At 37.1% G+C, this 144,179-nt stretch overlaps 1 protein-coding gene and 1 long non-coding RNA gene across 4 annotated transcripts; one reads left to right on the forward strand and one right to left on the reverse strand.

The window, feature by feature from the left end:
* Positions 1–15,745: 15,745 nt before the first annotated feature.
* CUL3 (cullin 3) lies at positions 15,746–104,816 on the reverse strand. 2 transcript variants are annotated; one of them, XM_072961743.1, is made up of 16 exons: positions 104,442–104,816; positions 86,650–86,847; positions 65,143–65,256; positions 46,530–46,690; positions 45,474–45,588; positions 43,521–43,749; positions 39,301–39,446; positions 38,333–38,509; positions 36,979–37,149; positions 36,252–36,359; positions 32,481–32,605; positions 31,796–31,892; positions 30,559–30,693; positions 22,610–22,796; positions 18,758–18,903; positions 15,746–16,215 (listed from the first exon to the last, which is right to left on the reverse strand). In XM_072961743.1, the coding sequence occupies exons 1-16, from the start codon at positions 104,505–104,507 to the stop codon at positions 16,084–16,086; spliced, it is 2,307 nt and encodes a 768-aa protein (XP_072817844.1). In that variant the 5' UTR covers positions 104,508–104,816; the 3' UTR covers positions 15,746–16,083. The 2 variants fall into 2 exon arrangements, with proteins under 2 accessions (XP_072817844.1, XP_031533810.1); XM_031677950.2 differs by lacking the exons at positions 86,650–86,847; positions 104,442–104,816 and adding an exon at positions 85,356–85,418.
* Positions 104,817–113,676: 8,860 nt separating this feature from the next.
* On the forward strand, positions 113,677–142,596 carry LOC140696675 (uncharacterized). Of its 2 annotated transcripts, none has more exons than XR_012073190.1 (3): positions 113,677–113,873; positions 140,218–140,386; positions 142,526–142,596. It is a non-coding gene; the product is annotated as an uncharacterized lncRNA (long non-coding RNA). The 2 variants fall into 2 exon arrangements; XR_012073189.1 differs by lacking the exon at positions 142,526–142,596 and adding an exon at positions 140,519–141,361.
* The last annotated feature ends 1,583 nt before the right edge of the window (positions 142,597–144,179 follow it).

Consider the following 144,179-nt stretch of genomic DNA (forward strand, 5'->3'; position numbering starts at 1 on the left):
AGTTAATTTCTAGTTTTATATTTATTATATCTTTTTCCTTTCTTCAGATTTGTTGTGGGGTAATTTTTTTGAATGTCCTTGAATTAAATGCTTAGTCTCTTATTTAATAATAAAAACATTGACTCTTGAATTTTCTTTAGTGTATGACTGTGGCCAAAGTCTATAACTCCTGCTATCCAACATTCCCATTGTCATTCAGTTCTAATGAGCTTATCATTTCAATTTTGCTTTCCTGACAGGAGATATTTAGAAGAGCATTCTTTAGTTTCCAAATGGAATTAATTTTCCTATCTTCTTATTTATTAATGTCTCATCTTGCTTCACTGGCCATCAGAAAAAGTAGAACTGTAAACATTTTACTAACATTTTTGTTTACTTTTTATATTATGCCACTCTATTTTAAAAATTACTTTAATTTTTTTAAATTTTAATTTTAATTTAACCTGTAAAACTCATAACTACCTTACAAAAAGTAGGTAGCTTAGCCTTGAAGTTTATGTATCATTATAGAGATAATGTTTTTAAAACTATTTCCATTCTTTAAAGTATTCTGTGCTTTTTGTACAGATGGAAGTCCAAAGTGTTCATCTGCCACCAAGAGATGTTGGAAAATGAGAATTATTAAGCTTCATTTGTAGAGAAGAGATGTAATGATGAACAAAGAGTTTTCAGTTTCTGACATTTAAATGGCATTTTACAGGAAGACAATAGGCAAATATGCTCGAAAGTCAGTTGAAAACAAAGAAATGTCTAAATTCCTTTGATTCTGTTTAATATATCAAATGCTAGGCCTGAAGCACAAAGCAGAATTTTTCCCAAGGTTCACAGAAAATAATTTTGTCTGTCAGTAGGAATTAACCAAGAATGTGGAATCAGAAAAGTGGCAGGTATTAAACAGAGGAAGTAAAAGAGGAGTTAATCCCCCGTGGCCCTGAGGAGGTGGTCGGAAAGCAAGACGAAGAGGCCAGGAGAGACTGTGACATGGGAGGAGGGGGTCAGACGTGTGGCCCGGTTTCTCTAGGGGCCTCGGCTTGTTGAGGGAAACGTGTGCTAAGATGATGATGGGGCTTCTATTCCCACGTGGGACCGTGGAAAGAGTCTGAGGTGCAGGGCAGGCCTGGTATAACAAGAGACGGCAGTGTAGACGCAGCAGGAGAATCTAAATCTGTGGCCCGGATCCATGTTCACATCCTGAGAGGTGAAGGGTGCTGAGCTGACAGCCAGCAGGTCAGGACAAAGGCCGTGGGGCCGACTGCTTGAGCTAAAGCCTGGGTGGAGGATGTGACTGAGGGTCTCAGCCTCAGTGAACATTGCAGAGAGGCTGATGAGGCAAGAGGGAGGGGCAGTGGGTCCCCCCAGTGGGTCCCAGAGAGAACAGACTGAATCCATCACTTCCAGAGGCCAGACCCAGGCCCCAGCAGGAAGCCCAGGGAAGGATGGAACCGTCCGCCTCTCAGCAGACCCAAGCGCACTACTTGAAACAGGAAAAAAAGTGGGGCAAGACTAGAGCCATGTCCCAGGTCTCTGCTGAGTCCCTGGGACACACCCCGCCAAGTGTGGGTCTTGGCTTCATGTGAGAAAGATGTCAGGAGCGAGCCACAGTGAGTAGAGTACATCTATTCAGAGAGATACACGCTCCATAGACAGAGCGCGGTCCACCTCACTCGGAAGGGACAGCAGCCACGCGGTGCGGGGAAAGTTAGATTTTATGGGCTTGGTAAGTCCGTGTGCTGACAAGTGGGAGGGTTATTCCAACTACTTTGGGGAAGGGGCTGGGACTCCCAGGAACTGAGCCGTCACCCACTTTTTGACCTTTAATGGTCAGCCTCAGAAACTTCATGGCACCTGTGGGAGTGCCATTTAGCAGCCTTCATATTACAGTGAGCATGCACTGAAGCTCAAGGTCTACTGGGCGTTGACTCTCCCACCATCTTGGTGCTAATGGCTGTGTCATTCTTTTAATGGTTGTGCCCTGCCCCCTTCCCTCCCGTGTCAAACCAAGGACCAGTTTGAGGGCTCTTTTCACCCTCAAATAACATGACTCTGTTGGTCCCACCCCAAGTTCCAGATACCATGTTAGAAAAAGACAAAGAGGGGATGGGAGAGCACAAGGCTGCAGTTAGCCCTCACCCCCTCTTCCCCAATGAACTGAGTTAAACCTAGGGATTGTTTAAATTATTGTTTTAAACCAAATTGGAATCAAACTTAATTGGACTAAAATTTAAATTTTCCCCACTCCTCAGCAGCGGGGCTTGTGAGGGAGTTCAGAATTCTATTAAGAGTGCAGCTTCTTGGGGGAGGAGGGTATAGTTCAGTGGTAGAGTGCATGCCTAGCATGCATGAGGTCCTGGGTTCAATCCCCAGTATCTCCGTTAAGTAAAAAATAAATAAATAAACCTCCTCCCAACAAAAATTAAAAAAATAAAAAAAGATAAAAAAAAAAAAGAGTGCAGCTTCTTACCTGCGAATCTTGCTAAACTGAAAATTCTGATTTCACTCTTTTTGGGGGTGGAGCCTGAGTTTAACTGCTCTCAAATATTTATTGGATGTTATGTGTTCCCTTCCTTGTGTTGTTAAAATCTGAATTCAGAATTGCATTTACCTTTGGCTGGAGAATTTTGAAGTAATTCTTTTTAGAAAGTTCCATGGCTGGTCTGAAAATGTCTTTCTTTTGCCCACAGAGATGACCCATGGTTTGGTATGGAACTCTCAGGCAATGACTTTTCCCCAGAAATTTGCCAACACTGCTCTGCATTGCACTTGGAGCTTGGTTTTGCAAGTGATAATTCTGATGTCAGTGTGATTCTCAAAGTCTATTTTGTATTTATTTTGGAAAATGCTTATTTTATTCTTAGAAGTCAAATGTCAGTTTTTCAATTTGTTTCAATTTTTTCAATAATCCTGCCAAACATTTGTGAGGCATTTTGAATCGGCCATGAGTATTTCCCCTCTTGAATGCTCAGCTCAATACTCAGCCAAAGTCCTCTTGACTCATTTGCCAGCGTCTAGGGCTCTCTCTTGGTACAGCCCTCTCCTCTCTGGACAATGACCCACAAATTCCAGCCAATTTTTTACCTCCCTAAGCTCTGATCTTGCACTCTTCAACTTCGAAAGTCTGCCAGGCTGTTTGGGTTCCTCCCTCCTCACACTTTAGCCTGGACACTGTCCTCCCATAATAACTTACGCGATTGTACGGATCACCTTGGGGTCTTTTCCCTTTTCTCCAGGGTCACAGTTCTAAGTTTAGGACCAGGGTGTAAATCCCATCCCTGTTACTCCATCATGGCTGAAACCGGAGATCCCTCGGCCTATCTTTTCACCTTATCTTTTGCTTCTCTCCCAGATTTCATACCAAGCTTCAGTTATTTGTCTCCTCTAGTCCCTTGAATCTACAAACATCTTCTCTCAGATCCTTTCTATTTGTCACACACTCCACCTAAGATGCTTTTTGCCGAGATTTTTTTTTCCACCTCTCTCCATATTTAGGTCTTCGCTCAAATGCTGTTTGTCTGGAGAGAACTTTCCCAACTACTGATCGAATTCTAATGCAACTTCCTACTATTCCTATTCCTATCACTCACTTTTTTTTTAATTGCACACATGGCTCTGAAAACACTAGTTTATGGATTTGTTTACTAGCTTAGTACCTGTTTCTCCCACCAAAATGTAAGTTTTATGATTGAGAGCATTTTGCTTCCCTGTTTGGCTGCCACGTCCCGGTCCTAGACCAAAACCTGCAACACAAAAGGAGCTCAGTAAATATTAACTAAATTAACACATAAGGAGAAGTGTTAGAAGACTTATCTCAATATTCTTTGCTTTCTATGCTTACAGTAACTGATGCTTCTAATTATTTTCAAATAAAATAAAGCCCTAAACTTCATAAATACAATAACTTAACTAAATAATGATATTCCAAGCAAATTTGGGTGTTTATACGTGGGTGAAATGGTGCTGTGGGTAGGTGGTTGGTTGATGAACTCTATGTTCTTTCTTAAGTTTTCTGCTTTTTTTGAAAGTTACTGATGCTCCCCATGTTGCTACATCCTGTGTTTAATTTTCAGTTCTTCTTATACATGAATAACCAAGAGTTTTTAACGTAGTTCATTACTTCCTTTAAAAATTTTTTATTGATGTATATTTGCTATACAATATTATATATGTTACAGGCGAACAATATAGTGATTCACAGTTTTTAAAGGTTATATTCCATTTATAGTTACTATAAAATATTGGCTATATTCCCCAAGTTGTACAACAGGTCCTTGCATCTTAAGAGTCTGCACCTTTAATCCCCTTCTCCTAATCGCCCCCTCCCCTTCCCTCTCTCCGCTGGTAACTACTAGTTTGTTCTCTGTATCTCTGAGTCTGCCTCTTTCTTATTATAGCCACTAGTTTATTGTATTTTTTAGACTCCACATATGTGATATCATACAGTACTTGTCTTTCTCTGTATGATTTATTTTATTTGGTACAATGCTCTCCATGTCCATCCATGTTGCTACAGCATTCCATTCATTTTCATGGCTGAGTAGTATTCCATTGTGTATAGTACCCCCATGATTACTTCCTGCTTTACAAACATGCTCTTTCCTTGGCTTCTGTGACACAACTGCCTTATTCTTCTGGTTTTCCTCCTTCCCTGGCCACTTGCTAACACTCTCATTTCCCAGCCTCTTGATGGTGAGCTGACGCAGAGCTCAAATCCTTAAACCTCTTCTCTCTCTACTCAACTTTGGTATCAGTCCAGGTCCAATCAGGTGACAGATACCACACAGTAATTTAACAGGGAAAGTTTAAAATAAGAAATTATTAAGCCATTTGGAGAAAGCAACTGTGAAGATTTGCAGAAGAACCATGGTGGGCACCTCAGGGTCGAGGTAGTGGCCTGGAAAGAACAGCCTTGGAAGGGGGCCCAGACCTCAGTGATTAAGGTGTGGCTGCAGCCTGTGGGAAGGAGGAGGATGCTCCTGGCCCAACATCACCTGGCAGGAGCAGCCCCTGGGATGCTGGTGACCCAAGGCTGACAGGCAGGCGTGGAGAGGGAGAGGTGGTGCTGCAGCAGGTGTGAGGCCTGGGATACACGGTGTCCGCGGTGGGAAGGTGGTGGGAAACTGACCCCCGAGGCTACCGTGGGTCAACAGAGGGGATGGGTGTAGAGGGGACTGGGCATGCACAGGGGCTGGGGCACCACCGTGGGCACGGCTGGAACCAGGGGCTCAAGAGACCTAGTGAAACTCTGTGCCCGGGTCGGCCCAGACAGCTAGAACGCTGCGGGGGCTGACAGTCAGACAGCCCGTGGTGGGAACGGCAGGCTGAGGAGAGAGGGAAGGAGCAGAGATCTTGGCCGGGGTGCAGGTCCACAGTCTGAGGTTCCCAGCCAAGCTGCCAAGCCTGAGTCAAGGGCTTAACGAAGCACGGGGGTGGTGGCCAAATGCTGGAGAGAGTATGCCCTGTATGCTCCTAGCACTGGAAAGACAGTGGAAGCAGAGCAGTGGCCTGGGGAAAAGGGCTCCTCCTAGATGCTGGCAGGTGATCCACCAGACCCAGGACAGAAAACTGTCCCCCTGCAATGTCCCTTCAGTCCCTTCTACTGCCAGAGCTTAGCATGGTGTCAGCTGGCAGAGGAGAACTAGTTAATCACATCATGATTTATTATATTTGACAGTTCTCCCCACTGTACTTTTCTTGAGGGCAGGGCTTTTTTTAGTTCACTGCAGAGTCTTCAGTGCCTGGCATATAGAAGATATATATATATATAAAAGATACATATTAAATACGGTTGACTATTTAAAGATATATAACACAGTTAAGCAAATGAATTCTGTAAAAATCTAAATATTACTCAATGTAATGTAGCTAGATTTGTTTACATTCACATTCTTTAAACAAGTGGGCTATGTATTATACACAAACTAGTAAAAGATTAGGAATGTTCATTTAACACCATCACCCAAATTCCACCTGTGGACAAATGGAAGTTTTCATCACCATCATTGGTAATGTCTGAAAGTACGCATATCTTTCATACTCTCTGTGCACACCCTGTCTCGAGTGTCCTGGTTCTGGGAATGAATCCCTTTATGGGATTTGGTATTGTCACCCTATCCTCCACGGTCCCCTTTCAACTTCTTCACTCCTTTTTCAAGATGTTTCTATTGCTTGTTTCATTTTGAGTAAACCTGGACTGACTGAAACTAAAAGAATTAGAAGTTGACGTAGAGGCAGTTTTACATTATGCAGCCTCACGTCATTATTTCAGAGATTAGACTTCTCCTACACTTCAGAATCCAAACCCAAATTGCCTTGCAAACTCTCACAAAGCCAGGCCCTTTATTTCTCCCTTTCCGGTGTCTTAGCTTCATTTACTTCTGAATAGCACTTGTGCCGCTGCAGTTATTTTGTTTTGCACAGGAGAAGTAAGGAGGCTGTTAGTGGCAAGTGCACTGAAAAACAGAGCCAACTTGCAGCCAGACTTGGAGGGAGGCCATAGAGAAGCCTCAGACAAAAGGCATAAAACTTTACTACTGTTGATGCCCACTGACTCAGAATCATTGGAGACAGATCAGATTATATTTCCATTCACTTCTTTTCAAAAAGGTGTAGACGTGTGTATCACAGTTGCAGAAAACTGACACCAGAAGTTGAGCTCTAAAAAATAAAAGCTATTAATAAAAAATAATAAGTCAAAAGCCTAAAAAAAAAGACAAAACTAAAAAGAATATATATAAATCATGTAAATCTTCAGCTGTGCTAGATAAATGCAGCATTTTTGTATATATGTAGACATTTTAATATGTTTATGTATTTCTAGTATGCACATTTTTTACAAAGAACATAGTTATTTACATCAAAATATCTGATAATATACACTTAACCATGGGAAATTAACCTATAAATACAACTTCAGTATTTCTTAGACAACAAATTTCCAAAAGGGTTCCTTCTAGAAACGTATCTCAACATAATAAAAGCTATTTATGATAAACCTACATCCAGCATAATATTCAATGGTGAAAAGTTGAAAGTTTTCCCACTTAAATCTGGAACAAGATGAGGATGTCCACTCTCACCACTTCTATTTGTATAGTATTGGAAGGCCTAGCCATAGTGATTAGATAAGAAAAAATAAATAAATAAAAGGGATCCAAATTGGAAGAGAAGAGGAAAAATTGCCACTGTCTGCAGATGACATGATACTATATATAGGCAACCCTAAAGGCTCCACACAAAAACTACTAGAGCTGACAAAAGAATTCAGCAAGGTAGCAGGTTACAAAATTAACATACAGAAATGAGTTACATTTCTTTACAAGACAATGAAATATCAGAAAAGGAAGGTAAAGAAATAATCCCTTTTAAAATTACATCCAAAAAAATAAAATACTTGGGGATAAATATGACCAAGGAAAAGAAAAACTTAAACACTGAGAACTAGAAAACATTGACTAAGGAAATTAAAGATGATTTAAAGAAATGGAAAGATATCCCATGTTCTTGGATTGGAAGAATTAATATTGTTAAAATGGCCATACTACCCAAAGCAATCTACAGATTTAATGCAATCCCTATCCAATTACCCAGGACATATTTCACAGAACTAGAACAAATCATAATAAAATTTATATGGAACCATCAAAGACCTAGAATTGCTAAAGCATTACTGAAGAGAAAGAAAGAGGCTGGAGGAATAACTCTCCCAGACTTCACACAATACTATAGAGCTACAGTCATCAAGACAGCATGGTATTGGTACCAAAACAGACATATAGACCAATGGAACAGAATAGAGAGCCCAGAAATGAACCCACAAACTTTTGGTCAACTCATCTTCGACAAAGGAGGCAAGAATATACAATGGAATAAAGACAGTCTCTTCAGCAAATGGTGTTGGGAAAACTGGACAGCAGCATGTAAAACAATGAAGCTAGAACACACCCTTACACCATATACAAAAATCAACTCAAAATGGATTAAAGACTTAAACATAAGACAAGATACAATAAACCTCCTAGAGGAAAACATAGGCAAAACATTATCTGACATACATTTCAAAAATTTTCTCCTAGAAGAAATAAAAGCAAGAATAAACAAATGGGACCTAATGAAACTTACAAGCTTCTGCACAGCAAAGGAAACCAGAAATAAAACAAGAAGAAAACCTACGGAATGGGAGAAAATTTTTGCAAGTGAAACTGACAAAGGCTTGATCTCCAGAATATATAAGCAGCTCATACGACTCAATAAGAAAAAAATAAACAACCCAATCCAAAAATGGGCAGAAGACCTAAACAAGCAATTCTCCAAAGAAGACATACAAATGATCAAAAAGCACATGAAAAAATGCTCAATATCACTAATTATCAGAGAAATGCAAATCAAAACTACAATGAGGTATCACCTCACACCAGTCAGAATGGCCATCATTCAAAAATCCACAAATGACAAATGCTGGAGAGGCTGTGGAGAAAGGGGAACCCTCCTACACTGCCGGTGGGAATGCAGTTTGGTGCAGCCACTATGGAAAACAGTGTGGAGATTCCTCAAAAGACTAGGAATAGACTTACCATATGACCCAGGAATCCCACTCCTGGGCTTGTATCCAGAAGGAAATCTACTTCAGGATGACACCTGCACCCCAATGTTCATAGCAGCACTATTTACAATAGCCAAAACATGGAAACAGCCTAAATGTCCATCAACAGGTGACTGGATAAAGAAGAGGTGGTATATTTATACAACGGAATACTACTCAGCCATAAAAACCGACAACATAATGCCATTTGCAGCAACATGGATGCTCCTAGAGAATGTCATTCTAAGTGAAGTAAGCCAGAAAGAGAAAGAAAAATACCATATGAGATCGCTCATATGTGGAATCTAAAGACTCATGGACAGAGAATACAGACTTGTGGTTACCAGGGCGGGTAGAGGGTGGGAAGGGATAGACTGGGATTTCAAAATTGTAGAATAGATAAACAAGATTACACTGTATAGCACAGGGAAATATACACAAAATGTTATGATAAATCACAGAGAAAAAAATGTGACAATGAGTGTGTATATGTCCATGAATGACTGAAAAATTGTGAACACTGGAATTTGACACAACATTGTAAAATGATTATAAATCAATAAAAAATGTTTAAAAAAAAAGGTAGGAAAAATGGGACTTTAAAGGAGTGCAGGAATTTAATAGATCATTAATTTAAACCTTATTTCAAGATATACTGGTTAGCACATAAATCAAAGTTTCTAGATAATGTTGACTACAGCATGGTGTAACGAGACTAATGCAACTGCTTGGGTTCGTATGCAGGGCTGTTAACTATACAGAATGGGGAGGACCCAAACCATTGTCTTCTAAGTGAATGCTGTTATTAATGGGTGGAATGAAGTTAGCATTTATCAAGAACTAATTGACAGGTACCATGCTAAGAGCTGCTACAGTGAGAGCATGCCATCAGCTGCTCCCTAGATAAACTCAAGCTCCTAATCTTCTAAGTGAAGCTACAGAGGGAAAAATCTCCCTCAAGGGCAGAAATGCCATTTGTCATCCAGTTCTACCACCAGATTTACAGTTGAGGCCAATGGAAAAGTAAACATTATAAGGATAAATAAACATTAATAGGCCGTGTATCCATACTCAGGTTGAAGCAGCTATTACTGTGGCCAGAGTCTTGAGAACAGCAATAATTAGCGAGAAATCTCCGAAGCGCACTTGCAGGGGCCGAAATACAGGCTGGAAGGCCCTCCCTGCTTCACTAATCTTGAGAATTGTTAATTTGTCTGTCAAGGAGTTCGTGGGTTTCCTTACACATTTAGATCCCAATCTATGCATCAGTCTAATGAGGGAGCTATTTTTATGAGTCTCAATTTGTTTCCAAGGATAAAAAAAAAATTTGCTTTAGTACAAGAGAATATAGATGATTCTATGCAAGTTCATCACTGAGAAATAATCCAGAAGTCAGGTTTGAGTGTTAGGGAGTTAGGAGTATCCTGTTCTTAAGGGAGTTACCTCATGTCAGATTAAGTGGATGATCAGCAAACCAAAGACTGCTCTCCCTAGAAACACTGCACCATTTGGATTACACTGATTAATAGTCAAAACTATGGTTTACACTTGTTTATGATCTTACAAGGCTGGCAACACAAACATACCACTTTTGTCACCCAAATCTCACTAAATTGATTCACAACCATGGTTCTTATGGGAGAAAAAAACCCAAATCAGTTCAGTGGGCACTTTTTTCCTTGAGTCACTCTTTTCCGTTGCAATCTCAAGTCACATTAATAGGATAGACGGCCACCTGGCAATCAAACCTCTCGACTTGGCCAACGTGTTACCATAACCTGTGGAGGCTTCATAACTGCATGCAAGACGTGTAAGGAAATCTCACAGCTCACATACGCATCAAATGGATGTTCTCTTCTACTAGTCAGTAAAACTGGGCATTTATATGCTTCATTGTAACACATAAAATCTAAAACAATGGTTCTTAAATTTAGCTGCACAAAAGAGTCACCTCTGACCTACTGAAATCGTAACTTACAAGGGGCAGTTTCTGTTGTTTTCAAGCTTCCCTAGGAAATGCTGGTCGCTGCTAAGCCTTTAAACACCAAATCTCTTGTCACCCCTCTTTTGGAATAGCTTTTAAGAGCTACTGCAACCCTTCACTTCTTTGAGAATTGACTGCATTATTTTTCATCAGCTTAAGTCAGTTTGGTTAATACAGATGCCTTATTACAAACTTGGATAATACCAATTTTGGTCAAAAAATAGTAAGAATGCTTTTCTTAGGAGTACTGCAAAACACCTTCACAGGCAAACCTGAGGGGGAATTTTTTAAAACTGATACTATGAACATACTATGCACAGACTTTTTGTATCAGTTTTGACAGAATCTGACTGTTTTATAGTGACACACACCAGTTGCCTCTTGCTAGGGCTACTCTGGAACAAAATGCAGATTTTTATCATTTTCCTCACTTGATTCCACGCCCTTTAGGTAAGTTTTCTGTCTCTTTCAGCTTACAACTCCATTCCATAAAAAAAAAAAATCAGCCTAGTGGTAATTTTTTCGTAATACGGAAGACAGCATCGTGTAGGAAATAAAATTAATTCTACAGATACTGACATCTGACATCAGTCCTATAAACTTTTAAGAAAATAATGCGCATACACCACACACAGATATGTAAAGCCATATTGCCAATTTTTCTCGTGTAGAATCTGTACAACCTCCTAACATCAAATTCCCCAAGGAACACTTTCTAAAAAAGTCAGCGCCATCTTTCCCCAAAATACTCACTAAGAAAATCAACTTCCAAAAGATCTAAATTCAGTTCATAAATTTCTGTCCAGTGTCTCCCGAAGCGAGTTACTGGGACATACTAGCAGCTTATTAGCAGCACAGGTTTTGGGATCAGAGACTTGGGCCCAAATTCTTGCATCCTGTTAACTGTAAGTGGGCTCGTGGGTGAGTTTCTTTTTATCATTGGTCTGAATCTTTTCCATAAGATGTTGTGAGTCAAGAGGGCTTTAACATCAGCATTTAGTATCACCTGGAACAACCCAGCAGTTGAGTCTACATTTTCCACTTTTTGTCTAGTTGAAAACCAAACAGCAAGTGATTTCCATTTATAAAAGTAAAAAATTATAACCCTTACACCATGAATAGTAGTCATACCCTCAACAATGCAGTACAAATTTCATGAAGTTCAATTCTTTTCAGACTTTCTTCCAAGACACTTGAATCATTAAGCACATTCATTTGAAATTTACTGAGTGCTTACACCCACACGCCAGACATTGTGCTGAGGCATTTATTCAAAAATCACAACTGCAGAAAGAATTTTACGACTTAGAATTTTAATTTTCCCACACTGCAAAAAAAAAAAATCCTTAAGTTTTATGTATTATTTGAGTTATGCTTCACCTGACTACTGAAATTCAACTTCATTGCACTAAAAAGTACGTTAAGGTTCCTCTGAGCTCCTCGCATGCGGTTATTTTGGTGTGGCTCACTGGAGGTTCAACAGGACCCTGACAGGGAGGGTCAAATCACTTCAATGGCCCAGTTACAGACAAATTTGCTATTTCTAAAACTATTAAATGAATGGGCTTTCAAGCTATTCATGCTTCCTGAGAGTTAGCTTCATGACCAATCTCTGCATCCTTACTTATTAAACTGTCATTCTTATGTCTCCTCTTACTTTTGGCTAAATAAATGATGTGGTATAGGAAAGGCAAGTAATAAGTAGAATTTTTTTTTCAATTCAAGATTTTAATTTACATAAAACATATCTATTCATGTTACCCACTGAAGTATGTAAAAATTCACTAAGATTCCAGAATAGTTGCCATTATCTGCCCTGTTTCTCTACTTACTAAAAACTATCAGCAAATAATATAAAGACAATAAAAATATCTTAAGTTCCATATTGAGATGCTTCGTGGGTTATCTTTAGCTTGCCATAACTTTCCTTCACATGAATGAGGTAGAAAGCAAAATGGTAACTTCATCAACAGAAAATGATGTCAATTTGCAACATGGAAGGTAAGCACAGGAGCCACACACAGGATCAAACTCAGGTCCAACTCCTGGTTCTGCCATTTCCTACTAGTAACTTGGGCAACGCTGGTCTAACAACAGTTCTCATCTCAGACCCCACGTGATGACTAAATTAACTAACCCACATAAAGCACTCAGAACGGTGTCTGGCAGATAGTAATAATAATTTGTCATTACTATTTAACATTTCTAATTGTTTCTGCTTTGGGGAATAGAAATGACTTATATTTGCTAACTTGAAATGTTTTAGCATTCTTATCAACACAGGACAGAACTCATTGACTGTATGTACCATATAGAATACGCGATCTACAGTTTTGATGTGACAGCTTTCCTCCCCAGACTGAGACAACCTAATAGTGTACATCAGATACCAACCACGTGAAAAATAAGGCTATAAAAGTTGAGTCTGAAGTTATAGTAGGCAGGCAAAGATAAAACCCTGTTAATATTCAAAATACTCAGAACGAGTACTTAACACTATAAACAAAACCCAGACGTAATCTGGATTTAACATACTAAAATTACTTTCCAAATTTAGGAACTGAGTATTTAGAAGCCTGAGATGATACCAATGTACTAGTCTCCTAGGGATGCAGGCATAACCTTAAGATCACTGGTTGTCCCCTAAGCCTTTCTTGCTATCCAACACACACACTGGGGGAATGGAACAGCAACAGTGCTTCATTAGGACAGGATTTTTACCTAGAAAGCCTACCAGCATCTTGAGGGCTGGGAGTGGCACGTGTCTATGCCTACAGTGCTACACAGGCGGTTCTAACATACCCTTTAGAGACATGCATCCCTTCCCCATCCCCTTTTAAAATTCATTGACATAAAGAATCCTTACAATCACAACCACAGTTTATTTTGTGAGGCTGTGTGTTCCCTAATTGCAATGAATTTTCAATCTTTAAATAGTATAACTATATATATAACAATTCAAAATAAACACTGTCCTGGATTCAAAAATGGTAGCAGAGGATTACATTTTAACAAGTGAACAAAAAGTACATAATTTGTGCAGTTGGAAAACTATGTGTCCATCTTCCTTAAAATTCTTCAAGTCACCAAAATCTGTTCACATCAACAGGATTAAATGAATGGTTAGGACTCATTATTCTTTGAAATTAAGACATTAAAAAACAAAGAAAAAGAGCATGAATGATCTCTTGCTGAAAAGAAGGCAATGTCAAATGTATCATTATGAGCTTGATGAGCTAAAATAATACTAATGCACTAAAACACATATAAAATGTTTAAGTGACCTGGTTTTGTTTTTCAATGCAGCATCATTTTCTGCCATTTAACTCAATTGCAATTCAGAAATGTTTCCATATATTTATAAGCATTTAGAAGCACAAATATCAAACCTGTACTCCAAAACTAACAAGTTTGTCTTTAAATTCTAGATTTGATTTGTACACCCAGACTTGAGACAATGTCATAAATTTAACTTTACTGATTTTTAATAGTTCAAATCAGCACTGAAACTTTTGTTTTAATGTCTCATTTAGATTTCAAATGAAAGTTTTTACATCTTTCATATTTATTAACTTGACAATCTGAATGCTCTGTTTCCCAAAGTGTTATATATATCATTTAATTGTGAATTGAGACCAATAAAAAATTTCTGAAACCTGAAATACCAATATTTTCCTGTAGATAAACACCCTGTAATTACAGAAATTCCAACTATGTAAAGATCAGAAAGGGAAACCCTTCATGTTACACCTGACCTATCGCTCAAGTATGATGAAAGTATCCTGAGAATCATGTTTATGATAGTTTTCATCTGTATCTTAACTGCATTCTGGAAAAGCGGAAAATGTAGAGATTAAGAGCATAAGGCTTACAATTCTACAGTACAAATGGAGACAAAATTAAATGCAGTAAGAGCATATTTGCAAGTCTTAAAGGAAAATTATAACCCAAGACGCATGGGGAAAAATATTTATGTGGAGTTTTTAATCCATATTAGAATTCAGTCGTAACGTGACCATAAATTTAAACAGATACCATCTTCTGAGACATACATTCTAATAAATGTATCAACAGTATCATAGTCAACCAAGGGTCAATTTGTTACTTGAACTTATTAGTAACATTGAATTTTTCTATCAACAGAAATCTATAGTGGTTTGCCCCAATTACATATCTGAAACATTGTCTTACGAAAACAAAATTAAACAAAATTAAATAAAATTGAAGATAAAAATACTCTGGAGTTAAAATAAAGCAAACTATAATCCTTGGCAGATCAATCAGGTAAAAAATATTGGTGAAAGTTGGAAGCACAGGATAACTGACATGAATCTTCAGCACAAAGCACATCTTTGAAAACATGAAATGATGACTCTTTGGAGGACAAACAGCTAAATATCCAAGAATCATCAGGTTTGAAAAATATTGCTTAATCACTTTCCAAAACACAGCTGCAAGAACTGAAGATCTTATTAAAAATATCAAGGTAACCATATTTATTGCATCTTTAGAATGCATTTTGAAACAGAAAATTAACAGTGCACCCCAGCTTCACCAAAATATATATTTAAGAGAGGGGGAACCTAAGATATTTAGAAACAAATTGTAGACTATGTGCTTTTCAAAGGGGCTGAATTAAATACAACCAGCTGCCAACTTTGTGCTCTGACATACTTGAATTAGTGAATATGTGTATACTAAATTCATTTATTTTTCTACAATAAATGAAATAAAAACACTGCCCTATACAATCCACTATTAGCAGTGAGTACAACAGCAAAAAATCATTGTACACTTTATACATACTAAAATATTTTCTTTCTCTAGAGATAATGCAGAACAAAACCTAATCATTTTAAGAATTTGGGAAATCTCAAATTACAGCAGGGAAAAATCAAATTGGGGTGTGTACCGAGTCCAAAACAAAGGTTCCTGGTCATAAGGTTATTAGATTAGTAAGTGCAAGTGGTAGAATAAAGCATGCTCAGATTGTACGCTTGGGTCTCTGTGTATTTATCAAACCTTTAAATTAAACAAGACGAGATAAAGAAATGCCTTAAGCAGAGCAAGGTAACTGGGAACTGTGTCATTTCTTTTACCATTTTTGTTACCCAACTTATACAATGCGCAAAGTGCTAAGCAACACTACAAAACACATTTACATGAACACTGAAGACCTGGGGAAATGAAATCCAACAATTTTATTTTAATAAGCTGTAGTTTCTAAATTTTTGTTTTATTTTTAACTGTTTTCATACAGTATTGAAAACAAAACGCGGCACATTCACATTTTCCCGAGGAACTGTAAAGATGATCTCTACAGGGATAAACGTTGTAAAGCCTGAAGCTCAATCAACTGATGTTGAAAACTCTCAAAGGGAGTAAAGGCTTGATCTGAATGGTCTAGAACATGTACTGTAATTTAATAGAAGAGATGGTCGTCTTAATATTTAATGATTTAAAAGAACTTCCCAGTCCATGCGAAGAGTACAGTTCGATAATAAATCAAATTTCTGAACGCATTTTATGCTACATATGTGTATACTTTGCGATCCTCAGGTGTTCGTGCCAAATATTCTCTCTCAATAAGTCCTTCAATACGTTTCTTAATAACAACTGGACTTGGTAAGAATCGAGCCTTCAACTGCTGAGTTACCTAAAAGAGAAGGTAAAAAAACAAACAAACAAAAACTAATTGCCATATAAACACACAAAACTTCTTATCTTTGAATAGAACTGATGTGTCATTTTAAGACTCAGATCCAACTTGAGTAATTTGATTACAAAAATTAAAAATACAGAAAATTAAAAAGGTTTTATTTAAAACTGTAATGTATGGTTAGAACATACCTCCTCACACCAGAGTGTGAAGGTTAAAGTGGATTAGTGGGTGAGTCAGTTGGAGTATATTAGTGTGAACGTATACCAGCCTACAGCTTAAGTCATTTAACCTCACTACATGGTGCACGTTAACTGTGTGAGCAGACGGGATGCTTGAGAATCATGCCCAGTAGGTGCTGGTCTTCTTTTCCCCAACAGCTGTCAGGATTCTAGGTATCACGACATCAGTAATAATAAAACAGTAACTGCAGCAGCAGCCAAAACCTGACTATGCGCCATGTCTCAGTTCTGTGTGTATTTGTTTATTTAATGCTCTTATTCTTGCAAAGTCGGCTGTCTCACTTTACAAATGAGGAAAATGAGCCAGAGAGGAAAACTGACAAGAACAAGTAGTAAATGGAGCCAGCAGAGATGAGAATCTGAATCTTCCTGCCCCTGAAGTACATGCTTTTCCCTAATCCCGCCTGCCGCTCTTGCAGATCATCCACCCATCCATAAGCCAGCTTTTCTTTTACTGCTGTTGGATCAGTTCGTTTCCCCAGATCAAAATGGACTGGCAACTTTTCAGAATCTGAAACTTCAGCACTTCACCCTCCAACTAAAATTTATCACCCTTCCAGTATTATCACTCCAGTACCAACAGATTTGTTCTCAACCCACCTGAGACCCTGAATCCTCTGACCCCTTCTTCTAAGCTATTAGTAACTTTTTTTTGACTTTACCTCCTTTCTGACAGGATCTAGACTGCATGGAAGATCACTTCAGCCACATTCCCAACCGTACGTTCAACTTCCTGTTTCTTCTGGTTTTATTCCATAAACATCCATTCTACATCTACTCCATCATTCAAAAATCCACTACTCAGTTCCTCACTGAGTCAAGTTGTAGTTTTTACATCTTTTGTGTACACCTAGAGTCAAAAAACTACAGCCCACAGGCAAATACAGCCCCACTGCCTGTTGTAAATTCTTACTGGAAAAGAGCCACTCTCATTTGTTATCTATGGCTGCCCTCATGCACTGGACATTAAAAAAAACAAAAAAGGTTGCCAATCTCTGGTATAGACTGGTAACACTAATTTATAGTATTCAAAGTCAGCAAGTTCCTGAGCACCATAACCTCACATCCTGTTTTACACAGGAAAACAGGCCACTAAAGTTTGAAATTCTTCAAACTCCCACCACCTAACATACACATGCTTGTATCCACCTTTCATTACAACCACCCTGCACCCTGCACTGGGTTCTCAGGAAGAGGCATATTCAGTAGCATCCCTGTTAACATACTACCACCCACCTGTGTCTGCTATAAAATCCCCTCGTCTTTCCTCTTCTAGACTTTGGTATATCAATCATCCCCTCATCTCATTTTTTTCTCTTTTGTTTTTAAGCATTCCTTCCTTATCCTTAGCATATAAATATGACTCAGTAGTATCTTCCTACCTAGGGTAACAAAATCCAGAGCCCCTCAACACTTAATCCTCTGGTATTGCTCTCTGTGTCCCTTCCCATGAGCCAGCATCTCAAAGGACAAGTCACTCACTTGGTGGTTTCACCTCCATTTACTACTCAAGGTACTAATCCGATGAAAAGTGGAAAACAAACCAGTCACCTAATTGCCAACACATCTTAAATGTTTACTTGATTTGGTTTTTTTAATGATTTCTGACATTACTGATCACTCACCCATAATTTTCCTCCTTTTCCATGTGATATACAGTCAACTTATACAAAATGATATTAAGTGATCTGTGGAACACAGCAGTAGGTTGCCCCTCACTTTTCAGTCAAAGGGGCCAACCTCTACATAGCCATCTGAGCCAGAAACCTAAGTCACCCTCTGCTCTTCCCTCTCATGTCCCATGATCAGTCAGTAAATGCTGTCAATTCCACTTCCCATTTGTCTTCATTCAGCTCTCTATCCTCTACTAAAACTTTATTCAGCCCTCATTGTCTCTTACCTCACTATTTCAGTGGTTTCTTCAGTGGTCCTCCACCCTCTCTTAGTTTCCTAATTTGTAATATGTATGCACTCAATAAATGATAAGTGATTACTTTTCAGAAGGTAGTTTGTTTTATACAGAAGTACTAAATAGCAGTAAAAAGTTTTTTTTTATGTGACAATAGTCCACTATTATATTCATCACAAGCATAGCAGTTCTTAAAGTGTGCAAATATTTCGATACATCGTTATGTCTAACTATCAAGTAAATGCCATGCTTTTAATAATGTTATTTGACTATGGTCTCCTAATTTTAAGACTGTATTTTAAATTAGCTAAATATAGTACTTTTCTAAATTTGAACTGGTAAAGTTTTTTGCCTTTTCTACATGAATCCAGTCTTGAAGGGTCCTCACCTCTGCTACTAACACATTGTGCTGCATCTTCTTTCTAGACTTCATTATCCGCACTATAGCAGCTTCTATCTCATGTTTTCTGTCGTCATCTACTTTCTGCCTTGTTTCTTTCCTTTCTGGGTCGGATTCACCTTGTTTGGCAGCAACTAAAAGAGAAATAAAGACATTACCATGTGATTACTATGTGAATTTCAAATTTAATGAAAAATAACGAGGTTTCTAAACAAACAACATAACTTAGTATTATCCACAGAGAAAAACCAATTTCAACCTCTGAATATATATATACATATATACTTATTAATTAAAGTCAACATTCAGAAAGTGCCTAGGGGATAGGGTACAGCTCAGTGGTAGAGTACATGCCTAGAATGCATGAGGTCCTGGCTTCAATCCTCAGTACCTCTATCAAAATAACTAAATAAACCTAACTATTCTTCCCTAAAAACAAACAAAAAACCCCCAAAAGTGCCTAATTCAATGTTTAATAAATATTTAAATAATTAACAAGCAGTGACAGAAAAATCCTTCAATTCCAAATTATTCTTTTTAAATATTAGGAATTTAATTTTACAGAGATAATGAAGGCAACTTTATTTTTATACAATAACACTATTCCTTTCTGGGAAGAAAAATGGTAGCTGGATGAACTTAGTAGTAAAATTATCAGTAAATAATTTTCATTGCTTGTGACTTGCAGAGGTCAACTAGCATTTTATCACCATGACTGCAAGTTAAACTTCACCAAAAGCATCTCAAATAGGAGAAATGTGGCTATAATCTTTAAAACAAGGAAAGAGCTTGTATCACTAAGATTTAGTCGGCTAAATAAAAAATTTAAAAGTACCACTAGAATGTCACTTAGCATGTGTCACCATAACAATGAAATAATTCATTTATACCTCTTGCAAATGATTCATTTAGTAATTTTTTTATGTCACAATCTCATTATCACTAATGTAAAGTATATTCCACCTTTTAGGAAAAGTCTTACTCTGTTATTTTCTATAGTTTTCAAGACAACTGCTAAAGAATTAAATATAAAAGTCTTTTTCTCTTGTAACTTTGCTCTAATTGAAGTAGCAGAGAAAGAAAAGTGGTAATTGATTTTGTTTATTTGGTCATCAATAGATGTTAAGTTTCCAGAAGCAGAAATTGAAAAATTACAACAATCACATGGGACACTGCTGACAGGCATGAGCAAGCCCATGAGACAGCAGACTGTGCAACTAGAAGATCATTCTGGTGTGTGTATCCATTCAACTGTTTCTAATTAGAATCCCTTGGTTAAGAATTCTTCTTTCAGTATCTTCTCCCAAGTTAAAGATAATCAATATCTTCAAAAAAACGAGCAAATTAAAATGGTCAACTAAAAAAGAAAAATGCTTTTCTTCAAAAATTCAACGTCATAAGGAAAAAAAAAGATAGAGGTATTAGTTTAAATAGAACTAAAGAGACATTAAAATCAGTGTAATGTGGAATCCTTGATAGAATCTTGGATCCAAAAAATAAAGCACCAAAGGCATTTTTGAGACAACTGTATTCTGAGACCGGTGTGGCTGAAGTAATTCAAATGCTGTAGGAAATACAGGTACCCACACAGGGAGCGGGAGGGAGGGAGGGAGGGAACAAGGGCAAGTGAGCAAATGCAGCAACATTTTATCAATGTCTACTGTAGCATTTTTCACTTTTTCTGCAGACATGAAAATAGATAAAATAAAATGGTGGAGGAAAAAATAATTTTTTTAAACAATCCGTTTGGTTCATCTAAATTTGGTCACCTAAATAAATATACTCCAAGGTAAATGGGAAGATTGTAGTGATAAACACTGAATTATGGTGTTTTTAAAAAAGTGAGGGCAGGAGCTCACTCCCAGAGCCCAGCACAATACTCTGAACTTGGGAAGAGCATGACATGGGCGTTCCCTTGTGTAAGTGGGTCCGTAAGTATCTAACGGTACCAGGAGGAAAGGACAGATATGAGTGGTGGTGCTGGGGGAAGGCTGTCAATTATGGAAATCACTGTAAAATACAACAAACCTGATTTGTTTTGAAAGTTGTGTTATTTGAATAAATGCTTTTCACTTTTTTGCCTATACTTTGATTACTGACTACAGTAAAAAGCAGCATAAAAAGGTAAGATCAGAATCTCTGAGCATTTGATTTTGAGTCTGAATATTTTCTTAAAAAGGCAAGCATGTATTCTGACAACTTATGAAGACCTATGTGGTCCCAATATTTATCATCAGAGAGACAATTTTAACTTCCACAAAATATCAATAAGTGCCAAGATAATCTAAGTGCCACTTCAAAATGAGAAACATTTTTCTTTACAGAATTTTATGGCTGAAAAGAACTTTAAAATATCATCTAGTTATGCTCTTCATATATAACTACATTCCTATTTTCATCAGATCTAAAATACTATACCTATACACTAGTCACCAAAAGTTAAAATTCCATGAAGATGACTTTTTAAAATAATAAAAAAAAAATAAGAATTAAAAAAAAATAATATCTGACAATATCTGCTGGGTATGATGGAATCTGGGATTACAAAGACATTTACTAAAGATAAAGCAGGGTGAGGCCACGTAATGCAGGTTTGTATCACCATACATCCTCCAAATCTGGGGTACAAGTCAGTCCTGAAATCCAAAACCTGTCTCTGCCCAAAACTATAAAGTCATATATTTATGGGAAATTAAGTGGGAAAAAGATATTTTATTCCACTACTCTCCTAAGCACAGTTGTTTTATTTTTAATATACATCTGTGTCCAAAGACATGGACCAGTTTTGGTGATGAAGATAAGATACAATGTTGTGGTTTGCAACTATGGGACAAAGTAGTCAAGGCTGTAAAGAGATACCACCTTACTTTGAAAAGCATAACTATCGAATTAGGATCAAAAAGAAAAACGAAAGTGTATATACAAAGTTCTTCAATCAATGTATTTGGCAGTCAATTGTAGATTTAACATTAAAGTAATTTTTGAAAGACTTTATATTTTGTTAATATGTAACACAAAACAATTTTTAAATCAGAAAATTTTAGTCACTTTAAAAGTTTATCTTATTTAATACACTGTTTCACTATACAGATATATTAGCTGTAAGGGATACATTAACACTGGGAAGCTTACTGAATACTAGTTTTAAAACCAGGTAGCAAATTACATTACAGTTTTAAACGTCAGCAGAAGTGGAGTGACTTCCCCTCCCCTGAAATACAAGGAAAATAGACACCTTATATTGTTAAGTATACAATAAATAGGATGTTCACCGCCAGCCCTAAAAAAAGGCTGTACTAAAAACTATTCACAACAGGGTCATCTCTGTTTTTAAGTTAGAGAGATAATACAGGTTTTTAAGGGTCTGAAACTTAAAAAATATTTTTCAAGATACAAATAGCTGCATTTAAACATCAAATTTTAGATAGGTAACAGATTCCAACTTTGAGAAATCTGTATATCAGTTTTAAAAGTAGACATCATTGACTATTAGCTAACTCAACCAGTTAAAAACATTTTATAAGTACTAACATGTTCGTAAAATTGCCTTTCATTTGTTGAAAACCATATGGAAATAAATACTTGTTCACATTACGAATTACTTTCTAAAATGCTTACTGTACTTAGATTCAACTGCATTTTGATAGGAACACCTATCAATAAAAGTAGCTTTATTTCTTAAGCCAAAAGCAGCTTTATTTCCTAAGCCTACGTGGTCAAGCAGCACCAGAAAAGCACTACTTTATTAAAAAATAGAACTCTAATATATAAGAATTTTCTTTTTAGAGAAAAGAAATATGTATACAGTCATTTTTAAGAGAAAGATACAGTTCCAGATACCTGTTTGAATCTTGACTCTGTGCAGTTTGGATGTGAACTGATCGTTGACTGTGAATATATGACCGTTTTCTATCTCCTTTGACTTGGGCTCCTTCGTGAGAACCCGCTGTGTCGGTTTGCCACAGGCGAGGGACTGCAGGGCTCGAACAAGTTCTCTTTCAGGGATATCTGTCTCTTGCTGAATTTCCTGAAATTTCATCAGATTGACATAATTAGGCTTTTTGAAAGATTAAAGTAGATTAGTTTATCGAGAAGTAAAATTGACCATGCAGTAGTTAGAGAGGTAATTTCATTACAGAAATAATTTACAACAAAATATTTCCTGATTATTACACTTCCCTAAAATCTCACTTATTTGAACAAACTAGAGAAAAAGGTGGCTCAAATTACAAAATATTTAAAAGACATGAACTTTTTGTTTCAGGGATATGAAATCTAGTCTAAAGTGTCATTCAGCAAATTACTGGGAACCAGCTTTCATATTTATGTAAAATATTAACCAACATATAACTGCTAATTTTAGAAATACTCTACAATCTTCCTTCTAAGTTTATCCACAGTATTCTCTTGCTTAGCAACTTCTTTCACAGAAAGAAGCAAAGTAAGCTGAGCTAAGGCCTTCTACCACAATAAACATTTACAATCCAAGTTGACCATATTTACTGCCCACATATGAATACTTGGTAATAAATACCGAACATGAAAAGCAATACAAATCTGTTTTGAGGGGCAAGTGATAATTTTTGCTACTCATTATGGTATGAATAAAATGTAATAATGAAAAAAAAAAGTTCAGGAAAGAATGAATGTATAACTTTTGAATTCACTGTATTCTTCTTATGTCAATGGGACAGCGAGAGAATTATACACATGTATGGTTTAGTCCCTGCGCATCTACAAGGCTGTATGACGCAGCAAGTCTTCACATCAGGATGTATCGCTTTGATTCACTGTATAAAGCTGTTTCTTTCTCAAAAGTAGCTCAGGAAGAGTGGGCATAAAGGTGGTGATAATCAGATTATGTAACTGATCTGGAGAGAGACATTCTCCATTTCACACTTCTCTGAGAAACAGTCTAGGCTTTTCTAAGGGACTGTCAGGTAAGTGAGAATTAAAAGAAATGTCAATTTTAGTGATGATACACATTCCTTTGCTTCAAATCATCTCGGTATGCCTACCTGCTTTAGAAATATAAATGTTAATGCCAGCAAATTATATAGGTGCTATTAATAATTAGAATGTTAACTGTAGTTATTATATATATGCTAAAAGTGACTTCTTTACATATATTGTTTAACCACATTCAAAGAACCAGAAATACCTTCTTAGCTGATACTTTACAACTACAGATCATTCCCAGAAGTAGCTACAAATCTTTCTCAAATTATGATGGGGTTATGTTCTAATAAATCCATAGTGAGTTGAAAATGCATTTAATGCACCTAGCCTACTGAACACTGCAGCTTAGTCTAGCCTACCTTATACGTGCTCAGAACACTTACACTGCCTACAGTTTGGCAAGATCCTCTAACACAAAATTTATTTTATAGCAGCGTGTTGAACAGCTCATGTAGTTACTGAATATCGTACTGACAGTAAAAAGCAGAATGGCTGTCTGGCACAGAACGGTTCTAAGTCGGGGAGCTGCAGCTGCCGATGCTGCCCAGCATCACAAGAGGACCGGTCCACATATCACTACTCCAGGAAAAGATCAAAATTCAAAGTAAGGTTTCTACTGAATGAGCATTGCTTTGCACCATCATAAAGTAAAAGAATCTTAAGTGAAATCTTCGAAAGTCAGGGACTGTCTGTATTGCAAGTCAATGTGTATTCTTCCACGCCCTTTAAAAACACATCTACATATATATACAGGTATGAACCTGTACACTAGTATTAAGTGTTAAACAGAAATAGGATCACACTATATGAATTCCTCTATTAATTTCTTGGTGAGTTTCCACGTCAGCATAGAGAGACTAAAGCTACAGGGAATTCCATGGTACTGTACTATCACAATATAGAGCCTGAGATTGTATCCAATTTTGTGATGAAGCATGATCTTCTGAAGTAGATTTCCAGAAATACACTTGTTTCTTCAAACTTAGAAAGTTTTTACATTTGACAGATACTGACAAACCGCCTTTCAAGTTGCTTAACTATTCAACTTCACAATAGTCTGTGAGTATCTACTTTCTCTTTTCTCAAACATAGGATTTTCTTTTTCTTCTGCCCATCTAGTGGGCTTATTTTATTTTCATAATTTTAATTTGTACTTCCATAACCAAAAGGAGAAAAAAAAATCACCTTATCATGTTTACAAGATATTTGTATTTAACTCTTCTTCTGTGCTTCATCTATTCATATTCCTTCCATGTTTTCTGTTCAACTGTTTTTGTATTGATTTATTGGTGCTCTTTATATATTAGTTTACTATTCTGTTACATGCCATAAACAATTTCTTCTAGTCTCCTTATCTTCTAACTTAGGGTATTTCATCATATAGACGTTTCATTACTCTTAACTTGATTAAATATGTCAGTCTTTTTCTTTGTGGTTTATATGATAGGCTTGAAAAAAGGCCTTTCTTATATCAAGCTTATCAAAATATTGTTTTCTTCTATTACATTTATAGTTTTGTGCTTACATCTATCTGGAATTTGATTTTGATTTTGCATTTGATATGACATGTGGAACTAAGGTTGCCATACTACTCTCCTATTTCTACAAATGAAGTATCAATTATTTTAATTCAGTTTATTAGAAATGGCAAATTTATCACATCTCAAACACCTCTCTATATATATGCGTATCTCTTTCTACACTATTCTGTTCAAGAGAACTATTTGTCTACACATGTCAAAAGTTATGTCTGGGTATTAGGACAAATTTCTCCCCTTCTTACTGGGCTTTCTCATGCCCTAAATCCCTGTCCCTCCAAAAGAAGTTCTGCCTATTCTTGTGCATTTTCTTGTCCAGATGAATTCTGGGATCAACTTGTCAAGTTTCACAGTAAAGAAATCTGATTTGGATTGACATTTCACTTAATTTATAGGAGACTTAAAAGGAAAAAACCCCTCCTTTATAAACACAGTTTTCCCATTCTGGTACATTTATCCTTTCACATTCTTTTGCTTTTACTGCCTTTTTGGTGTTTCATGATAGAATGATTCCTAGGAAGATTATGATTCTTATTAAAATATCCCCTTCCTCATGTCATTTTCTGATTAATTCTGATGCATAAACTTGGTTTACAGGAAAACTTTTCTTTCTTTTTTTTAAACATTTTTTATTGATTTATAATCATTTTACAATGTTGTGTCAAATTTCAGTGTTCAGCACAATTTTTCAGTCATTCATGGACATATACACACTCATTGTCACATTTTTTTCTCTGTGAGTTATTACAGGAAAACTTTTCTATCAAACTCTCCTCAAAGAATAATTTCTCAGTTCATCACCACAGTTGACAATCATACCATCTACAAACTTTGTCAGCACCTGATAGTTATAAATTTCACTCCTTTTTCTTTTCTGGTGTGTTAATTAGAACCTGCAGAACAAGGCTGAGTAGCAGTAGTAAAGGCAGATACCCTAACTTGTTTCTAGTCTTAATGGAAAGGTGTCTAATATTTTACTGTAACTACTGTGAGCTTAGGTTTCTCGTTAGATTCACCCTATGCCATTAAGGGCATTTCATTCTATTCTCAGGTAGCTAAGAGAACTGCATCAGGAAATAAGGAATGGACACTGACTTTTATAATATGCTTTTTGTACATCTGTAGAAATCATTGATTTTTGTCCTTAAAATGGTATCTGGCAACACAGCAGGTGCTCAGTAAATTTTATTATTATAAAATCTCAGTAACTATCTGTTAACAAATTCCTTCTTTGTATTTCAGGAATAAACTCTATTTGACAGAGTGGATTATGATTTCAACACACTGCTGAATATAACTTGCTAATAATATTTTACCTAAGATTTGTACATATATTTTGAATAACCTATGGCTTTCTTTTTTTTTTAATTTTCCTTGCTCAGTTTTGGTACTAAGGTTATGACAGCCTCAGATATTTACCAAGAACAATCTGTGTGTTCTGCTTTCTGAGTTCAAAGTTCCCTGTGCAACTTTCGATTTTAATTTGGTAACTGTGTTATTCAAATCTTCTATATCCCCCTTTCTATTGTCTGGTCAGTCAGTACATCTGTGAGGGATATCTATAATTGTGGGACTGTCTATTTCTGCTTTAGCTTCCAACCATTTTCCTTTATATATGAAGTTATGTCACATTAATGACTTATAATTTCTTGATGAAATATCAATTATCACTGTTGTTTAATGGGTTTCTATTTAAATTCTACTGTCTGACATTAATTTTGCTGCTGTACCCAATTAGCTTCTATATTTCACTCATTTTTAGACATTTTTAAAAAGTCTAATAACATTCAGAAAAATAAGTATTAATATCCATCTCTTTCAGAAATCATGCTAGTTACTAAAATTCAAGGTATAGACTACCATTATATGTATTTCCTTATTTCAGCTGTTCTAAATCACGATACAGACTTCTATTCATTCAAGAAAATATATAAAAAGAGGAAAAAGCCTTAGCAGCCTGACTATCATGGATAATGTGACACTACAATAATGCTACTTTTCTAGGCAGTTTCCCCAGATGGCCTGCAACAGTCCTGGTATGTTTCAACCTTGTGTGGTCTCCTCACTGTATCACGGCTGACTTGGGTGACCAACAAAATAAGGGAGTGACTTCCAAGGCTGAGTCACAAAGGCTGGGACCCAGGCAAGTTCTGCCTGGGTCTCTTAGACTGCTCGCTCTACGGAAAGTTAACCACCAGGATGCAAGGACAAAGCCAACAGCCATGTTTCGTAAAGCCCACGGGCAGAGAAACTAAGATCTTGTACCAACAGAGCAAAAACAAACTTGCCAGCCATGTGGCAGAAGATTCACACCAACAGTATTTTCTAGTCCCAGACAAATGTTAGATGACTGAAGCCCCAGCTGATATCTTAATGTAACCTCATAAGAGATTCCAAACCAGAATCACCCAACTAAGCTTCTCCTGAATCCCTAACTCACAGAAACCACAAAATACAATAATTAGTGGTCATCTTAAAACATGAAGTTTTGAGATTTGTTATGCAGCATTAAGTAACAAATACACCATTTTACTGAACTCATAAAGAAAGAATATTCACAGATAAGTTTCCTTTAATAATTATTAAACTATTATTAAAGTTAACTGTCTCCTCTAATTTGTGCAGATTTCTGTAAAAGGCTTGTCTAATAAAATTTATGCAACGACTATAAACACATGGTCTGAGTAAAGACAGCAAACTTCAAGTGCCTTGTCATGATGGCCTGGTTCGAGAGGCAGGCAGCCAGAAGGTTTTGGAGCCACAGGAATGGCATTTTATACACGCAATTTATGCTCCAGTTTCTGGTTTATCACTTAGCTAAAACTTAAAATATTAAGAGGAATTTTCTACTTAATTTTACCTTCTACCTAATCACTGCTCATTAGCCTCAATGATCCCAAGCCGACTGGAAAGGGGAAAAGTAAGCTTGAATCACTAAATCTACTGGCAATTCCAATAATGGCTTAAGAAAATGAATTTATGTTTTTGTTTATCCCACAATTTTTGCCAGTTCTTTATAAACTAAGACTCTAGCATTTATCAAGTACCTTGTTTTGTTTAAAATACATTATGCATGAGAGCAACAGATTAAAATACCCAAGCTGTTAGAGATAATTCAATTCCAACTCTGTTTGAGAAGGCCTACAGTGTCTGAGTAAGATACTCATACTCTGTTAATCAATATTCTTAGGATTCAATCACTTATAACTTGTGCTTCAAAATTAAGGTTATTACCTACGTAAAACACCTGGAAATACATAAGAGCAAAAACTCTTGACTTAGCCACTGACTGACCCAAAACACTTAGGTTTCAAGATACTTCCTTGAGGTATATCACATAAAAATAGTCATCTCTTATTTATATCATCATCACATAAAGGGAATATGAGATGAGTATTAAAATAGGCATAGAATTATTCAACCTTGATCTTCATTTCAAAGTTAAATTTATTTTTTCGTATGTTCACCTATACCTGAAAACTGGCTTTCAGTTAAGTATAAATATGGTAGTAATTCTTTTAAGAATGTTCATTATCTTTAATTTAAAAATAAAGAAATATTCAGCTTTTAAAAATATTCATTCTTTATCTTCAATTTAAACTTAATAAAAATCACATGATCTTCATTTCAACTCCAACCTACTCTTAAAAGGTATGGGAAAAGACTAACTGAATTTAATTCAATCAAATCATGACTGAATGGGAGAAAGGAAAAGGTAGTAAGTATAACAATCAGTTACTCCAAGGAAAAAAAGATGGGTGAAAAAAGAAAGTTGACACTATCAAGATAACGTAAAATTGGCATAAAGGATAGATACAGAAATCAATGAAACTGATCACAGAATGCAGAAACAGAATATATATATATATAGTCAATTGATTTTTTTTCTTTAAATAAAGAGGCCAAGGTAATTCAAAGGGAAAGGAACAGTACTTTTGACAAAAGATACTGAAATGAATAACTGAATACCTATGTGTGGGGAGGAACTAATTCTTAATCTTTACCTCTACCATACAAAAAAAATTAACCTGAAATTGATCATAGACCTAAATACAAAAGCTAAAACTATAACCCACTTAGAAGAAAACATACAATCTTTGCAATCTTGGGGTGCCAATAACTTCTTAAATAGGATACCAAAAGCATGAACCATAAAAGAAGAAAGTGGCCACTAAACTGTATCAACATTAAAAAGTTCTGCTCTTCGAAACATGTTAGGCAAATGAAAGGCAAATGATGGATTTTGAGAAAATACAGAGCACAACGATTTGACAAAGGATTTGCATCCAGAATTTATAAAGAACTTTTAAACAACCCAATAAAGATATGAACAAAGAACACACGAAACAAGACATATAAGTGGCATATGAATACATAAAAAATGCTCAACATCATTAATAGTCAAGGAATATGTATAGATATAATTACATACCAGCTAAAATGGCTAAAACTTAAAATACTGACAATACTGAATTTTGGAAAGGATGTGGGGCAACCAGAACTCTCCTACACTGCTGACAGGAAGATAAAATGGTAAAATCACTTTGGGATGCAGTTTGGCAGTTTCTTTAAAAAGTTAAACATTTAGCTCTATTCCTAACAGTCTAAATTTGGTAACAACCCAAATGCCTGTCAAGAGGTGAATGGATAAAGAAAATGTAGTGGATCCATATAATAGACTATCACTCAGCAATAAAGAGGAATGAACTATTGAAACTATATACACAACAGCATGGATGAATCTCAAAAATATGCTGTGTAAAAGAAGCTGGACAAAAGCGATATATATTATGTGGTTCCATTTATATGAAATTCTAGAAAGGCAGAACTAGCTTACAGTGATATAAAGTAGCCTGCTGGCTGCCTGGGTCAGGGGACAGTGTGAGGGAATTGACTGCAAAGGAATATAAAAATTTGGAGGGGGTAATAGCTTATGTTGATTTCAGTGATGGTTGTTACACAGGGGCATTTTATCTGTTAAAACCCATCAAATTGTGCACTTAGATGGGGTATGTTTTATTATATAAAACTTATACTTCAATAAAGTTGATTTAAAAACCAAATGAAATGTGACCCAGTAAGTGTATGATGTTCATATAGTTCCACAGCCCAATTTTACACTGTTTTTTTCCTCTAATGATATTTGAAAGGTTATTACTCAAATCACCCTCCCTCTTCCTCCTTCTCCTGCTCAATAATAGTAACTCCAGAGGCTACTCAAATTAAGACTCAAGTAACAGGTGAGAAGTAGAAATAATACAATTGGTTAAAATTCACATAACCAACCCATACCTCAAATGTGTATTTTTCTCTATTATTAAAGAGCATTAATATGGTCATCTGGAAAGTGGAGACTTGCAATATATGCTTCCGTGTATTAGAGCCAGTTACTTGTGCCCCTCCAACACCAACTTCAGATCCATCTTCCTGTTTAATTTTTCAATATAAAAATAGAAACAATATATAATTATTTCCTAGTAACAGTACACGTGAGAAATAAGCTCTGTGATGTCCAACCACCCCCTTAACAAAACAATAGTTAACTCGTTTCTAAATAAAAAGGAAATGTTATTTAAAAAGTATGTGTGTATTCATGTGTGTATACACACATGCACACGCATCAAGTCTTTATTTAGGACTGTCCCATTTTTTTCCTCCATTATGAATATTTTAATGTATCTGAGCAAGTAATAAATCAATAATTCCTTATATTTATAGCTAAAATTATTTTAACTGCACAAAATGGGATAATGATGGAATTATGATACCACTGCCATTATACCACTACCAAAAGTAGTAGGGTTAGGTTTCTTTTTGTGTGGTCTGATCATAGTAAGAGATCAAATAATAGGACAGAATGAGGGGGAAAAGGCTCTGCCATCCTTAAAGCCTGTTCTTGCTCTATGATTTAAAAGTATAAAGCAGCAACTTAGGTCCTCAACAATTAACATGTGAATTACATTTTTAAAACCTAATGATCTGTTTAATAAAACTTCAAAAGATAACATGACTATTAAGGAAAAAACCTTTCTTTAAAACAGAAACAAGCAAGCAATATAATTAAATGCTGAGTTCTTTAATATTCTTGACCTTCCCACTTATGGTTAAATATTATAATAGTGTCAAACATTCAATGAAATGAATTGTAAGGAATACTTCTCATTTCAATTAAATATAAAAATCAGAATATGTATATAGGCATTTTCAACAACATAAAGAAATCTTTGGTTTCACAGTTACTTACATAAAAGTTCTAAGATTTTAATTAAAATATTTAATGAAATTGTTATTTGCTGCCTAGATAATAACTCAGGTATTTTTCTTTAATATTTTTAAGAAGCTTTTCATTATCTAGCCATTTTAAGGCAAATGACCCTGATTTCAAGCAATGAAAATAAATTAATACACTAAACCTCACAATATGACATAAAAAACTATTTTTTAAATGAAGGCAATTCACTAGTGCATTGCTAATTCTGAAATAATCACTTCAGTAACTTAATTTTAAGTTCAAACTATTATTATTTACCTTTTTAACTGGTCCATAAAAGGTGGCATTGAGATCTGCAGAGCCCATATGATGCTGGAGTGTAAGCTGTCGACCACTGTGTTTAGCTAAGTAAAACCTACAGCAAATCAAACCAGATTTTAGAGAATCATACAGTTTATGTATTTGAAACTATATACTACCAACCCTTAACAAAAAGGTAGGTATACTTTAAAAGCTAAAGGAAACCGCAGGAATCAAGTTTAGTTACAATTTTTTACAGAAAAGGAACCACAAATAAGGGGTAGGGGGAAAGAGAGAGAAAAAGACAGACCTAAGTAACTTAGCTTAGTAAGTGACAAAGGCAGTCCACTAAACAAGTTCTCCCGCTACATCTACTGCCCCCGGCTGCTGCTCAGCCACTGCTGCTCCTAAGAGCACCTTTCTCCACTGCGACCCAAAATAAGCAACTCGCCCTAAGCTAGCGGTGAACATCAACAATACAAAATGTACTACTAATCATGCACTATTGCTACAGAAAGGACTTTAACATTCTTCTGAGGAGTTTATGCAACTTATCCTTACATGTTAAAAGCATAAAGGGAAAGTTCTCCTTTCGAACATAAGATAAAAAATGGAGTATATTCATCCTCAATCAGGGACACTACTAACGCTCAAATTTATCTCAATTATTTGTACTAAAATACACAGTCTGATCTTCATTTACCTTCTGAATATCTCAAAAGCATGTCTTGGTGCTGGTGGGATGTTGCACTTTGGTGTGGCTGACTGAGTAGGCCAATATCCTGTCGTGAGCACCCGGACTGTGAGATCAACACCACCTAAAGACACCTGCGTGAAAGAGGAGAAACAGTCCCCTCAAGTTAGTTAGGATGTGTTATCTGTTCCATACAGACACTGTGCTAAGAGTTACTAAAGCAGTTATCTTCATATCCAACATCTAACAAATAAAACATATCTTCTTAAAAGTTAGACCCATCCCAGTGTTTTCCAAATTTTAACTATCCTGGCAAATATTTCTAATTATTGCTGACTTTAAAATACTGATCAAAGGATAGTTCTTAGCATATGAGCAGAGTCTTTACTGGTATCACTGAAAAATGCAAAGTTCTAGCTCTTAAGATTTTTTAAGATAAAATGTCAAGGGGCCATATCAGTATCATTATAGAGAATATTCTGGGATAATACCTTTCATCTCAGTTTTTTTTTTTTAAACCGTCTTAACACAGAAACAACATACTCCTAACCCATTCACATTTCAACTACACTGATCAAAACCTTCATGTTTCACATGCAGGTGCACAGGACACCAGATCCAGTTCTATGCAGTAGGTGCCCTACAAGCATCTGTGTTAACGGCTGACTACCTCTAACAAAATACATGTTAGCGTTACTATCACAATAAGGTATTTTTTCTTTTTAAATGAAAACAATAAAGCACATCAACAGAAATTCTTAAGGGTGAAATATTATCTTTACTATTAATAGTCACAGCTTGTTCTAAACCATTATTCCCTTTTTATCTAACTTGAGTGATTTAGTGACATACATTTTTAAAAGAGAAGTTTTCATTTTTAAAAAAGCTTATAAATATCAAGTAGTACTCCACACTCAGATTTCTTCATAAATATCTACTAAATGATTATTCCATTTTAAAGAAATTGAAACTAGAACTCTTAGATGACACACAAGAGAGAGAATCACAGCAGAGATTCTTAACTGATGAACGGAGGCGGGCAGAGAACTGTTTGTACTTTGCAAGTGGGGAAGGGGGCCACAATCCACCCAGGACAATAGTCTTTTATCTCTTTTCCTATATCCTCACACATCTTGCTCCCTAAGCAAGTCTTTCCTCAAAATCTCATTTTTTTTTAAAGGAGACTTTCCCTGGTCACTCTTTCCTGCTGCAGATTTCCTCTCTATCTCCCATCACCTGCTAAGATGCCATGTGATTACTGATCTTGTTTATCATTTGTCTCCCAGACTGGAAAGTAAGCTCTATCGTGGCAGGAATTTTTGTCTGTTCTCTACTATATACCCAGTGCCTAGAACAATGCTTGGCACAGAAACAGTGAGTTATTTGTTAAATTAGAAAAAAGAAAAAGAAAGAACTATTACTCTGATGGTTTGGATCTTTTCTTTCTAGCTATCTTTGTAATATTTTTAAGCCATTCAGCTTATATTAAAAAATACCACATGTCTACAGAGACAGAGGTACCAGAAAGGTCTGTCAGGATATGATTTGCTGATATAAATAAACAGAAATAGGACAGCAAAGTGGTTTTTCTGCCCCTGTCCCCACTAAGAAACATAGAACACAGGGAAAAAAATGGACAAATACTTAAGTTTCCCTCAGCATAATAAGCACGACTTGTTTAAATAAAACATACCATAAGCATTTAGAATTTAAAAAAAAATTTGTTATATGACACTTGAAAGTAAATAAAAGTAAATAAAGAGCCACTTTCTTTGTCTGTTTTTTCTTTAATTATTTTATTTTGGCAGTGGGGGAGGTAATTAGGTTTATTTATTTATAGAGGAGGTACCAGGGATTGAACGCAGGACCTTGTGCATGGTAAGCATGTGCTGTACCACTTAAGCTACTCCCTCCCCACAAAGAGTCACTTTCTTGATATATTTTAACAGGCCAAGAACCTTTAAGAAAGTTATATAGAACTGTCTGCTTGAGGACTGGTGATGTTTTAAAAGGGCTCAAAGATTTCAGAAAGCTCAAAATTTATTTTGATTACTTTGTCACTTTTTCATCAAATCTTTCTAAAGAAGATTAAGGCTGAGGAGACCTAAAGCTTAAGATCCTTAGCATAAAAAATGACAAAACAGCCAATAACTGCACGCAAATAATGGCCTTCCAAAGTGGAAACGGCAACTAGATCAGCAAATACTTAACTCTGAGCATCCTGATTAAGTACTCTACTTACAGGTTAACAAATTATGGAACAACTATTCCATCATAAAGTGCAGGATATATCTGAATAGTCAAAATGAAAGAATGGAAGATTCACAAACTTCATAACAACAGGAAATAACAGAAGCAAAAAGAATCTGATGAAATGATCATATTAAACAATCATTCCCTCTTTTTTAAATGAAATGAGTGCAACAGAGTGGCCAGGAGTAAAGCTCCTAATTTTCTTATCAAAAGGTCTTCAATTATCACAGACACATAATTAGAGACTGAAAAAATACGACTGAAAAAATACGGTGTGAGACCTGTCCAGGAATATTATTCCCTTAGGTGGTTTCAACAGAGCATTTAGTCAGGCCAGGTTATCTCCCTATAGTTCTCAATATGTGTAACATTCGTGGAAGAAAAAACATATATGAAAACATAATTTTATCCATGCATTAGACAGAATGAAGTACAAATCCCTGAACAATCTAAAAAACAAAACATCTAGGAAAATCACATGCAGTTCCTGTCCACTCAAATTTCTACTTATCACAGATGTATTTCTTTCCTTCTCTCAGCTCTTCTCCACTATAAACATCTGAGGCAATCAACCAACTATCTATAATGGACATGGAACAGAAGTCCCTCTGAGTCAGAATGCCTTAATGCATCAATGTCCATTTCTACAGAATTAGGTATTTTTGACATAATTTGTGATGAGACTGCAGGATCAGAAGTGACGATCTCATATTTAAAGACCAAAAGAAAGACCTCCAAGTTTTTTTTTTAATGGTTGTGACGTGTCTTAATTAGAAAGTAGTATATGGTCACCTGAGTGAGAAAACTTTAAAGAAAAAATGTGGAGTTCTCAAAACTTAAGCTTAAGTTGAAATACAGTTTAAAAAAGAGAGAGAGACGAGAAGAAAAAAAAAAGGGAAAATTTTGAACATCATTAAATCCCACTGAATCTTCACAAAAACCCCACTGGACTCCAAAGCCATGTTAAGTTGCAGCCTACTGCCTTCTGAAAGTCACAGTACAAAATCACATTTATAACACACTAACATCAGCATTTTTATACTCAGTTCATCTCCCCCCACCGCCCCCGAGGATGTCAGGCCTTTATCCTGATCTTTCAGATGAGAATGCGAATACTGAAGTACAGAAGGTCAGGTAACAATTCTAAGACGGCACAATCCTGGGGGTAAAGTAAAAGCAAGAGTATTAACACTCGGGAAGCTTGCCTAAACCTGATACTCCTTCCACAATCAGGAACGGTTTTAACGACAGAATCACTCTATTAAATTTTCAGTGCATCCCTTCAAGTGGGGAGGACAAACTAAGCTTTAGAAGAATTAAAAAAAACATTTTAAGATTAATAGTTAGAAAAAGAGGTTATACGGGGGAAATAATTTTTAAAGCACTCGTAGATGATACGTATGTTGCCATTAATGACATTTAAAGAAACATCAGCAATTCAGTTTTCTGATATATGAATGACTATGCACATTACAAAAGACTTTACATAAACGCATTTACAAAGTAGAAGTTTATGAAGAACCTTACCCCAGTTGCCTGTAAATGTTGCCTGAACTCATCCATTGTTGTGTTTGAGATGCTCATATCCCTAAACATTCCTTCCAGTTTTGATGTGAACTGACATCCACATTCAGTCTGTGGAAGAAAAACAAATATACACAAACAAATGATGTGATTTTACTATGAGAAAACGTACAAAGAAACTCTTCCACGTTACTGTCATTCTTTCTAAATGTTTCCAACAGTGGTTCTATGTCTGTGGGCACCAAACTTTAGTATGTTTAGGAATAACTCAAGGATTTTACTTCAAAATGCAAATTCCCAGACTCTCTCAGAGTTTCCCATACACTTCACTGAAGGCAGGGCCCAGAAATTCGTATTTTCAACAAGAAACACCTGTATCAGCTAATACGGGTACAGGTAGTCTGTGGACCACACTTTGTGAGACAGAATCACATGGTAATACTCCCTTTATTGTTTCTCTTGCACTCATCCTCCCCCAGGTCTCCGTGAATAAATACTGACACACCAAAAGGAATTCCAGCACACTGTGAATGTCCCAGAACCTGAACAAATCTGAGTACGGCCTGCTCAAAAAAACCAAAAAACAAACAAACAAAACACAATAAAGACTAGCTTTATTAATTTACAGAAATAAATATTTTAAATCATTTAAATATTTCCCAGTCACATGCTGTTGGCCTTCAATCATGTGATAAACATTAGTTAAGTGCCCTCCACTGTTTTACCTTACCTTTAACTTAGAAATCATATTTTTTTCGGAGTCATCAGAAACACTTTTATTTGTGAGAAGTCTCCTTGCCAAGTGTTGTTTATAATAACGTTCAAATACATCTTTTTCTTGCATAAACCTAAAAAGGACCATTGCCTTATCCAATATTGTTTCTACTTCTTGTTCTGTTAGCTGAAAAATCAATTAAAAGACGATTTAACAATTACAGAATTTTAGTTCTACAAAAACAGCGTCACAGTTCATCAGTAGTTTAACAACAACACTGTTTGATAACAACCACAAATATCTGGCTGAGCCACGTCAGGAGGCAGGAATCTAGAATGAGAAAGCGCTTCCTACTTCACACAGTAGCCCAGCTCATATCCTCATCAGTGCAACACTGATCAGGGGCTGGGATGGAATCCCACTCCCTGGTGGGCCACCAGTGAAATGGAGGCATGAAGTGATACATGGCTGGACTGAAGGATGACTAAGAACAGATGAAATTAAAATTTTACTCACAAAAAAGAATCTTATAATGCCTTTGCATAATATTTAGGCAGAAACGTACATGGTCAAAAGACAGACATTTTCTTTTAAGTTCATTCAAAATTTAAATTGTGAAAACAGAAGTGTAATAATTTGTTATAATTCCTAAAGTAAAAAGGTCTCTTGCCCCTAATCTTTTAAGTAAGGGCAAGATGATACTGTGGCAGGCTGTGTTACGCTTATATTAAAAATTACGGAAGATGACACAGACGTGTCTTTTCTATTCGGTGTCCTTGGTGATCTTCCTCTTGTTTGTTTGCTACAGCTACCTATAAAACCTGTGGCCCTTTGCTGCTTTCCCCTTTGTCTCAAAAATCCCAAGATGAAGTCAAAGAGACCAATTTATATGTGTTCACAATGTTTATTTTAATTTTCTGTGCTGTAGTGAGATTCCAAGACCCCAAACATATTATAAAGGTTTGAAACTGAGCTTCATTATATGCTTTCAGACTATTTTCTCATATCTATTCTAGTCTATGCTTTCAAATTCTTGGTACCCAAGTACTTTCTGATACATAACCCCCAGAACCAGATGAGAGCAAGCAACGTTGTGTGTGTCATGGACAGCTGTTTTCTAGTTACTTATTATCTCTATAGCGTACCTAACCTTCACAGTCTAACGACTGTGGCTGTGTAGCTGTTTTTGATGCCAATTACATATTAAGTGAAATGCCAAAGTACTTGTGAACAAATACTTAAAACAATCCTTTCTAATATCACAGCACACATTTAAACACAGCAGAGGACTCTACTTTTTATCCACAAAACCCCTAATTTTAAATCTACAAATAAAATTTAATGTATTTTCAAATGCATTAATACTTACCCCTTTGACTCCCTTCTTCAGCTTATCATCAATAAATAATGAGAGGTATTCAGGGGACCTGGAGTTGAGGTTGAGAAAATACTCAAAGTCACCCGCAATAGTTTGTTTAAAGAGCCGGTCGTTATTAAATGATTCCTGGAGGAAGCGATCAAACCTACTCTTCAGATCCAATAAGCCCTTCCAGATAAAAACAAAGAAATTTAGTATACAGTAATAATTCTCCTATAAACAGTACACATGTAACTACACGTTTATCTTTAATTTTGCTGGTAATAAATGTGTTGTGCTTGCCATGAGCTATGAACAGTTAACCTGCTGAGTGTTTTTGTTATGAAATTTCTTTTCAAATTCTGATTTTGTAAAATTCATTAATTAATAAATATTCACTGATTACTTAACAATAAAAAAAATTAGTGATGAGAGAAGCAGTCTATCTTCCATTGATGTATTACTCTATTAAAGATGAATCAAAGATCTTCCTCACTGTTTGTTCCCACCTTCCTTTGTCTTGACTAAATGGATGAGTCTGAGAAACTTAGCTTTAAACACACACACACACACACACAAAAGCTTATTTATGTTAAAACATGATAAACTTGAGGCATAATATATTCGCAGTACTGCTTGAAAGCAAAATATTTTGAAACAAGAATTATTTTACTACAGCAGTTATTTTTTTCTAATACACTAAGATATATGATCATACAGAAAAGTAGAAAGAATTCTTGAGACTGTTCAAAAAGGTCTTCATCAGACAAGCTCATAAATGAAAAGCAGCTGAGTTTGGCTCCCTGATATAAATGTACTACTTTGCAAAATTCTAAAATGGTTAGGATAATTACACATATTAATTTACCATTGAAACAATTAAGTAAAAAAATTACATACTACATAGCTCTGTAAAAGTGACCCTTTCAGCACTTGTCAAAATTACTTTATGACAAAGAGAATCTTCCGTATTTACTTACCTGGATATAGTCAACAGGATTCTTTCCTTCTCCTTCCTCAGAAACAAGGGCTTTACCTTGTTCCCTCAAATAGGAGCTCATACACTCACACATTGTTTTCAAACCATTTGGCACACGACTAAATAACTTGTACATGCAAGCAAGATCTGCAATCAGAATAAACACACAAATTGGCTACATTAAAGATTAAGAAAAATAAGTGTGATCTCTGTTCACGCTGATTTGTGACACTTAAAGAAGCTGATTTCTCCCATCACAGTCATTTGCTGATCATATAAAAACTAAAAAAACTCCCCAGTAAAACAGAAAAAAAGGAGGGAAAAAAGCTAGTCAATGGTTATTATTGCAATTTACAAAATACAGCTGACGTACTTTGAAAGCAAAAGTAAAATGTCTTATCAAATTTTAATTTATGTGGAAGTGAAGATGTCTAAACAGCATAATAAACAAAGCCACAGAAAATGAAAACTGCAGTTTTGAGTTTCTACATAACTATCCTAACATAATTCTAACCCAGAACCTAGTCATACTACAAAACAACTATCAAAATGATCATTTTAATTGTGGTATATAACTGGTAGTCAATAAAACTGAGGATGAAATTTAAAAACCAATTAAAATCTTACAGATATTTTTAAGCATGTCTATCTCAAAAGTTCAAATGACACCAATGACAACAAATAAAATTAAATACACTAGGATTTATTTCATTGTACATCATGGTAAAATTCATACGAAACTTAAAGCATTAATTCCTATTCTTTGGTATTTTCCTCAGAGCAATCACTAATTATTTCCCAGGTGAAGACCTAAGCCAATATCTGTATTTTAAAAATTGGTTTATCTCACTATCTTGTTTTTATTTAGAATGAAAACCTTGGCCTCTGTCCATTTTTTACAAGATTAAAATGTGGAGTTAAAATACTGCTTTTCCATATGTCCAGTGTTTCTTTCAAATAAGGACTTTCTGGAAGACTAGAGTGTCAAAACTTTACAGTGATATAAAAAGGTTTTATAATCGAGAACTTCTAAAAATGGAGTTAGAAGGGCAGTTTCTAGATCAGGGGCTGGAAAACTGTTCTCTGTAAAGCACCAGATAGTAAATATTTTAAACCTGTGGACCATATGGTCTTTGCTGCAATGACTCTATTTTGCCATTGCAGCCAGAAAGAAGCCGTAGATAATACATAAATGAATGCACACAACTATGCTCCAATAAAATCTGATTTATGGACACTGAAATCTAAAATGTATATAATTTTCATGTGTAATGAAATATTACTCTTTTGATTTTTTTTTAACTGAAACTAGTGGTGGGTCAGATTTGGCAGAAAGGCTGTAATTTGTCTACCCTGGTCTATATTTGTAAGAGCAATTTAGATCCTAAAACTAAAGATGAATGTAGTTTAAAAATACTTGGATGCAAATTTTACAAGAATGGTTTCAAAATTTGTGACTTTCAAAAGCAAATTTTATTAAAAAATGTTTTCATTAATAACGTATGCCCAAAGTAATCTACACACAGCAAATCTCACATTTGGTATAAATTAAATCAAGTTCCCCATGTTAAAAACAGATTATTACAAATGCAACAGCAATTTATGGACTTACACTACAGTAAACTTAGCATATCAAATACCTCTAACAAAACAGTTCCTGACTTGTCTACTTTGTTTCTGTGTTGTTAGTTTTGTTTCATTATGTGTTGTGTATTTAACTGTATGCAAATTAATACACTTTCATTGTATGTAATTCACTGTTTACAGAGGTATGGCATAGTGGAGAGTGTGAAAGAGAAAATGAAAAATACATGGCTTTCAAAAATTAAGTATCATTATTTTTGTATACATTTAATAAAACAATAAAATGATACCATTTGAACTTAATTTCATAGTGCTATCTGCATCTAATAGTCAATCCAACTCATCCTCCATTCATGGTGGGGAAAAAACTTTTTCACTTTCTGATTTTGAGACATTTGGCTTCAAAATGGTGAAGCTGTGCCTCTAACACATTCTTGACATACTGCTCAAGAGCAGGGCCTAGCACAATTAAAATCCTTTGCAGTTAAGTTTCTAGTGGAAAGTCAGAAAAATTGAAGCCAAGGTTTTAAAATTTAATTTAGAATCACAGAAAGCTGCTTACTTGTTGAGAACATTAAGAACTAAATGGAGAACTACAGTAAGTAACTATTCTTATGCTGCTTCATTTATATACCCTAAGCACTTACCATTGTTAGGCAAACTTGATGCCTTTAACATAAGTCTCCAGGCAGGTTACAGGTATAATTCAGGTACGCCCAATAACCACTCCATCAAACAGTTCCTAGCCCCTGATCTCCAAGCCCATTTAATCTCCCCCCTCTCAACAACCTCAAGGTGGGTAAGAAAGCATCAACTCAACAACTAAACAGTATTATTAGAAATTTATCGATCCTTATTTTGTGTAAGTAAAGAAAAATGCTTTTCATAAAGTCCTTATCTGTCAGTGACCATCAAATACAGGAGTCATCATGGACCAACCACAGCCCAATGCTTGTTTTTTGTTACAGCTCACAACTTAAGAATGCTTTTCACATTTTTAAATGGTTAGAAAAAAAAAGAAAGCTTCATAGGAACACAGTCAAGTTTACTCACTGGGGTTACTGTCTATGTCTACTTCCCACTAGAGATGAGTAATCTCTGTCTCTATTCATAATCTCTCTTACTTCCCTCAGTGCTTCCATCACCTCCTTTTTGAAATCATGATCTAGTAGTAGACTGTCGAGGTCTATCTCATTGTACTTGTTCCTTTAATATGTATGTTCATGTATGACTGAAGCATTATGCTGTACACCAGAAACTGATACAACATTATAAACTGACTACACTTCAATAAAATATATATATACACACACATATATATAAATAAATAAATGGAGAGACGAGTAACTTACTGCATGACTCACACCTTTAAAATATTTATTATCTAGCCCTTTACAAAAAAAGTTTGTCAACCCCTGACTTAGACTTTAGACACCCAGGAGTAGCTTATTTTAGAAAACATGACAAACATCCTTAAAAATGATTTTTGTTTTGCTTTTACAAAAAAGGTTTACGAGAAGGGTCTTTTTATTAAAAAGTAACTTGCCTCTAGTTTAATAAAAACAACAAATTTACATACAACTTTTCAGGAACTTAGCACATATACAGAAATATAACCATTTCAAAACACAAGGCAAGGATTCTACTAGACGCAGCACAGAACCACCTCTCTTCCCATTATCTTTTTTTCCCCTTCTTTTACATACTCCTCTTTAAAATTAACTTAAAAAAAATTTTTTTTCATTCCCTACCTAGGTTATGACCCAGCAGGCAGTATGTATCTCTTTTATAAGTAGTATGTGGTTAAAATATCCCTAAGACTCCATCTAAGAAACAGAATAGCAAGAGCACCATGTTTGTTTATTTTTTTAAAACCACATATATGTGTGTGTGTATATATATATATTATAAAATTATAGTTTTAAAGCAAAGCTGCAGAAATTAAAAATGAGGGCAACATGACTGTTGTTCTTTGTAATTTCTTCTAGGGTACTTGTCACAAAATACCATCTTAGGAAAACAGATGTAAATAGCCAAAGAGTAAATGTTATGGTTATCTCCAGAATGTTTACTTTTATGTAATTCTCCTTTCTTCCTTTTCAGTCTATACTTCAGAGTTCCCCCAACCAATCTATTAATTTATCTAAATATGTCAACATGGAAGACACATATTTCTGCATTTTGGATACCCTTATCATGATTAACTCCCAAAGGAATGCCTACAAAAACTTTTAAGATTGAAACTTCAGATTTTAAAAGAATCACAAAAACTACAGGAGAGAGTGTGGGAATGAAGAGAGTCTAAAACCCCTAGTATGTAAAAACAAAGTGCAGGAATAGGTGAGGAGCTTGTTGGCCTCATCAGTAACACTAGACTCTTTTTCTGGGTTAAGAAAAACACAAAGTGAGAAGACCTAAGAGGAAAGAAAAAAAGCCACTCAATTCACTAGAAATATCTAAAATCCTCATTAGTAAGTGTAAAGCTTTACTGTAAAATCCTATCAAAGTAACAACAGTGATAAATTAAACACCACAGCTTCTTGAAAACTGACATTCGTAATCTATTAGAGGTAAAAAAATAATGAGAACCTGGTAGAACTATAAGGATTTAATTATTTTTCACTTGCTAACACTTACCTTCTGTCTTTCCATTTTTCAACATATGTACTAGCCCAGAGTTCTCCATTTCTACTATAGTTTTCATGTGCTTGGAGATGAGTTCCCTCTCAACCACCTTTACAATCGGCTCCTCAGTTGATTTGTCAAGGCAGTGCATCACCCGTTCTATTTCTTCGTTAATTCTAGCTTCTACTTTCTTTATATATACTGAAGCACTGTTTTCTGCTAAAAATTTCTGGCTTTCCATCTGCAAATAAAAGTATGATTTAAAAAAGAAAATACAGAAGTGAAATGTGTTTCTGCTTTCAACTGGGTTTCAACAGTGTTTCTCATAAACCAAACTAAATATCATAAGCACTATTAACATTTTACATATAGTGTCTTCTTATATATATATTCATAAAATCCCAATTATACCCTGTAAAGCATTACTTACATAAGACTATATTAATACATTATCCTTCAGCAGCATTTTTCAAACTTTGCCAGTGTATTCTAAGTATCAGAAAGAGTAATAAGCACATGCCAGTGAAGGTCAAAAGTACAGAATGAAGCATATGACCCCAAGAGAGTGGGACATTCTTCTCCAATTTGTTTTATTGTAAAATTACACTTAGAAAGATTCATCATATTTATCGTACAGTTTGCTAGTTCTCCTAGTCACTGAAGTCCTTCTGCCACCCACCCCACTTCCACTCTCAAAGGAATATATTATACATAAAGTTTGAGAAACAGAGTTTTAAAATAATTATTAATCTTGTCTGCTAACACCAGTCTTACAGAAGTTCCAGCAAATTATAAATGTTAACCCAATTGATTTTAACCTGATAGTAAGAACAGGTATTAACACATTAAACAAAAATCTTGGTGAGACAATCAGTCCACTCAATATTAAAAATTGTATTTTATATATATACACATATGTATACATATGTCACTGCAGAACATTTAGGAATCCTGATGATTGTATCTAATGGTGTTTCTATGCTGTAATGAAGGAAATTAAAACAAATGCAAACATCAAAAATATTGTCGAATGTATCTAGAACTAGTTGCTGTGTTACCAGAAAATAACAACTGCTTCCTACATTATAAAATTAATAGCTCATAAAACACTGTCCAGACTCACCAGCACAGGCCACAAAAATCTTCCTGACAGACTACAAACTGATTAAAGGGAAGGGAGGGGCACAGCAATTCCACCTTTGTTTCTTTACTGGTAAATGACACCAAAATTCACCAAGTTCCTTTTTATATACATCCAACGGCTCTTACTGAAGAATTACTGTAAATTTCTCTTCATTTATTTTTTAAAAAGGTTATTATTGAAGTAAAAACTTTTAATATTCAACTAAGTCTATTTTAGCCACACCACAAAACTGCTCAGATAGTTGAGACTTTCATGAAGAATGCCTAATTATCACGACCTTATAAATACTGTCTCAGCGTTTGTCACAGCACTCAGTCATTGTTATTATCATTTATTACAAATTAGTACCAGTTTAGCTTCACTTTTGGCAATTTAGTTGGGTTGGGGTCATATATACTGCTGCAAATTGGTATCAACAGTTTTTAAGACATATATGCACTATGGAACCATGCAAATACCTATATTTATTTTATAAGCCTGAATAGCGAGACTTTATTGGTGACATACTGCCTGTGAATTTATGGTAAATAATTAGTAACATAAATATAATAAAACGTTAAGGTTATTTATAAGTTTATATGTCTTATACATATAATTAAAAAAAAATCAGGTGTGTAAGTCCAAACTCTTCAGTTTGTTTTCAGTAAGTTCCTTCACTGGAATGTGAGAATGTGGGGTAGGCACACTGAAGGGTATTTTTCTGCACTCTCTTCCCCAAAGGGCCTCAGTCCAAAAAGTTCAAAAGGTTAAGATTAGTAACTACATTAGAGAATTTTAAGAACATCTGAAAAGAGCACTTGTTTATTATCTTCATCGATTACCTGAAAAAACTCTGCAGACATTTCCAAAAAAGGAGCCTCAAAATCTTCTTCATAGACTGACCGTCCTTCGAGACCTAAAATCATTAACATCTGGCAAGCGTTTCTTATTGCGCCTCTGTCAAAAGAAGTTAAACCACTTGATAATAAAAGCACACTAAAGATTCATGTAAAATATACAACAGAAGTAGCTACAAAGACTTTCAGAACATTTTTTTTTTTAAACCAAAGTGACCAGTCTCCCATAAGCAAGTCATTTAGAACGTACAGATTTGGAGTAATTCTAACTGGAGAGTGTATCCTGCCTGTACAGCTATTGGTATGAAGCTGTTCTCATGCTGTTGTAACTTAGAATTTTTAAAGAAAATACGTTTAAAATGTCTAAATATTAAAATACCTAAATATTTCTGTGTATTAAAAAACAGAGAATAAAAGGGCTATTTATCAGGAAGCAGGGAGGAGAGAGAGGGTACAGTGCTCGAGCACACATGGTTACTACCAGGCAATACAATATTTTGTACCAGAAGGCTTCTGGGCAATCCTGACCAAACACCAAAGCTGCAATAAAAAGAACTTTACAAGTCTTCATCTAACAGCTGCTTTGAATACAAAAAAGCAGAGAAAGCAGTCTCACATGTTTCAGCCACTCTGGCTGCAGAGTCACAAAAATGGCACCACAACAATGTTGGGGGCGGGGGTTACGACGAATAAATGCTAGCCAACAGCCCTTACAGACGATGACAAAGAAACAAAAATGTTATCAAACAGCAAGAAGAACAAAACGCCAGCATAAAAAACACATGACAAATCAAAAAGGAGACTAATGGCTGATTTGCTTTTAAAAAGTATATCAGATAAAAGCTTAGGATGGTTTCTAAAAATAAATGTGTACTTTTAAGCTGAAATCTAGCTAACTTGGATAACTGTGATATAAGGTTTTTGAGGATTTTTATAACATGGACAAACTTCTATTTATTTTAATAAAATTATGACAGTGAATTGGTTCTCAAGATACAATCCCTAAACACCAAACCCCAGAGAGTAAAAAGATTATTATACCGGTCTACAACTTCTCCCTTCCGCTCTCTTGCAATCATATCCAATAGCGTTTGTCGGAGGTGATCCCTAATACACCCATAACGCACAACTTGATCTCGAAAAATAATTAATCCCAAATTGTAGACATTCTCCACATTATTTTGTTGTACATATACACGGTCCTGTAGTTAAAACAAAATCGTAATATAAACATGAGTACAATGCTTGTGAACATAAAAATCATCATTGTGAGTTACAATAATAAAGGAAATAAAATTCCCAAAGAGGTCAGTTTCTCAGGTGAGAAACACTTCAAGTAACATGGAATCTTTCAGTACTTTCCAAGTTATATAAAAGACAGTAAGCCTTTACAATTTACAATTTTTACTGAAACAAACAATGGCCACCGGTGGTCGTCCATTATCCTACGAAAAAGGGGGGAAAAGAGCAAGCACTGCGCCAGGGAGAGAGGCAAGTCAGCAGAAAGCAGAGGAGAAAGGCAGGCAGCTAGGCGGGCCGGTCTTCCCCTGTACCTGGACCCATTCCATGCCCAACTACGGTTCTTACTCTCTTAAAAACCACATTCAAAGATCATATTCTTCAAGTAAAATTCAGAGCTGAATGAATACAGATGCATGTGACTCAAGCTGACTGCGTACTGGTAAATATTAAAAGGCTCTAATGATTTAGCAGAGCAGCATGAAGTATTACATAATTAAAACATTCCCATCTACTGTCATTTCTAATTATTTACTGGTAGTCATCTTACTTTCAAGTTCTCACCAACACGATTACAGGTATTTCACTTTATAGAGTATAGACAATCCAGAAATATGGGCTACAAAAGTCCTGTTTCGTGCAATATTTTAAAAATCTATGTTTACACCAAAAGACACTGAAATAAAACTACTGTTTTTAATTCACAAAAAAAGATTAATCAGTAGTAGAATTCCTTTCTGTTCTTTCAGGATCTCTCTGGGCTTTGGTGGGTCTGTGAACTTCCTAAAATTTTTAAATAACTGTGTGTTTGTTCATACATAAGTACTTTGGAAACAGAGCCCATTGGTTTTACCAGATTCTTAAAAGCATTCCAAATCCAAAAACAAGACCCACTGCAAGCTGTGATCTCTGAACTTTTAAAGGAACACTGGTCACAACAAGCAACATCAAATAAAGCTAAAAGAGAAACATAACAGAAGTTCTAACATATTAACATAAAATGGTATTGATCAACCTTCCAACCAATTTTTATTAAATTCTCCATGACTACCACTCTTCACAGACATTTTGCCTCCAACCTTCTTTCATTCATCTTACACAATGGTACATACCTAATGGCTATAAAGAAAGCTGCTCTTTTATTAGCATCTTTGGTGTTCACTTTCTACATTCTGTATCACATTTTTCAAATCCCAACAGCAACTTTAGTTAAGTTCAAAAATTTTCATTGATGACTTCAACAAAAAGTTCTTGAACTTCCTTCCTCAAGATCTTAAATTTTGAGTTTTGCCCTGACCACATCCCTCCCTCCTTTTTGATGGCTCTCAGTGTTTTCTATGTACTTAAGCTACTTTACACTCTCATGACTTGCAGACCCAACACTCCTCTACTAACATCCTGATTCTGGCTTACTTTTCAGCAAAAAACAAAATGTATTCAATAAAAACTGGCATAAATCTAATACTTTACAAAAGAATGAGAGTTCTTATTATGAAAATATTTATTCCAATTATTACACAAATTATTTATAAATTTGATTTTTACAGTTCTGAACATAAATTTCTATAGTGCAGAAAAGTACCATATACAGAATCACTCTTACCCAATGCCATCAAAACCAGTAGCTGGTTGATTAATTCAAGTGGCAAAAGAGGAAAACTATTTAATAAACACACACACATACACACACCAGTACCTTAAATATTTTAATCTGAAACATATAAGCATTCTTTGGGATAAGGACTTTTTCTCTGAACACGAGTTATGTCACTAGAGCTCAATGCTGACTTTCTCACATACACCCATACAACACAAATTGCCTAGCATTTTTACTTCCAGTTTCATTAGGATGGATCATGAACTAGAGACAATTGTAAAGCAATCCAAATGTAAAAGCCTTTGAGATTTTTACAATTTCTACTTCAGTCAGTCTTTAAATTAACAAATTACCCAATATTTAGTGATTTGCCTTTGTTAAGTCTTTCCAAAACATTCTATCTAGTTTGCCAAAGAACAAGTTGTATTGTTAGCCACACTATTTTGTTGATCTACACAATATTCAATTATGTAATAACAAGAAGTACAATTAGCATAAACAGGTTTGAAAACAAATGTAACTCCCAGTAAGCAAAGCTCAACTGATAAGAGCAAAATAGAGAAGATACACTGAAAAGTAGTGGAACAGCACTGAGAGAATTGTATCAGTCAAGCTATTTCACAGCTAGAATAGAAAGTACTGGTGATTCTGGCAGGTACTGTTAAGTTCCAACCATACTACATGCCTACGTGACATTCAGCACATCTTGTAGAGAATATGTAACATCATATATATATATGATATATGTATCATATATGTATTATTAGCAAGTTTAACATACGTCTACTAAGATATCAACCTTTTAAAAAACAACATGTTCTTAATTTAGACTAAGAGAAATGTCAAAAGAATTAGGTCAGATTTTATTGTTTTTGGTAAAAGGTTACAAAACAAAAGCAACCTAATCCTCAGAGTAAATTAAGAGTGTTTAAGTGAGATTTTTAAAAAATGTTTCCCCCTTTTGGCTTTACTGCAGTATAATTTATATGCTATAAAATTCACTCATTTTAACAGCCTGGTTCAATAATTTACATAAAATTTCTATATTATGCAATCATTGCCACAATCTAGCTCTAGAATATATTTCCATTACTCAGAAAAGAAAAAAAATCCCTCGAGCCCATTGGCAGTCAATCTTTACTTCCAGCACTCCTGCTTTCTCTTTCTGTACATTTCCATTCCTGGACATTTCATGTAAGAGGAATCATATAATATGTAATCTGCTGTGTCTGATTTTTCACTAAGCATAAAGTTGCTAAAGTCCATTAATGTAACACGGACTAGTATTTCATTCCTTTTTAGTGCTGAATAGTATTCCACTGTATGACTGTGCCACTTTCAGTTTATCCATTTATCAGCTGATGGATATTTGGGACTGTTTCTAGTTTACCGGCTGTTTCCAGTCTATATGAGTAATGTTGCTATGGACACTTGGGTACAATCTTTATTGTTGGGACATATGATTTCATTTTTCTTAAACAGATTTCTAGGAGAAGTCCTGGGCCATATGGAAACTGTGAAACTGTTTTCTAAAGTGGATGTGTCAGTTATGATAAATTTTTGAATACAAAAATGGATGCAAAGTTAGGAATTTCTTTGTATGATCTCTGGCTCTACCATTAACTGGTGATGTGACCCTGAGTAAGTCACTTACCCAATCTGGTTCTGGTTTACAATGGGCTGGTAAAGACCTTAGTCTCTAAAACTCTAATATGATTTTCTTTGAAGCTTAACTCTCTGATAAAAAATTAACACACACCACGGATCAAGACACATTTCACTATTACTTCTTCCCTTTCTAATTGTTATCAGTCTCCCCTGGCCTGGGTTTCCCTCTGCTCAATCCTGAACACAGAGATGCTGTCACTACCAAAGTAGGTAAAGTCTATAACTGTATGGCGTATAATGCCTGCTATCTTAAGCCCTCTGGCAAAAAGGCAGAAAGGGAGCCAGGTGCAGCTGATGAGTTCTTTAGGTATACTGCATAAGGGGGGAATGATGCTTCAGAGTAAAGTCAAGTCAGGTACGACGAGAACACATGGTTGAAGTGTTTGAGCAAAGCATAGAAAATTTAGGTCCATGGAAGACAACTGGAGATAAGGGAAATACAGATGATGCTGTATAAGGGTTAAACCTTTGTCTTTTAATGTGAGACTATCAAGGTATATATAATGATTATAGTTAAATGACATAATATTAAGAAAACCCAATAACCCTAAAATTTGATTATAGATACCAGAGAGCTAATAAATATAGAAGGGAAAGCCTGCAAACTTGAGTATGACTATTTAAATTAGTAATACTGAATAGTCAATTATATTAAATGTTTGGTATATGTGATTAACTATCATCAAGCAAAATAAAAGCTATACATACATACACCTGAGTGTTTATGTATTCATACATAAACAGCAATGCATGCACACATTCACAAGAAACTTGTTATCTGCACGTGATATATATTAAAATATTTGCTGAACAAATATGCTGAATCTTTTGTTTGCTGCTTATTGGCAATATCAGAAAAAATTCAGCTTCTGAGGACACATTTTCATAACAGATTCTAATAGGAATCTTTGGTAAAAAGTATAAGTGGCTAATTTTATGTAATACAGTATCAATTTATCCCTAATCACTAAAAATGAAATAAAAATTAAATCACTATAAAACTTTTTATTTCATATGTTTCTGTGTGAGTATTTAATTTGATAAAAATATAGTCTGTATGAGTTCAACATTAGTCATTTATCTACTGAAGAGAGTTCAGCAGAGATACAAAGTTGGTGGTTGTTTCTATTTTCCTTTTTAAAGCCAAAATATAGGCATTTTAAATATAAGATGTTCTGAAAATACATTTGAAAGCCTAATGTCTGAATCAAACATTAGATTTACTAAAGGGATGTGAGTTTCATCATGACAGAGATAAAACTACATTTCAAATCTCTATCTATGGTTTCCTCTCATAGGAATTGCTATCCTAGGCCGAGCAAACCTGAAGTGGACAAGAATTTTTACAAGTCACATGGGCCAGGGGATGAGAGTGAGTAACCAATGACAGGACCATCTCATTGCTCCTATTTTAAGAATCAGGAAGTCACATTACTTTTGCATTTGACTTCATCTGAACAGTTAACTTGACAAACCAACTCATAAACACTTCATCTATGACACAACACACACCTCACAATGCTATTCCACTTGTAGTCTTAAAAGAATATAGCTCTTGTACGACCAACTTGCCTGCCAAAAACAACCGTAATATAAAGCTAGATAAATTTAGGAAGTATCACGTTTAAAAGCATCAACTAACACAGGCAGGCCTGTAGGAGCTGAGGTAGAGAGAGATGGATTCTTTCTTCCTCTGCTTTAAGAAGAAAGAACCAGCTGATCCCCACGTAAAACTCTTTTGGCAAATTCCTACTCGTGACCGAGGGCTCTTTACGTGCCCAGCAGACAGAGGACAGCAGCCTACATGTGCTTCACCCTGCAAAGCCACAGATACCACTATTTCCGGCATCTTGGCAAATATTTGTCTTTTCCCCTTAACTGATGGCTTCACCAAGACACCTAAATATTTAGCTAGTGAACAAGAGATCAAACTCAGCATGCAAAAGCATCTCAGAGGTGTCAAGACACACTATGCAAAAACATAGATCTTATGAAAGCTAAACCTGTGCAAAGTCAAGGAGTGACTCTCTAAGTGGGCTGAACAGCTTCCTTACTCATGGAGTGATACTTCAATAAAACAATGACAAAGATTTGATAAAAAATTTAAAAAAATAACTGTCACCACTTTACCCACAAGGAATAGTTCAGGAAATATTTTTAACCAACAGTCTTTATGTCACAAAAAAAGCACACGAGGATACATGTGTACTGGGCACAGGAATCAATGGTGCACCCGAGGAGAGAGCAAATTACAAGCTCCTTTCAATGTCACTCAAATCTAGTCTCAATTGAACAATGTTTGCTTGTAAGATGAAACAGGTATTTGGGAAGCAAATTCTAAAACTAACCTTTGGGTCACATTCAACTCGGAAAACTACTATAACAGAAATGTAACAATCCTTGTCTCAAATGTAAGGAAGCTCTTTACAAAATTTTTGCTTCAAATACCAGTAGTTCAGTACTTTTAATAATACCACTAAATTAAGGGCAGTTATGGATTTCTACTCATTTATCTGCACTTTCCTGCTTGACTGCACTGTGGCCAATGGTTATTTATTTAGGCAAAGACCACTTTTTAAATTGTAGCAAATAGGTCTAAAAGTTGGTTTATCAAGCAAATTACTATCAAAATGTTTAATTAAACTTAATTCTTTTTCAGTTTCTTGTCCTCAAAGTAAGAAAATCCTCAATTGTTTTTATTTTTTTAAAAAAGAGAATAGAAAAAAAGGAATGTAAAAGAGGTTAAAAATCTTCACAAATATTAAATACATATCTCGCTCATAAACTAGAGATAAATTCTGAAAAATTAAACTCATTAAAGAAAAAAAACAAGAAAATAGCTCTGTAATAAGTAGCTACTGTCGTTTAGAATAATGTTTGAACCTGCCTTCCCCAAGCTTAATCACTCGGTAGTCTTCTATTAACAAGTAATAAACTTGAGTGCTTTCAAGCAGGGTTCACTTTGAAAACATGAGATACATATAAGTTAAAATGGCTTAACACAATGAAGACAGAAACAGAACATTAAAAATAAACAGAAAAGCAACAAAGAAGTTTCTACTGCAGAGTTATAGTAGGCAAAAAAGGTTAATCGGATCAAAGTTTAAAGAACTGTCCCAATATTTTCCAGAATGCTAGTGCCTGACTACACTACTGAAAAACATCTGTAAGATATAAAATAGTAAATTGCACAGATTAACATTTCTGGATTTAACAATATTACTGGTAAAGTGAATGGAAAAGCACTGAATATAGTGTCTAAAAACATGGCTTGAAAATTTAGCTCCACAACTAAAGCTCAAAGTCAAATAGTTTTTGCCACCGTAAAATGGACCCCAAATCTCCCTCTTAGGGCTGTGAAAGCTTTTGAAACAGTATAGTTACAAGAAATTGTATTTTCAATTAATTTCCATTTATTTTAAGAACTGTATCTTAGGATATCTGATAAATCAAACCTCTAGTCATGTTTCTCTAAAGCTATATATTTACACTGAATCACAAAATACAAGCACTGTTCCCTACTCCAAAATTTAATAAATGTAATGGTGGGGGAAAAAACCAACAACACTGGAATACAGTCCCTATTAGAACCATAAGAGTAATCAGTGGGGAAGGATATAGCTCAAGAGGTAGAGCTGCATGCTTGGCATGCATGAGGTCATAGGTTCAATCCCCAGTACCTCCTCTAAGAATAAATGCTAAATGAACATAATTACCTCTCCCCAACTGAAAAAATAAATCAAAATAATAATAATAAAAAAGAACCATAAGCATAATCATCCTCAAGGTTTTGAAGCAAAGAGATTAAGACTTTTAGAAAAGAAGATCTGTATTAGAGAAGCGATTATAACTCAGTGGTTGAGAGCACAGATTTAAGATCCAGACAGACTGTTTTCAATCCTTTCTCTGCCATTTACTAGGTGTGACCTCAACATCTGTGTGTTTCTTCATCTGTAAAATAACATCCACCTCAAAATGCTATTCCACATATTTCCACTTTCAGTCTTGAAAGAATAACTTTTATAAGACTGACTCCTCTGGCAAGAACTATAAAAGCAAGATGAAAAGAAAAAGCCACCACCTCACAGCCATCAAGATAGCTACTATAAAAAAAGAAAAAAGAAAGAAAAGAAAGGAAAGGAAAGAACAAGTGCCAATGAGAATATGGAGAAACTGGAGTGCGTGAGTACCGTTACTGGGAATGTAAAATGGTGCAGCTGCTATGGAAAATAATATGGTGGCTACCTAGAAATTAAAAATAGGATTACTATATGATCTAGCAATTCCACCACCTGGGTATATACTCAGAAGAGTCAAAAGAAGGGTCTTAGAGAAATATTTGTACACCCATGTTCATAGCAGCATTACTCAGAATAGCCAAAAGGTAGAAACAATCCAAGTGGCCACTGACAGATGACAGATAAGCGAATGTGGTATATTCATACAACTGAGTATTATTCAGTCTTAAAAAGCAAGGGAATTTTTTAAGTTGAGGTAACACTGGTTTGTAACATTACATAAATTTCACGTGTTCAACATTATGTTTTGACTTCTGTATACACTACAACGTGCTCACCACCAAAATTTAGTTTCTGTCACCACACAGCTGACCCCCTTTACCCGTCTTGCCTAGCCCTCCTCACCCCTCTTTTCCCTTTGGTAACCACTAATCAGTTAAGGAAGGAATTTGGACTCATGCTACAACATGGATGAAACCTGAGTTTCAAAAGGACAAATACTCTGATTCCACTTACACGAGGTAGCTCAAGGTCAAATTCATAAAGACAGAAAGTACAAGGGGGGTGACCAGGAGGTGAGAGAAGGGGGGAATAGAGAGTTATCATTTAATGGATATTGGGTTTTAGTTTTGCAACATAAAAATTCTAGAGATGAATGGAGATGACTGTACAACAGTATGAATGTACTTAGTATCACGGAACTAACTATACACTTTTAAATGGTTCAGATAATAAATTTTATGTCATGTGCATTTTACAACAATTAAAACAAACAAACAAACAAACAAACAGTGTAAAAGTATCAAGGAGCTACAAAGGCAACATAGACTTGCGGAGCCAGGATCCTGGAGAAAAGGCAAGTATACTGAGAGGAGCCCTACATTTGCCTTCTCTCGTTCCCTTGGGTCATTTGTTGTATCTGGAGAACCGGAAATAAGAAGCCAAGCAGAAAGTCACAGATGGGCTGGCTATTAAGCAGCAAAGACCACGAGGTAAAAGTCTGAAGAAGAGAGAAACGCAAAGAAGAACCAGAAATTCTGCAATTTTCATCAAGATGTTTCCTGACACACCACCTAAGCATGGGTGAGACACCAAAACACCAAATAGAAAGCAGCACTGTGAGGCTAAAGAGCTAACAGAGACTGTGGGCAGACTTGCAGTGAAGAGGAGACAAAAGCTGAAACCTCAAGGCACAGTAATGTGGAGATCAAACTGGTAAATAACTCGGGCTTTTAGCTGAGACCCCAGAAGGGCTATTTCCTGTGAGTAAAAATATGCCTGGTAAATAAAGGCAAACACAGACCAACCTTAACAAAGCCTAAACGCCAGCTTCAACTAGATCACAGTGATACCATGCCCGCCTGCCGGAGGAAAATTACATTTCCTTTGAAAGAAAGTATCACCATCTAGGGACTCCACAATTTTCCATACACAGTGTTGGAAAAATTACCAGTCCTGTCCCCAGCAAAACAAAAATCTCAGGATCAAATGTCTGAAAGCCAAGGGGAAAAGACCCCAGGAAGTCAAAATACTCTAAGACTCTTGTACTATCCACAAGTGTTCTTTTTTTAAAAAAAAGCAAAAACTAAAAACTAATAAGGTAAACTATAAGGATCTATGTTGTAATCTCTAAAGTAATCCCTAAAACAATAAAAGCATATATAAATAACAGCTAATCAGGGAGTGGGATGAGATAATAAAACATACTTGATTCACCTAGAAGGAAAGAAAGCTGGGAAAATCAACAGAAAACAGATAAGACAAAGAGAAAAAAAACCCCAGTAGGATGGCAAATATAAACTCAAATGTATCAATAATTACATTAAATGTAAATGAACTACATCCTTCAACCTTTCAATTTAAAAACAAAGATTATCAGATGGGGTTAAGAAGTATGTTACTATATGGTGCTTTTAAGTGACACACCTTAAATATAAGGACACAGAAAGGTGGAAAGGAAAGGATGGAAAGAAGTTCGCCATGCAAACATTAAACGTAAGATACCAAAGTAGTCGTTAAGCAAGAAGTATTACTCGGGATGAAGAAGGATATTTCATAAAAATAAAAGTCAATTCAATAGGAAGCTAAAACCCTAAATTTATACTCACTTTGTAAAAAGATCTCAAAATACATAAACTAAAAGGAGAAATAATCAAACCCAAAATCAAGTCTGAAGATTTTAATATTTCTCAATAGTTGATACAACAAGCAGACAAAAAAATTTAGTAAAGATGTGGAAGATCTGAACTTGTTAGTAAATGTGACCAACGGATACATATACTTTATCCAACAACTGCAGACTGAAAAACTAAAATTAAAACATTCTCTTCAAAGACACAATTAAAAGAAAAGGCAAGCCCAGAATGGAAGACAGTATCTCACAATGCATATATTATTTGATAAAGGGGTTTAACCCAAAACATAAAGGACTCCCACAAATTACCCCCAGAAAATCCACATTTAAAAAAAAATTGGGCAAAAAAGACATGCAGTTTTATTTATGTTATGTATCAACAAGTGGGTTTTTTAAAACATTAGAAGAGGACTTTCAAATTAGTGTAAGGCTAGCATACTGTCAAGTGGATAAAATAACTGCTACAGTTTCTAATATCTCTGCTGAGTTTCTAAGTGTTCAAATAATGATGGTTTTAAATAACTTCTAATAACAATTAGGTATCTTAGGTCTTAGAAAGTTACTTCTTCAGTGAGAATTTTATTACACGATTCAAAATGAAAAGTGAGAAAAGAAGCAGAAAACTAAAGATTTCTAATATGCTTTGATAAAGCCACTGTTCTTAAATCAGGCTTGGGAAACCAGGATTATCTGCCCAAATGGAATGTCTACAACATAAAACTGCCCAATGATAGAAAAAACTGGAAAAAGAACCTCCTGTTTAGAACAGTGTTTGACAGATAATACACACTCATTGTATACTTGCCGAATAAATAAATTTATCTTCGTAAGCACAAAGGTGAATGAATGCTACTTCAACTCTGGGTAAATGATCATAAATTCTGTAAAGCAGAGTCAATACACATAATTCTCCTGCACTGACATGATAAAGCGAAATGGTGAAGACCATAAGCCTTGGAATCAAAAAAGACTGGGATTCAATTCACAATAGTAATGTAGCAACTGTGCAATCTTGGCAAGTTAGTTACTTCCTCTATTCTCAGTTCTTAATCTAATCTGTTTATTCATTCCCAAAATGGAAAGTTAAATACTCACCTGGAAGGTCAGGTATTTAAAACATTTAGCACAGGAATACAGCCATGTAATAAATGATATCTGCTGTTATGCATTCAGAAAAGTATTTTTACTGTTTCAAAGAAAAAAAATTTAAGTAAAAAAAAAATGTATTTCACTTTCCCAAACTACTGCTTAAAAATAACAATAAAAAAATATTGTGAGAGTTAAATGAATTAATATACTTAAAGGTACTTAAAACAGTGCCTAGCACACACTAAGCCATGAAAGTGTTATCTACTATTATGAATAGTATTGGGCAGACTCAGACAACCGAGGCTCTATCAATCCACTTTAAGAGTTCTTAAAGAAACTGTTGTCAACTTAACACTAAGCTACTCATACCTCCCGTTTTACCCTTCATTACCACTACCCAGTCGCCACAAGTAGTGGTTCACTTTCACCCTGAAAATGGTATTAAGACTTCAGAGCTAAAAGAGCTCTAAAATCTAAAATGATCTAAACAATACATCCTCAACCAGATCCCAAAGATAGGCTTCAGGGAACCCATTTAATCACCTGATGCTGCATATGAAAGTGTGTGTTGTGTGTTGTGCATATACACAACAGGTACACAGATGCCTGCTTTTAGGAAAGAGCCCAGGAATTTTCACCATTCTCCAAGGCGTCCCTAACTTCAAAAAGGTAAGAACCAGAGCACTTACTCAATAAACATATTTTCCTTATGGATAAAGCAGCAAGAGTCTTTGCCAGAGAGGTTACATGATTTAACGAAATTAATGACAAAGCAGGAATTAAAGATGAATGTCTCTCAACTCATCATCACTGAATATTTTTCTCACTACTCCAAACATCCTATACATGTGTATTGGGAGTAGCCTCCGTTATGGACGAAGTTTCCTTTCCTTTCCTTTCCTACACCAAGATACATGTATGTGCTCCATGTCTGACTGCACCACAGGGCATACTTCATGCTGAATTAGTATTCCCCCCCCCTAATCTCAATGTCATAAATTGCCACATCATCACTGCACACACACAAAATCACCTCACAGGGCATAGTAATTAAGTTGTTTATGGTTCTATTAATTTGTTTGAAACAGAAGCTGAAATGGAAGGCAAGAAAGAAATCTTAATTATCAAGCACAACACTCTTAACCTTTACAGCATCTATGATGTTGCCCTGGTTTAATTTTACATAAAGGCCTGGAACTTGGCTTCTGACCTAACCATAAGGTGTCAAGGTACTACACTGACAGTCACAAATGTAAAAACTAGAGCATACATAGGAAACCTGTCTTGCACAGACCCTTCCTGCAAAAGTGGTCAGTAAAAACAATGAGCAAGTGTGAAGCTTTAACAGCTCAAAAGTCACTGGATTCTATTTGCTTCTAAGATGTTATTTTGCAAGCAGAGAAAGCGCCAAGAAGACTGAAGCAACCTATCTGTGCCCTTCCGGAATACAGCTGTTTCCAAACTTGTCTAAATGTGCAATCTAGAATATTATAAAGAAAAGTTCTTTGGACCTAAAAACAACAAAATCTACAAGAGAAAGTACAGACTCACAAATTTCACCATCTCCATGTTCTCATCCTACCTTCTGACCTCCAAGGACATACAAATCCTTGGTAGCTTCAGAAAATAGCTTACTTTATTTCTCTCAACTCTGCTCCTTGACATCTATTACCTTTGGTAACTGCAGTATTCATAATAATGACCAACTTGACACACTCCTTACAGGTGCTGAAATTTTCACCTCCCATCTTATCAGGATTCCCTTCACCCACATATTGATATGGGCACACCCTGAGCCTCATTAGAAGATAGAAAATATCTCTGGCATCAAAGACCCGCTTCTTCCTCTCTCTTAAACTGCTCTTCACTCTCACTGTATCTACAGGTCTACTGGTCCCTAACACCTAATACTGTTTCCTGGGATCTTGTGAGTGACTTGCCATGCCTATTGAACAGCAGACTCACAATCAACAACTTTAACAATGCTACGACCTTAGAATTCTTCCCCATACTCAATAAGGCAAATTCTATCAGTGGGTTTTCCTTAGTTTTTGAATATTCTTCTCTGAGATTGCTACGTACCCTCAGAAAAAGTACAAACGCTGCTGACTGCCTCCACCGTACAAAATTTTTGCCAACTCACCTGAATTATTCTCTACAGATGATCCACTTACGTACAGAGAGCTGACCCCAGCACAGTGGATATTACAAACTTTTCCCCTGTGTTAGCTTCCGACTGTTGCTGAGTAAATGACTACAAATTTAGCACCTCATTAAAATTCTCTAACAGTTCTGGAGTTCAGAAGATTCAAACAAGTTTCCCTAAGCTAAATTCAAAATGTTGGCAGGGCTGGTTCTTTCTGGAGGCTCTGAAGGGGGAATCCATTTCCTTGCCTATTTCTGCTTCTAGTGGCCACCTGTATTTCCTGGCTATAACCCTTCTTCCATTCTCAAAGTGTGTCACTCAAATCTCTGCCTGTCATCACACTGCCTTCTCTTACTCAGACTCTCCTGCAATCCTCTTTTAAGGATCCTGTGGTTCTACTGGGCCCGCCAGGATAACCTAGGATGACCCCCTCATCTCAAGATCCTTAACTGAATCACACCTGCAAGGATCCTTTTGTCATATAAGGTAACAATCCCGAGGTTCCAAAAATTAATCATGGCCACATCTGGGAGTCCACTACTCAGCCTACCACATCCCTCAACACCTCACATGCATCTGTCACTCACAGCTGATGGTCCCATCTTCTACCTTGCTAAGGAGACCGGCAGCATCAGAAGAGAGTTCCTCAGCTTTTCTCCTCTTTACAAAGTAGTTGCTACATTCCACCTCACCCTGTCACCCATCCTTGATGACTTTCCAAATAGCTCAAAGAAGCGGTGATCCTTCTTTCCTGGGTTCTCTCTCTCCCCATGCCTCTGAATTTACAGCCTGCAGTCTTCAAGGAAAACCCGCACTACGACTGTAGCTTTGATATTTGTGAAAATGACTGGAAATATAAATCCAAGTAAAAATATGAAAATATCTTTGAAAATCACCAAGTTTTATGCAGAAAATTCCTCCACTAACCTTACATTAACCCTACATATCACAATAGGAAATGCTTTCCTATTTCCTTTGACATTAATTCTAATTGCTCAAAAGTAACCTATGGAGCACCATCCATAAATTTAATTTTTCCTTAATATTATATTCATTTTATAGTTTAAGGGGAAAACATTAACTGAACACTAATATACTTGTGTATTGTTCTGATAATTAAAGCCATAATATAAGCTATGTTATAACAAATTTTCTCCATAAAATACTCAGATCTTTTCCCAATCATTAATCTTTTAAGCAATTAAAAAACGGAAAAGGAAACTTATACTAAGTAGTCCCAAACCAACCTTAAAGGTTTAACACGTTAACATTTCTTACAGAAAAAAATGAACAAACTAATAAAGCAGAGATTACAAACTCCAATGCCTTCAGAGGCTAAACAGGAGATGCAAGTCTCAAATGTGAGAAAGGAGTACAGTGGCAGAAACTAAAGATCACATGCCATGTCTTTAGAGATCTGTACACTTTTCTTTTTAGAACACGGAACCTGCCAACAACAAAGTATAGGGGGCAAATTTTGACCAGTGTCTCCTCCATGTAACCTGTGATCCCATTTTCACTTTCAATAGTCAGTGTGTCCCATGGTGTCTATATGCTGAGGCCCAGGCAGGGCATTTTAGACAGACACCTCCTAGTTAAGAGCAAAAGTCAGCTGGCCGAGTAGGTGGCAGGTGGGTAGACAGTGTAGCATCTTCTCTCATCCCTCTCTGAGCCTGAGATCTAAAATTCCAACAGTCAGAGCCAGTACTCATCAGAAGAAGAAATCTGTCTAGAAAACTCATATACATCTCACGTATGTGTCCCATCTAGCAGATAAAGTGATCTGATGATAAGTCTGGAATGAGGGTAAAAACTTCAAAGAAAACATCAATAGGAAAATTTCTCTTGATTTTTGGAAAATTTGAAGCATTTATTTATCTTGACTGAAGTACTGGTTACACAGGTGCATACATGCATCAAAAATATTTTATACACTTCAGTTCTGCACATTTCAATGTATATAAATTTTACTTTAATTTTAAAAAGTACTTATTTAATTAAGACCAGAACACTACACACAAAAAGGCAGGGTAAAGAGAATGAAGGATGAAAGAATTCTTACCTTATAGATATGAAGATACTTATTAATAATTTAATTTCTTTCTGTACCTAAGACTGCATATTTTTAATAAGCATTGTGAAAAAAAGTATGATCCATTAAAAAAGAATATGCACATTAATTCAAAGGTTTATGTGCCTAGTTTGTACAAGGAGCTGTGATAGGTGTTGGAGATGCAGTGGTGAAAGAGACATCAGCCTCATAAAGTTCAGGCTAGTGAGGAAGGTGGTATTGACAGTTGTTAATAATGACTGTGACAGATGCTCCAGAAGGGGCAGCACCAGGTAGAATGAGAGCGGCTGTGACAGTGGGCCGTACATAGCAAGGGCAAGGGAAACCTTACCAGAAATTTAAGCTACGACTTAGGATAAGTAGGAACAAATCACACAGAGGGAGGAAACATTTTCAGACAGAAGACATGTGTGAAGATTCCAAGATGAGAGAGAAAGATTTTAGCAGGGCAGTAACATAATCACATGCTTTAAAGTAATAATTCTAGCAGCAATATGAAAAAGAGAGTAGAGCAGAGCATAGTGAATGCTGCATGGCTAGTTACTGAGAAGTGAAGGTGCTCTGGGGTCTTGTGGGGTAGATATGAAAACAAAGAAATCGCAGATTCTAGAAATACATGATGTTAGAACAGAGGGGAAAAAACTGACAAAAATAATTCCCAGGTTTCTGTCATGATCAAATGGAATGACACTGATTATGAGCTCATGTGGAAATGCCAAGTCTGAAGTACCCCTCAGACTATGAAGGGTCATAAACTAGACAAACGAATTTACGATTTTGAATCTCAGAATGAGGTTGGCGACATAATGTGGGAACCATCTGCAAAGAGGCAGCACATAGAGCTAAGGAAAGCAAATAATATGTACCAGGAGAAGGAAGGACTAAGGACTAGGACTAAGCCCCAAGAGCACTGCCATTTAAAGGCAGGCAGAAGAGGAGGAAGAGTGGCTGAAAAGAAACAGCCAGAAAAGTAGGAGGCATAACAAGGGAGTGCTTGGTCACAGAAATTAAGAACCCAACATGTCAAAAGAAGAAAAGAGTAGTCATCTGTGCCAATGCTGCTGGAAAAATCAAGGTGCATGAGGATTAGCAGTGAGCTTTGCTTTCAGAGATGTGCAGACATGGTGACGCTAGGAAGAGCAAGACTGAACAGAAGAGCTGAGGTAGAAGCAAGATGGGAACACATACAAAATGAATAAAAGATGAGAAAAAAGAGACATCAAGTGTCAACATTTCCCATGAGACATTTAGCTGTGAATGGCGATGCATGACCCTGAGAGTCAGTGCAGGAGTCCAAAAGTAAATTCAGTGGGATTTATTTTGAAGATACAAGTGGCTGATGAGTAAGAGACCAATAAAAAGGCAGAACCTGAAAATACTTCAGGATTTTTGCAAAGTAGAAGGAGATGTGCTCTTTTAACACAGGTGAGGAACTGGCATTTGATAGGAGAGGAGACACTGCCCTCCACTAAAGCAGGAGGGAAAAAGAGAAACACAAAAGGGAAGAAAACACAGGTGAAACTGCAGGTTGAGAGGCAAGAAATGAATATAGTTTCCACTGACGCTTTCTCTTTCTCTCTGCGAGGCAGAAGGCAAGACTGTTTATTAAGAGTAAGGGGACTAGCAGGACAGCTGGAGGTCTGAAGAGAAATAGTTGTTTCAAAGTGGCGGAATAAGCTAGCTGACTAGAGGAAGCGTGAGACTCCTGGGCAGTGTGGAGGGCTGCTGGAGGTTTCCGACAATGGACAACAGGGCACCGAGCTACCTGTGTGAGATTTCCCACGGGGGGTTCCACCAGCAAAAGCCCAAGTTGCTGGTTTTATTCAGGGTTGTGGTACTAACAGATGGGTTTGATAAAAAGAGGAAGGGAAATACATCAGTTAATTTTTACTGAGCACATTACTATGGTCCAGGCCCTGTAAGTGCTTTACATGAGTGGCTACTTTAAACCTCATGGGACTTTACCCAACTGGCACAGTATTATTTTCATTTTATAAATGAAGAAGCTGAGAAATGAACTTAATTAGTTTCTTGACTATGGTCACATAATACCCAGGATTCAAAGTTTGAGATTTCATCTGCCCACACCCACAACAGAAAAGGGGGTGGGGACTGAAATAAAACTGAAATTAAAAATAGCATGCTGTAAGATATAATTTTAAAATTCTTCTTTTATCAATGAGACATGGACCATGAAATCACAAGTGATTTTCTACCTCAGTGTTTGTGTTGGAATTTAAAGACTCACCACATCTACAACTTAATGAGAGCAACAGTAAGCTAATTTATTTCATATTTAAATCCCAGACATTGTGTTTTCACAAGCTATCTCATTCACCTCAAAATGTCAACATAAGATGAATCTATATCCTAAAGTGGAAAATGAGTCTCAGAAAGGCTAAATAACTTGTTAAGCCTTCTATCAAAAACCCGAAAACTGAAGTACCCACTCCCTGACCCTCATGCCAATAAGCCCTATAAACCAGGGGCAACAGGCCTGCCTGAACACACTCAGCAGAACAAAAAACTCTACGGCTATTTGCTCTCACTGGAAATTCTTTCCAAACACTGCTTTATTACACCAAGTAAAAGAAACTAGGACACACTCTCACCACTACAACTAATAATCGAAATGAAAGAAACTGAAACAAAAATCTGAAAAGCAGAGAGCAAAATCTTAGAAGAAAATCATTATGACCCATCTCCAAACATAAACACTGAACAAGACAAGTTATCTGGCTTGATGGTTTTGCAGACACAATAATTAAACTTGGTGGATCTTAATCATCACACTTCAGTTAAAAAAAAAAGCCTGATAGTTTAATCTCCTTGAAAGCGATTCAACAGCCTAGCTCAAGTCAATGTTTTCCAAATTGTCTTGATGAACAAGGTCTTTCTCGTGATTTATAAAAACAAAAAGCAAAAAACAGGAATCGGTGAAAATTGGAATCTACATCTATAATATATATATAAAATAGATATACATTCCAAGGATTTACTATTAGGAGAGATTTACTGTTAAGAGAGATAGATGGCAACTATTAGAGTAAAACTACTACAAAAATACTTGTTTTAATATGACATCCCCTGTAACTGAAGCTGTAAGGACATTAGGGTTCAAGAGCTTGCCAGAGAACATCCAGCTTTCACCTCCCACGCTGTCGGCCACCCTCACTCAAGGAGAGATGTTAGGCGGGCTTTTCAGTATTTCTCATGTTGAAGCACAAGTGCTAGACACTGAGAAAAATACTAAATCTTTCCCTTTCAGTTTTCCATTTTAATCATTAAATATATGAACAACCAAGATTTTACCTCAAATATACTAAGGTTGGTCCCTCGCGAAGGAAATATTAAACAAACAAAAGCTTTCCACACTGAGTCGCACCATCCAACTAAATGTGACAGAAAGAAGACACTGTGTTTTGAAACACTTAACTTCTTAAAGGAAAAACAACAAAAAAGCTCTACTTACCATATACATTAGTATGTCTCTAATCATCACCATAGCTGTTTGATGATCATTCCAAGCTTGATTTAGCGTTTGAAGAAAGTTGTTATTCAATGAATTTAGTACATCTTCTCGCACCTATTAACAGAAGAGTTCATTACAGTTTGTTTATACACACACGCACGTGCACTCATACGTATACATGCACAAATCTGTTCAACAAAATAATGAAGTGGAATCTTCAATTTTAAATCAAAGAAACATGTTATAGGCCAGTAGAAATATTTTAAGCTATAATATAACCTATGTATATAGATAATTAACAAATGTGTTTTGTACAGTCCAGACCCGTCCCTTGACCTTCAGAATCATAAAGCAACCTCCTGGGCATTTCTCAACCCTCCAATGACTAAACCTCACAGTTAGCATAAAGTCCTAAATACTTACAAAGGAACTAAAAGGCCCCAGAGAACTGGCCCCAGGTTACTGCTTCAATTAAATTCCCTACATCTCCCCTCTTCCACCTTGGAAGAATGGTCAAAAACACTGATTTTGCAGTCAAATTACCTGGGCTCAGATCCCAGATCCCTGACTAGCTGTGTGACCTTGAGTAAATTAATCTTTGTGCTTCAGTTTCCTTATGTTTGAAATAGTTAGTATCTATTTTGCAGGATTGTCTCAAGGATTGAACTAACACTAGTAACAGCACGTGCCTGGCACGAGGAAAACACAGTGAGCATTAACTAGCGACTTACTGCACTCCAGCTACCACAGAGCTGCACAGAGCAAACGTGCTCTGCTGAGAGTCTCCTCTGCCCTGATTCACACAGTTCACTCCCTGGCTTTTTCTGATCCAGCTGCACCTCCACAAAGAGGTCTTCCATGACCACCTATTTCAAACAACCCCTCTCTCTACTCTCATACCCTGCACTTTATTTTTCCTCATAGTACTTCATCACTCCCTAATCACTAGTGTATTACATATTTACATATTTATTGTTTCTCCTACTAAAATTGTAAGCTCCTCGGAAGCAGGGATTCTGTCTTTTCCACATGTACCTCCCATATCTAGAACAGTGCCTAGCATATAAAAGACCCTTTATTTCATCCTCAGCCTCCAATACCATGATCCACTGCCAACAGGGTAAGCTCTTTCAGGATATCTGCCTTTGCACATCAAGTTCCTTTCAATCTGAAATGCCTTCCTAGTGCAAATCTGGTTAAGAATTCAGGAATTCCTTTCCATAGTCCACACACGTATTGCCACTTTCTCTAATAAAAGGTGACTGACCACTACTTCTTCCTGCTACGCTGTCAGTCCAATGGAAGGATTATTTGACTAGGAAACAGAATCTAGACTCTGGGTCTAGCTTTGTCATAAAGTAGTGTGTTTGTCCTCTAAGTTCCTACAATGCTTTGGGACTATACTGCCGACCCATTCAGTTATTCAAATCCAACCAATCCTCCATGGTCTAGCTCAACTCTCAGTAACTCCAGCCTAAACAGACATCTTCTATCTTTAAACATTCTTTACCACAGATAATCTGTAGTAGTGATTAAACTTTTCCAGGTTGGGGAGAATCTTAAGTCATGGTGTTGAGAAACAAATTACTTAACATGTGTGTTGAGATATACAGATATCTATAAATCTGAATTATAAACACATGTAAACAAAATGTCATTTGACTTAGAACTAAACAAGTTGTTGGAAGTGCCAAAGATTAAAAGAAAAGGTACATAACACATTATTCTCAACACCTGAGAGAGTAAGCTGAAATGGAGAAAACTGTATCTAATTTACTTTTTCTTATATATTAGAGGAAAAGAAGTCAGTAAGAGATTTTAGTGATGGGACAATAAATCTACTCTACTAAACATGCAGTATGAAAGCCACTAGCGTATACATATAATTTAGAATTTTATTATATATTTAATCTTTTGTTCACAAGACTAAGCTCCTTGACTTCAAATACATCACCCAGAAATTACTCCATAAATATGCTGACTGTATCAAAAGTGATTTAACATCCATGTCGGTTAGTTGACAGTACTGTGTAAACAAATACTTTCACGCAAAGTGGTAATATATCACTTATTTCAACTCATTAAGTCTACCACTTGTCAGATGCAAATTCCCAAGGTAGCTAACACTAACAAACAAAAAAACCCACAGCAAGCTGAAAATGTTCCTATTTACAAAATTCATCAAGCTTTCTATTCTTTCACTGAAGCACTAAACTTTGAGTAGCAATTAAATTAAAATCATGACATTACTAGAGAAATTGCACCACATAAAAACAAAATTATATGTTTCAAACACCAGAATATCTAGAAATCAATCATCTGTAAGGACTTAAGTGAACTTCTATATATCCCCTTTGTTATAAAATCAAGTTATATGTTAGCTGTATTAAAGTCACCCTGATTTTGGAACACAAAAATGTGCTTGGTATATTTGTTGGATGAATGAAAAACTGAACAGTTTAATTTAAAAAGTTATAAAATAAGGCATGTTTTCTGAAATCAATGGTCTAATACTTAATAAAATAAATATATGAAGTATTTAAATAGCATCTATAGTTACACCTGTCTTTCAACAATAAAAATACAATCAACTAGCTCAATGTGTCATAAATGATAAAACTGCTTTATTTACATCATGCTTCAAAAAATTACCCTGATAAATCAGTAACACGGTGAATTTTACTTAGCAGAAAACAGCTATTAAAACAGTTAATTTTGTTATATTTACTTCTGAATGATTACACATATGCACACACAGACATGACTAAAAGCCCTTAGGTATACTTGCTGCAATCTTCTCTTAATTATTCAGGTCACTCTGAGCAAAAAACCGTCCCTCTAAAACTGCCTCAGAAAAATATTTTTGTACTGATATATGTAAAGTTAATGCATATTGGTTCAAACACACACAACAAAATGGTAGGAATGAGATAAAATTCAACCTTTACGACCATTAAAACATGCTTTTCACAAGGAAGTTGGCATGAAAAGTAAAATACACATTAAGTGAAAAGGCTTATTAACCTTTATTTTTACAAATTAACATAATACAGGAAATTTGAAAAACAAAGTGGAGGCTCTGTATGTGCATGCATGTGGGTAACAGTGTTAACCTCACACAATCTAACAAAACCACCATTAGTTTCTGCACCATCAAAGGCAAACAGGAAGGAACTCTGATGTAGAGGTGGTACAAGAACCATAGGGACCTGCAGATCAAGTATGACCAGCATCATTACTTGGGAAAATCCACATGAAGATTATCCAGATGAAGAACTGGAATTTGAAGGGTGAGACGATGAAGAACAAGTAACAAAGCCACGGAGGTTGAGAGCAGGATGGACTAGCTGTCACAAAGAGGCTAAATGAGTAATTGAAAACTAACGGCTATGCATGGCATCTAGCCTTGCAAAGAATAAAGCAAGATGCAGACTAATTTAAAAGAGTAGATCACAAACTTGGCAAAGAATTAGAATCACTTGGAGACCAACGGATTTCAGGCAAGAGAATGAGAAGGTAAGATACAGACTGGAAGAAAAAATTTACAAAACATACACACATCTGATAAAGGACTGTTATCCAAAATGCATAAATAATTTATAAAATTCAATAAAAAGAAAACAAACAACCCAATTAAGAAAACTGGCAAAAGACCTGGAAACCTTACCAAAAAGATACCAGATGGCAAAAAGCATACAAAAAGATGTTCAACACTTGACTAGTAAGGAACTGCAAATTAAAATAACAATGGGATATTGCTACACATCTATTAGAATGACCAAAATCCAAAACAATGACAACACTAATTGCTGGTGAAGATGAAGGCACTCTCAATGATTGCTGGTAGGAATGCAAAGTGATACAGCCACTCTGGAAGACAGTCTGGCAATTTCTTACAAAACTAGACGTGCTCTGTGATCCAGCGAACTATGCTCCTTGGTATAAATACCAAAGGAGCTGATGACTTATATCCACATAAAACCCCACAGATGTTTATAGCAGCTTTATTCATAACTGCCAAAACTTGGAAGCAACCAAGATGTCCTTCAGCGTGTGAATAAACAAACTGTGGTACATCCAGATAATGGAATGTCATTCGGCACTAAAAAGAAATGCACTATCAAGCCATGAAAAGACATGGAGGAAACTTAAGTACATATTACCAAGTGAAAGACAATCTGAAAAGGCAACATACCATATGATTTCAACTATATGACATTCTGGAAAATGCAAAACTAAAGAAATTGTAAAAAAGATTAGTGGTTGCCAGGGGTTAAGGTGGAAAGAGAGATGAATAGGCAGAGTAGAGGATTTTTAGGGTAATGAAAATACTCTGTATGATACTACAGTGGTATTTCATTATACATTTGGTAACCCATAGAACATACAACAAACACCTAGAATGATCCCCTAAGTCAACTATGGACTTCGGGTGATAATGATATGTCAACACAGATTCATTACTGTGACAAATACACCACTCTGGTATGAGACATTTATAGTTGGGGAGGCTACATGTGTCAGGGGGCATATGGGAAATCTCTGTACCTTCTGCTCAATTCTGTGAATCTAAAACTGCTCTGAAAAAATAAAGTCTATTTAAAAAATTGGGGGACCCACTCAAGACCTGAAGAAAGAGAATCTGAGTGTTTTTCTTTTTAAAGCTACCCAGGTGATTTTTACACCACAGCCAGTATTAGGAAACTACTGACTTAAAAGAACCACACTACCTATTTCTGTTCCCTCTCTTTGCATAAGTTCTTCAGTATGAATGTTTTTATACAGTTATAATAATAATCCTGAAGTAGTTGAGTCTGATTTCTTTAAGCCATCAATTAATATTCAACATTAATCTTACTTTAAGACAAAAGTTTCTTGCTCTATCTTTTCATTTCTAAAGCACCACGTTTCAAAGAGAAAGGGTATGTTAGAATGAAATGTAAGAAAAAATGTCATTTGAGAGTCAACTTCCAACCTAACTTCTGATCTACAGAAGAAGAAGAAAAAAAAAAAGATAAACTGGACTCCATCAAAATTAAAACCTTTTGTTCTGCAGGTACTGTTAAAGCAATAAAAAGACAAATAGACTAAGAGAAAATATCAAATAACTTGTATCCAGGATAAAACCAAAAAATCAAAAAACCCTTACAACTCAGTAAAGAAAGCAAACAATTTAAAAATGGGAAAAAGCCTTGAACACTCTACCACAGATGATACACAAAGGCAATTTTGCACATGAAAAGATGTGCAACATACATTAGCCATTAAGGTTATGCAAATTAAAATCATGATTAGATACCACTACACACACCCATTAGAACGGCTAAAGTAAAACATACTGACAATATCAAGTGCTGACATAGATTCCAAGCAATAGAACTCTCATACATTGCTGGTGAGAATGCAAACGTATATGGCCCCACAAAAAAAGTTTGATAGTACTTCTGAAAATATACACTTACCATATGACCCAGCAATCCTATTTCTAGGATTTATCCTAGAGAAATGAAAACTTCCATTCACACAAAAACCTATACACAAATGTTCATACTAGCTTTATTCATATCACAAGAAACCACACACAACCCAAAGGTCTTTCAACAAATAAATAGGTAAATGGATAAGCAAACTATGGTACACTTATACAACAGACTATCATTCAACAATAAAAAGGAACAACTATTGATACATACAACAGATTAGCTCAATGGTAAAATATGCTGAATGAAAGTAGTCTCAAAAGGCTACAAACTGTATGATTCCATTTATACAACATTCTTGAGAAAACAAAACTATACTGACAGGTAACAGATCAGCAGCTGTCAGGTATTAAGGGTGGGAGGGTATGTGACTATAAAGGGAAGACAGAATTTTTCTGGGGAGAAGGACGTTCTGATTATGACAGCAGTTACAAGAATCTATAACAGGCTAAAATTGATAGAACTGCGCATAAAAGTAAAAGGCTAATTTTATTGTATATTGACATTTTAAAACTTGCAGCAATTACGATTCTCAAGTTGGGGTCTATTTCATGATTCTTATACTATAAACATAAGCTACAATCCACAATTTTTATTCACAAAAGCAACCTGAATGACAAACAATGAAGAACTGTTCATTATTTAGAGCATATCAACTTTACAAAGTCCTCTGCAGTAATTCAAACTGGCATATGACACTCTCCATTTCTGTGACTATAGCTTTCCCCGTCCTCTTTATTACACCCTTAGCAAAACAAAGTGTATTACTAAATCAAAAGAAAATCTTAATTTTTCAACACTGTAGTAACACCTATTCACTGATAAATTAATGTCCAAATTACAAAAAACACATCTTCAAATCAATCAAATCACTGGCAAAGGAAGGAGGAAGAGATGGATGGAAAGGGGGATGACACGGAGAGGCCAGCAGGCACAAGGCTGACTGGGAGCTACAAGGATCGTAGCACATGGACGGACAAGGAGGCTGACCCTGGGCCAGCAACTGTTTGGCTGTTGGAGAGTTGAAGGATATTACTAATCTACACAGTATCCCCCCACCCTCTAAAACACACCTGTAATTATTTTTAATCATTAATGAAAATTTTTTCACCCTCTAAATTTAAATGCCTGGGGCAAAATCCCAGCCAGCCAATCCTAATTAAATATCTAAGTAACACAAAGAAATCAGCTAAAATGAGTTATAAAGATTTTAATTCTAAAGTTCACTGAAACCAGAACTGAGCTATATAATTAATGATGGCACAGACTACTAAAAAGGACTTCCTTCTTAAAAAGTCTTAAGACTCAGGACAATAATTAATCCCAAAATAGACAAATCTCTGAAAATACGATGTTTTTATTTAGCATTATTTTACACTGAAATATACATCATGTTAAAAACATAAAATGAGGCATGAATAACATGACACACGTGCTAATAAAAAATCATTTAAAAGTTTCACAGAGACACTATAATGTTAAGAGGTGCGACCTCTTATAAACCTGCAGAATTTTAATGTTCATCCAGGAGCTAAAACAATCAGTCAGTTGCTCAGGGCAGTTACTAATCAGAACTTTGACCAAGTTATTTAACCTATATGGTCTGTTGGTTCTCTTCCCTGTAATATGGCTGGGGTTGAGTAGATCATTGGCATTCATGCAATGCTCCACTGAGATGCCTTGGTACCACTCCAGAGTGAGCTCTGTTTCCCCTGATTAAATATGATTTATATTGGTTTTGTATGATTTTAAAAGTGAAGTTTTTCACTGCTGTAAAATAGAGGCATACCTTGAAGATACTGTGGGTTTGGTTCCAACTACTGAAATAAAGCAAATAAAGGGGAGGGGAGGTATAGCTCAGTGGTAGAGTGTGTGCTTAGCATGCACAAGGTCCTGGGTTCAATCCTCAGTATCTCTATTAAAAATAATAACAATAATAAATAAATAAATCTAATTACCTCCCCCTCCAGAAAACAAAACAAAATAAAAAACAAAAAAAAGGGAGTCACATGAATTTTTTCATTTTCCAGTGCATATTAAAGTTATCTTTACACTATACTGTAGTTTATTAAGTGTGCAACAGCATTCTGTCTAAATAAACAATGTACATATCTTCATTTAAAAGTGCTTTATTGCTGAGAAATGCTAACCATCATCTGAGCCTTCAACGAGTCATAATCTTTGTTGATGGAAGATCTCACCTTGGTGTTGATGGCAGCTGACTTATCAGAGTGATGGTTGCTGAAGGTTAGGTGGCTGTGGCCAACTTCTTAAATAAGATAATGAAGTTTGCTGCATCAATTGACTCTTCCTTTTGAGAACAATTCCTCTGTAACATGCAATGCCATTTCATACCTTTTACCAACAGTACAACTTTTTCAAAAGTGGAGACAGTCCTTTCAAGCCCTGCTGCTGCTCTATCAACCAAGTTCATGTAGTATTCCAAATCCTTTCTTGTCATTTCAACAACCTTCACAGCATATTCACCAGGACTACATTTCATCTCAAGAAACCACTTTCTTTGCTCATCCATAAGAATTAACTCCTCATCCATTAAGGTTTTATTTAGAGGCTGCAGCAATTCAGTCACATCTTCAGGTTCCACTTTTTAAATTCTAGTTCTTCTGCTACTTCCACACAACTGAAGTTACTTCTTCTACCCTTCCAGCCCCTCAAAGTCATCCATGAGGATTGGAACCAACTTCTTCCACACTCCTGTTAATATTGATATTTTGACCTCTTCCCACATCGTGAATTTTCTTAATGGTATCTAGAATGGTGAATCCTTTCCAGGAGGTTTTCCACTGACTGTGCCCAGATCCATCAGAGAAGTCACTATCTGTGGCAGCTATAACCTTATGAAATGTATTTCTTAAGCAGTAAGACTTGAAAGTCTAAATTATTCCTTGATCCATGGCTACAGAATGGATGTTGTGTTCGCAGGCATGAAAACAACATTAATCTTTTGTACATCTCCATCAGAGCTCTTGGGTAACTAGGTTACCTTGTCAAGGAGCAGCACTATTCTGAAAGGAATCTTTTCTTTTTTTCTGAGCAGTAGGTCTCAACAGTGGTTTAAAATACTCAGTAAACCAAACCATGTGCTATCATCCAAGCTGTGTTTCATTTACAGAGAACAGCAGAGTAGATTCAGCATCATTCTTAAGGGTCCTAGGATTTGCAGAATGGTAAATAAGCTTCAACTTCAAGTCAACAGCCACACTAGGCCCTAACAAGAGCCAGCCTGTCCTTTGAAACTTTGAAGCTAGGCACCGACTTCTCCTCTCTAGCTATGATTCAAAGTCCTAGATGGCATCTTCTTCAAATAGAAAGCTATTTCGTCTACACTGAAAAAAATCTGTTGTTTAGTGTAGCTACCTTCACGATTATCTTAGCTAGATATCCTGGATTACTAGCTAGAGTCTCTCCATCAGCACCTGCTGCTTCACCCTGCACTTTTATGCTATGGAGACAGCTTCTCTCATTAAACGTCGAAACCAATCTCAGCTAGCTTCCACTGTCCTTCTGCAGCTCTCACACCTCAGCCTTCGCAGAACTGAAGACAGTGAGGAACTTACTTGAGATTAAGCTTTGATTTATGGGAATGTTGTTTCTGGTTTGATCTTCGATCCAGACCACTCAAACATTCTCCATATCAGCAATAAGGCTCTTCCACTTTCTTATCATTTGTGTGTTTACTGGGAAGCACTTTTAATTTCTGCCAAGAACTTTTCCTTTTCCTTTGCATCCACAACTAGGCCACCTGGTGCAAGAGGCCTAGCTTTAGCCTATTTCAACTTTCAGCGTGCTTTCCCCACTAAAGCTTAACCATTTCTACCTTTTGATTTAAAATGAGAGATGGCCTACTCTTCCTTTCACTTGAATACTTAAGAAGCCATTGCAGGATTATTAACTGGGTTAATTTCAATACTGTTACATCTCAAGGAATTTCTATTCCCGAGGAGAGGGAAAGAGACAGGGGAGCAGCTGGTCAGGGAACAGTCAGTCAGAACACACAGAACATGCATTAAGTTCACCATCCTCTTTGAGCACAGTCTGTGGTGCCCCAAAACAATTTCAACAGCAACATCAAAGATCACTGAGCGCAGCTCACCATCACAAGTACAGTAGTAACAAAAAGGTCTGAAATACTAGGAGAACTACCAAAAAGTGGCAGAGACGCTAAGTGAGCAAATGCTGTTGGAAAAATGGCGCCTGACTGACCCATTAGTCACAGGGTTGCCACAAACCTCAATTTATAAAAATGCAGTATCTGTTATGTGCAGTAAAGCTAATAAGCACAATAAAACAAGATGTGCTATAACTGAGAGCCACTGGGTATGTACTAAGTATCCTTGTTGGCTCTAAATTCTAAAATATATTGCTTGTTTCACATGATGGAATCAGAGTATTTATATAAATATGCAACATACACCATGATCAAAAACAGCATTTAAGTCTCTACTTGCAACATGTGAATTTTTCAAAGCCTGCATATGTTATCTGGGGGCTTGTCACTTTACAAATTTTACCAGTTATATAAATCCTGTTTTTCCAATGATGTCATTAAAGAATTATTCCTGAAGACCTCAAAATATTTTTCACTTCATCACACCAAACTGATGTGATACAAACTTATCAATAAAAGTGGCTTACTCTGTAAGTGAATCTCAGTGGGAGCCAAGCCATGGAGTGTGAAGAGTATCTTTCCTAATCTTGACACATTGTTTGAAAAAAGTTCCACAGCTCTTCCCTTTATGCTGAGTCTTGATTTAAAAGATCACATGGTGAATAGTGGGAGCCAGGAATACAGACAAAAGGCCCAGCTGCCTGATTCAAATCATTGACTCAACACTTAGTGAATGTGTGGCCTTGAGAAACTTACTTAATTTCTTTGTGCATCAGTTTTTATAAAATAGCAACAGCACCTACTTCAAGGAGCTGTTGTGTGAATAAATTAATATACACAAAACACTTAGAACAGTGCCTGTCCCACAGTAACTGTCATATGTGCATTTGCTGCTATTATAATATTACTTGTATTACATATTCATAATATTATTCGTATACATATTTGAATCTTGCTACTCAAACTGTGGTCTGCATAGAGCAGAATCATGGTAAATATCATCATCATCTGTGAGCTGGACCCAATGAATCATAATCTGCATTTCAATAAGATGCCCCAAAAATTCCTAAGTGCCTTAAATTTTCTGAAACAAGTGACATAAAACACAGATAGAAATATGTTCACATATTTTATACAGTAGTTTCTAAATTCTCAATTTCCACATGATTCTTGCTTTCCCTTCCTCTAAAGAATAGATACTTCTTGATAACCAGAAGGAATTCTTTTATCTCATACTTCGAGGGGTTCATAACGGAGTCAACCTCCATACAGGTTTGGTGAATAGAAGCTGCCATCTCACACTGCATACAGCCACCTTAAGATTTTTGTATTTCAAAGCAAGCTTCCACTAAGGTCAGGAGAATTCATCTTAACTTCTGCAGATATTTTAAACCTTCCAAAAATTCACTAATGATAAGAGATTCTTGAATGAAATAAAATTCACTGCCCTCTTGGTATTTTCTAGATAGACTGACAATATTATTCTCATTATCCTAACTTTTAGAATAAAGGTGGCAAACTCAGAGGAATCATACCAGTATCAGTAACAAGACATAAGACAGTCACTGCAGGAAAACTTTTCTTGATTGCTGTCAGAAGATTCTTCTGTAAGCAATTTTACAAATGTATGCATAGTTAGTAATATAAGTTTAAGCATTTCACAAAGAGCACAGTACTTGTAATTTCAAAATCAAATTCATTCCTAGTGGCAATATTCCCTACTTACTCTTCAAGTGTCTAAAATGAAACTCTTAATACAAAAGGATACAAAACAATTTCCCCAAACTGACAATTCAAATGTTTAATGATTACTTCCAAGCAAGGCAGGGTGCTAGGCACCATGGGGGATACAAAATGCATTCAGTCCCTTTACAATCTCTATGGGGGAGGGGAGAAAAGAGCCTAATATCAGCAATCATATGACCTCAATACAAAGTAAAATTCAATGACTAGTACTGGAGAAGTCATGCAGTTCAAAGCATGGGCACATGATGGCAGTTAGGACAACACATTTTCATAGTTTCATAAAGAAAATCTCCTACATGTTAAAATAAAAAACATGAATTTGAGATTTTTAAAAAATATTTTCTTAGTTCAAATATTCTTCCCAATTTTTAAAAATAAAATACCTTGGAAAATTAGGATTTTAGGACAAAGTGATGTCATGAAAAAAATGGTAGCTTTAACCTACTGGTTAGAAAGGAAAACAGAAAAAAAAAAAAAAAGCAATATATCACAGAAGGACAATATGATTATCACACTTGCAAAGTACTGCATTCCCAAAGGTTAAGACAATAAGACATACATTAAAAGCCATTATAGCACTAGTACCATAGTTAACCTTTGAATACCAAGGACAATGACAGAATAAATAGTAAAACATACACAAAACACAGCAATGTGGTCATTAGTCTTATTGTAATTCTCCTGAGCACCATGGAGGGAAAAAACAGTTTCACAAGATCACACGATCTGGTTCCCAGCGGACTGACAGACACCGGTCTCAAGAAATCAAAAGTAAACAGCCGAAAAATTACACTGTACTTTTAAATGGCATAATACATTCTGCTTAAAGTGGTCTGATTCAGTAATTAATTCGGGTAAGTAAAATTATTACTCTACACACAGAAGACAGAACAGATCCTGGCAGTCCATGGATATAAACTATGATGGTTTCCATTTGACTGCTAGTATTATTCTTAGAGATTCATTTCAACAGACAATTATTTGAGTGCTAACTACACTAAGAGCAAGAGACACAAAGACGAATGAAACAGGTCCTAGCTGTTCATTCATGCAATAAGTATTAACAGAACACCATTAGAAAATACAACAGAAAACAAGACAGAGAGGGGTACCCGCCCTCACAGTGCTAACAGTCTACTCATTAATTTAAGTGGGAATAACTGGTATTTAACTTGATTGAACTTGTTAAATAACACTTTAAACTGACCTCTCCCCCAACATCACTTCTCTTCCTATCCTTTCAAAGCAGAAGCCTATGCCCCTCGTGTTCTACAGCTGCTATCTTTCTGACTCTCTAATAATGCCTATTCCCCACCCTATCCCTAATAATCTCTTCCTCTTTTAGCATTACCCTATTTGTATTCAAGACACTCTTCCAAATCATACTGTTTATGGTTTGTACAGCTAGTTGAGAGTCTTTCTCTTCTTTCTGACTCCTGTCATCATCCTTAGCAACTCCAACATTCAAAGTAATGGGTTTTCAGTTTCTTCTTACAACCTTAAGTTAGAAAAAAGGACAAGGTGACAGAACAAAACGGTAAGTAGCAATGAAGCACTCAAAAAGGCACTCCTACTAAACATTTCACTCCATCTTTTCCACTCTAATCAGTCTCTTTTTGAAGATCAAAACCCAATAGCTCCTACCACGCATAGAATAAAAGCCAAATACCCTACAATGTTTCTCAAAACCTAGTCCAACTAACTTTACCATTCTCATTTCCTTCAAATGCATGTGAAGTCCTTTATGTTCCACTCACACGGATCCACCTAATAATGCTCATACCTATCTACTTTTTAACTCATGCCATCTTCCCTTCCAAGACTATCTTTTGCCTTAGTTCACATGATGACTCTTTTATAATACTTTAAGGTTCATCAAAACTGACCTCCTCTTTCTACTGTGCCCTGAACTCTTTAGGCAAAACAATTTCCCTTCAAAATCTGATTACCTCACTAAAATTGGGAGGTTTCCTACTGACAGGCACGGTGTCTTAACTATTTTGGAGGGGAATATAACACAGTAGAGACTCAGTACCTGTGGGTCTCTGAATTGAATCTGTCTTTGCTAATGAAAATCTTATTCCCTAGTGTTTCTATTAATGTCCTTCGTAATTTACTGCAGTCACTATATAATATATTTTGTACATAAACACCATTTAAAAATCTCTCTATACTCACATGTGCCTAGAAAGGAAAAACACTAAAAAAGCTTTATTATGAAAGCTAGGTCTGTTTTTACACCGGAAACTAACAAAACATTGTAAATCAATTACACTTCAATTTAAAAAAAATTTTTTTAAAAAGCTGTATCTGTTTAATTGGCCTACAAAACAGTCCACAGCTTACTATAAAATCACCAACTTCGTTTCCACATGCAATTAGTACTACTACATAATCATATAAATTTACCTATGAACAAATATTTAAAACTCTGGTTTTTTCCATTCTCCCTCTATACTGAACAAGCAGTTTACATAGAAACACCAATTCCAGCAAATGAGATCCTATATACAAAATATAAACAGTAGGGTATTACTCTACAAGGAAACTTTACAAAGAAAAATTCAAATAAGAAAATCACTTAAAAATTGAAACTCTTCCCCTTCAAGGCTTCATTTTTCCTACCTGTAAAATAAAGTGCCTAGAATTGATCAGGATTACAAGGCACAGATTCAACTATGTAAGTCCAAAATATAAGTTCCAGAAAGATGGGGATCTTTGACATAACGCAAATGCTTATTATCAGTGCCTGGCACGTAATAATAGGTCCTTGACAGGCAGTTTTCTGAATGAATGAAAAGGGAGCAGGATGAAGCTCCTCTTATCCTGCCTTCTTCCCACTCAGAGTAAGATGTTACTTGAAGAACAAGATGTAAAGACAGACTTTGGAAACCACTGGAACAAATGTTCTTTTTAGCAATAAGAACTGTTCTGGTAGACTTAAAAAGTCAACGTTTTTTATTCAGCTACTTATCTAAGCGGAGAATAAACTTTCAAAACATAAGAATTGGCTTTTATAAGCTCACCTATGAGGCTGTCATTTTTTTTTTATTTACTACTACAGACTAATAATTTGGAGAAGGGGCAATTAAGCATAAGGCAAATCTAAGAAACCTGTTAAGTATCACAAAATTGGGATAATAAAGTTCTTGCCACATTAAAACCAAAGAAAGTTTCTCCCTTGACTTAAAGAAACAATTAAAAATGGAAATACTTTTAGTAACCCCAAATTATCAAGACATATAATCATTATACAATTTTAATGTTCATTTAGGCTAACAAAATCAATCCTAGTCTCATTTTATAAATTAATAATCTGAAGTCCAGAAAAATCTAGTAATTTGTTCAGGATTGTTAGTGGCAGAATTAGGCCTAAAGTCCAATTCTCCCTCTACTTTCTATGCAGTACTTTTCCCACTGCATCTACTTCTAAGTTATTTATTATTAAACTTCTATTATTAATTCTATTATTTCTTATTATCATGGAGTACCCAGGAGTGGGTAGAAGAAAAGGCAAGTCCTCCACTACTTTACTATGGGCTTAGAGACATCTATTAAGTTTGAATCTCAAATAGGAATATTCTAAAAGGAGATAACGTCCCCCCCCCAAAAAAACCCACTTTAAATATCTGACAATTTTGTCAGTTATACCTCAATAAAGCTGAAAAAAAATAAAATAAAAAAGATGGCTCCACCCTAACCTAACCCTGCCCACAAGTAACAGAACTGATTAGCACTATTTTTGAATTTAAAATTGTCTTTTAACATTAAACACACACACACAATAGCTGTAAAAACCACAACTCTGCTAAACAGACATCAAAATTATTTCATAATTTACGATTAGAGCTAAGTCTTAAAGTACAACTAACTCACTGGACATTTTTCTGTCTCCATTGCAATCCTCAATCTACCTGACATGTTTAAGTTCCTCAGGGTTCAGATCTGGAACCCTCTACCCCCATCCCTCCAAATGATTTCATCTACTTCCAGGGCTCTAATTATCATCTATATGTTCACAATGCCCACATTTACATTTCCAGTCCAAAGTTCTCAGAGTATACGTATCTCATTTCGTTGGCATCTTAAAATTAATCTATTCAAATGGAGCTCCTTTTCCTAACTCAAATCTGTATCAAAAAATGGAAGCACCTAGTTGTTCAAGAGCCAAAAACCTGGAAGTCATCTTGGATTCTACTCTCTTCCTCATTCCATACAATCAATCTATCTGCAGGTAATAAGCTTTCTATAACCAAAATATATCTTGAATCTGAAAAACATTTCTCTATCTCCAGTCGCTAGACTGACGTAAATCACCACTATCACTCATCTCAATTAATGGACTATTCTAGCCTATTCCCCTCACTTCAACTCTTAGGCCCTGTAACTTACTCACTACATAGCACCTAAAGAAATATTTTAAAAACCTACATTGGATTTCATTGTCTTGTTTAAAATTCTTGAATGGCTTCCTAAGGTACATATATAATTAAGCAGGAAGCCCTTACAGCATGGCTTCAAGGCCTGGCATGATCCAACTTCTGCTCTTCTCTCCAACTTCATCTTGTCCCATTCTTTCCCACAGCCAACCCAATTCTCCATCCACAACAAGCTTCCCTGAACCCCAGTTTCTCTAGTCCAGGGACTGGCAAAGGAAGTCCTGCTGTCTTTTTAAAATAAAGTTGTACTGGAACACTGTTATGGCCATCCATTACATATGGTCTGCTGCTGCTCTCATGCTACAAGAGGAGAGTGAGGAGCTGCATATGGCTCAGAAAGCTGAAAATGCTGAGTATCGGGTCCTTTACAGAAAAAAATGTTCTATAACCATTCCCTTTGCCAGAATGCTCTCTCATGAGCACCTTCTTATTCTTATAGTCCCAGTTTAAACATCACCAATTCCTCAAACAGCCCTTTCTCGGCCTATGCAGTTCTCATTATTCTTCCCTACCACTGCATCCTGTTTTCTTCATTTTGTTTTACAGCTAAACATTTTTTAACTTGTTTATATGTTCCATGGATGTAGGGAACAGATGCATTCTATTTACCAATATATTTCTTACACCCAAGTCACAGCCTGGCAAATAGGAAGTAGTTTTGAACACTGAATTCTGCGATGATGAATCTGTAAGTATACTTCTGAGGCTTTGACAAAATGACCTATAATTTAAAAATCCTTACAAGTGGAAAGCAGAACTTTTCCTCCAATATAACCATGCTTTTAAAGGTATTTTATTTAGAAAAAATATTAAAGGAAAAAAATCCCTGTGAATTCTAAATATTTCCATATTTACTAAAATAAGACAAGATTTTTCTTATGATGAGGCATACAGGCCACAACACACCCCAAGTTCTGCTTTGGGGTCTTGAGAAATGTCCTGAATTACTTTGGGTCTCAGTTTACTGGGGAAACATTCCTTTAGGGATAGGAAGAATACACTACTAAGAAAGAGAAACAGCATTTAGCTCTTCCTATGCCTGCTTCAATTTTGTGAACTTACTTCCAAAGCCAATAATCAGCTACTTTCATCTCAAAGAACTGTCCTCCCTTCAGCTACCCTCTGGTAGTTTCTATCACTCTGCTTTACCAAAAACGTTCCTCAGAACCATCACTATTCTCATCTTGAAATCAGAGAACCAACAAACTCTGCACGTAAACACTGTATTTCTTCCAATTCTTCTTCAACGCAAAAAGGTCCTGGCTGTCTATATCATAGCACTAAAAGGTCCACTTCAGTGGAAAGTAATTTCACTTAAAAAAATTTGTCAGGCAATGCAGTTAACTATTAAAAGCATAGTGAACAAAAAAATGAATGGACCATGCAGTAATGCTTTCAGAACTATAAAAAGGTATATATTCTGTGAGACTAAAGACAGTTTCTTTGACACCACTGAACCCTAAACCATTCTCTTACCTTCCAGTCAAACAGGCAATACTGATTTCCATGCAAACGACAATTCTTCACACTGTATCAGTAATCTTCCTGAGCCCCATTTGGTAGAACAAATGGAGACTTCTTACACTAGAGACAAACATTCTGGGCTACTGCAAGAAGGCCCTGTCAGCTAAGACTTCCTTTGACAGTGTCCCCTTCAGACAGCAGTACTGTATTTTATGATTTTTAAAGTGTCTTATAAAATAAGAGTAAGAATGAAATAAGATCACTAGAAAATACAAAAATTAAAGCACAGATACTAGCAGAGGTTCAAAAACATAATTCAGCTGAAATAAAGAAATCAATAAAAATGCTGACATCGGTACATATCCTAGTCAGAAATTGAGTAGTTTAAGGTGGTCAGATGAGCATTTGTGGAAAAAAAAAATAGAAGAACATTCTCAGAAACTAGTGTTATATTATTTAACATCTGTAAGAGAAATAAACATTTAGTATATGTATTTTTAATTTCTTTAGCATAATCAAGTTGAATATATATTCTCTGGAGTATTAGAACTGCCTATATTTTGAAGTGACAGTTAATCTTCAAAAATGGGACCACTTTAAGAGACTTAACAACACGCTGAAGCTCTTACAGTTACCATGGAGTTATTGTTCACATGACTTCAATTTCTACCTAACCATGTTTCAGAGTCCAAAAATCAGTCACTTTTAACACTGACCTCACACTCTGGCCTCCCTTCCTCGCCTCACTTTTTGGATGAGCCAATTCCCAACCAAAGCACACAGCTGCAGATGTTTTTTCTGCATCTGTGCCCAAGCTGCAAAGCACCGCTTCAAAAAAAAAAAAAAAAAAAGAAAAAAAGAAAAGAAAAGAAAGAAAAAACATGATAAATCACACATTCAGGCCAACTCGTACTGAGCTATCTTTCTCCTCACTTGCCAATTCCTTAGTATATTCCCCACAGGGGCTACCCCAAGTCTTTCAACTCACTTTCAGAAGATGCCCTGCTTAATTATTAGATTCATGACAGTTTTAGAACTAAAGAATCTCAAAGATATTATTGTAATTCCTTCATTTTAATTATAAATAAATCAAGAACTAAATGTAAAGGACTACAGCTTTACCAACACTGAGTAAATTTACCTGAAGCCCCACATGCACCTTCAATTTCAGCACATTTATTGCACCTTGATCCATTAGTTATGCCTCAGGAGCAGCTTTATAGAAAAGTCAAGGACTCAGCCTGAAGCCACACTGCTTGAATACTGTTCCAGCTAGGCCACTTACCAGCTACATGCATCTGGACAAATCACCAATTCTGCGCGACTCAGTTCCTTTGCTTTTAAAATAGAGGCAATAAGCCCATTGGGCTGTGACCATTAGCTAAGTTAATACACCTAAAAGCACTAGAACTGGACCTAGCACACAGTAAACAAGTTAGTTGGGATCATTATTATGCCCTATAGAATCTCTGGCAAATGACAGCCAGCCGCCCCTCTTCTACCTTTACTTCTCCACTGTTCAATTCCACGCTCTCTCTACAACCAAAAATTCAGTTGCTCCAGTCTTCTCCCCTTCAACAGCTTTAAGCAAAATTCTCCCACTCTACTTTCCTTCTTTCTTTTGACGCCAAGCTTCTTAAATTAGTCTTCATTTCCCACACCTACTTACCATAGTTTTGAAGAGTCATCCCTTGGCTCTGGGATTTTCATTCTCTGAACTTCAACATGTATTTCTCAGTACGTGCTACCAAATGTCAAATCTTGATCTCTAATTTTCAGTTCCTGCCCAAGCTCTAAACCTGTATATCTCCAAACACATCATATTTCTATTTGGACAGCTTATTACCATCTCACACTCAAATTTCTTCACACGTAAAATGATTCCTAAGGTGCCTTCTAACTATAAAAAATTTCCAATATAATCTAAAACAAAATTTGTCATCTCCTCTACTCATCCCAAATCAGTTTTCCACTATAAGTTCACAATAATTCTATTTGCGACACCTTAATTCTCCCAGTAGCCAAATTCTGCCTAGTCTTACTTCAGAATTTCTGACACTACCACTCATTTCTAGCCTTTTGCAGACTTTTCCAGCTCTTCTGCATCTAGCGTAGCACACCCCCCCAAGTCTACATTTATATCATTCTCATCTTAATCATCTTAAAATATTGTCACATTATCATCCACTTAACAACCTCCAATAAAATCTCCACTGTTAAGTCCAAATTCCTTAGCTTGGCATTTAAGTTGTTCTTCAATCTGTTCCCAAACTTTGCAACACTATACTCCACTAATCCCCATAAATTACTAAACACCTAAGTCAAACTCTACCTACCATCTAAGTTTATTTCTGTTTAATCATGTGACATCTGCCATCCTGGGACTCCTTCCACACTGTTCACTTACAGCTCAAATTTTTCATGGCTCAGCTCAATTTCATCCTTTCCCATGAAATCTTACAGCCCAGGGTAATCTCTCCCTCATTTGAATTCCTAAGCCATTTATTGTCTATACAACTCATTTGCCATTTAATTATATAATGTCTCACATTGTTACCTAAATGTATGAATCATCTCTCACATCAGAATAAAAACAAAAACAAACCCAGGAAGGGACAGTATCGAATCTCTTCACATCTACTATATTTTTCTAGAAAGTTGGACATAGTAGGTATTTAACAAAAAACTGTCGAATGCATGAAGAACACAATCATCTTGCTTCACGGGATACTAGCTACCTGCTTATGTAACCCCATTTAAGCGAAAAGAATTCTAGAAGGAAGAGTAGAAATAGAAAGTGACTATTTTGTAACCATCACAGTAATAATGATTCATGCAAGAATCATCAATGGATGCTAAAATCATCATGAAAGTTTCTTGGGGAACAGGATATTTATACAGTCTCAAAATATATCTGAACAAATTACTTATGAATTACAAAGGGAAAAAAGGTACCTTCACAGTGGAGAAATCTGGCGGACACCAAGTGATCAAAGTTAACATCACCAATAATGGGATAAACTGACATCATGTGCCTCCTGATGTGATGCACTGAGGACACAACATCACTTATGTATTATTCCTGCCAAAAATGCATAACCTGAAACTAGTCATGAGGAAACAATCAGACAAACCAAAAACTGAGGGACAATCTACAAAACAACTGACCTATACTCTTCAAAAATGTCAATGTGCTGAAAGACAAAGAAAGGCTGAGGAATTGAGTGGGTGATCCTGGATTGGATCCTGGATCAGAAAACAAAACTGCTAACTGCTATAATGGACATCACTGCCACAAAGGACAACTGGTGAATTTGAATGTGGATCGTATTAGATCACAGTTTTATATTAATGTTAAACTGCCTGATTTTGAACATTGTTCTTTGGTTAAGTAAGAGAATTTCCTTGTTCTCAGGAGAAACATTCCAATGTATCTGAGGGTAAATGAATCTAAAACTTACTTTCTAATTGTTCTGCAATAATAATACCAAGATTAGTAATAACATTTACCAACAGAAAGACTGACTAAAATGTGGCAAAATGTTAACTGATAAATCTACAATATAAGAAATCATTGCACTACTGATGCAACTTTTCCATTTTTTTCAAAATAAAATTTAAAAAACAAAGGCCCTAATACCACACAAAAACTCTGAAGTTTTTATTTATCTGTGGTATTTCACATTTTATCTGACAATCTTAAGGCAAGACATACTTGCAGTGGAAGAGTTTGCTCTATAAAGACATTTGTTCTAAAAAAAAAATACATCTTTTTGGAACAAAAGAACCATTTTATAATGTTAACAGTCCAACACTAATTTGTCTTAAAAAAATTCACATTCACTGTAATAAAACTCAGTTAAAATGAACAGTCAATTTCCCTTGGTGAAAAGTCTTAGACATTATTTTTCAAACAATGTAGTCTTATTTTATTTTTAAATATACAGAGGAAGTAGAAAAAGCTAAAATGGGCTGATTAAGCATTTTAAGAAAAAAGAATAATCTGTAATTAACATATTAATAAACAAGCATTTATAAATTAAAAGCTTCCAAGGTTGTATTTGTCATAGATCACAAACTTCACCTCCCCTCAATTATCAAAAATTCTGGTTTAGCTGACTTTAAGTTTTTAGTGAAGTTTTATAATACAGCTATTAATTGATTATTATTTCTACAGACTTCCTGGAACCTTTAAAAATAATACTTCTAGATTCAATATACTTAGCAACAGTCCTTTAAAGTTGGATACCTTATTTATGAGATGTTCGGTAACAACTTCTCTTAGTCCAGTGTAGAGCTTTTCTCCATGTTTATGCAAAACCATTGTATATGCATTTCTATAGAGCTCCTCAAAACTAAGACCACTGTTATTCTTACGCTGGATTTCTTGAATTGCATTTTTCAGAAGGTCCCAAATGCTGTTTACATATTTTTCATCCATGGTCATCTGTAATATCCAAAAGAGAGAAAGAGACAAAAAAAAAAAAAAAACCAATGGTTGAAAATCTTTCTGTATTTGTCCATACAGTAAATATTTTATTATATGGCTATGATCATAATCTGCATGACTTACAAGGATGTTAATCTATTTTAACAGAAATAAAGGGATACATTTTTAAAGTTTTTAGAGCTGATATAAGCAATTTTTAAAAAATCCTTTTAAGATCTCCCTTCTTTCTTATTTGCAGCACAACCCTCCACTTTAAATAAAATCATAAGCCCTGATGTTTATACTTGCTTTAGCCAAAAGTGTAAGACATCTTTTCCCTACATTTATTTAGTAGAATATAAGCTCAGAGAGATACTGAGGCAGAAAGGGTTCCATGATGAAAAAAACATGGGGCACATGAACACTATTTTCCTCTCCTGAAGGTCTGCAGAGCTCCTTAGCAAATTAAAGATCAAGAGAAGATCTGCAATTAAAACAAAACAAAACAACAATAAAACCACACATTCTGTTTCACCTAGCATTCTCTTATTTTCCTCATTTCTCCGTTTGGATTCCACGGTCTCACTTATCAACCTCAAAACTCTGCTCAATTGTCACTTTAAAATGAAGCTTTAACTGCCCACTCTACTTAAAATAGCAGCCTCCTCCTAGTAGTGACTCTCATATTCCAACCTCATATTCTTTATTTCTTGTCCTGGCCTCCCTCCTCCCAGTCAAATGTCAGCTACACAAAGGCAGGGGTTTTCTTCACTGATGAATCCCTCAGCCAATAAAATAATACCTGGTATATAACAAGCACTTATACTTGTTGACTGATTTTTTCACTAATCTCCGACTAAGTAGCCCTTTTTATGCCACATAAAACCTGTAAGTTCTGTGTTTACAACCTGGGAAAACACTCTACCAAGTACTCATCAGATTCACACATACTTTTGACCTGAAATGGATAAAAATTACTAAGCTTGTAATATCCTCTCCAAAGGCTGGAAGAAACTTTTGGAGGTGATGGATATGTTTACTACATAGATTATGGTGATGGTTTCACAAGTGAATACTTACCTCCAAACTCATGGAATTGCCTACATTAAATATGTACAGCTTTTGGTATGTCAATCACACCTCAATCAAGTGGTATTAAGAAAAAAAAAAAGGAATCCCCTCCAAGTCCTAGCCAATGAATATGAATGTCAAGAGGAAGGCGTATGTAAGCAAAATAGTTCTTGTAGTCGCTCAAGCAATAAAAAACCAGCTCAACTCCCAGTCAAGAGGATTCTTAAGTACATGACTCAAACTGAGTCATTATTCTCATCTTTTCTGGAGAGCTGAAAAAGGAACTCTTTAGAGAACAACTTCTTTCCTATTACTCAAATCTTATTCAAATCCAGGTCTATGAGAGACTTCTTCGAAATGGCCTTAAGAAAATTAACTCTAACATTTAAACTACCACCTATTTTCATCAATATCCTGATAAACAGGACACCATCTATATAAACTATAAATAAAATGTGGCTATTTACAATTTTTCACAGATTAAAGCCACAAGCCAACGTGATAAGGATGGCCTCAAATACTCCACACATGCACAACGTGGTTTTAATGTGCTGACAGGATATGTACAGGGCTATTAGGCAGACAAAGACACCACCCCTGATGTTAAATAACAAACATATGAAACAGAATATTCAAAACAAATTCAAAGAAAGAGCAAAGTTAATGTGGACTAAAAACCCCAGAGATAACTATACTGCTAGCAGTTGAACAAAACTTCAAATGACCTTTTCAGGCTCTATGACATAAGATCCCATGAAAGCTAGAAAACACACAAAAAGGTTTTTACTCGTTTTCTATGAGAAACTAAAGTTTTAAAAATATAAACTAAGAGGCTTCAAATACTGTACAAATACTCTTACATTATAATAAAAGAATCATTTCTCACAAACATAAATCAGAAGTTACTTTAAAATCTCAGATTATACGTAGTACTTTCCTCAGTATTTGTTCTCTGTAGATAGAGATGAACACACGGGACGACAATGTTTATTCTGGTGACTGCTCAGGTGCAAATGTTGTCAAACAAAGGAGAAGAAAATAAACCCAGAGACATTAAATGACTTACCCCAAATCACACAGCTGGAATCAGAACTCATATTCTCAAATCTAGTCCAAACCACTGGACTCACCTCCTATTCCACGGCGCTTATAGGGTAAAGTGGCATTACAGCGTGATCACTGATTATCTTAGTAAACATAGTATGGTATGTTAGTCGAGAAAATAGATTTTGCTGTCTGACAGGCCTGGATTTGCATCGTGGATTTGCTAAATTCACAAGCCATGTGACCTTGGGAAAATTACTTAACTCCTCTAAACTTTTATTTCCTCATTTATAAAGTGTATTAATAACAGTAGCTATCTCAAGAGAGTATCATGAAAATTAAATGTGAGTGTCAATAAAATTTAGCCCAGCCTAGGGCACAGTACAGTCAGCTCTCTTCTCCCACAGAACCCACAGGTACAGAGCCAACTGTACTATATAATTTTATGTAAGGGCCTTGAGCATCCTCACACTTTGGTATCTATGAGAGTCCTGGAACCAATCCCCCACGGATACCGAAGGACTACTGTGTAATCCCTCACATATCAACCAACAATGATAGAATCTACTAAACTCTCTATAGGCAAAAAATGTCAGAAAGAAACAGTTTGCAAGTTTAGCAAATAAACAGATAGCTAAAACAAAAGTACGTTAGGAGCACAACTATACTCAATGCAAGTCAGTAAAATGTAGCCTTCTTTCAGAAACAATATTCCTCTATTTATTCTCTCCTATTCATCCAGTGTCCTTTACATCATTTTAATCCCCAGAGCTCTGTCCTTGGTTCTTTTCACTCTACACTGGATCCCTATTCATTTCCATTCATTATCATGGTTACAACTACTACTCACACTTTTAGGGTTCCAAAATTTATGAGGCTCTAGATTGGCAACAGATTCTGGGGTCTCCTAAAACTGCATATAAAATTTTGCAAACACAATATATACACACTTCTCTTCTGGATAGTGTGTCACTAGCTCTTATCAGACTTCCCAAGAATTTTGGTCCACATCTCAAAGAAGATAAATTACTGGCTTACATGTTAATTGCTCCGAAATCTATACTGTTACCTAGATGTTCCTGCAAAGCCTAAACTACCTGTTGGACATGTCCAACCAAGTGCTCCAGACACAGATCAAATTTATGCCTGCCCCAAATCCCTGGTAAACTCACTCTCCAAACCTACCCAAATCTTCTTTCTGCATTCTCTAATTCAGCAGTGGCAACACAAACCACTTAGTTACACAAGCTGGAAGCATAAGCCTTAATTTTTCTTCTCTCCTCTCTCTTATATCCTCTCACCCAATCATCAAGCACAACCCAACATCAGGCCCAAGGTATTTCTCACATACGTTTCCATTCTTCCATCCTGAATACAGCTGTCCTAAAACTTGTATCTAGGCAACAGCAACAGCCTTCCAGCCATCATGAAGTCTAATAACCTCCTGGAATCTATCTTCCTCAAAATCATCATTAAAATAAACATACGAGCAGCATGCCCCTGTTCAAAACCCAGCTCTCATTAACAACAGTGGCGGACGGTGGGGCGGGGGATGCTTTAAAAGAAACATAACACTTCATGAACTAGTCTCTGCTTACTTACCTAACTTCAGCTTTCACTCACTACTCCCTGTCTTACACTTACTCCCTGGCAACATTAAACCAATGGTTATTCCTGTCCACTGTCACATCTCTCCTCCATACACCACCCTCGTGGGTCTTCTTCATACCCTCTCTTCTGCCTCTTCTTTAGCTGATTCTTCATATGGCTTCTGAGCACACCTCAGGTGTCATATCCTCCAAAAATCTCTCCCTGACCTCCTCAAGCAAAGCTAGCGACTCCTTCTTAGCTCTTTCATAACACCCGGGTTATATGTCTCACTACACTTCCATTCTGCTCCACAATTATCTGTTTGTGAAATTTTTTCTTCAATTAGACTATGAGATACTTAAGGGATTGTGCATTTTTCTTCAATGTCACTTAGAAGGCTGTAAACAAATGTCTGGGGAATGTTGTTTTACCCACGTTATATCAACACAACTTTGAAAACATGAACATTTGAATTACTAAGCACAGTGATATGGAAAAATATTTTGAGTTTATTATAGCAATTAATTTAATTTTAAGATAATGAAATATCTGTTTTAAATAGAAATAAAGTACAATGATGTATAAGCAAAAGCCTCTCAAATTTCATATATTAAGTAGTATTTTCAGGTTTTCCCATTCACCTAACTAAATGCCTCAGAAGACTGCTTAATCGTTAATTTTATTAATAAATGTTACCTAGGAGGAAAATGGTGGCTAGAATAGGCTCTTCAGCAGAAGATCCATAAGCTACAATCTTTCCCTAAATCAAACAGGCCTAAAAAACAATACACTGAAGGAAATTAAAGTGCAAATTCCTACATATACACGCTTTGGTCTTGGCATCAAGTGAACATGCCAACAACAGCAGCAACATAATTATGTTACTGATGAACTTTAATTTCTCACCGATCCTGGACAAAGAACACAACATTAACTGTTAATGACTGTTAAAAGGACTAAACGTTAAATTCTAATGTCATCAATATGTTAACTGTAAAAACACCAGTCTATATACTTCACTGAAAGTCATTTAAAGACCCTAACATTATGTACATTCTTAAGAGTAATAGTAATAACAGTCTTTTAAAGTAATATTCCAAATTATCTGAGCAGGATTTTAATCCCATCGATGAAACTTACTTACTTAGGCTGCAAGACTTACTCAGGAAGGGATCTGGTTAACAATCCTTCATTAAATTAATAAAATGATAAAATGTGCACACACATATGTCTGCTAATTATTTAATGTCTGCTAATTACTAGTTATGTACTGTATTCTTTCCCTGAGAAGCTCTAGTTACAAAGTGTTCAGCAAAGTAAATTCATTTAGCAAAAAAAGGAAAAAAAGCTCTTTTTGAAGGAAAGATAAAATTGAGTATTCTTAAATGCCCATGGTTTAGTGAGACCTTTCAGAAACCAAATCAAGACTTTATTATTTAAAAGTGACCTTCACCCCTTACCTTCTCCTAATCCAGGATTATAATTCCCTCATTATTAAGTATCAATAACAAAAATAACACTAACAATCTTTATTTTCTTTGACAAACATCTCTGGTTTTTCATCTACATTACTTTAAAATATAAAAACATAACTTCCAAAATGCTGCATTTAAAAGGATGTCAGTCTATTACATACTTACACATCTTGAAGGTTCTGTAATTACTAAGAGTTGGAGAGAACTACAGCATGAGCCAATTAAAACAAGAATGAAGAGAACTGTATTCTTCACATCCACTACAAAGGACAAGAAGTCTTTAGTCCCCTGTGAATAATTTTCTATAAGAAATTTAGAACAGGGTGGGTGGGGGAAAAGGGTGAGAATTTGAAATTCCAAGCAATTCAGAATGACACAGCTTGAAAAAAAATAAACAAGGAAAAATGCTTGATCTTAATTTTGAGTTTCAGCCTCAAAAAAGTTGCTTTGGTACAAATATTTGAAGAATGGCAATATTCTAGACAAATACAACTAAGCCATAAACGACAGAAGGACGCTCCCTCCTCCCGATTATAAGCACCTCAGAGTAATATACTGCTTCTCTTCCCTTATTTTATTGTATCCTTTACAATACATGGCATGATGCTTAGATGATTTGAATGCAGTCCAGTTATAGCTAATAATGATGATGATCTTATTTGATGACCAATGGCTATGCAATGACTTATGACATCAGCAATAATCCCATTTATCCAACTGTTAATCTTTAAACATTTTCAGGCATCAAAAATATAGCCAAAGATTCAAGCTTTGAGGAAAATAGCTCAGTGGAATATACTCAGACTTTGAAGTTAATTTAACTTTCCAAACTTCACTTTCCTCATCTGCTTGGGAAATGGGAGATGATGTATTATGTGGCAATTATGAAAGTTTGTGAAAGTATCTGACACACAACACTTGCTCAATAAATTTTTTTTTCTTTACTACACAGAAGAGACATTTGACCTTATGTAATGACTTAAACCTGAACATAAAGTTAAGCCTGCTGATGTCTGGTTAACTGGTTTCTCTTGATTAAAAGTGAGGATAAGATGGGAGTGGAATTGTGCTGCCAAAAGTAATGACTGATGTCAAGGAAAGAGAAAAAGATTATCAATTAGAAGAGCCTATTAGTCTGGGACAATGCTGTGAAATCAAACTAAGTCTGATCTACATTCAACTGGCCTCTCATATCACTATATAACAACAGCAACATTTATGAGAAAGCTACATCATCAACAGAAGGTTCAATTATTTTAATCTGCATTTCAGTTCTCAACATGAGTAGGTTTTTCAAAAATCAATTAGAAAATCTAGAAAACTTCTGTCAAAGACATAAGGCCAAGCTTTCAGATTAGCCTATTAAAGTCCAGTTAAGTCACAAGTGACTTAAAAGTACTTAACAATATTCTTTCAACTATATCTCTGCGAGTGACTTTTGCATATATTAAAAATGCATGTGTAACATTTCATAGTCTGATGATGACCACAACAAATACGATGCAATCTTAAGTATTCTCATTAAATCAAGAAGTTTGTCATTGTCCTTTTGGTGCTGTTTTTGCCGATAAAAGAGATGTTACTGGGCACCATGAAATATCTTTTATCCAGAGAATACAATATTTAACTTGACTAGAACTCTTCGAACAATTACAGACCCTCACTATTAAGTAAATTAGTTATTATATCTACAAGATCAACACTTTAAAAATAATAAAAACATGTGCCGTATTTCCCAACATACTACTAAATCCAAAATATTACTAGTATCAGCTACACACAATCCAAAGAAAGAGAAAAAAAAAAAGTGAAACAGTGTAATTGCCAGTTTTGTCTCTGAATGAACCTAACTAAACCAAATGTGATACGACAGCAAAGGTCTATAATAGGAAATTTTTACAAAAACCTGGTATCAAATTTCAAAATTTCTCTAAAACTAACAGATTACTCAGAAAGAGGTAAGAACACAGCTAACTTTCCCACTACTTCATATTAGGATTTAACAATCAACACTGAAATACACCATTCTTATTTTTAAGAGAATTCTAAGGCTGAAAAGATAAGTGACTTTTGCAAAATCATACAAAATGTTTTAGGCCACAGGAGAACACATAAGAATTCAGCTCCTAGACTGAAATTTTGAAAGCTGTAATGAGCCTAAGAAAATCCCAAATTAAAATCTCTTCATTTTACAAATGAGGAAACTGAGGCTAAGTAGCTTATCCATGATCTTTCAGAGCAATGAAGGAATCCACATGTCCTTAGCTAAGTATCCTTCCGTTACACTGTGTCAACTCAAGTCACCTAGGTATTTGGTATTAAGAAATCATTTTATAATTGAATAGCCTAGTACTAACACTGAATTATTTAGCCTATCTGCTTATTTCAGTTTGTTCTAGAGAAAAGAGCTTTTAACCAAAAATCAGGCTTCTAGTCATGGTTCTTCCATAAATTCAAGTCATGAGCAGTTGGGTAAATCACCCTCTCCAGTCCTATGCTTCCCCATCTATTAAATAACATTAGAATAGATCCTCTCTGAAGTCCTTTCTAGCTTTTAAAAATTAAAATATGAAAATAGGAGTAAACAAATTACTTGTTTATTTGGCTAGTGATAACATTCATCAGAATACACTTCTTTCATGTCTCATTTGCATATTCCACGAGGAAAAGTGAATTACAGTATCTGATCTTTGTACTTCAAAACTCACTTCATTATTTAACCTACTACTACTTAGCATATTCTGAAAGACACAAAAAATTAAAGGTTATATTAACGTTTTTAAACATATTAACTTTAAGGAATTACTTTTTTCTAAACATATAATTAACAAGATAACTTTCTAACAACTGAAAAAAGTTTCAAAACGTGTATTATTGGTCTTTAACTTAAAAATTTTAAAAGTGTTAACTTAGAAATACGTCACTAAATATATCTTCCTTATGGGTAATGATTTTGACTGCTTTAACCAAGTCCATACAAACTAGGACCCCTTAAGCAACTTATATACTCAAATTTTACTGAACAATACAGACTTCAATTGATTCAAAGTTTTTATAACTTGTATTCCTTATGAGAAGTGCATATACCTTGAATCTTATGAAGCTTAAGCTTGCAAAAGCTCCTTCCAAGGTCGGGAAACTAATTTTGAATTCTTTTCATAAAGAGAGCACTGCACTGTGTAAGCCTCAGGGGCCCTGGATCTGTCCCTGGGGAGTCATCTAAATGGCAAGCTCAGAATTAACTTCCCAATATATTCCTATTAAGGAAGTAAATACTCCAGAATCTAGCAAATTCTTCACAGAAAATAACTAAGGCATTGTGGTGTAATAGAAAGAGCATGAATTTTTGAGTCAGACACATCTGGGATCTGAATTCCAGCTCTGCCCTTCCCTAGGTGTATATGTAACATACACATTTTACTATGTCTCTCTTGAGCCCCTGGACAGATTATGAAGTAACAACATCTGAAGACTGTTGTGAGGAACTGAGATAATTATAGTTCAAAATGCTTAAAACAGAGCCTAACACAAGGTGGACTTTTAACAAGTTGTAGTTACTAATTCTATAAAGCAACATCTCATACTATTAATAAACTGAAAAAGAAAAGTGAAAAAGAATTTTTCATGATTACTTTCAAGAGGATAGGGCAAACTCAAGAGGCTAAGTGTCACTCAGTTAAGAGCTTTAGATAAGAATGACTTACAATCAGTATGTTAAAGAATTCCTCTTAGCAATGATGGCTTGCTTTTATAGAAAAGCATCTCTAAAGAATCTTATATTTTCATGAAGTAGCTAAAAGATATTCCTTTAAAGTCTATTCATTTGCTTAGCAGTAACCTTTCTCATCTAAAGAGCAAATTCAGGTCCATTCCTTTTTCAATTACTGAATAAATGTAAGTGAAGTTAAGAAAACTTAATTACATTTTCAACTTTAAAAATGACTTAAAAATAAAGGAGTGCTTTCTCGTAGTAAAAGCTCTGGATTAGGGGTTAAGGCAACTAGAGGATCAGTTCTCGATTTCCTATTAACTGTATCAACTTGGGAAAGTAGGACTCTTCTAGACTTTAAAAAGCCTGGATTAATGACAGTGGTTTTAAAGCAATGGTTAGAGAACTTTTTAAATGAAATCTTCTATACAAAGAGCAAAGTATAAACTGCTCTAAACGATTAGAGAGGGAGATTTTTGAAAATACCTACTACACTCCTCCTAGACCTCCTGGGTCCCTGGAGACCCTGTAAGAGTTTGAGAAAACTGTCCTATATGAAATACATTACTTTTAGTTGAAATTACTGACTTTCTGATTAGAAAATTCTTCTGACGGATGCCACTGTTTGTTAGCAAGCACTTTCTGACGTTATCTCTTTTAATCCTCCCAATTAATCTGTGAGAAAGGTTGCTAAAATTCTCATCTTAAAGATGAGAAAAACTAGAGTCTGTCAGTTCATTCATTCAACACTGCTGGATACTACCGTGTGGCACTGACAAAGATCAATACAAAAAGCCCTGCTGTCTCCTCTGAAAAAAGCCATGTTCTAATAAAGGAGATACTATTTTTTGTAGATTTTTGGCTATGAAGGCAGATAGTATGGTAGTTGCCATGATAGGGAAGAAAGAAAAAGGAACATCTTCTTTATCTGAGACCTGAGGGAAGAAGTCAAGAATGAGTAAGGATACAGGTTAAAGAATAATATAACTGAAAAGGAAGAAAGCTGAAGGAACTTACACAAGACAACATTAGTAGCTAAGCTTCTTGAAAAAGAGAGGTAAGAGAATTCTCAATTAAGAGCTTCTGATTAAAGTGAGAAATAGCTCATGTAAGAAAGTGGAGAGGGAGCTTACCAGGGACACAAAAAAATTGCTCAGAGGCACTCAGAGTCCAGCTAAGTTAGAGACCACAGTCTCGGAATTGTCTCCAGGAGTGCATGACAATCTAAAAAATATGAGCAGTGAAGGCAGATGAGTGAAATGACTCAAGAGGTTTTTGCTGATATTTCTGGCCTTGCTCTGGGGAGGTAGCAGGAAAAAAGTGGCAACTAGTAACAGGCACCACAGCTTGGGAGAATGAAAGGGGTCTTCTTGAAATCTAAGAGCACATTAATGTGAGAAGGACACAAGCAACAAGCAGGACAGAATAATTTAATAGTAATAGCTTGCATTTATTTATAATGCTTACTATGTCCTAGGCACTATTCTAAGAACTTTACATGTATTAATTTGACCCTTACAACCACCTTACGAAGTAGGTACTACTGTCTTCTCATTCTTACAAAAGAGGAAACAGAGGGTAAGTGATCTGCTCAAGTCCTACACCTAATACATAAAGAGCTAGGAAAGAATGTAATACTGAAGTTAAAAGATGTCCAAAGTGGTGGGATGACAAGCTCCAAGACACAGTGAAGATCACTGTAATATAGAAAAGGCCAGATCTCTTTAATCATCGTTGTGTATTTAGTGCCAGACCCCTAGCAGGAACACTGAATAAATATATTTTAAAACAAATAAATGAATGACTCTGCCACACATGCAATGGATAAAGATCTAAACTAGCAAGAACGTCTGTGCAGAAGGTATTAAAGTCTTCAGTGACTAAGGGAGCATGTGTTAAGAAATTACGAGACGGTCACAAGAAGCACTCAAAAGAGTAGTTCACAAGAGCCCAAGCCATAAAAGAGGATGATAGATGTGGCAGTAAATGGCACCTAGGCCCAATGATGCAAGGATTATAAGGAAACAGACACCTCAATTCAAGAAGATGAGCCTGTATCCTCAAGGCAAAGCCAAACCTCAGATGAAAAGAAGGTAAAGAAAATTCCCCAAACAGGCTGATGATACAGGGTGGTCAGTCTGCAGTGGGAGGAGGGCTGTAGGCTGGTCGGAAGGAGTCACGGTGAAGGGAGTGAAATGCAGAGTACAGCTAGTAAACAGAAAAGACTAGACATGAGATTAAGTCTTCTGACAGGAAATCCAAGGTTACCGCCACGGCATACTGCCTTGACTTTCAAGTCGTTGTTGTTTTAGGAGATGAGGCTGACTCACCTTTCAGATCACTAATGACCTACAATTTAAGGCTTCACTTGTAGTTGCAAAGAGTTCAAACATCTCGGAGTATACCTGCATCGACTTATTTAAGGACTAGTTTCTCACTTAATCATTCACTAACTACCTACACTATGTCAAACACTAAGTACTTTGTGGTTCAAAAGGGTGATGCAAGCTTTGGGCAGGGACAACAGCCTAGTTGATGAGTGAAACAAAAAAAGAGGGTGGAGGAGAAAGGGAAGAAAAAAGGACGGAAATAAGAAAAACAAAACGTATTTTTAGATGAACACAATGTACATATTAGAATGCACATACCAAATGAGTGTTTACTCCTTCAAAAAAGTAACTCTGCAAAGGTTACACTTACTCCAATGACCATGTGAGAATCATTATTGAAACTTCTCTTTTGAGTCTACTCCCCACCTCCCAAGAGCCAAGTAGCATTCTCTTGAATCAGAGCAGACCTATATCCTTTGAGACTGATTTTTTAGTGTGGTTCACAAGTTGAATCTGTAAGCTTTTCAAAATGTAAGTTCTAAAAATAAAGCACCAAAAAATGGCAGCATCACTAAAATAAGTATACAGTATTCCAGTAAAACTACCTGCAAAAATAACATTCAAATTGTGGTAAAAAAAAAAAGCATAAACTGTGGCATAATCATGGCTAAATGCGGGCATAACTACCAATAGTTAACCGTGTGCTAGGTGCTCTTTTAATGCTTTATTTTCTTTATCTCACAAGAACCCTGTAAGGTAGGTCCTATAATACTCTCATTTTACAGAAGAGGAAACTGAGGCTAGATGAGGTTAAGTAACTTGTTACAGATAACACAACTAGAAAGAGGTGGAGCTGTCAAACGCTGGCAGTCCAAAGTCCACATGCTTAACTATTACGCTCTCAGTCTTTACCTTTTAGTCATACTTCTAAAACATATGTTGAATACTTTTGATGAAAAACTAAATGAAAATTCTCTATGGACTATCTATGGCTTTATTCTTACAAGTAGGCAAAGAAATACAAATTAAAGCATTATTTTTTCACCTATGAAATTAAAGACATAATATGTTCGCTAAGACCTGCTACACAGTAGAAGTTAAAAGTGATACAACCTTGAGAGGTGTAATTAATTCTTAAAGCATTCACTTTAGAGCCAGGCGGCCTGGGTTAGAAACAATCCTAGTTCTGCCACTTACAAGCAAAACGACCTGAAGCAAACTACTTAACCTCTCAAGGCCTCTTTTGTAAAACAGATAACAGTAGTATTCTACAGAGTTGTGCAAGTTAAATGAGTTTACACATGCAAAGCACAGAGAACAGCATGTGGCACATGATAATCATTCAATAGGTAGTACTACTATTAGTCCCATCTTTCTGGAGGTCAATTTGTTAATATATATCAATTATGTCTAGCTCAGTAATTCCATAATCATGGATGGGCTCAAGTATTTAAGTGCCTAAATAGTCACAGTGGCATTATCTGTAACAGAGAAAATATGGATTCACTGGAATCAATCAAAATACTGGCAGTAGGGAAATGGGTAAAGAAAATGAGTTATGTAGAAATTAAAAATCATGTTTCCAATATATTTAACATGGAAATACATGTATAGTAAGATACTATATTTTTTAAAAGGGAGCATATAAAAAGATCACACCTCAATTTTACTGTGTGCTCACCCACGTATGAAAGAGTAAAAGGAAACATATCAAAATGTTAATATTGCTTTTTTCCAAAAGATGAAGGGTTATGGGTGACTTTTATTTCCCTATTTATAAGTTTAGATATTTATTAAGTTTTCTATCATGAATACACATAACTTTTATAATTAGAAAAGCTACTAAAATGAATTCATAGCTTTGGCAGACTACAGCTAAATAGTTTTCACAATACACTGATAGACACTAACTGTAATTCATATTTTATCTAAGTGATAGTAGCACCTTTACTTCATGCTGACTTAACAATGGACAAACGAGAATCATTTCCAAAGTTGCATTACTTAAAACTACAAACTGTCCGGTAATTTTTATAAAAATATAACAAAACTGTTAAAGAACACCCAGATAATCTTGAATAAAAATATCAGCAAAAAATTCTAAGATCTCCCAATTTATAACACAGGGAAGACATACTACTTTTTCTAGTCTTAATTATACAATCTCGCTGAAATAGAGAAATGATATTATTACTTAGCCATAGTGAATGAATGATGTACAAACAAGGGAAATTTTATTTTGTTTGAATGAACTGCCCTTATGACTACAGTATTATTTAAAAGGTCAAATTCTCATATTTTATTCTATACTACCAGAACTGTTGCAAATTCAGTAACTTCGGTACTAATAATTTTCTTGGCTCCTCTGAACTACTTTCTAGGGAGCTAAGACCAAAAAAAAAAGACACTTTATAGACAACTGCTTTATCCCTTTATTTTAAACTTCTAAAGCCAGAGAGGTACTAACAGCTACAACACTGCTGCCTGTCCTAAGACCATTAAACAGGGTAAAAAAAAATCAGTCTAAGTAAAAGCGACACTGTAATGAATGTTACATCTGACTCCTTATCCCTACAAGAAAATACTACAGAATGAAAAACACACTTATGGTTAATACCCAACTCTGTGCGATTTCCGAGACTATTATTCAGCCTTCCTGGAGGTATAGCCCAGGTAGTTTTAGGCAACAATTACTTTCCCTAAGGAAGAGAAACCTACTCTGAAGATCAAAGCTGCTCCCCTAAATCTAGCAAATATCACTGTAGCTAGGAAGAATAAAAACATTAACTATCCCCATTTGTTGGTAAATTCTTGTGGTCTTAAGTATTTACATCCCAAATAATCTTAAAACTTTCTAATACGGTCAGTCACTTTATTGGTCCCATGTAACAGCAACGTCTACATCATTAGCTGTCCACGCCACACAGGTGGTGCTCCGTGAAGCGTATTCAGAATTATGGCGTGGACATCACAACGAGAGATTCGTTGATTTAGCAGCTTCTATAAACCAATTAACTGAAGACATTTCTAGATCACAGTCTAAAGACATTCACTTTCATAATATGCCTCCTAAACTGTGAAGGCTAAGCAAGGAAGGCAAATCAGAGAGGCCAGTATTTCCATTCAAACATATCCTCTTCAATCCAATCAAACTTTTCAAGCTCATGTGGACAAACACTGGACAGTACGATGGTGAGGAATGGCTTCTCAAAGATAAGGACAAAAGGTTCACCTGACAGCAACTAACCCCACATAGTGGAACAAAAGCTCAGGAGTGACACACATGGCAACAGCAAGGAAAGAAGAGCAGGAACTCCTTGGAGCAGCATTCTCTGGTCCAAATCCGTATAGTTTCCAGTTTCACAACTACAGCTTCCTTCCTTGAAAAAGTTCTGTGGCCCTTGCTGTTACTCTGGGTACCAAAAAAACCAAAAAGATGTGAAATGACATATATTTTGTCCACTGCAGGAACACTATAAACTGAAATAAACATGTCCTTCATCACCATCTGTACATACAGAAAGTTCCTCACTTTTTCATTTCAAAAAGATCGAATTTCTCTTAAAATCTTACAAAAAGATCTACTTAAAATTCAAGTTTCGCTAAAAATTGTGGTATGGGATAACTTTTACTCTTGTGATCAGTGAGGAAGGCAAACTTAATATACGCACTAAAAAGAACCTGATTTTACTGATGGGACTACACCTGGAGTAGGCTTACACATGTATAAAATACCCTGTACCTTTACTTACTATTTTTCAAGGAAAATAAAACAATTTCAAAATATATTTTTATACTTTTTACACATCAATTTTATAAAACACTCTGAAACAAACAACTGAGACCTTCGGTTAAACTACAATTTCCCTTAAAGTAACTACATTATCTCAGATGGTAATGTAAAATACAATAGTTGTATGTATGTACATACGAATACACATAAACAATATTTTCTTTATGAAATAATATGCATTTACTACTTCTGACTAGCAATCCATGCAGAATATAGTTATGTATAAGACCGCTAACCGGGAAGAAAAGAAAAATTCTGAAGGTCTATAAGTACCCAAACATTTACCAAATATATTAGTGAAAGGTCACCCCACTGAGGTATGTATGTATGTATCCTTAATGAGGGCTCAAGGAACTATGACTTTAAGATTTACATATTAAAAAATACAATGTTTTTTTTCAGTGGAAACTACTTATCAGTGATGTCAATATTTACCAAATTAAAAAAACTTATGGTTTCAAAAATTAGCAGATATTAATCACTGATGACTATCAAATGTTAGACACTTACAAACTTTATTAAAGGATTTTAGAAAAACTTTGAGGGCAACAAGTTGTAGACCAAAAGGGTTCAAATTAGCTCATGACCATAATGCTCCTTAAAAAAAAAATCAGTACTGTGTGGTAACCTGTCACATAATAGTATCTTCAGCTAAGGGAATAATGAAATTCTCCCCCACCACTTCCTCCCAACAATACAGATCTAGCAAGGAGGGATCTTGGTCTTTCAAGTTATACTGACATATCCCAAGCCCCCAGAACGGTGCCTGGCACAGAGTCCTCAGTATTTGTTGAATGAATGAAGGAATGAGAGGACAGGTAGGAACAGGCAAATCACAAGCTCAAAGAGTTGATTACACATAGATAAAGATACTGCTGGTTAATCAGAGTATTAACGTAAGTGAGTTGGTGTCAAATGTGACCTATTCCACATCTTAGTAATAATGTGAATTAGAAAAAGTCAGACTTCAAGAATAGCAAATTTTCCTAAAAATCTTGTAGTATAAAACTATTTAAAATTCTAAATAATTACAGATTCTACTAAAAATGTCCAGAACTGACTTAGTAGGAAAACTAACATTACTCACAAATTCATAAACCCAGTTCATTGCTCCATTATGAGGGAAAAGTTGCTAGTGAACTTCATTAGTGCTCTTCTGTCAACATATCTTACTTTCTTTGTAGTTCCTCACATTCACTTAGGGAAAAACTTCAAAAAATTCAAAACTCCTTTAATTAACATCAAAACATTTCATTCTCCTGAGTATATCCTACCTTTATGTACATTAAGCAGGAAGTCGCTACACACTGACATTAATATTTGTTATTACAAGTTCAGAATTCTGCATCAGATGTATTTTTTTCTTTTAAATTTGAAGAATTCAGGGAGGTCCTCAAGTTCTCCGAGTCTGTTTCTTACTCAAACTAGGACAACTGTTAATGCTCCCTCTCTGCAAACTACACTTTAGAAAGAGCACGCTTTAAAAACTGAGTACAAACCCTCTCTTCCCCTTCACAGGATATAAAGTGTTCATGATTCTAAGAAAGGAAACCCAAGATCTTTCTCTAGTTTTACCGTTTTAAAATCTTCCGTCCAATTGCTAGTTTGTCTGTCTTGACGTGTACCTGTTACTGTAGCGACATGAGCAAGTATGTCCAGTTTCTCTACCAACAGTGCATTTTAATTGCTTGCCATTGGCTACCTAAATCAGATACGACATCCAAAGTTATATCCTATATACTAAACACTGCAAGCGTATAACTCAATGAAATGCTAAAAAAGAAAGTTTCTAAGCAGAATACGTTTGCTGTCACTGAAGCCTAGAGTAAAGCAACTCAGGGTGGCGACTACTCATTCTTTTGGACTTCCAGGGCTAAGAAATGGAGACTCCATCGTCTAGTTTGTTTTCGCTTGCTTCTTCTCGAGTGGCAAGGCAATTTCTGCACAAGAGTTTGTAAAGTGCTTCGGAAGCTTGTGGATGATATAAACACACTCGATGTTATTAGTGTATTACTACAGAGCATTACGTGGAACCACTGTCACTGCGTCGGGGGAAAGATGAGGGCACAGCCCTTCCTAAGGAGGGAGAGAGGGAGAGGACAGTCCCCTTCATCATCCTAAACGTTTGGCTGGCCATCTTCTAGGCTGGGTTATTTTTTCAACCGCAGCGAAGCCCCACGTGAAAAGTTACACACACGCCCCGCACGAGGAGGACTTCGACAGTCCCCATCCCTGCAGGGCTGGGAGTCCAGGGAACCGAGCGCGGAGAGGAGAGCTGGGACTGGGCCTACACCCCCAGGAACGTGGGGAGGTGCTGGGACGGGCGAAGGGGCCCCGGCTGCGGCCGACGCCAGCGGGGCGACCCGAGACGCAGCTCCGGGGCGGGGGCGCGGCGCCGGGCGCGGGGAACGGCCCGGGAGGGCGGCCGCACCGGAGCCCCGCGCCTCCCGGTTGCCGGGAAGGCTCGCGCCCTGCGGCCGGCGGCGTGGGGGAGGGGAGGCCGGGCCTGCGGCCTGTTGGGGGAGTTCAGCCCGGGCCTCGCGTGCGGCTCTCGGCCGGGCCCCCGGCCCCGGGGCCCCAGGCGCCGAGAAGAGACTCACCGGAAAGGCCCGGATCCGCATCTTGGTGTCCTTCCGGCTGCCCGTGCCTTTGCTCAGATTCGACATGGTGCTCGTCCCCTCCCCGGCGGCGGCTTCGGGTCGCACTCCGAGGCGCCGGTGTCACATTTAAGGCGGGCGGGCAGGCAAGGGGCGACGCTGGGGGAGGCGGCGGCGGCGCTGCCCCCGGGCTGGGCTGGGGAGCTGGCCGGCCCCTGGGCGGCCGCGGCGGGGGCGGCGGCGGCTCGGGCTCGGCTGGGGGGCTGCGCTGGCGCGGCGGCTCCGCGGGGTGCCCCTCACGCCCGGCTCGGCTCCCTTTATCGCGCTCCTCCGCGATGGCGGCGGCGGCGGCGACGGACAAACATCTCACTGCGCAGGCCGAACGTCCTCCTCCTCCTCCTTCTCCTCCTCCGCCTCAGCGAGACGAGATCCGGCCCAGAGGGTGGAGGGGGGAGGAGGGAGGGAGGAGAGCCGGAGAGTGGAGAGATTGGGGGGAGGGGGGTGGGAGGATGGGAGGGGGAGGCGGGCGGCCGCGGCGGGGACGCTCAGATCTCGCGAGAAGAGGGCGAGCGCGCGGCCCAGTGTGGGGCGGGGCGAAGTCTGGGAGCGGGAGGGGGCAACCGGAGAGGAGGAGAGGAACAGGGAGTTGGGGAAGTGGGAGGGGCAAGCGGGGCGTGGAGGTGGGAAAGGGGCGGGACTGAGGGCGGGAGGAGTAAGCTGACTTTTTGAAAGGGGAGTGTTGGTGACCGGATCCTGGGCGGAGGTGGCTGCTGATTGGTGGAGCGCGGAGCGGGTGGGGGGGTCCTGTTCACGTGGACGGAGGGGGCGGGGGAAGTTCCGAGAGCCGGAGCGGGACTGTAGTAGGCTGGGTCCGGCGGGGCTGAGCGGGGCGGGGCTGGGCTAGGGAGGTAGCCGGATAGTCTTGATGGAGGAGCGTGGGCTGCTAGGTGGATAACCACGTCCTAGAACTGGTTCCTGTGTTTTTCTAGGGCATGTGGACTAGGGGTGGGTCCTTGAACAGAAGCCAGAAAGTTGAAAGAAGAGTTTGTGCAGGAGTTACCTGCAGTGTCAGAGATTAGGGTCCTGTATGCCCGAGGTATTCGGCTTGTATCTGCACACTCCAGCTGTCGGGATTAAGGGGTGGAAGTGTTATCCACAAAATTTCCTTAAACTAAAGGAAGCTCTTGATTCAGTGATATTTCCTGAGGGAGCCAGGACTTTTAGAGTTAAAATCTCTTTTTCGTTGCCGTTGAAATAAAATGACAACTCCCTTAATGCAGTGCAATATTTCTGGTAAATGGTATTGAATAGAAGATAGAATGATAAAAACATATCTTTAACCTGCCAACTTATTTTTAACATTAAAAAAAATGACAGGTTTTGAAACCTTTTGACTTTGATTCCAGTTTGCTCTAAGTTTGGGGGAAAATTTCTTTTGACATTGTGGTCCAAAAGTCTAGTTTGATTCACCAGTTTTGCTTTTCATTTATTATGAATTTTACTTCCTAATTTACCTCTTTGCTAATTGATGTTATATTGGATTTCTGACTCTACAGGGGTATATGTGAGTTCCCACTAAAGTTTGTGATCTCATTTTAAATAAGAACCTACTGTTGGGATGGGTATCTACATTTGGAAGCTGGGGTTTTAATACTTTTAAAATTTATTTTTAATACCTCTTTGAAAACAAGATGGGGTTTAATACTTTTGAAGCGTTCAGAAGCTGGGGGTTTTTAATACTTTTAAAAAAAATAAGTAAACTGAAATATACCTTTTGATTTGTTCACTATAAGGTTGAATTTGCCCTGGATGAACTTAATCCTGATAACCAGATTTATGAGTGTTGTGCTTTCACCCCTTACTTTGTTGAAATATCCCACTGGAAACGTCATATTTTCTTGTTTTATTTTCTTATTTTACTTTTTTTATAATCAAAACAGAGCTTAAGAAACAAGGATTTTGCTCAAAGCAGTAGCTGTGTAAATACAAAAGCTAAAAATAGGTCATCAAGAATTGTGTTGGTAAGGTGAGATTGGGAGGGGCTCTGATTTAAATATGAGATACTGTGAATCTTGGATAGAAGTTTATAATCTGTATGCTGATTGAACCTCCATTTCCATAATCATTAGATTATATTAACAACCAATGTTTTTGTATTGGTTATAGTGTCATATGGCCCAGTTTCTTTGCAATGTAAGACTATATGTTCCAGGGCCAGCTCTACTGCTTTCCTGGCTGTATTTTGTGTCTTTGGGGACAAGGACTGGACTGTTCTTGTCTAGAGTTTCTCATCTGTAAAATGGGGATAAAAATAATACTTCCTCCTTGGGCTACAATGAAATTTAGGTGATTAATACATTTTTAAAAGCCCTGAGAACAGTACTTAACACAGAGTAGCCACTCAAAATCTGTTGGCTGTTATTACCATGGGTAATTAAGGCCCAGGTTACACTGACTTCCTTTATTCAATATGTAAGTTTCTTTAAAAATGCTGAATGCTTTTTAAAAAAAATTTTTTTTTATTGGAAGTACTGGGGATTGAACCCAGGACCTCTTGAATGCTGAGCATGTACTCTACCACTGAGCTATAACCCCCCCAGTATACTTTTATAAAATGAATCTTATTTTAAAATTAGGCTTATCTCCAACACTTGGATTCACAAACCAATAAAGTTTTCAAAAAGCTAAGGAACCATCTTGTAGAGTTGGCAACTTTATTTTGGCAAGTAAGAGCATTAAAAAGGAATAGCTAAGTAAAAGTATAGACTAGCTTCATTATCTTATTTTTTAAAAACATTTTAAGTACAGAAATGGAGGAAGGTCAATTTGTGTATAAAGGACAGTTCTTTAAATTGGTTAATTTAGCCTTCTGAAAAACAATACATTGAAGTGATTTTTCTCATTTCAGTGTGAACCTGAGGAAACACCGTGGGCCAGCATTTAAGAACGCCCTGCATTAAGGCATATTTCCATGTAATTGTGAAGCATATAATCACCCTTTGTTTGTTTTGTGAACCCAGATTTTCATATTTTGGTTTTGCTTAAGCAAAATTTAGCTGCATTTAAAAGAATCACTGTCAACCGTCTTCAGTTAGGCTTTTAACCACAAAGACTCAGAAAAGCTCTTCAAAATGAATTTGTCTGCCACTGTCATACAAAAATCTATTGCCCATTTATTGGTTCATTTATTTAATTCACTTATTTAAGAAATATTTCTTTAATGGCTTCTCTATGTCAGGCACTAATGTGACTAAGACGTATGAGAACTGCCATCACAGAATATATAGTCCTTCTTCCCCCCCTCAAAATTTGAAAACCATGGACCCAAGTCAGATTTGGCAACAACTTTTTATACACTTCAGTCCAGAAATCAGAGATTTTCCTTCCTAGGAAAACAGCATCCTCAAAATGTCTAAGAAATACTCTTTAAAGCAGCAGTTGACCATTCTTCTGTTCTAGTAGTATTCCCTGACTTGCAAATAGCAAATGAACTTTCAGGATATTCATTTTTCTGCCAACTGCCACCTGATCTAACAGAGAAAGCAGCGCTGGAATAGGAACTCACTAGATGTTACATGCCTGCTGGTTGGTATTCCTACTTATGCTGACCGTGTCCTGACACAGGAGAACTGTGGCCCCGTTTCCATTTGTTCGTGTGGAGCGCGTGCAGTCAGAGAAGCCAGGAGGCTGAGTGGACCCGTCCCTTTTCTACATCCCAGTGTAGAAATGGGCAGTGCAGACTGTGGGAAGCCAGTGAAAGGCAATAGCTTCTTGGCTGTGAATTTCTAGGTATCCAGGCTACCAAGCCACATTTATCACTGTATCATACCTGCTGATTTGATTGTGCAGGTATTGGTTATCTACCAATTCAGTTAGAAAGTTCTGTTCAGTGGCTTTGTGTCAGGGAAGGATGCATGTTTTTCAAATTGGATGGGGAAGATTTATAAATATTATAACTTCCTTGAAAAAAAGGGCTAGATCTTCCACTTTCTTTCTTGTCTCTATTAGGCAACTGGTAAGTATTGTAGGCCATTAAATTTGTACATATTTAGAGTAATAGCATTCATATGTACTTTACATGATTACATAGGAGTATCTGATTGAGAACATAACCACAGACAGTTGCATTTATGAAAACTGTAGATCTTTTTCATCCACCTTTTTTACTTTGTCCTTACTACTTTCTTTTATATATAGCACCAAGACGAGAAGCCTATAAGACCTATGAGCATATGAGACAAGTTATATCTTGAATAAAAGAAAATCTTAAATGCCTATTATATCATAAAAACCCATCTTGTTTTTTTTTTTTTTTGACATTGTCATACTAAACAAAATCATCTCACAGCAGCTCTGGAAACCTTCTAGTTGCCCTGGACAGTATTCTGTTTATTCCATATTTATCCAGTAAATTAATATTTTGAAAATAAAAATATCTGTGTATATAATCAACTAACCTAATTTAACAGAATATATCTTCTCAAAAATTATAGGCATTGCATTCATGTAATTTTATTTTGAATAAAAATAATTTCCTCTTACTGATAACAGTAACTGTATCAAGAAACCTCCAGGGGACAGTTACCAGTATGTATTGCTTTCATTCGTGACAAGTAGAGTGTATGTTAAAATTTATAGCTCATCAGCTCTGTTTTTACGAAGTAAGTTAATTTTGGAGATGAGATAAAGCATGGTTGCAGAGAGCTATAAAACTAAATAGTCTAAATTTTATGCTAGATTTAGTAATTGTGTGAATTATAAATACAACAGTCAACAAATATAATAGTATTATCTTTAAACTTCTGCAATAAGCTGTTTGTCTTTAGTTCACAATAAAATTGTATTCTTTATTCTTAGATCTTCAACCAGTAAAAATCAGAATCTGAACAAAGCAAAGGTGTGCTGGTAGAGATGAGGAGTAGCCTTTAAGAGACTAAGAGATTTAAAAAAAAATGTTGAGGCCGATTTCTAGCCCCAAATTGATATAATCAATTAGTTCCTAGTACTAAATTGATTTGAACTTCTTGGTATCTGAATCTTCTAGTTTTTGAGTGGCTGGTTATTGAGCAGAAGACCCATTGAATGAGTGGTTCTAAGAAAGGGACAACATGGACACCTTGTTAAGATGAAACCAGCAACTTTATATCTAACCCAGTTAAAAAACGTGTAAATTTTCATTTATGAGCCCTTTCACTATGGTTCTTCTCTGCTACTGAAATCCTTGTTGAGAAGTACCTCTCTCTGCATAGACCTTCAGCTTTTGGGAAAAGTTGCTTTAGATGCGTGGATTGTTAAGGCAGTTTCACATTATTTTACTAATTATTATAGCCAAGTTTGTCCTTTTGAGGAGGGGGTGCTTCCTATTAGTACCCTGATTTCTTAGTTTAAAGGATTCACTCACTGGGTCTGGTCTTGGTGGATGGTTGTGTCCACTTCCTATTATGGCAGCCACTCCCCAGCTCAGCCTGGGGATGTACACTAGGGACTCAGGCCATCAGACCTTTGCCTGGAAACTCTTGAGTAGGTGTCTAAAGGTCACAGGGACAGTCGGTGAGCATGCGGGCAGTGGCCGTGAGTGGCCTAGCTCTTCCTACTGAGTGACTTGTGCTGTCATTCCTGCTCTTCCGCTTTCTGGAGGTCCCCAGGTTCCTGCTTGTTCTCCAGCTCTGGTTCTCCCACCTCCCCTGGTTTCTGTGACTCCTAAGATGCCTTCCCCCAGTTCCATGTTTGCTGAAAATAATCAGTTTGTTTCTGCTGTGTATCAGTCAGGGTTCTGGCAGAAAACAGATGGCTCACTCAAAGAGGGAAATTGAGGCGACTTTAATTTGGGGACTATTCACAGAAGTGTGAGCAGAGTTAGGGAGTGATGAGGGCGTGATGAAGCATCTCAAGACTAGCGACAAGAGGGAGCCTTGCACTGCTTCTAGGCTAGAAGGGCCAAGAGGAGAAGTGGCCACCAGCACCTGGAGGGAGAAGTCTCTCTGTACCTGTGGGATAGGGCTGCCTGACAAGCTGAGGCCTTAGGGGAGGACCCAAGTAACTGGCTCAATAGAAAGGCAGCCAGGGGATAAAATACCCCAGCTTCGCTTCCCTTGGACTTCTGGCTGGTGCCTCCCAATGGATGAACCTAACTGGAAGCCAAAAGGCCAGGAATCCCATTGGTGGAGCCCATAAAGGTCAGCCTTCCAGAGCACACAGCAGAATGGAGAAGGGTAGAGAATAGATCTGGAGAAAGAACCAGGAATATTCCTGTAAAGTGCTTGCGAAAAAGACTTTTGACGGATAAAAATAAATATACATATTTGATCATTTTAAAAGCCCTGCTCACATAGTTGCAAAGTCTGTGCGCTGTAATGAGGTGCCTTACTGAGGAAGTAAGTAGAGGCTGATACTCAAGTCACGTGCCCTTGCAAGTGCTGTCATTACCTGAAGATTGGAGCAGGTGCTTCCTTGATCAGAGATGCCTACTGCCCTCTAAACTGTGAAGCTATGGGGCTGGATTTCACTGGGTGGTGGGCAGGGCCCTTTGGACTCTTCTAATTTGCATTAAAACCATCATATAGATGAGTAGTGGCTGAGCACTGCCAGTACGCTAATATTTTAAACCATGACATAGTATAGCACCGTGGTTAAGCGTGCCAGCTCTGGGACCAGACTACCTGGATTCTAATCTGAGTTCTGCAGTGTATCAAGTGAGCCCCATGTATTCTCATCAGTGAAATGAGGTTAGTAATAATGCCAACATCACACAGCTAGTGTGAGGATTAAATGAAACAGTGGCGATAAAGTATTTAGAACAACACCTAGCATGCAGTTTGAACTCAGAGAACACTAACAGTTATTTTGTGGTTAATTTCTAAAACCATTCTTTGGTCTTTCATTCCTGCAGCCGCCACAGCAGTCCCATCACCCCCTTAATTGATGGCCTCCCTGTCATCTGTATCCACTACCTACACTTCCATCCTCTCAATCACATCACTTTCCAATCAACATTCATTTTTGCTGCCACTTTTGCTTCTCCAGGCCTATTTACTAGCTGTCTCTTATCTGTGGAGGATACTCGCAAGTTATCTGTCCTCCCAGAGAGACTCAGGAGCAGCAAGGCTCCTAAAAGCCAACTGAAAAGAAGAAACAATGATGGCTTTGACCTTCAAGCCATGTCAAAATCTTTGACAAGCTTTAAATTGTTACGATGTTCTCTCTGTAGTTTAAGATGTGGGTTCACCACAATTCTAGGGTTAAAACTTTGAATCTATTATGCTTAATTTAAGGTTAAACAATGAACTTTAAAAAATAAACACATGAAGCAATGTAACCTGACTGTCCCTTGTTATGATCCGTCTTATGTGTCCTTTCTTTCCAAAACATACAATACATACAAAAGTACACGGTGAATTAAACTCATCCCTAAGATTTTGATTGAAAATATGATCCTATATTATCTGAGTTTTTTATATCTATTGATAAGAAAGCAGTTCTTTCCATAATTGTGTCCACACTTGTAGAAGTAAAAAAAAAAAAAAAAGATCCATGTGGCTCTGGTTTGATCAACACATTCACCATCAGTTTTTGGTGAATTTACACATTTAGCACCTAACCAGCGTGGTCACAAGTGACCATGGGTGGGGATAGAGAAGGATTACAAATGAATGCATTCTAAGCAGTATGACATTTCAAAACAAGCCAGCAGACTCTCCTTTATATAAATACCTGGCACGTAGTCTGGACAAAGAATATTAGCAGTTATCAAATCAAACAGAAGTTATCAAAGCAAGAGAACAGTTCAGGTTGTCCATAAAAATAGTGTACGTGAATCAGCTAAATTACTTTTTGTGGCAGGTAACAGAAAACCCAACTCAAATTGTCATACACAACAATCAAGGCTGTTATCTCACATAACAAGAAGTCCAGAGTGAGCATGAGTTCCGGGCGTGGTACATCAGGGCTCCAGCCCAGGTTTATGGCAGGCAGTCTTCCTGGCCCCGGCCCTGGGCTGCTGGGGAGGTGGCTGTAGTCAGTACAGGTATCATTTACAGACACAACAAAGTCCAGACTAGAGGCAAAAGAGAGATTGTCTGTTTCTTTTGGCTCCGTGTAACGAGCTAGGAAACAGTGCCCAGAAGCAGTCCCAGGAGACTCGCTCGAGGCTCATTGGCCAAGACGAGGTTACACGTCTGTTTTAACCCACTCGGTGGCAAGGGGCGTGAGCATAGTTTACACTAATCATTGGGGTAGAAGAGATTTGGAGGGTCAACTACTGCCACCTATTAGTACAGGGCACATTTATGTATCTCAGTGTGAAGAGATTTTACATGGAGATTAGCAAGTTTGTTGATCTGTGTTTGTGTGTGAATAAAAGGTTGTTCGGCTAATGAAGAGGCATGATCTCAGGCCCCAAACTACAATGAAAAGGTAGCTCTCAAACACAGATAAGGAGATCAAAGAGCAGTGCATCACCACCAGGGACCCACAGAAAGGTGTGGCATATTTCAAAGGATACTATGGGTATGCACGTTTGTACAGACACCTGCACACTTCTTTCAGGGGGTCACAGGCTTGTCTCTCAAAGGTGCTGAAGAGCCCATATTCTGCTTTCATGGGCTCTGTAGACCAGGCAAATGAGGCCAAGGTGGATGTCCACATGGAGCAACTTGACAGGAAATGAGGAGACCTCTTTTCCCTCCAAAATGTTCCCCTCTAAAAACAAAACAAAGCAAACCAGGGAGAGGATATAGCTCAGCTGTAGAGCGTGTGCTTAGCATGTACGAGGTCCTGGGTTCAATCCCCAGTACCCCATTAGATATAAATAAATAAATAAAACTAATTACCTTCCTCCCAAAAATGTAAAAAACAAATCATAAAATATATATTTTTTTTTTAAAAAAAGGAAACCAAATGCACAAAAACACAGAGAGATCGAACTAGCCATCTGCTGAGGTGGGCAAGATTGTTGGCTATGAGCTCGGTGCTGTCTCTCCCAACCCCAGAGCACTCCACTCTGAGCCCCAAAGCCACCAGTTCCATTCTTGTATAAAGCATGTCTAAAGTTTTTTTCTAAAGTAAATGCTTGTGGGAAGAAGACTACATTAAGCCACCAACACTTCAGCATTAATTATTACATCATAGATGCTCAGTGTGCCTGGAAACAAGCAAATTCCCTAGGTGGGCAGGATCTTTAAAAAGGTAAAGGCAACTTCTTTATCATTCTGCTTAGATTTTCAACAAGAAAAACATGTCTATATAAACCCTAGGGGAAAATAATGTGACAGTGAGGTTCAAGCATGCACCCTACTTGAGCCAGTATATGATGAAGAAACCAGGAACTTGGGCTCTTGGGAGCGGGGCTGTGTGCTTCTCTGGGATATCCTCTTCTCCTGGTTTGGCTCCTGAGGGGAATCCTGGGATTCTGCTCTTTATTTCACTTCCTGCTTGTTGGTAAGTGATTGGCTCCTGTCCACGTTACAGTGGAAATTAATCCAGATGCCTCCCAAGAATGAAGTATGACCCTGGGTTCCTTTTAGGCCCTCCTCAAGGGAGTGAGTAGCTTTGTGAGAACTTTGTGTTCAGATGTTTAGCTCAGAGATGTTTATACTTGACTGATGCCAAAACATTTATTAACCATCCTGGAACCCTTACAGCTCTTGATACTGTCTTTGCTGTTTGGTAGCAGAGGTGTGTGTCTCCCAAGGATGTAAAGAGCTGGCGAAACATGGAAATTTTCCTTTGGGAATAGAAGTTAGTATTTTATATTTAGGTCAGATCTAGTCTTAATGTATTATTGTTTTGCTTGCTTTTACATTCACTAAATTCCTAAAGGTAAGAAAATACCTAACCTTAAAAAATTGTGAATCACTGTATTATACACCCATAACTTACACAATATTGTACATCAACTATACTTGAATTAAATAAATGAGTAAATGTGTAAATAACAAATAAGAAAACATCTAAAGTACAATTTCTGAGTGTTCTTATTTGGTTATCATTGCAAAGGAAAGGAGGCTACCATTGATTGGACATATACCACCTGACTTTAACGCCTCAACTTTGCTCGCTTCATCTTTAAAGCAATCCTGTGCAATTCATTATTATTAGCATCATGATGAAGAGCTCTGGGTTCAAGCCTTGTCACTAAACTAACTAACTGAATGACCTGTGTGTATCTGTATAAAAGGGGATAAAGACAGTAACTACTCTCTTGAAATTCTTAAAAGAATTAAACGGGTTAAGGAACCTTCAATGATCTTTGTACAGCACCTTGCAAATAATAAGCGTTTAGTAAAAACCTGCTCTTGTTTTATTGTTTTTCTTATTTTACAGAAACTCATATCTCAAAGAGATAAGTCACTTGACTTGCCTGAGAGAGGTTAAGTAATTTGCCTAAGGTCACCACATCAATAAGTCGTCGTGAGAGAGGCATTCAAATGCTTTTATCTGATTTCAGGTTTATCCAATTCTAGAGTCTGCATGTTTCACAAGCATGTCGTATTTATGCTGAATCATCTATTTCACACACTGTTCCTCATAGGATAATGGGATGAACCTCCTAGACGCTGGGGATCAAAAATAATTTTTTTGGTCTTCTTCCTGGGTGCGCTGTTCTTAGGGGGCACTAAGTAGATGTTGGTGAATGATGGACAGGTTGAGTGTGCTCTCCATCTGAAGAGTCCATCAACAAACTAAGGGTTGAAAATATTTGGGAAAAAAAATTCTGGAAAGTTCCGAAAAGCAAAACTTGAACTTGCCACACACCAACACCTATTTACGTAGCATTTACATTGTATTAAGTATCATGAGTAAATTAGAGATGACTTCAAGTTTGTCAGAGGATGCATGTAGGTTGTATGCAAATATTACATCATTTTATATAAGGGACATGAGCACCCATGGATTTTGGTATCCATGGGGGTCCTTGGCCCAGTCCCCTGAGGATACCAAGGGAAGACTGTATTGTGTTGCAATTTTGAGTGATGGCCTGAAAATGTAATAATAGTCTATCCATGTTACTCTGACCTTTACTTGTTAAGACCATCTCTATGTACGTTAAGCCATAAATTAGCTAGGGAAGATTGAGTTTTGCTGAGTATGTCCTTCTCACATAGTAGAGAAAGGAACTGAAGTTTCAATAAAGATTTTGGAGCTAAATAAATTTCTTTAGTTCACCAGAACATGTAGATATATCTGAAGGTCCCAGCCATGATTAACTGATGTTTTCTTTAACAGTGACTACAGCAGAATTTTTTTTCTGCCCAGGGTTTACTTTGTACCTCAAGTATTATGAGACATGGGAAGGGAGTAAGTGTGAATTATAGTTCACTCTGAGCAGGTACACTTTAGGGTATAATTTTGTCGAAATCCTTTTTCTTGCCATACACCCAGTAAGACTTAAGATTGCCAAAGCCCTTCCTTCAGTAAGAGATCTCTTCAGGCATCCTTCCCTTGCTGTTACACATGGGGAACTGTTGAGTTTGAGTGCTTCAGTGTGGTGGAATCAAACAAAAGTTGGAGAACCAGAACGTCACCTTTGTCATCATTCTAATTTTTTTGATTTGTGGTATTCATCTTATTTTTTGAAGTCTTCTTATTACATATTTATAGACTTATTTATTTCTTTTTCTAAAAAATGAGATACAATTGACATATGTTACATGTGTTTCTGGCGTAAAACATAATGATTCCATATATGTATATCTTGTGACATGACCAGCACAATAATAGTTAACACCCAACACCACATATAGATACACATTTTTTTTTGGGTGGTAGAATTTCTTTTTATTATAGTTTACAAATGGATATACAAATGGATTTGGATACATGACACCAAGATCAAACTGAATGTTCCCAAATAAAACCACCACCAAAGAGAAACGATACAGTTTACCTGACCTGTAAGGTAAGATTGCCCTTAGCACCAGGACTTTGAAAGCATTTCAATGCATTATGTTACAGGTTACAGCAAATATAATTGGGGATTTAATTTTGAAAATATTTATCATCACCAGAGAGTCAATTTGGAATATTCAAATTACCCCAGAATATAAAAGCAAATGCATAATTTTCTTGTACATGAAGTTTTACCCCAAATGGGGAAAAAAAAGCCCTCAAATTCTGGACTCTATTTAACAACATGCAGGCTGAAACATTTAGGAGAGAGGTGTGTACTGATGTTTTCCACTGAATTTGGAATGTATCAAAAAAGACGGCTTGCTGGAGGGAAATAGGAGTAGGCAGATAGATATGTGATAGCACAAATCTTGGGAAATGTTAATTGTAAGACCTAGGTGATGGAGATAGGTATTCACTGCATAGTTCTTTCAACTTTGTAGTGGGTTTGAAATTTTTCAATAAAATGTTGGAATAAAACATGAATGCATAGATTAAATTACTTATAGTTATATTTTACTGAAAAGAGAAGTCCAGGATGTGCATGTGCTATAAGAAGTCTCACAGTAGATGAATCTGATACATGGAAATGTAGAATTAATGATACTGATGGCAATTTATTGCATGCTTAGTATGTGCCAGGCATTGTACAAAGCAGTAAGTGTTAACTAATTTAATGTAATACTCACAAGTGTTGTTTGAAGTACACATTATTATCCTTATTTCACAAGTTAGGAAAAGGTGTAAAAAGGTTACAAAACTTGCAGGAAGGTGTATGCCTGGTAAGCAGCACAGCTGAGAGTCAAGCCACAGCCATCTGCGTCTACAGCGAACACATTCGTCTCTGCACTCCAGGAAAGGGGAATCTGAATTGGAGACATTCAGAGATTATCTAGTTCAATTTCCCCACCCCTTGTGACAAATGACACAAAGAAGCTCAGAATTTCTACTTTTTGGCCAAGGCTTTTGCCAGTAGTCATTATGTCTCTCTGGATACAGTTGTTTTTTCATAAAAAGGATTCACTATAGGATTCCTTTAAGTAACAAATTTCCATAATGCACTTCAACCATAATTTGATATAGTAGAATTTGATCTATATACTTTTCTTCAGGTATCATACATGTCATAAACAATGGCACCCTGATGCTATAAGCAGTATGTCTAAAAATGTAACATTAGTCTGAGCTTTTGAATGCACTGAAATTGTGCACATTTCCCCAGTGGGGAAAAACGCACAAAATTCTGAAATAAATATATACTGCAGCTATTTGAGTGAAAATGCTATAATTCTGATAATTATGGAGTTTTTTTCATAGCTCAATTCCAAAACCATGACTTTCTAGGATTTATTTATTTATTTCTTTAGCAGTGACTGATTTACACAGTGCAAACTACCTTTAAAAAAACTGAATGTAGATAAGGGGAAACTGAGCATCAAAAAACAAAGAAAACATAGTTATGCCCTTTCCTCCATTTGCATCCCTCCCTTCACCTCAACTCATGTCTTCAGTTCTGCTTCCTAAATTCTGACATGGGAGTGTCACGGCATTGAAGAAATGAAGAGACCCACTAAATCTTTTAGGTTTTAAGTTCTGGGTAGTCGTTCACCTGCTCCAATGCTATTGGTCAAATGTTTGGTGGCTTTGGCAGTAAGAAGTCCTAGGTTTAACTTGTGGGTCTACCACTCACTAGATGAGTGTCCGTGAAGTTCCCTGTCTCCTGAGTCATTTTTCCATCAGCCATAAAATACTTACCTGACAGGATTGGCACGGCTATCAAAGGAAAATGGGTTTATGCCCTGAAAACCAAATAAATAAATAAAAATTGAAGACAATGCAATAAACAACTTTTCAATGTCATTTGTTTGTTTTTGTCATTTTCTGTAAGGCATAGTTATACTTTCCTTTGTGTGATGAAACTGTGAACATCTTTCTTGATTTCACAGCATAGAAGATAATTCTTCACAGGTCTCTTGCATATCTGCAGACTTTTCAAGTGAGGCACTGGTTGACTTTATCATGGACTACATTTTCAAAGATTTTCGTGTAACTAATAGCCTTGAAAAGAGAGATGGTGTCTCTCTCTTGGGCAAAGAGCAGCCAAGTTTATTGTCCTGTATAAAAAGTTTGGGTTCCCTAACCTCAAGGTTTCTCTCCTGGAACACAATCCACTGCTTGTGCAGTTTTCCATCTGGGCTTGTCCATGTCACCCAATGGGAAAGGGACTTCGGGGAGCTGGTACAAGTGCTGATTCTTTAGCTACTGCCATTGCTGTGCTTAACAGTGTCTCTGGTCTCTGACCCAGGAGTCTCATGTCTTCCACCAGCCTTCATGAAACTATGGCTGGCCAATTTCTTTGCTGCAAGAAGAGTAAAATCTCAGACCCTGCACAAGATCCTTGACAAGAATGGGATGTAAAAAGGAGAAGAAGTTTCTTCCTCCTACCATGTCTTGAGACAATTTTTACAAAATGTATGTCATCTTTTTTGGAAGAATGGGCAATATATTATAGTAATTAAACACTTAGACTCTGTGACCAGACTGTCTGGGTTCTAATCCTGTCTGGGATTAGAATCTGTGACCAGACTGTCTGGGCTCTTTTTCATTTGGGTTCTCCCAGAAACAAATTCTGAGATAAAGATATGAGAGAAAACAGTTTATTTGGGAGGTAATCCCAGAATTCACTGGTAAGGACTGAGGAAATCAGAAAGGGGAGGGAAGACAGCCAATAATTGATGAATTTTCAAGTAAGTTTGTGGATGGCAAAAGTTTAGTAGGCAATATAGAGCAGGTGCCTCTGAGTTCCCCTACCTGAGGGGCGAGGGACCAAATCCCCTCTGTCAGCGGTTGAAGGTGCCTGGGAGGAGGTTGGGGTGGATTCCAGCTCTGGTTTGCCTGGCTTGTCTTGCATACAGCACACAGTGGCCTGCAGAGGCCCTGGCAGTGGGAAGTCGGCCTGGGTGTGCACTACATTGATAAGGCCAAGGGAATATAGTTGGCACACCCACTGTGTTTGCTACAGACATCCTCTATCAGTATATTCTTAGGAAGTCACTCAACCTGTTTAAGCCCTTGTTTCCTCCTCCATAAGATGAGAATCATAACAGCGCCAACCACATAGAGTTGATGGGAGAATTAAAGATTCAATCGGTGTAAAATACTTTAAGCAGGCCATAGCATCTCCTTAGCATTTAGTAAATGTTGGCTATTGTTATAAAGAAGATGACATTTACTGATTGCTTACGATTTCATCTGTATCATTCTCTGACATTCTGGAGGTCGACTTCTGATTCCTGAACATCAAGAAGCCTTGTGTTAGTAAATAAATGCCTGAGATGGACTCTTATAGATTCAAGTATTATTTACATTTATCATTTGAGCCAACATTGGCTGCCTCATGGGAGGCACCAAGAAAGATGTGCTTAAAACTTATTATTCCTATTTAAATTTCTTTAGAGAATGTAGGGGTCTAAGCACTCCTGAACTCTTTAATTTCAAGATTTACAGCTTTGTCAGAGAAACTAATTAAATCTTATTTGAAGTGTCAGTAACACAGCAGCTTTAAATTCAATTTTCTATTCTTCTATTATGGGAATGAGAATATAAAAGAGAAATGTATTTTAAACTCAATTTTCTAACATTATGTATTATTTATGTCAGATTCCTGTGAATCGGCAACTTAGTAACTGTGGAATTCACCAAAGAAAACACTCAAGAATTTTAGTAAGCCTACTTAACTTTCGATTAAGGTAAAATTCTGCTATTAACCTAAACACATGAGTAGAAAATTACAGTTTACTAAGGAAGAGACATATTTATGGAAACTAGCTCTTCAAAGATCTATAGATTTGCCTCTTTCCCACTCTAATAAAATTCCCGACTTTTATTCCCTTTTATTCTGCCCAAACAGTCCTCTTGGCTCGCTCTGCTTTGACTTTTAATCTCTTAATTTAAAGGACTCAATCACCTTTACATATATACTTATGTCTTTATAGTAGACATATATACTTTTATATTAAGTCTTTATATTAAGGAAATTATCTCAAGAGTTTCCCCCCAAATCCTTTTTTTTCATTTTTGCAGTTGTTAACTTAGGTATTATTATTTTTTGTCTAAATCTGAGGATATCTCAATATAACGTATATGTGTATATATGTAAATATGAAAAAAATAAGAAAATTATAATTTTTCTATAAATACCTTATCAGTATTTAGACTGAAAGAAAAATAACCATAGTTTTTCACATTAAAATTTTGACAGTTTTAATGAGACATGTTTTATTTTTAGCCACTGGTTTTTTGTTTTTTGAATTCTGTTTGGATGGCATTTATTTTTATCATGAACCAAAAAGTTAGAAAAACCTGTAAACTTTCTTTACTTCCATTAGCCACCTTTAAAAATTTTTTTTGATATCTCACTGCCCTATAAAACTTTTCTAAATAGGGAGTAGAATTTCCTATACATTTGATTCATGTGTACTATGATGTTATTTTTATTCTTGACATTTTCTAGCCATTTTCATCCTCAGCATCATTTTAATGAAATGTTTTGCTATAGATAATGTAAATCAAATATTTTTATCTCAAAAATAGACCATTAGGGAGGAAAAATAAATGAAATTCATAATTTAACCTCTACTTTTAGAAAAAAAGCATAAAATAAATCAAGTTGAAAATAAGTTTAAATTGTATTGCAGACTTATGGATGTTAAGAAGTTGTTTTAAATGTTTTAAATAGTCTTAGTGCATATATGCAGCTATAAAAATAATGTATCTTAGTAATAACTGAATTAATTTCTTTGCTATATTTATTTAAATGTTTAACCTTCTTCTGAATTCTCCTGAAAAGTAAACATCAACTCAAATCCTCCGAAAATGATTTGAATGCTTACCTCTTCTTACTCAACATTTGTTTGTTCCTTTACTTATTAATGCTATGATGTTTGCTGAATGCTTACTGTTGCTTAGCTCCAGGAATACCGTGCTAAAATGGCATGCTTCCTGGCTAAGGAGACAAGATAGTAATCAAATAATGTCACCCAAAACGCCCATAGAAGCCACCTCTGGTAAGTACCGCATATGAAAGCTACCAGGCACTATGAGAGCACGTCCTAGGGAGACTGGACACAGCCTGGGGACTAGCGAGAGGACTTCCTTGGGAAAGACACATTTGAATTGGGATCTGAGGGATGTGTAGGAGTAAGACATGAAATAAGGGTTTTGGCTACAATTGTGTCTGTAACTTGAGACAGAATTCTGTACCCAGATTTCAAAGTTAAAATAAGCCACACATTATAATTAGTGATCTCAACCCCTCTAGTTTTTTTGGAGACACGCACTATCTGAGTCTTCAGTTACTCTTTTATCAATAAAACAGATTATAATGCCAGCTCTATTTAGGAGAAAATTGCTCTAAAAATAAAATGAAACAGGGTATGTGAAGTTGGTTTTTTTTTTTCATGACAGAGCTCTGTGCAGATACTGTTTATTATCTCTGTGTGATCTCCATTATTTTTTATTTTCACATGGCAAGTGGGAAAAAGAAGTCCATGCTTTAGAGAAAAGGGTTATTTTCTACAATTCAAATTTCTGGGTGCTCTTGTGCAATTGTTTATTAGCAAATAATTTTTAGTAAGTGGTTCCCGGATAAAACAGAATAAACTAAAACAGATCTTATTCTTCCCAGAAAAAATGACTATTGCAAAGATGCACAGTCAACATAGACAAAGTAACACCAAGAGTATTAGTAAATTCATTGTTCACTCATCCATTCATTCATTTATTCAATTAGTGTTTAGCTCTAAGGACACTAGGAAAAACAGGACACTGAAACAGAAGTGGTCCCTGCATTCATAGAACTAATAATCTAGCATGTGCAATCTAACATGTGCAGTCTAACATGTTCAATCTAACATGTGCAAGATGTTAATTTCAGGAACATGCACTAGAAAGTACATGAGCTAAGAACTACTATCTGTTACATAAATTAAAAGGCCAATGATTCAATCAAGATTTATGCATATCCCTCCAAGCCATCCACAAGTTGTGGAAGATGCCTAAGCTCTTTGTGTTACTATGTCCCGCTTCCTGGCAAAATGCCCCCCTCTGGAATTTGCCTGGATTCCAAGCTGAGAGGGGAGCACAGCTGGTAGGAGCACGCTCACCCCACCTCTACTTGTGAAAGGGTGAGAATATTCCCCTTAGGAATAGGCTAGGCTTCTTGGAAGGCAGGTCATTATGCCAGTAGGAGATGGTCAATGCACTGGTGGAGTGGAGGCCACCTCCTGGCAGACCCACACGCCCGCTGCATTCTGAGTAAGCTCTGGAGGAGAGTGAAAGGCAAAGATGTATCCTGAACAGCTCAGCTTACAGCCAGCCCCACTCAGCATCCTAAAAATGCCACAAGAAATGTCAGCTCATTTCTGGAAGGTCATCCATGAACTGAGACAAGTCCAAAAGAATCTCAGAGACTTAGGAGACTCCTGCTAACTTGGAAGGTCATTGCCTCAAAGTAGGGCCATGGAATCGGACCAGCAAAAGGAGTACCATTGTCAAAATCAAGTTCTATCAGAAAAATAAAGGAGGTAAGATGCGTGTTTTGTGACACTCCTGTCTCCTGTTTCCTCACCATCTCCTACCTCCTTTTCCCTCCCTGATGGCCAGAATCCCAGTGCACATACTGGCTGTGTAGGGCCCCTGGACATATTTTGAAGCTAACCAAATCCCGTTTTAACAAAAGTTACTCCCCTGTATGCCATTCCTTAAGTGGAAGATAATAATCTGAAAAAAAAATTCTGATAAATTGTGAATGGTATAAAGGATTTAGGACAGTGACTGGCATATAAATGCTTCCTGAAACTATAAACACATCTGGTAATCTCTCTAAGTCATATATACACATATCCTAACAGGGGCTACTTGGAGACCTTTGTTAAACTCCAGAGGATGCCTTTAAAATGTGTAAGTTTCAGTCCTACAGGAGACTTATATTGGGGAGTATCCCACCATTTATTAACTTTGTCCCCTCACATAATTTCTGCGTCTGATTTCATGAGCCTGTTCCTATGGGCTAAGTCTGACGTTCTATGAATATGTATTGAGCCCAAGGTACACTGCTGAAATTCAAGCCTTGTCAATGAGGTTGACTGTTTCTGGGCACTGGTACAAACCCCAGAAGTAAAGATTAGTTACATGTTTTCTTTAGTGATGATGTTAGTTAAATAGATTACCCTCAGATTAAATTTATCATCTATTCAACACAGTGTCCTTACAAAAGGCCTCAAAGTAAATACAGTCTTTTAAGTGTAAAAATTGGGGACTGTTGATAGCTGCCAAGCCTATGTAGTGTTTCCACATTTTACTTGCTGAGCGAACCAACCTGCGCCCTTTTCCTGAGAACCTGTTCTAGATAGTTAAGAAGCAGATGTAGCTTCTTTACTCTCTCTGTCCCTTTTCACCAGCTTGATGCCAATGGACATGCAGCCTATTAAAGATGGCACAAGAAGGAAGGAGCATGGGTCTTTTTAAAATTACACACATATATATTTTATTGAAGTATAGTCAGTTTACAATGTTGTGTAAATTTCTGGTGTACAGCATAATAGTTCAGTCATATAGGAACATACATATGTTCATTTTCATATTCTCATATCTCATTACTACCAGATATTGAATGTAGTTCCCTGTGCTATACAGTATAAATTTGTTATTTATCTGTTTTTTATGTATTAGTTAGTATCTGCAAATCTTGAACTCCCAATTTACCCCTTCCCACCCCTTCCCCCCATAACCATAAGTTAGTTTTCTATGTCTGTGAATCTGTTTCTGCTTTGTAAATAAGTTTGTTTGCTTTTTTTAGATTCCATATGTAAGTGATATCATATGAGCCTGGGTCTTTGAAACATTACTTTGAGGAAAGCTCGCCATCATACAAAAATATTTGCTTTGGAAGTTACATAAACAAAAAAAAGTTCTATTTTGTTTGAATAGCTATCAATTTAGGGGTCTGTTTGTTTAGTCATTAGCCTACCCTATCTAATAGGTTCATATTTTCCTGTCCTGGTGTTATATGCTTTTGCTATTTCTTGCAACAATGATACCCTAACACAGATGCACAAGAACTTGGATACACACATGTGCACAAGTGCAGGCACAAGAGCTAGTTACCTTCAGATTTTATAGATGAGTAAGACATCTGTGTGTATTTTACCCAGAGCATGTTTAGACTACAGACTTTATCTAGAAAAATAAAGCTCAAAAATAAATCAAGAGGAGAATATAAATAAACTACCAAACTCTTAGAAGAAAACATGGAACAGAAGCTTCACGACATTGGATTTGGCAATGATTTCTTGGACATGACACTAAAAGACAAAGGCAATAAAAGAAAAAAATAGACAAATTGGACTTCATGTGAATAAAAATTTTTATGCATCAAAAGACACTATTAACAAATTAAAGGGCAATCCACAGAATGGGAGAAAATATTTGCAAATCATATACATGATAAAGGATTAATATACAGACTATATAGAGAATTCCTAAAATGCAACAAGAATAAAACCAAAGAGTTCAAGTCAAAAATAGGCAAAGGGACTTAAATAGACATTTCTTTAAGGAAGATGTACAAATGACCAATAATCAGTTGGAAATATACTCAATATCACTAATAGTTATGCAAATGCCAATAAAAACTACACTGAGACACTACCTCACATCCATTGGGATGCTTACTATTAAAATATATATATACAACAAGGTTGGTGAGAATGTGGAGAAATTGGAACCCTTGTGTACTGTTGGCGGGAATGTAAAATTGTACAACACTCTGCTAAACAATATGGCAGTTCTTTATTAAATTAAAAACAGAATTACCAGTGATCCAGCAATTCTATTTTTGGGTATGTAGCCAAAAGAATTGAAAGAAAGGTTTTGAAGAGATGTTTGTACAACCATATTCATAGCAGCATTATTCACAATAAGCTAAAATGTGGAAGCAACCCATGTGTACATTGATGGATGAACAGATAAACCAAATGTGGTATATACATACTAAAGAGTATCATTCAGCCTTTAAAAAGTAATGGAATTGTAACACATGCTATGGCATGTCTGAACCTTGAGAGTATTAGGCTAAGTGCAATAAGCCAGTCACCAAGAGACAAACACTGTATGATTCCACTTACATGAGTGCCAAGGGTAGTCAAATAGAGACAGAAAGTAGACTGGTGATTGCCATGGGGTGGGGGAAGAGGAAATGAGGAGTGGTTGTTCAATGGGTATAGAGTTTCCATTTTGGAAGATGAAAGGTTTCTGGAGATGGATGGTGGTGATGGTTACACAACAGTGTGAATGTATTTAACACCACTGAACTGTACACTTAAAAATGGTTAGGATGGTAAAATTTTAATTTTACATTATGTATATTTTATCACTATAAAAAGTTTTATTTAAAAATTTTATTTAAAAAAATCAACAGACAAATATGATCAAAGCCTTTAGAATCCCAAGAGATTTGACAAGTAAACATAGAATTCATCACTGCCAAGAATTTTTCCAACCCCAAAGTTTAGATGGTATAAGGAAGGAATAGTTAGATAATGACATATTATTTAAGAAATATTTTTCATTGTGCAAACATAATCATGACAAAGTGCCAAAAGTTTTGAAAGCATTGTGTTAGGTACTATGATAACCCTACAGGAAGTATATACCTATATTTTATGGAGGGAAATTCTGTTACATAACTGGCTCAAGGCTATTTGCCCACTAAAGTAGAGTTTCTCAATTTCAACATTTTATTCACGTTATTCTCATTTTGGACTGGATGATTCTTTGTTGTGGGACGGTGTCCTGTGCATTGAAGGATTTTATCAGCTTCTCTGGTCTCTATCCACTAATGGCAAGTAACGCTCCTTCCCCCCAGGTTGTGTTAACAGACATGGTCATATGTCAAAATCACTCCCCCTTCTTGAGAACCACTGCCAATACCAAGCGGTTACTAAAAGAGCCCCTGCCTTTGAACTGGATTTTCAGAAAACAACTGGTCAGGGCAAGGTGGAATCAATTTAGGAAGATCTCATATACCAAATTATCAAAGCAGGGGACAAAGATGGGAGTTTGGTAATAGAAACAAGCTGAAGTTTGACAGCACGAACTCCTAGCAGAGCACTGTGACGTGGTTGAACTAAGGTTTCTCCAATTTCTCCAGATAATAAAACATGATCTATCCTAGGGCTTGGGTTGGGGGGGTTAAGCCTCTGGGGGGTTCATGCAGCAACTGAAAGGCAGTGAGAATAGAGAAGCAGGGAGCTCATGACGAGGTAGCATAGCAAGGCAAGAATGGTTTCGGCTGAGGTAAGTCGAAAAAGTGTCATGGAAGAGTTGTCAACTGAGCGAGAGTATTTTTTTAAAGGCAAAACTCAATAGTTGTAAGGGATGGAAATCCAGTTAAATTAATTCCAATTGAAAAGAAGGTTTATATTTAGGAAGTGGAGCTCTCACATAAATGAGATACAGCTGGGAGTGGAGCTGCACCCTGGGGAGCTGCCAAGGACCATCGCTGCTTTTCCTTTCAGTGGCTGCGTAATTCTTATGTGCATAATTTTGCAAGGCATGCTCTCTTCTGTATGGCAAACCGACTTTGTTTGCTTATCCTTGGTCTGCAATGCTCCATAACTTTGTTTTGCATGTAACTTTCGGTTAACATGGGACTGACTCAAGAATAGACCCTCGATGAGTCTTACACAGTTTTCTATGTTGAATTGACTCTGTGTTATTTCTAGATTCCCAAGAAAAGAATCTGATAGGTCCAGTTTGGGTCAGCTAAGCACCCAACATGTTTCACTCTGCTGAGAGTAGAAATAGGAATCCATGATATAAACACGGTCCCCTAAACCCATTCCTTTAGCAGCCCTAGTGGGATGGGGTGGATGGTGTCAGGTGGCAAGAAAGGGAGTCTGGGAAGATAAATTTCCAAAAACTATCTGTGACAACTTTAAAGTGTGAGTGGAGTATGGAAGAAATTAATTACTGGAAGATAAAATGGCATGAGCAAAGTTACAGAACAAAGGTATTTTGTATATGGTCAGTAAATTTTCTAGATGAACTAAATTCTGAGGTTCAAGGATCATTATATAGTCTGAGTTTATTGTAGACCAAGGTTTATGTAGGTAACAATTGGGCAATGGGGCTGGAAATATAGGATGGTATCATATTGTCAAGGATATTAAGAGATAAATTGAGGCATTGAATCTGTCTGTAATCCCGGAGGGCACACCATGGAGGAAAGCTGCCATGTTTTCCTAGAAAATATTCTTTGGTTCCTGGGTAGGTTCTGGCCTCCAGAGTTCGATAGCAGGTTAATACAGTTTTAAGTGTGTCGAGAGGGAAATCAAGCCACGAAATGACTATCTAGATATATGGAAACTGGAATCCAAGTCTGCTTAGTAAGCTCTTGAAAAAGATGGACTATCTAATATCTCAACTCTTTTAAAATAAAATTAGTTGATCCTTAGAAACAACTTATTAGAAAATCAAGCCAAGAAGCCAAGAGTCCTTCCACTACAACCACAAACAACGACAACTAATATTTGTCAAGCTTCTTCTATGGGTCCCTCTTTGTGTTAAGTGGTTGCGTGAATGGAGCAGGGTAAGTGAAGGAGGGTTTTGCTCACGGTCTAGTAGACATACACAACCTGTCTCTTTCAGGGCCTAGACTCACTGAATTGCAGGGCCTTTGCAATCCAAGCCAAGGGCCGTCGCCTCTACCACTCCCCTGCTAGTCCTCTGCAGCTATCAGAGCCTCCCTGGCAACTGGCTAGAACCTAATTGTGTCAGAACCTAACTGAGCCTGGATTATACAGCTCTCAGTCTGAGCACCAAATAGGCAGTTCCCTGCACAAAGGTAAAATGGGCTTGGATGCCATGTTTTCGGATTTAGAGTCCACATTAGAATCTCAAAAGTGTTTTGTAAACTACTTGTCTCTGTAGAGAATAAAAATATATTCTAGGATTTCATAAGCCTGCTTCTTGCTTCGAATTTAATGCTAATGGTAAACTGAAAAAGATTTCTAGTGACAGATAATTAGTGATAATGGTGATTAGCGGCCTTTATATAGTCTTTCACCCAAACAGATGGTAAAGAGCTTAAAAAAAATGAAGGCTCTAAAGCGTAATTTCTTCCTCTTCTTAAATAAAAGTTCCTCTAGGGTCAACGATAGTTTATATTTAACACATAGTATTATGTTACCCACACTAAGTAACAATTTCTGGGCAATTCAGTTAGTCTGTTAATTTGCTTAGCAATTAGCTTTGAATGGATTTCTGCCCTGAATACATTACAAATGTATGAATGCATGTATGTCTTATTTATTTTCCTATCCGTTTATTTAACTTACACAAAAAGCCTCCAAGGTGACCATCACATGGATGGACTTTCAGGTGACAGGAGGCTTAGGCCACTTAGCAGGCTCTCTGGGTGACCCGCACAGCCCAGCCTCCCTGAAAGAAGCCAGCCTCTTGTGATATATGGGGATAGAGCCAGGTTTGAGATCTGTAGGTACTCCTGGACCCTGAGGGCTCTGCATCTGAGTGCAGGTCCTGGGTGCCTTTTTTCTCTTCTTGTGTAGTTTTAAAGACATCATATTAAAAATGCATCAACGTTTAATGGAAATTTATCATATATGCAACTAGGAAAGGAAAACTGAAACCCTTCTCTACTTCTTTTTTCCCTTTCCTTGCCTCCTTTCTTGGGAAAGGTGATTTGAGCCTTTTACTAGTCACTGTCTAGTTTACATGGATTCTTCACTATGTGATCTGAGGAAAAGTCAGGCAATTGCTTTCCAGATCTCATAAGATTAGGGCATTAATTTGCAAGAAATAAAGTCTAAGTTATGTTAATGGGGAGAGTATGAATTTCTATTCTAGATCCCCCAGATGAAGTTTCAGAAGGAAATGGGTTTTTGTCTTCTTGGTGGATGTGTTTGGTTTGCTTCTTTGCAGAGGAAGTGTAAGAGCAGGGAAGTGTGGGATTGGAGCCTGGAAGAAAGACTCCTGCTTTCCCTCTCTTCTGCCACCCTCCCCTTGCCTTCCCTTCCCAGGGGCAGATTTTCATAGCCTGAGTCAAAGTCCAGCTCTCTCCTTTTCAGAGCAGAGGGTGCCGGATGGCTGGAGGAGAAGGCAGAAGAGATACTGGGGTCAAGGGCCCAGGACAAGCAATTTAGATTAGGATCCTATAGAATGTCATTCTGTGCCTGAATCCTCAACTTCGTCATAGGTAAAATATGGTTAACAATTCCCTTAGTGTTATATACAATATGAAAGCACATGGTATAAACTCTACCCAAGTTAATTATCGTGATTGTTGTCATTGGCTCTCAGTGCCTGGGGATGTGGACTTTACCTGGTTATTTCTTTAGAGAGGATGAGAAGATCAAGGGAATGGGATATTAGAGGGGAAGGCAGGGTTCAAGGGAGACTGGAGATAGGAAACAAGGGGGATTCGGGGTGCTGGCACCCTCTGAAAGCTTTAGATGCTTTGTTATGGGGTTAATCCCTTCACCCAGCAAACTGAGACATGAAATCTTAGCCACAGTGAGGTTTTAAAGAACGGAGTATCCAGACAAGGGCTACAGTATTTGATCCCACCCTCACTCCATTCACGCCCTATGCAGTGCAGCTTCGGAATAAGCATCGCTTATTCTGGAGGGAAAGAACTGCTTCAGGGGCTTTCGGGGCCACAGAGGTGTCACATATCAGAGGCAGCCACGGGTAAGACAGCTCAGGGCTATGGTGAGTTTATGTCTCACCTAGAGGCTTTTAGCTTTAATTAAAAAAAAAAATTGCCCTGTGTGCCAAATTGTTTTGTGCCTGGTTTTGTTTGCAAGCTTTGGATTAACTCTTTAAGGGGTCTGCTTTAAGGTCGCTTCAGCCAAAGGCACTCAAGGTGGTGTCTATGGGAGGGCTGCCTGTCCCCTCTCTCGTTACTCCCTACTCACACAGATCCCTCAACACGGGCTACTCAGGTCCAGAAGAATCATCCTGCAGACAGCGAATGCCTCAGAGGGACAAAGAGAGAAAAACTCTACCCCATGAGTTTCATAATAATGCACTTTCATTGGGAAGTACAGTTAGTGTTGTCTTGGGACTGCAGAGAAAATAATGAATGCGATGAAATAAGTGGCCGGGGAAAGTGGAACGTTTATGAGACACAAATGAAAGGTGGTATGTCGTCCTGATTGCGAGTCTAGGATTCTAAAACAACTGACTCCTCCAAGCCGTCCATTTCTTATTTTGTGAAACAGGACCATTGCTCTTCTCTCGTGGAGATGTAAGTGTCAGATAAAGCCATGTATAGGGGAAAGCACTGCTATGTTAAAGTCTCCACTGTCCATTTATTTGCATGTGTATTCACTGTCTACATGTTTCCATTAGACTTTATTATCAAATCGTTCCTTTTCTGAAAGTGTAAATTCAGCTCTTAATCTCCCTCTCGAATAGTTGCCTATTTCCCAAATATTTTCATGTCTTTGGCTTCCCTCATGAGTGATAAAACTCCTTTGATAATATCCTTCTGTTCCTCCAGTCCAATACCAGGCGTGGCTATACGTTCTGAGATTTTATTAAAAACCTTCCTTCGTCAATTGCAATTGAATTGAGCAAAAACGATGCCCAGTCCTGGCACACCTACCCCAGCAGCTGCTTGCCTGGTATTTTTATCTACAACTCACCTGCAAAAAGTACATGTGTTGTTTATTGTGGTTGCAGTTCTATGCCGCAGCTGGAAGGATGTGTTATAAACCAGCCTCTTCTCATGGTCTAGCAAACCTGTTGACTTATCAACAAACCTTTATCTACAATTCACACCATGACCATTTGTACCAGATGGAAGGAAACAGTAAACATTAGCTGCTATTTTACATGACAAAACTGAGCTTCCTTTAAGACGATGTGAAACAAGAAAAAAAGGGCAAATGTAGGCCGATTTCTCAGTATTGTTTCTAGTAAAAGTATTAGAGTGGATGTCTAAACCAATTTTCCAGCCCCAGTACACTTTTCATCCAGAAAGGCCACTTTTAAGAGTTGGGAAGTAGCATGATCTGTGTTTCTTAGGTTCTCTGGGGGTCCTATTTCCTGGAATCTGGTATGTATGTCAGGGTTCTCCAAAGAAAGAGCACGAATAGGTTTTATACACACACACACACACACACACACACACACACACACACACACACACACACACACACACGGGGGCTGACAAACCCTAATCCCAAGGTCTGCAGGGTGAACAGCAGGAGGGCCGAAGGGCTTTGTATCTGCGGGCGCAGAGGGCCAGCTGCGCTCACTGCACTTCGCCATTTTACATAAGGGACTTGAGTATCTGAGAATTCTGCTATATCCAGGAGCTCCTGGGAAAAATCACCCCAAGATACCAAGGGACAACTGTAATTTTCTTCTCTGCCTCTTGTTATAGCCTTTGTTTTAAAGTCCATTTCGTCTTGTACAAGTATCGCTACCCCAGCTTTCTTCTCATTCCACTGCGTGAAATACCTTTTACCAACTCCTCACTTTCAGTTTATATGTATCTTTAGATCTGAAGTGAGTCTCTTTTAAACAGCCTATAAATTGGTCTTGTTTTTTTCTTTCTTTCTTTTTTTTTAATCCATTCAGCCACTCTGTGTCTTTTGACTGGAGTATTTAGTCTCTCTACATTTAAAGTAATTATTGATAGGTATGCATTTACTGCCATTTTGTTCATTGTTTTCTGGTTGTTTTTGTAGTTATTTTTTGTTCCTTTCATCTTTGGCTTCCATCCCTTGTGATCTGATGACTATCTTTAGTGTTATGTTTGGATTCCTTTCTCTTTTTTGTGTGTGTATTTATTATGGGTTTTAGTTTTGTGGTTACCATGCAGTTTATATACAGCAACCAATATATGTACGTGATTATTTTAAGTCGATGTTCTCCTAAGTTCAAATGCACTCTAACCACCCTACATGTTTACTAGTCCTCTCCACATTTAATATTTCTGACAGCATGTCTCACATCTCTTTGTTTGCATATCCCTGAACTACTTACTGTAGATATAGTCGATTGTCCTACTTTTGTCTTTTAACCTTGCTGCTGGCTTTGTAAGTGGTTTGCTATCTTTACTGTGTATTTGCCTTTACCAATGAGATTTTTCCTTCATAATTTTCATATTCCTAGTTCTGGCCTTTCTGTGTAGAGAAGTCCCTTTAACATTTCTTCTAAAGCCAGTTTAGTGGTCTTCAACTCTTTTAGCTTTTGCTTGTCTGTGAAACTCTTTTCCTCTGTCAAATCTGAGTGATAACCTTGCTGGGTAGAATATTCTTGACTGTAGCTTTTTCCCTTTCATCACTCTGACTATATATCATGCCAGTCCCTTCTGGCCTGCAAAGTTTCTGCTGGAAAGTCAGTTCAGACTCTTATGGGAGTTCCCTTATATGTAAATAGTTGCTTTTCTCTTGCTGCTTTTGAGATTATTTATCTTTAACTTTTGCCATTTTAATTATAATGTGACTCTTTTTGAGTTCATTTTGTTTAGGACTCTGTGCTTCCTAGACCTGGATGTCTGTTTCCTTCCCCAGATTAGAGAAATTTTCAATTATTATTTCTTCAAATAAATTCTCTGCCCCTCTCTCTCTCTCTTCTCCTTCCAGAACTCCTATAATATGAATGTTAGTGTGCTTGATGTTGTTCCAGAAGTGTCAAACTGTCCTCATTTAGAAAAAACTTTTTTCTTTTTTTTTTGCTCTAGTGAGTAATTTCCCCTGTTCTATGTTCCAGATGGCCAATTAATTGCTATGTGTCATCTAATCTACTGTTGATTCCTTCTAGTATATTTTTTATTTCATTTATTGCATTCTTTAGCTCTGTTTGCTTCTTCTTTATATTTTCTAGCTGTTTCTTGAATCGTCACTGGGTATGTTTATTCTTCTCCCGAGTTCTGTGAGCATCTTGATGATCCTTACCTAACCTATCAGGTAGATTTCTTATGTCCTCTTCATTTAGTTCTTTTTCTGAGGTTTTTTTCTTGTTCCTTCATTAGGGACATATTCTTCTGTCATCTCATTTGCCCATTTGTCTATGTTTATATCTATGAGTTAGGTAGGTTGGTTGCATTTCCTTATCTTGGAGAAGTGGCCTTATGTAGGAGATGTCCTATGGGGCCCAGAAGCACACTCCCTTCTGGTTACCAGAGCTGTATGCTCTAGGGGTGCCCCCTATGAGGGCTGGATGCACTCTTCTGCTGTGGTGGAGCTAACAACTGTGAGCATGCTGGTAGGTGGGGCTGGATCCCGGGGCTGGATCCGGGCCTGGTTGACTGGGAGGCCATCTCTCTTGAGGAGGCAACAGGCCTGCTGTAAGGTGTGATAGGCTTCCTGACAAATTGGCTGTGAGTCCTAGGGGGTGTGGGACTGCTGCTAGCCTGCTGGTGGGGGGCCAGGTCTTGTAGGGTCTGTCTGTGCGGCCTGATGCTCATGCCAGCCTGCTGGAGGCCGGGGCTGGGTCCCCAGTGCTGATAGGCTGGGGGGAGTATTTCAAAATGGAGCTTGGCAGTGCTGCTGCTGTTGTGCTGGAACCAGCTCCCAGAAGTGCTTGCCTCCAGTGTCTCGGGGGGTCCCCGCTGCCTTCTGTCTCTCCAGGAGGCTCCCCAAGTTCAGCAAGCAGGTCTGACTCAGGCTCCTTTCAAAGTACTGCCTCTGTGCTTAGACTTGAGGCATGTGAGACTTTGTGTGCTCCCTTTAGGAGCAGAGTCGGTGTTTCCCGTAACCCTCCAGCTCTCCCAAACATGAGCCCTGCTTGTTTCCAAAGCCAGACATCTGGGGACCCATCTTCCCAGGGCAGGAGCCCCTGGTTGAGGAGCCCAATGTTGGACTTGGACCCCTCACTCCCTGGGGAGGGCTTCTACAGTTGTGATAGTCCCACCATTTGTGAGTCACTGACCTGGGATGTGGGTCTGACTATATCACATCTCTGCCCCTCCAACCTGTCTTGTTGTGATTCCTTCTTTATGTCTTTAGTTGTGGAAATTCTTTTCTTTTTGCCAGTCTTCAGGTTTTTCTTACAGATAGTTGATGTGTAAATAGTTGTAATTTTAGTGTGTCCCTGGGAGGAGGTGAGTTCAGGGTCTTCCTACTTTGCCATTTTGGTCCCATCCTCTTTTATGAGATCTCTATGACAGAAAAGTCAGAGGACACAGATGAGAATGAACAGGCTAAGACCGCCAGCCATCCATCTGCTCAGAGACAGCTACTATTAACAGCCTTCACTTCCTCTTCTTTTCACGTTTTATACACTACAAACAAGTAAACAAGAGCATCTTACGTGTGCTGCTTTTTAATTTGCTTTCACTTTTGTATTCATAGTTTTATACGGAAAGAAGTTATTTAAAAAAATTCTTTTTGCATGCATTGTTCCACGCTATTTCTTTGGGTGGTGAAAGTAATTAGTACAACAACAAACTAATTCTCTATGAAACTCATGTTGTGATTTTACTAAAAACATATTTTGGTGTGATGTGTATTCCCTAGCTGTTCTGATAAAGTGACCAAGCTAAATAAAATTACATTCCCTTTTGTTTGAAAATAATTGGTGGGTAGAAAATAAATGTTATGCCACCTTTGGATGATGAGAGTATATAATTTTAAAATTATATTTTCATCATTCGTCTACTGACAGAAGTTTTTAAAACTGGTTATGCAGAATTTCTAGAAATTAAGAAAAAATTATTCCAAAACATGGGAAACGGTAAGAAGTTGGTGAACTTTAGTGGCAAGAAGACAAGAGCTCTGGTAAAACTGTGTTCTATCTTCACATATTTTCCTTACACACACACACACACACACACACACACACACACACACACACACACACAGACACACACACACACACACTCTTGAAAATACACATTTTTACCCAGGTGAAATTAATGACTCAAAATAAGCACTAAGTGCAATTGTGCATAAAAAGTGATGTCACAACACACCTGGCCCTGGGACCACCTCTTTCATGCCATTATGTTTATGAACTCCAACCCTTTCCCCAATGCCTGCTTTCTTCAAAATACCAAAATACTATTGTCCAGAACTCTGGTAGGGCAGCTCTAATACTTTAGGGAGAAATTTTGAATAGGGGGGAAGGAACTATAGCATATTCTCAGGGAAATACTCCCTAATTGAAATAGACTCCTAAATAATGACAATAATAATTAAATCTTTAATGATAATAACAATAAATATTAATAATTAAAATTAAGAGTTAATATATTAGCAATGTATAATTTATAAAATTGAGATATAATTCATCAATCATAAAGTTACCCTTTTAAAGTGCAAAATTCAGTGGTTTCTAGTATATTCATAGAATTTTGCAGCCATCATCATTGACCTAATATCAAAACATTTTCATCACCTTGTCCCCATTAGCAGTGACTTCCTAGTCTGTCCTCTTTCCCCCTAGCCCTGTAATTACTAATCTACATTCTTTCTTTACAGATTCACCTACTCTGGCAATTTCATAAAAATAGAATCATATAAATGTGGCTTTTTGTATATGGCTTCTGTCAGTACAATGTTTTCAAGGTTCATCCATGTTGTATCATGCATCAGTCCAGGTGGTCCCTGACTTATGATGGTTGGACCGATGATTTTCCACCTCACGGTGGTGCAAAAGCGATACGCTGTTAGTAGAAACCATATTTCGAATTTTGAATTTTGATCTTTTCCTGGGTTTGTGATATAGGGTATGACACACTCATGATTTTAGGTTGCAGCAGTGACCACAGCTCCCAGTTAGGCACGTGATCATGAGGGTAAACAACCGACACACTCACAACCATTCTGTCTTTCACTTTCAGTATAGAATTCAATAAACTATGTGAGGTAGTCAACATTTCATGTATAAAGTAGGCTTTGTGTTATGTGATTTTACACAACTCTAGGCTAACGTATGTGTTCCAAACATGTTTAAAGTGGGCTAGGCAGAACTATAATGTTTGGCAGGTTAGGTGAATTAGATGCATTTTATGACATTTCATATTTTCAACTTACAGTGGCTTTATCGGGATGTAACCCCACCATACATCAAGGAAGATCTGTATTTTATTCCTTTTCACGGCTGAATAATATTCCATTGTATGACTATGCTACATTTTGTTTATCCATTCATCAGTCGTTGGACATTTAAGTTATTTTCACTTTTTGGCTATTACAAATAATGTGGCTATGAACGTTTGTATATAAGTTTTGCTAGTATATGATGTTTTAACATTTATGATATCGGTTTGAGCCTCACAAATACTGTGAGATAAGGCAAGTCCTGCTATTTCCACTTTCCAGGTAGGGAAACAGGGACCCTCAGAGATAACTGCTTAGTATGTGCTAATGTCAGCACTCAAATCCAGTTCTATTTTCAAGAATAGCTTAAGGAATGTCAAAAGAAGCACACTGTTTTCCAAAGAAAGATGAAGTTTTTGTTTGTTTTTAGTTTGGGGAAGATGTGAATGTATTTACACATGCCTACTGGAAAAGAGATGACAATTTACAGATTCCAGAAGAAAACGTTTCCATAGCAAGTGGTCAAAATTTCTTAAAATGGAATTGAAACAGAATTATACTCAGACTGTTGTACAAGTACAGGCAGTTTTGTTCTTTGTTGTTTCTCTATTTTACTTTCAAGGAAAATGCAAAGACAGATTGGAGCTGTTCTGCATGTTCACAGAAAGAAACAGCTCCAGATTATTTTTTCTCCTAATTATCATGCATCTTATTTTGGAGACATGTTTATGACTAGATTTAAATCTTAACACAGTCTATTAATATTTCAGTTTTGGCATCAGACACATAAAATAGTATTATTCATGCAAACCTTGCCAAAAGCATGAGTGACTATGAGTCAAAACTTGAATAAATTAATATAGTCCTTTTTTGATCATTTGAGTCATTATGTATCAAAATTTCACAAGGGATCCAGAAACAGATTAATTCAAACTCCTTACCTAATACATGTGTTCTGGTCCATGAATTGAATCTCCCTTCCCCATCAGGCCTCTTATGGCCAAAAGCGACATCACTAATAATAAAGAAGAGAAGCTTAACAACAAACAAAAAAGTCCTGTTCAATTTTTCCTGGCTTGTAATGTTTTCGCCCATATTGTATTCCTGATAAATTCTGACTTGCCTTTGCCTTCCTCTGGTTTTCTGGGGTTAATTCCTCTCACCTTGTATCAATGCTCAAATGTCATTTACCACAGTGTATTGAGATTATTAGTTTAAATAACTGTGTTCTCTGCCTTCAAAGTTATGTATTTTGTCCTCTTCAGCATCCAGTAGAATTCGTACTACAGTCATGCAGTGAAGACTTGTTGAATTGGATTGACTTTTTAATAGGATCTCAAGAACTCCATGTTTAGATTTTTGACTGCAGATTGTGACACTACTCTTTGCCTCACCATCAACTAACACTTACTGGGCTTTCACAGCTAGAAGAACTAAACTGGACCTACAAAATTTATAAAGTATCTTGCACATGGTTTCTGCCCTTAGGAAGTTAATGAAGTCTATACAAAGTAGAAGTCAAGCTATACAAAATTAGATTCAAAAATAATATTTAGAAAGACTACCCATATAATTAGTAGGGTATCAATGGGTGGGATATGTAAAAGGATTAGATGTGTTGGGATTAGGTCATGGCATTCTATTGGGATTGGGTAATATTATTAGCCAATTTCATGGATCAATCAGTCCTTCTTTCAACATGAAATTACCAAGCAATTATTTTGAAGGTGGAGCCCCAAAGACTCCCTGACTGATTGGATGTGGGTGTAAGAACTAAAAGAGTCAAGGATGCCCTCAATAGTTTTGACCTGGGCCACTGGAAGGATGGAGTTGCCATCACCCAAGATGTGGGAGTGTCTGTTGTGAGGCAGGTTTCTGAGACATGATCAGGAGTCAGTCCTGTTCTCTAGGTAGGTACTTGGGACACCTCAATGAACAAAGCAAGCAAAGGTTCCAGCTTCTGCCATTACATTCGCATGGAAGGCTGGGGACAGAAATGTGACACGAGAAAATCACACAGATGTTGGAGGGATGAGCGCTAGGAGGAAGCACAGAGCAGGGTATGGGGATCTGCGGTGCTGGAGTGGGTTTGGGGGACATATCTGGAGAAAGAGCAGAGGGAACAGTCAGTGCAAATGTCTTAAGAGAGACAGTCCTTGTTAGCTCCTCCTGGAAGCACTGGGGAGTGAAGAATGTGTAGAACAGAGTAATTCAGTCAGGGAGAGAAGAGACCTGATGGGTCAAGGGGGCAGATCCTGCAGGACCTGGTAGGCCACTAAGGACTTTGGTTTGTACCACTCCAGTTTAAACAGGGGATCTACCAAAAGTTTCCAGCAGAGGGGGCCTGATCTGACCTACCTCTTAAGGGATTGCTCTGGCTGATGACTTGAGAATAGAGTCCAGGAGGACAGAAGAGACTCAGGTGGAAACGGGGAGACTTTCAAAGATGCTATTCTAGCAACCTAGGGGAGGGATGGTAGTGGATCACCAGGGGTAATGAGAGGGGTACGGATTCTGGATGTAGTGTTTTTGAGAGTAGAGCCAACAAGTTTCCTACAGATCGAACGTGAGATGTGACGGGAAAGGAAATCAAGGATGGCGCCAAGGCTTTTGACTGGAATGTCTAGAAGGGTGGATTTGTTATCAGTCAAACAGCGAAGTCTGTAGTGGAATTTTGTGGAGGCAGATCAGGAGGTGTTTTGTGCATCTTAGCCTTGAGATGCCTAGTAGACATCCAGGTAACACAAGGGCTGTGGGAGAAAAGAGGTCCCACGTCTGGGAGGCTGCAGGGGAAACAGCGTCCTCAAGGGACAGCCAGGTTACAGTCAGAGCAAGATAAAGACAGAAACATCAGAGACAGCTTAAGGATATAGGTATTGCAAAGGGTGGACTGGGAATTGCAGAGGGCAGAGTGGGAAGGGTTCTGAGAGTTCCGAGGAGTCAGAACCGGGACTGAGCAGGGGCTCTGCAGAGCTTTGTGGGGGCTAGAGTGAGGAAGATTTCGGATGACCTGAGAATCTGGGCCTTATTAGGGTGATTGATGTGTACGTACGGGGCATAATGAGATTTGTCCTGGGGGATTCAAGGCAGAGGTGTTTAGGCTTTGAATGTTAGGAGCTGGGCAAAGTGGAATATCTGGGGCTCCCTTTTGACCCTGTTGGAGGTAAGAAAGTGAGAGCAGGATGCTTTTCTTTGGCCTCTGTTGCTGTATTTCAGAACCTCTTGGAAAGATAGAATTTGCTTCAAGCTACTGCCCTTTATTGACTCCTACACATGCTGAATAGAAGGCCTGGGGTACTTCAGAACCTATTACATTTAAAACACTAGGACAAGCAATGCGGGATAGAGGGAAGTCATGTGAGAGTTATCCTTAAGCTATTTGTGATTATTACCTTAAAATTGAAATAATAGTTTCATAATAGTCTAAAATAATGGTAACCTAAGTTAATCAGTAACCGACTCTGTGTCACTTTGGTATTCTCAGAGGAACCCCTCAAAGAGACTTTGGCTGCTCATGATGATATGCAAACAAGGTTAGAGGTGGTGGGTAGGATGCACCAGGAATCAACACAACCTTCGTAAAATCAGTTCCAGAATATTCTTTCTCCCTGGTACCCTGCCCCTCAATTTTGAATTGATGAGGTTTACACCCAGAATGACATCCTTTATGGTTGATATAAATACTGATGGATGAAAACCCAAAGCCACAGCTAGTTCAAGACCAGCAGATACTCAGTGTTAGAATTAGCCATATTGATGTTGGACCCTGTCCCTCAACTAAGCCACCCTAAATGCCCATCTTTTTTCTCTTTCAGCCCTTTCCTACTGAGGATAGCAATGAGGAGAGTTCAGCTCGCTTTCTGCTGTGTCTGCTACACATAGAGCCATGATTCACAGGCTGCTGGGGCTGGAACCACTCTTAAGAGACTGTCTACTCTGTGTCTGTGGCCTTATTTCAGCCAAATTATCCAAAGGCCATGTCAGGTGAATGCAATCGATCTCTAATTTTAAATATATTTTTACTAAAAATAATTTTTATAGCTGAAAATATACCTACAGAAACCATTATATTTTGAGAAACTTCCCCATGCCAACCTGGCATTTCTCATGTTGCAGTTTAGGTTAAATTAGTTGGGAATAGGTGAAGGAACACCGTTAACTACAAGGGCAAAGAGCGAGGACGAAGTGTCCGATAACCTCAGGGGCCTTAACTGAGAAGAAGAACAGTCAGAAGAAGCCTGTGTGATGAGACGTGTGCGGCATTACCTGTCAGTATCAGCACTGAGGCAGAAATGGTGTCAACCAAGGATCTTCTCCTTGGGAAGAGATTTGGGGAAATATATATCAAACAATTTTGTTTGCAATTAAGGAAACCCAACTCAAAATTGGCTTAAATGACAAAGAAATTCATTGGGCCCCCTAAGAGGAAGCCCAGACATAGGACACATTTTCAGTTGCCTTAATCCGTTGACTGACTCCATTTGCCCGTGACGTTCTCAGCTCTGTACCTCTCCATGGATCAGTTCCATCCTCAGGCTGGTCATGAATTAGATGCAGCTGTTCCAGACACATAATCCATGAACAATATCATCAGAGGAAGACAGAAAAAGCTTCCAGAATTTCCTTCTGAAGAGCACGAGGGAAGCTCCCAGCGCACCTCTTCTCATGACTCACTGACAAGGATTTTCTCCTGCTAATCACTGACAAAAGGAATGGGTTTACCCTTCAGCTAGAGTTCTGTCTGGAAGGCCTAAGCAGGGAATACATGCTACACAGACCATCGCCAGTGTCCACCTACTCTGTTTCTCTCTGCTGGATTTTGCTGAGGACGAGCACTATATTTTACTTATTCTTTCCTTTCAGGCTTCTATCATGGTGGCTCGGACATAGTAGCTGTTCAATAAAAGCCATTGACTAAATAAATAAATAAACGAGTGTCCAAAAATGTGGCAAAACTGACCTATATTTGCTTTATAATTAAAAAAAAAAGTCCAAATAATCCTGGGCGTCCTGGAATTAAAAAGGAAGGCATTTGTAAGAGCATCCTACCCACAGGGGACAGAGGAACACACAACATACCCAGGACCCAAATTACATCGGACTGTATAATAGACCAGATGTCACCATTTGAATAACACTTACTAGTAAACAGGCATCAGGGCTACATATTTTATTCATAAACAATTTGGATCCTGAATCAAATGAGCTTCTGAATTTCACACAATGGCAGCTTCCAGGTTTCCAGTCTGCATTAATAGATTGAGAATGATTTTGCTCGAAGATGGGGGAATGGACACGTGGGAGGGGTATCTGCAGCTAAGTCTAACAGATTTAGTGATTCTTGGGACTTAGAATGATGGTGCGCCACAGAAATTCAACAGTAAGCAAGATTTTAGGAACTCCTGATTGTTGTTGCAACTTTTCTTCTGCTTTCCTGGCGATTTCTCCAGGACGATACAAATGTTACCAATGGCCGCTTTGGATGACTGGGACTGAGAGGGAGCAGAATACTCAGGGATACTTTGTGGCAGCCTTTTGCACCCCAATGTGCCCAACCTACTAGCTGTTTTTAAGAGTTGCATTCTGTTTCATTGCATCAGTGACACCTTGGTGTTCCAGGCCAGACTCTTTAGAAAGTAAACAGTTCAAAGGGTGGGTGTCTCTGGGAGGAACCCTTAGTATTTCATGGCAACACGTTCCCCACTTCCTCATGATGACTGCCTTCTCATCCTGATTCAAAAGAAAACAAACAAGCCTGGCCTCCACCTCCGTGACTGTGCACCTGTGGGGCTGTTTACATAGGGGAGCAGTCACTCTGCTGCTGTGGGCCGGGACGGTCTAACCAGAGGTTGCAAATTTGTTGGGCTGGGATAATGTGTGTGGTTTTTCTTCCTTTTTGTAATATTTGAATTTGAATGACTTTGAACGAGGTGCCCTCCTCTGTTCACTGTAAGTCTCACTACTCCTATTTGACGTATTTACATCACCTGCTGGCCCCCTTGCCACGGCCGACTAAACCACAGAACGAAATAGACATCGAGGCTGAACTTACTTATTTCAGTCGGGAAAATACAGAGGAAAGCACCATCCTTGAATAAATATATTTTCAATCATTGCTTCCAGAATTGAGTTGAAACCAGTATGGAAGGTGCTGGAGGAAGTTGAGACGACGTGACCACTGCTTTACCTGTGAGCTGGACACGGCCAAGTAGAGGCTCCCCACCCCCCAACCCCGTCCTTGGAATGTATGCTTTGCCCGCTGTTCCCACAGTGGGAGCCATTTTCAAGGTCACAGCCTTGAGAGAATAAGGTGTTGGGACCATCTGGACTGAATACATGACTGAACCAGGGAAAGTCTCCATCTAAACTCAAGATGCAGAGATCCATTCATCTCGCAGCTGCCCAGGACAAGCCTTCTATGTAAGTTCCTTGCTTAGTAACACTGCCACTTACCAATCTGGGGGAGACACCTCTTTTTTCCGTCTCTCCTTGCCCTCCTTGTACAGGGGCCAGTTTCAGAGTTCACCTGGGAAGCTCCTGAGGTTTCAAACCAATAGAAGGACCCTCAAAATTTAGTTATCTTTACATCTAGCTGTAAAGAACTGTGATTTGGGATTGACCTGGAACTCAAAGGAGTTTCCTGGGACTACCCCAGGAACATGGTTTATCTTAATTGTTTCTATTAGAGTGTCTGATTTTAGAGAGAATAGTGTTTTCTGAATGTGCACAAGGCACTGTGGCATCAAGTGAGAAACACCCTCTGGGAAACAGACATTGGTACAATGTGTGTGCATAGTTCTCTGTGATTTTATGACGTGTAGATTTGTGTAACTGCCCCCACTGTCTAGACACAGAAATATTCCAACACTGCAGAGATTTTCCTCTTGCTACCTGCCCCTCCTCCACCACAACCAAACCCTGGCAACCACTAATCTGTTTTCCATTTCTATTTTTTTTTTGTCATTTTGGGGATATATTAGTGGAATCATAGAGTATGTGACCTTTGGGGATTGGCTCTTTGCCCTCAACATAATACCCTTGCCATCCATCCAAGTAGTTGAGTGTACCAACGGTTCATTCCTTTGTATTACTAAGCACTATTCCCTGGCATGAATGTGCCACAGTCTGCTGGCTATTTCAATTACGGCTGCTGTGAACAATTGTATACAGGTTTGTGTGCACATATATTTTCAATTTTCTGGGATAAATGCAATTGCTGGGTCATCTGGTAAGTATGCGTTTCGTTTTTTAAAGAAACTGCCCAACCGTGTCTTCAGAGTGGCTGCACCACTTTCCATTCCCAGCATGCTATTTTTTTTATTTTTATTTTTTATTGAAGTGTAGTTATTTACACTGTTAGTTTCAAGTGTACAGCAAAGTAACCCAGTTACACATGTACATACATATGTATATATTTTTAGATACCTTTCCATTATAGTGCATTACAAGAAATTGAATATAGTTCCCTGTGCTATACAGTAGGTCCTTGTTGTTTATCTATTTTGTATTTAGTAGTGTGTATCTGTTAATCCCAGACTCCCAATTTATCCCTCCCTTCCTTTACCTTTGGTGACCATAGTTTGTTTTCTATGTCTGTGAGTCTACTTCTGGTTTATAAATAAAATTTGTACTTTTTTTACATTCCACATATAAGTGATATCATATGATATTTGTCTGACTTGCTTCACTTAATACGATTATCTCCAGGTCCATCCATGTTGCTGCAAATGGCATTATTTTATTCTTTTTTATGGCCGAGTAGTATTCCATTATATAA

Source organism: Vicugna pacos, chromosome 5 (assembly GCF_048564905.1).
Source record: "Vicugna pacos chromosome 5, VicPac4, whole genome shotgun sequence".
NCBI classification, from domain to species: Eukaryota; Metazoa; Chordata; class Mammalia; order Artiodactyla; family Camelidae; genus Vicugna; species Vicugna pacos.

What these genes read in the sequence shown, in the direction of transcription:
- CUL3 (XM_072961743.1), bottom strand. Translation starts at nt 104,507, where the DNA reads ATGTCGAATCTGAGCAAAGGCACGGGCAGCCGGAAGGACACCAAGATG. An exon ending in GAGACATACTAATGTATATG is followed by an intron (nt 46,691 to 65,142) that starts GTAAGTAGAGCT and finishes TTTTAACTACAG; the next exon opens with GACCGTGTATATGTACAACA. An exon ending in AACATTTACAGGCAACTGGG is followed by an intron (nt 32,606 to 36,251) that starts GTAAGGTTCTTC and finishes TCTTTCACGCAG; the next exon opens with GTGTCTTTAGGTGGTGTTGA.